The sequence below is a fragment of the Phascolarctos cinereus genome, unplaced genomic scaffold (assembly GCF_003287225.1).
Source record: "Phascolarctos cinereus isolate Bilbo 61053 unplaced genomic scaffold, phaCin_HiC Scaffold_5;HRSCAF=322, whole genome shotgun sequence".
NCBI lineage: Eukaryota > Metazoa > Chordata > Mammalia > Diprotodontia > Phascolarctidae > Phascolarctos > Phascolarctos cinereus.
This window is the reverse complement of record NW_027555958.1, coordinates 187008429-187152607: the sequence shown is the minus strand read 5'-3', so window position 1 is coordinate 187152607 and position 144179 is coordinate 187008429. Positions and strand designations below refer to the sequence as shown.

Genomic DNA, 144179 nt, shown 5'->3' with positions numbered 1-144179 from the left:
AGAAATGAGAGTGAAACAAGAAAATCATGAAAAACAAGTCAACAGCTTGCTAAAGGAGACCCCAAAAATACTGAAGAAAATAACACCTTAAAAAATAGACTAACCCAAAGAGCAAAAGAGTTTCAAAAAGCCAACGAGGAGAAGAATGCTTTCAAAAGCAGAATTGGCTAAATGGAAAAGGAACTCCAAAAGCTCACTGAAGAAAATACTTCCTTAAAAATTAGAATGGAGCAAATGGAAGCTAATGACTTTATGAGAAATCAAGAAATTGTAAAACAAAAACAAAAGAATGAAAAAATAGAAGACAATGTGAAATATCTCATTGGAAAAACAACTGACCTGGAAAATAGATCCAGGAGAGATCATTTAAAAATTATTGGACTATCTGAAAGCCATGATCAAAAAAAGAGCCTAGACACCATCTTTCAAGAAATTATCAAGGAAAACTGCCCTGATGTTCCAGAACCAGAGGGTAAAATAGAAATGGAAAGAATCCACTGATCACTTCCTGAAAGAGATCCCCAAAGGAAAACCCCTAGGGATATTATAGCTAAATTCCAGAGTTCTGAGGTCAAGGAGAAAATATTGCAAGCAGCCAGAAAGAAACAATTCAAGTATTGTGGAAACACAATCAGGATAACACAAGACTTAGCAGCTTCTACATTAAGGGATCAGAGGGCTTGGAATATGATATTCCAGAGGGCAAAGGAGATAGTATTACAACCGAGAATCACCCACCCAGCAAAACTGAGTATAATCCTTCAGGAGGAAAATAGACATTCAGAAATTGAGGACCTTCAAGCATTCTTGATGAAAAGATCAGAGCTGAATAGAAAATTTGACTTGCAAATACAAGACTCAAGAGAAGCATGAAAAGGTGAACAGGAAAGAGAAATCATAAGAGACTCATTAAAGTTGAACTGTTTACATTTTTACATGGAAAGATATGTGTAACTCATGAGACCTTTGTCAGTATTAGGGCAGTTGGAGGGGAAAAAAATTTGTGTGTATACATACACACACACACACGGGAGAGAGAGAGAGAGAGAGAGAGAGAGAGAGAGAGAGAGAGAGAGAGAGAGAGAGAGAGAGAGAGAGAGAGATGGCACAGGGTGAACTGAAGATGAAGGGGTGATACCTAAAAAAATAAAATTAAGGAGTGAGAGAGGATTATACTGGGAGAAGGAGAAAGGGAGAGGTAGAATGGGGTAAATTATCTCACATAAATAAAGACAAGAAAAAGCATTTATAGTGGAGGGGAAGTGGGGGAAGGTGAGAGGGAATAAGTGAATCTTATTCTCATCGGATTTGGCTTAAGGAGGGAATAACATACATACTCAATTGGGTATGGAAAGCTATCTTACTCTACAGGAAAATAGGGGGTAAGGGCATAAGAGAGAGGGAAATGATAAAAGGAGGGCAGATTCGGGGAAGGGGGTAATCAGAAGCAAACACTTCTGAGGAGGGACAGGGTCAAAAGAGAGAATAGAATAAATGGGGGGTGAGATAGGATGAAGGGAAATATAGTTAGTTTTTCACAACATGACTATGACAGAAGTTTTTTGAATGACTATACATGTATAACCTGCGTTGAGTTGCTTGCTATTTCAATGAGGGTGGGAGGAGAGGGAGGAAGGGAAAGAAATTGGAACCCAAAGCTTTAAAAACAAATGTAAAAAATTGTTTTTACATTCAACTTGGAAATAAAATATACGGGCAATGGGGTATAGAAATCTGTCCTGCCCTATAGGAAAATAGAAGGGGAAGAGGATAACAGAAGGGGGGGGTGATAGAAAGGAGGCCAGATTAGCAGAAAGGGTATTCAGAACGCACACCATCTTGGTGTGGGGGAGGGGTAAGATGGGGAGAAAATTTGGAACTCAAAATCTTGTGGAAATGAATGTTGAAAGCTAAAAATAAATTAATTAATTAAAAAAAAAAAGAAATAGCATATCCCAATCTGACACATTCTCTGACACATGAAGAAACTGAGACATGAAGAGTTTAAATGGCTTGTGATGCAAGTAACAAGTAAGTGAGCTTGGATTTAAATGGAGAAACACCATAATCACAGATACATATAATAAGAAGATAGGATGTGATGGGGTAAAAGGAAAAATCTATGCATTATGCTCAAGAAAAATGTAAGAAGGGAGAAAACATTTTTAGCTGGGGAAGGGAGCTTTTGGGGGAGAGGAATTCACATAGCAGCATGTGAAGCAACATGGATATCAACCAGATATCAGGAGGATCTGGGTTCAAATTTTACCTCAGAAACTTACAAGCTGTATGACCTTGGACAAATCCCTTAACCTCTCTTTGCTTCAGTTTCTTCACCTGTAAAATGAGGAAACTAGACTTGATGACTCTAGACTTTGCTTTGTGGAGAGAGAATGGAAGGGAGAATACATAAATGCTTCATAATTTTAAAAGTACTTTAAAAAAAATGAATTTTAAAATGCAGAGGAAAGAACAGAAGGAAAGCCAGGAGGAATCAGGAAAGCAGTACAATTTTCAAAGCCTCAGGTGGAAATGATCATTAATCTATAAAGAAAAGTAATCTGTACATATCCAAAACCTGTAGCTTTATATATTTCTGGTCTACTACGCATATGGAAATGCCCGTTCTATAATATTTGCTAAGATTATTTTTTTAAAGAGAAGGACTCTAAGAGGCAGAGGTAAGGAAGGAGGGCATTCTAGTCATCAGAGACAGCTTGTAACAAGACAGGAAGGAGATTACACAACAAATTTGGGGATTATAGATCACATAAAAATGAATCATGTGAAATAAGGCCTGAGAAGAATCAGACTGGAAAGAGTTTTAAATGCCAGGATTTGGAATTTTCTCCCTAAAAACTAAAAGAAACTATTAAAGACTTTTGTTTAGGGGACTGACATGAATCATGGTTTCTCACAGATGTGCCTTCTGAAGTGTTATGACGAGAGGACAGCCTGGATGCAGGTAATTCAAAGGGGGAACTGAGAAGCATGAGAAGCATCTCGTGGAGATAAGAAACATCTCCAGGAGAGAGAGAATCAGTGGTTAGAACTAGAGTAGAAACTGCAAGTGAAAGAATAGTGTGTTTGCAAAAAATATTATAAAGATAAAATGAAGTCTTGCATAGTGTAATTTCTGGATGTTTGGAAGAATAAACAAAAGAAAAAAATTATAAAATCTTTTAATTTTCCTATATCATTTACTGTACCTTGTGATTACAGCATAGAACTCATTAAGGAAAGCTTACAATAGAAAAAAAAATTATGTTCTTTGAGATCACAAAGTTGGAGAATGTTTTTCCTTTCTTATTAACAATCTTAACAAATATAAAATTTCCCAATTTACATTTCATTTTTTTGTTTTGAGGAAAGACTATAGACCAAACAGATTGAAGTAAATTCAAGTGTAGTCATTTCTTCTAGTGGTGATCCAAAATTATATTGTACTCAGTACTATTGCTTTGCTAGAGTAACTTTTGTTGGAAGTGGGGGAGGGGAGGGGAAGGGAATAAGCATTTATATAGCACCTACTATGTACCATACATGGAATCATTGGTTACAGCAAAATGGAGAAGTTTTGAATACTGTGGATAAACTTATTTACCTTAGCTTACTTACTTCAATTATTTCACAGGGATGCACACATTGATAATGAGATTGATGCACGCATTTCCTGAACTAGCTCAGTGTTTGGGAGGCTCTGAAGGAAAGTGTTGGAAAGAAGAGGTATTAGATTGATTACCAAACTTAAGGCCTACAGAGCTGTTGTGCTGACCCCATTGTTGTATGCCTATGAAACCTGGACAGCATGCTAGCACTATGCCAGGAAACTGAATTGCTTCCATTTGAATTGTCTTAGAAAGATTCTGAAGATCACTAGGCAGGATAAAGTAACTGACATTGAGGTCCTTTCTTGAGCTAAATAGCCAAGCATTCAAACTCTACTGCAGAGAACACAACTTCAATGGGTTGGTCATGTTGTTCAAATGCCAAATGCGCATTTGCCTAAAAGTCCATTTTACACAGAACTCATGAAAGGAAGGCACTCACATGGTGGTCAGAAGAATCAATACAAGGACACTCTCAAGGTTTCTCTGAAGAACTTTGGAACTGATTGCATGACATAGGAGATGCTAACAAAGGATGGCCCAATATGGCATGCCCTCATCAAAGAAGGCTCCATGCTCTATGAACAAAGCAGAATTGTAGTAGCTCAAAAGAAATGTGAGATGTGCAAATTCGGCTACATCTCCACCACAAATGTTCATCTGGACCATTTGTGCCCACAAGCATTCCCATCTCATATTGGTCTGATCAGCCACAGTCAGACACACTGTAACTTGATTCCAACATAGTGATGTCATTTTGATCCTCTTCAATAACAAAAGTTGCCAGCTATGTACCAAGCACTGTGCTAAATGCTTTGTAAATATTACCCAATTTGGTCTTCATAATAACCCTGCAAGGTAGGTACTATTATCTCCATTTTACAAGTGAAGAAACTGAGGCAAACGGAGGTTAAGAAACTTGCCCAGGATCACACAGCTAATAGGTATCTAAGGTTGGATTTGAACTTGTCTTCCTGACTGCAGGACTAGTGCTCTATTCACTGTGCCACTTAGCTGCCTCTAGAAAGATGAATGAATATTAAGATGATTAGTAAGTAATTAGTATATTAAGATTAATTCTTAACATTAAGAATTACTAATTAAGAATCAAGATGACTAGTATTAATAATTATTCTTTGAGGTAATATCATATAGGAGGAAATTCCTTGGACTGGTAGTCAGGAGGCCTAGGTTCTAGTCTCAGCTCTTCTATCCACTAACTGTGAATCTATAAGTTCAGTATTTGTTCATCTTATTTAATTTTTTTAAATTAACAAAAAAACCTATTTTCTCTCCTTCCCATATCCCTGCCACATTTTTGAAAAAAGAAAAAGGAAAAGAAACCCTGGTAACCAATATGCATAGTCAAGCAAAACAAATTACTTTTGGCAAAGTTTAAAAAACATGTCTCATTCTGAACCCTCAATCTATCACCTCTCTGTCAGGAGGGAGGTAGCATGATTTATAGTCCTCTGGAATCATTGGTGATTATTGAGTTGATCAGAGAGAGGAAGGAAGGACTCATTAAGCTCTACTATATGCTAGATACTGTGCTAAATGTTTTTACAAATATTATCTCATTTGATCCTCATAGCAATCCTGGGAGGAAGGTGATATTTAAATCTGAGGCAGACAGAGGTTGTGACTTACCCAGAGTCACAGAGCTAGTAAGTGTCTAGGACCAATTTGAATTTAGGTCTTCCTGACTCTAGGTATAATGCTCTATCCACTGTGCTACCTAGCTGGCTAAGCTAGCTATCAGAGCTTTAAGCTAAAGACACTTCAACTCTCAGGGCCTCAGTGTCTTTGTCTGTCAGGGGATGTACTACATGATCTCTGAAGTCCTTTCCATTTCTAACATTCTGTGAAAATAACTAAACTTTTTATATACCTTAATAGATCTGTTACCTTAAAGGATCTTTAAAAAAAAGTACCAAAATCTTTAGTAATTCAAATACGGTATTTCATACTCCATGAACAGATAGTCAAGTGGCTAAATAATCCCAATTGTCCTTTTAGCATTTTTGAATGAAGAATTGCAGCCCCCTAAGTCACTTTTCAAAGATTAACAATTGAATGGAGAAAAATTGTATCTAGGCAGCAAATGGAACACATTATTGCAGACAAAATAGATGGATTTGATTATATAAAATTAAACCATGCAGTACAACAAGAAGCAATATATTGAAAATAAGAAAAGAAATAGATTAAGAAAAAAAATCTTAGCACATATCAAGAATATCACTGGTAACAGCAGATAAATGGAACAGACTTTCCTAGACAATTTTCTATGTCGGTCCAGCCCACATCTTCATAGTCATAAAATTGCTTGAGTGATGCAGGGAATAAAGATTTTAGCAGTGTCTCTTATTTTCTGAATTGCTGGAAAGGGGAATAATGTGAAATAATTGATTTGGAAAAGCAATATATTGCTTGAGAAGTCCTTCTCAAACAAGGTGTCTCTGATGGATATAGTAAGATCAAGGAAGATAGCATTCCATTTATGGCCATAGAGTTGTTTGTCCAATGACCTATCAAATATTTACATCTAGTAACACATGAGAGTAAAAGCTACATGCTCACCAAAAATATTGATGTGTGGCACACAAAAAAAGAACGCCTTGAACAAAGTGCAAATAGAAGAGGAATTCCTTATTAATAGAGTTTCTACAGATACTATGCAGGTGACATTTTGCTGGTAACATCAACCCCAAAACACTGAGGGGCCTCGGAGCATTAACAGACATTCAAAAGGATCAGCCTCATCATCCTCACTGAAAAAGCAAAGTGGAAGAAGGTCATAGTTGTGCATATTGTGATATGCACAATTCAAAGGCAATCCATTTAATCCATTCTTCTTGGATATTTCAATGTATCACCAATCTCACTGATAGTAGTATAACCTTCACTGGTGCCCTTCACTCCTCATCCTGTGTGACACTCGTTCACATCTTCCCATAAATGCACCTGATAGATACTAAGGGCCTTTCTATAGATTGTTGACATTGTATGAATATCAGTAAACTACATAGGCTATCCATTGATTATCCCATTATGTTACCTTCTTGCTCAAATTATTATGTATAATTATCATAGCTAACATTTATTTAGTGCTTTGGAGTTTGTACTTTATTTTATTCTTGCTATAATCCTCTAAGACCATTTTACAGATGAAGAAACTAAGAATGAGAGATGTTAGATGACTTTCCCAGAAACACACGGCTAGTATGTGTCTGAGTATTCAAACTCAGATCTTCCTGACTCCAAGTCCAGTTTCTATCCATTATATTACCTATATTATATATTATATATATAGGTCATTATATGACCTATACACCTCCTTTTCTGGTCACACATCTCTCAGATTATAATGATTGAGACAATGATGTAACTGATAGATAGGACTTAGAGATCTGCAGTGAATTTGACACACATCATTTGATCCTTATAACTCTGTGAGGGAAATGCTACCAATTTTATTATCCCATTTATGATGAGGAAACTGAGGCTTGAAAAGGTGATTTATCTCATAGAGCTAGTAAACATATCAGGTAGGATTGCAACTAAGTCTTCCAAACTCCATCAATTCTTTATCTTCTTCACCATGCTGTCTCCAACTTGATACCTTTTATGCTAATTCTCCTACACAATTCTTTGCTGGTAACATGCTGTAACCTCCTCTGGCCTACCATGTGCTTTCTTTAATGCTCTTTGAGAGACAAATAATATTAATTCTTTGACTAATATGAAACTCTGTCCTGGTCTCTCCTCTCTCTACACTTTTTTTCAGTGACTTTATAAGCTGATGAGGTCAATCATCGACTCTAAGCAAAAAACTCCCAGATCTAGACATATCATCCTAGTCTCTGTCCTGAGTTCCAGTTGTACATAAATAGCTGCTTATTGGACATTTCATATTGGATGTCCTGTAGTCCTATCAAACTCAATGTGCACAAAATTCAATTCATGATCTTTTCCCCAAAATCCTGCAGTCATTCCTTCCCTATCTCTGTTGACAATCTCACCATTCTTCTCATCACTCAGGTATAAAACTTCAAAGTCATCCTCAGCTCTTGCCTTTTCCTTCCTATATCCAATCATTTTCTAAGTCCTGTCTCCTCCACCTCAGTTATCAACCTTGTTCAGGTCCTCATCATCTCTCTTTTTTTATTTTTTTATTTTTTTATTGTTAGGCAATTGGGGTTGAGTGACTTGCCCAGGGTCACACAGCTAGTAAGTGTCAAGTGTTTGGTCTGAGGTCGGATTTGAACTTGGGTCCTCCTGACTCCCAGGCCGGTGCTCTATCCACTGTACCACCTAGCTGCCCCCTCATCATCTCTTGACTGGAGTGCTGCAATAACCTTCAAATTAGTTTCCCAGCCTCCAGTCTCTCCTCTCTCCAATATATCCTCCCCACAGCTGCCAAAGTGATTTTTCTAAAGCACAGGTATGGCCATGTCATTCCACTTCTCAACAAACTCCAGTGACTCTCTTTTATTTGTAGGGTCAAATATAAACCTCTATGGCATTTAAACCCCTCTCAACTTGACTCCAACCTCCTATTCCTCACTTCTTATTTAATACTCCCCTTCATGCATCTTTGGTCCATCTAAACTATCTTTGCTGTCCACCTTCCTCTATGGCTTCACTCAAACTTTCTTCTATACCTATAATGCATCCTTTCTTCACCTCCATTGCTTTTAACCCCTAATTTCTTTCAAACTCAGTTAACATGCCACCTGTTACATGAAGCCTTTCCTCAACCACATCCCAGGATGCTAGAGACTTCTTCCTGAAATTATCTTGTACTTAAAAATTTCACAGGATTGGGGAGTTAGAAGAAACCTCATCAGCCATCTGTTTCAATTTAACAATGAATGGAATCCCCACTATAACATGCCTGGCAAGTGCTTGTCCATCCTCTACTTAAAGATCTCCAAGGAAGGGGGACACACCTCTTAAAGGAGCCTATCTCCTTTATAACAATAGCAGCAACAAAAACAATAACAGCTAACATGTGTGTATTTTATGGGGTGTTTGCAGAGGGTTAGCAGCTCTGGTGTGAGGGCTTGCCAAGCCCTTTTCAGGGCTGCTCATCCACCTTTGTGGTCTACTTTCACCCAACTCTCACCTGTGGCTCCAAGTAGCTATAACATGCACAGCAGCTATACCCTGGTTAACCATCTTGGCAGATGGGCTAAACCAGGTTGAGGCTACCTGATAAACCTCAAACCTGTCAGTGAACTAGGGGAATGTCTACCCTAAGCAAATGAAGACTTTCTCTGGCAAAATGGATGAATGAGAACACTTTGTTCCAACAGCCAGAAAGACAGCTGAAGCAGGCACTGTGAAGTCCTTAAAGCTTAGTCAAAGATACTAAAGTCATCCACTGCATCCTGGGCCATCAGCAGTCATTTTGACTTTTGTCCTGCCACTGGACTTCAGTCACTCTGGAACAGAGAGTAAGGCTGAGGATTCTGTGCAATTCTGCCTCACCTAAATCCAATTCAGGAGCAAGTCAGGACATCACTCTGTGATGTCATCAGTCCTTTTCAAAAACAAAGGACGAGCAACAACAGCTATGTGCCAGGTACTGTGCTAAGTACTTTACAAATATTGCCTGATTTTATCCTCACAAAAACCTGGGGAGATAGGGGCTATTATGATACCCATTTTATTATTGAGAAAACTAAAACAATAAGAAGCTAAATGACTTGCCAGCATCACACACCTAGTAAGTGTGTGGGGCTACATTTGAACTCAGGTTTTCCCAACTCCAGGCCCAGTCCTCTGTCCACCTCTTGTTGACATCAAACCAAAATCCATTTCTTTGCAATTTCCACCCTTTATTCCTCCTTCTGTTCTCCAGAACCAAACAGAACAAATCTACTATCTCCTCCATAAGATAACCCTCCTCAGCTGACTTCCACTGTGGCATTTTAACCCATGAATTTCTATGTTTCTTCTGAAGCCTTTGAAATCTCCTTTTCCAAAATCTAGAGTGCATACCAGACTCTACCTGGATTTCCTGTCCTATGTCACAAACTCTAAAAGACAGTGGTTACTTCCTCCCAAGCTCCCCATTGTTTCCACTCCAGCAGCCAGTGAGAATCACCCTTTTAGTGAGAATCATATCCAGAAGAAAATTTCCCTTTGTTGATTCCTTCACCTTCTGAAGGATGAAATTATCACTAAACCATGTTAAGAAGTTATTAGCTGCTCTGATTTTGGAGGACATGGACCTCAAGCAGATTTCAGAATAATTTAAGTCCCCTATTACAGCTAGATCCCTATTAGTGCAAATAACAAATTGCCTCCCCTCCTCATAGTCACATTATTTGAATTCACACTGCATGTTTCTATTAGTCTGGAACCAGTGACTATTTTACATAATTATACCCTCAAATAATATGAATTCAAACACTACTATATCATGCCTCTGTTCTAGGATTATAATCCTTTCCTCAAATTCCTCATCTATTAGCTTTTTCTGCCCAGGTGATCTATAATATACTTTAATGTCATAACTATTTCTGTTTCTCTGTTCACTGACCTTCACCCAAATATCCTTTATCTTGCTTTTTCTCATTTCTGGACTTCTTCACATAAATATATCTTTTTAATTTAAAATATGATTCCATCCAATCTCTCTTTTGACTATTCTGATGTTTTTTTAATAAATCATGTCCATCCAGGTATATCGTCCAGTTGGTCCCAACAAGTCTCAGTGATACCTATAAAGTCCAATATACCTCCTTGCATTAGCACCTCTACTTCTTCTTGGTTGTTGCCTAAACCTTAGGCATATGAACATTAGAAACTATGAGGTTTATATACCAGCTTGTTTCTTGAATTTTGTCTCTTCTCAACTTCTGGGTGTCTACACTACTGTTTTTTTTTCCTTCTTGGTAGATAAATCTATAATATCCAAGTTGGGGGATAGAAATAAGTTATTTTCTTCCACACTTTTTTTATTTTTTATTTTTATTTTTTGCTTTTTGGTGAGGCAATTGGGGCTAAGTGACTTGCCCAGGGTCATGCAGCTAGTAAGTGTCAAGTGTTTGAGGCTGGACTTTAACTCAGGTCCTCCTGATTCCAAGGCCAGAGCTCTATTCACTGCACCACCTAGCTGCCCTCCCCTTTTTTAGTTTAAAACTCTTTTGATTATATTTGCAAGATACATGGCAAATCATTCTTATATGCCTTTATTAGGTATCTAATCACTGGCCAGCAATGTCATTTCTTTTTAAAGCCATAATCCAAAAGTCCAAATTCCATTCTCAAATACCCACTTCTTAGCCAGTTTACATCTCCTCAGTATGTTTTCAATATGCCTGCAGAGAATGTGCTTACATCCTAATACTTTCATTCAACTACAACAAACAGTCATTTCAGGTACTTGTACAACAGTCTGTAGAAAATGTAATATAAAGTAGTAATAGCAGGATGTCAATTGTTCCAGAACCGTTTCTATCTGAATGTCATTGATAAAAATAAGGAGAACAAGATAATTGTAAATATATTAACTGACATATAAGGCAACTTGGTGGTGCAGGGGACTGAAGGCCAGGCCTCAAGGAAGGAAGATTTGAGTTCAAATCCAGCCTTTGGTATTTTCTAGCTGTGCAACCTGGGCATGTCATTTAACCCTGTTTGCCTTAGTTTCCTCATCTGTAAAATGAGTTGGAGAAGGAAATGGTAAACCATTCCAGTATCTTTGCCAAGAAAACCCCCAATGGGGTCACAAAGTACCAGTCATGACAAAAACAACAACAAAAATTTCAATACAAAGTTTGTATACACACTAGTGATTTCAGTTGCATAAAATCCTGCAATTACTATTATTCTTATCTTACAGATGAAAGAACTAATTAAGTCTAAGGGAAGGTAAGTACCTTAAAGCATGGTCATATAGATGAGACTGAATTCTTTAGTAATAGCAGCCTCTGAATCAAAGAAAAATTTCAAACTATCTTTCAGGCCTGGTTGGCCCCTTCTGCTTATGCAGTGATGGTGGGAGAGCCATGGAGTAAGAAGCTAGATATGCTAAGAACCTCACAGGTTTTAGACTACCTAGAAACATTCATTTGATTGTTTGTATTTTAAATGTGAGATTGTTATCTAAAAAACAATGAACAGACATACTATTAGAGCTACTGAACCATATCAATAAAGACAGTTTCACTACAAATGAAAACCAACCAGTATTTGTAAATGTGGTAGTGGTGGGAGACCTTGACTGAAGTACTCCAGTACAACTTCAGGCCCACAATGATGAGGTGGGGGGTGTGCTTTCTTCTGGAGAAATATTCAGGAAGAGGACTCTCATAAGGCCTTATTTACAGATTCAGGTCTTACTCTGGGCTTCCTGAACGTGAAAAAGATATGGGGTGGGGGAGCAACAGGGGAAAAGAAAAGGAAGTACAAGGCAAGTCAGAGCATGAAAATGTGACTAGGCTCAGCATCTGGGGGAGTCCTAAAGTATTCCTGAACTTCTGAGAGATAGAGCTGTATTCTTTAAATTATAGTAAGAGCACAGCAACAGAAGAGGTAGCTGATAATGGAGTAAAATCACCCCTGAATTCAACAGTCTTGGTGAAATCAAGAGCCAGACTCCAGCCTATCCCAAGAAGTTAGCGTACAACCATTGTGACCACTGAGAGTACTGTGACAAGAGAATGTGAATGATTGACAGTTTTTCAACTTCTCATCCCTTAATTTTATTCTTCTGGAAGATTTTCATCCCATTAGCCATTTTGGGAGATATTGAGACTGCACCCATTTGAGTATATAGCAGAAAATGATCTTGCCTCCTCTTGGTTTTCTTTTATTGTTTTAATGTCTGAATGAAATGGTTTTTCTATTAAGTTTCTGATTCTTAAATGTTGTGTAATAGTGTTGTTCAGAATGAGAGCTTGGGTCATAATTTTCACTAATAATTACCTTGAATAGCCACATTTACCTGAGCTAGATAGAAGGGGGCTTCAGAGCCAAAGGCCTCAGAACCTATAGAGTCTCAGCTGTTGAGCAAGAAGTAGCATAAAAAATGTCAAAGGGATGTATAATTGGAAAAAAGGTGGTCTTTTCACATAGCAAGATCAAGAAATGAATGAATCAATTAATGAATGGGTATTTGTTAAACATTTAACAAGCACCAGGCACTATAATACAAATACAAACAAATAAGACAGTCCTTACCCTAAAGAAGTTTCCATTCTCAAAGGAGAAGAAAACATGAAAATGGTGTTATAAATCAGTAGGGAGATAAATGGGTGCACTCAGTAGAATGGCTTGGAAATGTCCTAATAGTGGTATATGAATCTGGTTCTGGGCTAGGTAATGTGAATGCTCACTTATTACCGCTCACTGTCCCAGGGGCTGATTCTGAGTTCCAGGGCAGGCAGCATAAAGATGAACAGTCTAAGTCTAATGCTTAACTCGTGGCTCTTTTTATATTGCTTACAAACATGCCCATGCTTCTCCCATCCTTAAATAACCTTCACTTGCCCGTACAATTCCCTAAAGTTCTTCCTAACTATTGCCAAGCTCCTAAAAAGAGCTATCTACACTTACCTACCTTCACTTTTTCAACTCTTGTGCACCTCTCAGCTTACTGCAATCTTTCATCTCTACCACTCAATTGAAACTGTTCTTTTCAAAGACATCAATGATTTCTTTGTTCCTGAATTCAATGACATTTTCTCAATCTTCATCCTTTTTGACCCTCCTTCTGGAGACATGCTGGGTTTTTTTGTTTTTTGTTTTTGTGTTTTTAGGCAGTTGGGGTTAAGTGACTTGCCCAGGATCACACAGCTAGCAAGTGTCAAGTGTTTGGTCTGAGGCCGGATTTGAACTCATGTTCTCCTGACTTCAGGGCCGGTGCTCTATCCACTGTGCCATCTTGCCACTCCTGGGTTTTTTATGATATTGCTCTTCTTACCTGTATGACCAATAGTACTCATTCACTTTTTCAGGATCCCCATCCTTGTTCTGCCCTTTTTGTGTGGCTGTGCTCCAAGCTTCTTGTTCCTTCATTCTTCCTAGCCTCCCAGTTCCTCAGCCTGCTTAAATCCTATGGCCTACTCCATCATTCCACTTAAGCCATGCCACACAGGAGCTCACCATTATCCACGTCTCTAATTAGAAACTGATATTCCCCTGTCTAAGACCTATTATTCCACCCTTCCTTATACCTCATCCCTCCTACATCTGTTCTATGTCCTCATCAGACTTCCAATCTCTCTACCCTTCAGTACTTTCTTACTGCATTGCTCTGACTTCACAATTTGTCTCTCTCTAAACTCAACCTGTCATCAATTTCAACTCTATGTTGTCTTTTGCTCTTGAGTTCCTTTCTTCCTTGTCTTATAACCACTTTTTTTTTTGCTAAATCTCAACTTTGAATTACTCTTACTATTTGCCTTCTCTGTTACTCATGAACTAGTGAATGAAATTGGATGAAGTCTCACAATTGCATTGACTGGGTACGTTACAAATTCAAATTATCTGACCTTAATTGGGCCCTTAAGGCAGCAAGAGAGTCCTTTATTCCTACCAAATTGATTCCCTGTCTCACTTCCTGTAGAAAGCTTTCTCCTTCTTTCTCAAGATGCTTACTCCTTTTCCCTCCTTTCTTTTAGCTGAGGACCTTACTTCTTACTTTAGCAAGAAAATTGTGGCCATTCAACATGAGTTCCCACTTTTATTATCTATAATCATATCAAAATCTCTTAATATAATCTCCCACTCTCTCTTCTTTCTCCCTATACACTGATAAAGATTTTGTCCTTCTTGTTGCCAACGCACCCCTTTCCATGTGTACTTGACCCCATCCCCTTTCATGTTCTCCATCAGATTTCATTCTCAATCATCTCTCTCTCTCTCTCTCTCTCTCTCTCTCTCTCTCTCTCTCTCTCTCTCTCTTCTCACACACACACACACACACACACACACACACACACACATTCCCCTATGAACTAGGTCCTTCCCTACTGACTTCAAACATGCCCATGTCTTCTCCAGATCTAAAAAAACCCCCTTCTCTAGACTATACTACCCTTTCAAGGTGTTGTTCTACATCTCTCCCCTTTCTCAACCAAATTCCTTGAAAAAAAATGTGTACACTAACAAGCTCCACTTCCTTTCTGCTTACTAACTCCTCAACCTTTTGCAATCTAGATTTTGACTTTATCAGTCAAATAAAACTTCTTTCCACAGTTATCAATGATCTTTTAATAACCAAATTTTATGGCATTTTTTCCAGTCTTAGTCTTTCTCAATTTATCTGCTGAATTTGATAACCTTCACTAGACCCTATCAACTTGTCAAGGTATTATCCTACATCTCTCCTCCCTTTTTCATCCAAATTCCTCAGAAAAATCTGTCCACATTCACTGCCTCTACCTCCTCTCCTCTTCCAATCGGTTGCCAAATCTTGCCATTTTTACCTTCATAACATCTGACCTCATCTCTCCACTCACACCACTGCCACCTTAGGTCAACCTCTCATAACATCTGGATTATTGTAACAGTCTCCTAATTGCATTCCCTGTCTCCAGTCTATCACTACTCCACTCTATCCTACACACTGATGCCAAAGTCATTTTCCTTAGCAAATATCTGACTTCATGAGTGTTCTGCTCAGTCAACTCCAGGGGCTTCCTATTGCCTTTAGGATAAAATGTAAAGTCTTCTCTTTAGCATTTTAAACCCAACACAACCTGGTCCTAATCTGTCCACCCAGCTTCATTAGATATGACTCCTCTATACTGTATGATCCAGCCAAATTAGCATTCCTTCTCTCCCTCAAACACTACACTTTGTTTTCCATCTCTGTGCCTTTGTACTGGCAACCTCATGTGCCTTCATTACCTTGGCATCACAGAATCCCTTTGGCCCTTTAAGGTGAAGCACAGACACAGTTTTCTTCTCAAAATCTTTCCTGAGTCTCCTTAATTTCTAGTTTACTCTCTCCCAAACTACCTTGTATTTAAGTACTTTCTACGTGGTTATATTTATTAATTATATAATATGTGTGTGTGTGTCTGTTGTCTATGTTTTCACATATGTCTGTTTTCTTCCCCATTAGAATGTAATCTTGCAAGTAATCATGCAATCTTCATTCTCTGTACTTGTATCCCCAACACCTGGCACCTAGCATAGTGCCTGGCACACAGAAGGCACATTGATTGATTTGACTTATTCTGTCTGGTGCCCTTGTATCTTCTCTGTCTACAATCTGTCTTCTCTTGATGACACTATCAACTCCCACATTCCAACTATCATCTCTATGCAATTAACTCCTAATTATACACACACACACACACACACACACACACACATACACATATATATATATATATATATGTACATATATATATGCATATATATGTACATATGTCCAACTTTTATTTCTCTCCTGAGCTCCAGTCCTGAAATTCCAACTACCCTGGGACCTTTCCACCTGTGTGTTTCATAGGCATCTCAAACTCAGTATATCTAAAATAGAAATTATTTGTACACACATACAAAATCTACCTTTCCTACTATCTTCTCTATTCTATTAAGGGCACCATGGTTCTTCCAGTTTAGGCAGCTGGGTGGTGTAGTGGATTGTATGCCAACCCTGGAGTCAAGAGGACCTGAGTTCAAATTCAGCCCAGACATTTAGTACCTGTGTGACCCTGAGCAAATCACAATCCTGTTTGCCTCAGTTCCTCATCTGTAAAATGAACTGGAGAAGGAAATGGCAAACCACTCCAGTGTCTTTGCCAAGAAAGCCCTAAATGAGATCATGGGGAGTTGGACTTGACTGAACAACTCAACAACAAAAAGCGCTTCCAGTTACCCTGGTACACAACATAGGAATCACCTTCAACACTGTATTCTCACTCACCTTCCCATTTTCAATCGTTGCAAAGTCATATCATCCCCTTTTCCCTAAAATCAAGAAGACCTGAGTTCAAATCCTACCTCAGACATTTACTAGTTGCATAACCTTGGGCAAATTGGCCCATTTTCTCAGTCTGTTTTCTCATCTGTAAAATGTGATAATAGTACTTATCTCACTTGCCTTGTTGTGAGGATCAAATAAGATAATACATATAAACCACTTTGCAAATCTTAAAGCACTGAATAAATATTAGCTAATATCATTGCTAATAGTTCCACCTTTATCATGTATTGCAATAACCTCCTAATTGGATTACCTGTTTCCAGTCTCTCCACTCTCCACTCGGTCCTCCAAAAATTTGCCAAATCAATGTTCCTACAACACAATTCTGATCATGCCACTCTCTTGCTCAAAAAATGTTCCATTTAGTATAAAATATAAACTTCTCTGTTTGACCTTTAAAGCCTGTCATAAGCTAACTCCACCTACTTTTCCAGGCAGATCATGCATTACTCCATCTCATACATTTTGCGTTCCAGCCAAAGAAGCCTACTTAATGTGCCACATACATGACATTCCATCTCTGATGTTTATGCTTTTGGCATAGGCAGTCCTCAGCTGGGATATGTTCTTTGGTATCCTCCTCTTGGAACCCTTACCTTTCTTCCAGGCTCACCTTGAGCTCTTCCTCCTTCTAAAGACCTTTCCTGACTGTCCCCCAGTGATTAGTGGTCCTCCACTCCCAATTCGCTCTTCGTAGATGTCTTGTATTTTTTTTTATCTATGAATATTTCCTGAGGTCAGATATGTTTCATTTTGTTCTTGCATCTTTGATTTAGCATCATGCCTGGTACCTATAAAATGCTTGATAAAAGCTTGTTCATTGAATTAAATTGAATTGGAAGAAGCTATCTATCACATCAGAGTTGTGCTTGGCATTACATAATACCACAACACAGCCAGTGTACACTCCCATAGTTTTTATCTAAACTAGTAACAATGAATCCAAACTTGTTGATCAAGGAAAAAAACAACAATGTCAACATTCTGTAGGATTAACAAACACCTATTTAGATGCACATATTAATAATTTCAACACTTATTCAGTTCACTTCTGTCTAAACAAGTTTTTTATTTCAACATGCTTAAAAATACAAGATTTTCTAATGCAAAATGAGCCATTGCTGGGGCTACCTTGGGCACTGGGCACTAATCCTGTAGTATAAGTTCATTATGGGTATGCTATTAAGAACTTTATCTGCCCTCTCTAGTATTGCATACTTTTCAAAAACAGCTGTTTAGCGATTTTATTTTCCTTCAGTATTAACTCTAGATGTTTATAGTCAAAAGTAAAAGGCCACTGTGCAATAAAAAAAAACCTTTTTAAAAAAACATCATCCCCTTCTTATAGAATTCATACCCTCTCCTTTCTTGTATCCAAGGATACTCACCTGACATGCAGCAGGTTTCCTTAAGTGAGGTTTTTGATCTAGACACTTGACATATGCTAATGATTTGTAAATGACAGAGTGAAAAAGTTAGGTGGTGAGAATATAGCAATGGAGTAAGAGATGCAAAATAGTGAAGATGAAAGAGTACTGAGTTTGCAATTAGAGTACTAGGGTTTAAATACTGCCACTTGAAACTGACTACCTGCATAACCTTGGGCTGGTGGTTCTCAAACTTTTTTGTCTTAGGTCATCTTTATACTCTTAAAAATTATTGGGGGCAGCTAGGTGGCACAGTGGATAGAGCATTAGGCCTGGAGTCAGAGGACCTGAGTTCAAATCCAGCCTCAGACCAGACACTTGGCACTTACTACCTATGTGACCCTGGGCAAGTGGCTTAACCTCAATTGCCTCACCAAAAATAAATAAATAAATAAATAAATAGATAAGCAAATAAATAAATAGATGAATGAATGAATGAATGAATGAATGAATGAATAAATAAATAAATAAATAAATAAATAAATAAATAAATAAGGCAAAAAAAATATTGAGGACACTTTAAAGAGATCTTGTTAATGTAGTTTATATCTATTGTGCCATTTAAAAAGTTTGAGAGACATAATTTTTGGGTAATTTAATCATTTTATTAATAATGCTAGCATGTTTATTAATAAAAGGATGGTCATTTGGCTATCTCTGTCTTAGACCAAAGACAATCGTGGTAGAAGGCTCACAGCTTATATGTCCATTGGAAGAGGAGTGTTCCTGAGGGTGGCAATCAATTCTGATAGGTTAACAATTAATGAGAGAATGAATATTACAATGAAGGGCTGAACCTATTCAAATGAACTTTGATTGTGTCATTTACTTCTAAGTTACCCCCAGCCTTGGGCAATCTATTAAAAAAATTTATCCCCACCCAAACCTGGGTAGAGTACAATGGCTTCCCCACGTGAGTGGGGTCAGAACAAGACAGTCCAACTTCATTATCAGTAATGTTTTTCAAGAGACTAAACTTTTAAAATCAGAACTTTAGAATAAGGGGGCAACTTTGTATCTCCTCAAATCATTGGTTATTAATAATAATTTTTTCTCATTATCAATATTTGCTGTATTAGGAATTAAAAGATCTTAGTGTTCTTATGAAGATAGTTTTGACTTTGAGGACCCTTTAAAAGGGGGATTCATGACAATACTTTTAGGACCTTTACTTTAGACAAAATTTCTGGACTATATTTCCCTTCTCTAAATTAAGAGTATTGGACTAGATGTCCTGAGGTACCTTTCATCTCCAAGGCTCTAATCGTTTGGCACAGGAAACCTCGGGTCTAGTGCTGGTTTTGCCAATGACTTGGTTGCTTGATTTTGCCCAAGTTATATCTCCTCTGGGCTTCAATTTTTCCATTTACCAAATATGGGGATTGAAAGCTCTCTGAGATTCCTTTCAGCCCTGTCACTCTGTTGATTAGTATTTTGATGTGGTTCTGAATATATTTAAGTAATTTCCTATGATTCCTATGATCAGGCAATTATAATGTCACCATAGTATTGACTGAGAAAATTATTTTCCTCATGTTTTTCTTCATATTGTACAAAGTCTTAATGTAAATATCCTCTTGCCCTTTCTTTAAGAGTTACATTTATGGATTAGGAGACAAAATAAAGTTTTCTTGTGAAATAAATCTGCCATTTTCCCTTAAAAGCATAGATTGGAAAACGATCTCATTTTGCCTTTAAGGCATAGAATATGTTTACAATATTTTGGTTTAAACCTATCTTTGCTTATTTGTAATTTTATTAAAGCATCTGTTTAGTATTCATCTAAGGAAAAGACATAATTTTAGTTATTCACCTTTCAAAGAAAAAAACAATATTTGTACAAGTGTATCTTGCCTTAAAGAAGCCTGAAGTATAAAAATCTGAATTTGTTAAAGTAGGAGGTTGCTACTCATTCTACGAAAAGATTTTTTGTAAATCTATATGTTGCTCTAGGAAAGACCTCATTCAGTATAAGGTTCATTTTTTTAAATTTAAAAATTGATTTATGCAAATCTATTCATTCATATCGCCTTCATTTCTTTTTTTAGTCATTTTTTTCAGTTCCAAATTCTCTCCCTCACTCATTGAGAAAGCAAGTAAAACAAAACCTGTTACAGATATTATATTCAAGCAAAATAAATGCCTGCGTCAACCATGACCAAAAAAAGTGCTTTAATCTAATACTCTGAGTTTATCAGCTCTTTATCTGGAGGTGGATAGCATATTTCATCATGAGTGGTTAGGGGTCATTTAAATAGACAACCCTAATGGTGCTTTATAAATGGTTCATTTTGCAGAAATTCAATTTGCCAACTTTGCAAAATCAGGTACATCTATATGGAAAATGCCAGGTAAAGCAAAAGTAAACTCTGATGGTCCACTAAGAGACACATACTGTGGGTTTTTTTTAATTCCAAAAACTAATCTTATGTTTACAAAAAGTTCAGCATAGTATCTATTAAGATATCACCTGCTACCAAAAAAAATGACTTAAAAAATGATCTCTGAAGTATTTAAAGCAAATACAGGTGTGCCATAAAATGACAACATTTGAAACTGAAGGAAGGTTTAACTTATAGTTTATATCTTAGGATCATAGATTTTACAATGGGACCTCAGATGCCATATGATTCAATGTTCTCATGTTATAGATAACAAACCAGAGGACTAAAGATATAAGTGGCTTGTACCAGGTCACAAAAGTAGTAAGTGGTGGCTCTCTAACCCAGCACTCTTCTGATTTCATCACATAGAACCCGCCCTACTATCTTGATCCTTGGTAAATAATTAGGTTAATACTTCTTGGGAGAAGTAGCTGAGGTAAGGAATGGAAATTCTACCTCAGAGTCAGAGACTTGATTGAATACAAGGGCTGTGTATGAAACATACTGGGCAAATAATTTAATTTTTCATTGCTTCAGGTAACTCTGTAAGACTATAAATTGCTGAACTGGTACAGATACCCATTGGTGGAGAGAGATCAGAATCAGAAATTAGATGTTGTAAGGCACGTTAAAGGCCATGTAGTCCCACACCCACATTTTACAGATGAACTATCTGAAGCTCCAAGTGAGTTGCCTATGTTTGTATAGTAATGAAAGTTAAAGACAGGCTTTGAACCTTGGTCTTTCAGACTCCAGATCCAAACTTTAGCTCCCTCAATTGGGAGATACCCTACACTTATGAAGTCACCAATCTGATATAAAAAAAAATGAAGCACATTAATAATAGCTAGACTTAATTATTTATATTTATACTATGTATCTGGCACAAATTAGGTGATTAATAAATAGAATGGTCATATACACACACACGCGCGCACATACATATTTATGTCTAATGGTAGCCATCTTTAGGATGGGGAAGGGAGGGAAGAAAAAAGCGGGGAAAAAGAAAGTTGCAGGATAACTTTATTGTATATTTAAAAGGAATAGCAAGTTGTACATAATAGATTTGCAGTTTCATGTACAACCATTTTTTTCTATTATATTACGTTATGGAAACACTTGTTTTATTTCTTAAGTTCAGAATAAAATCAACAAAATTTAAAAAAAAGAAAAGACTGAACAACATACAAAAAAAAACTCCCTGAAAATTAGAATAGTCCAAACAGAAATTAATGATTTGAAACAAAAAAAAATTGAAAAAATTAAAAAAATTCACAGTTTCAAAAAAATAAGCATTTATTGAATACTGTTAAAAGGTGAACTTTTTGCCCTACTAAATAAATTGTCTTTCTTGTTTCACATTTCTATGAGCAAGTATTTCAGGTCTATAAAGACATTTATCTGTATGTAGGGAGAGACACAAATCAATATTGTAAAAACTGATTTATTTCCAAAGTAGTGTTATATCTAAGAACTTCCCTCTACACCATAAACATTACATGCAAATTTATGCATGTCTATGCAGAAAAGAATTATCTGATTATAGTTTGAGAAACATACTTGATATGCAGATTTTTATGGAACAAAAATAGGTCCACCCATTAAATTTGAGAGTAACTATCTTCATAGCATCTAGGTTTTTTTTTAATGCCTTGCCAAGAAGCATGCATATCCAAAGAGAGTATCTCACTTCCAATTAGAATAAGTACTATATTCTTCCCACATAATGTATATTTAAAAGACTTCTCGTTGTGGGAAAAAAGATTGACTTCCTTAATAAAAATAATCTGGATAAGAGAGGTTTTAGCATAAAGATGAACTATAACTTTCCTTCTCAAATCTTCACATAGTATTTTGTCTGTATTTTACCCTCAATTTTATTCTACCTCATCTCATCCTTATGTGTATAAAGGTCAACAAGTATTTAGTAAGCACTTACCATGTTCCAGGCACTGTGCTAAGCACTTGGGATACAAAGAAAGGTTAAAAAACAGTCCTTGCTCACAAGAAGTTCACAGTCTAATGGGAGAGACAGTACATAAACAACTAGGCACAAACAAGCTATATACGAGATAAACTGGAGATAATCTCAGACGGATGGAATCAGGAGTGTGCTGAAACTGGCTCATACTAGCTCTCACAAGCCAGTTATTCAATTTTCAGTGTGAGCATTTTCCCCATTGAAAATCTTTAAATGTTACAGATAAAGGCTTTATTTATTATATTATTGATTATTGAGACTTAAGTGATGGAAAAATGTTAATTATGCTGTTTAAGCTTAAAAATATGTCCCCTATACATTACTTTTTCTTGAAAGACACTCATTAGGGCAGTTAGGTGGTACAGTGGATAGAGCACTGGCCCTGGATTCAGAAGGACCTAAGTTCGAATCTGACCTCAGACACATGACACTTACTAGCTGTGTGACCCTGGGCAAGTCACTTAACCCCTATTGCCCCCCCCCAAAGAAAAAGAAAGACAGTTATTAAACTTTTACTAGCACACTCCTGGAAGGCACTAACATTAAGAAAGCACTTGAAAAGCTTCTGAGTAAAGGTGAGGACATTAACCGAAACTTGAAGGAAGCCAGGGACGCCAATAGGCAGAGATGAGAAGGGAGTGATTTCTGGGCATGGATTATGAACTCCTGGAGCACAAGGATTGAATAACATACCATATTTGCATTCTTAGCATCTAGCCTAACCCTTGCATATATAAGGTGTTCAATAAGTGTCTGTTGAGATTTATTCAACTTCAGTTAGGCATAAATGAACTCTGATAAAACTTGATCTTAAAATACAGTAAATTATAAAACATAATTTAGCACACATTCACTATTTGGCATGTAAGTATCCCTATATGTATATTTTCTCAGTAGCACTGGAAAAGAATACTATTTTGTGTAATTAGGGTTTAGTAATCAAGTAAAATCACATAATTTGTCTAACACTCACAGAACTTGGAGTGGGGTGGGTGGTGGGGGAAAAGTGTGGATTAAATGCCTCAGATTTTTTAACCAAGATGCACCTAATATTCCCCTTTCTTCAACTTTTCAGCCCCATCCACTCACCATTTCTAAGATAATAATTACTGCCCACAGCCATGGATAAGTACAATAAAGTCATCATAATTAGCTCTGGTCTCACAAAGAAAGTCTGGGGCTGGTTTCAGTGTTTGTAAATGGAAAAAAAAATCAGCACTTTCTTGGAGACACATGTGAGCTGTCCATTAATTGTCCCTGAGGTTGCAGCCTAAAATAGACAGGCTGCATGCAACCTACTGCACATTAATGGTCACACCTTTCTTGGGCCAGCCTACCTACATGCTATTTGTAGGTACCAATGATGGGTGAGTACCTATTTCCATGGTTGCTGGTATGTCTAAATCAAAGTCCTACAAGTCACAGAGTTACTCATCAAGTCAAAGAGGCAGCCCAGCATAATGAATGGAGAGCCAGAGATAGTACTTCAAATCTCTCCGTGCTGGATTGGAAGTAAGGAAGGCAGAGGTTCCGATTCCACTATGATATATGATAGCTGTGATACCTTGGCCAGATCACTTAAATTCTCTGAGCCTGGGTTTCTTCATTTGCAAAATGGGCATAATCACCCATCTTACAGGATCATTGTGAGTATGAAGTTAGATAATGCATGTGAAGTATCTTGTACATCTGATACATATATATGTACACACACATTTGTATATGTTTACATACATAAACATATAGATATATTTATATCATGTGTACATGTGTTTATTGTATGTGTAATATATAACATATAATATATAAACATATATGTATAATACATACATAAAATTATTGGGATATATAAATGCCATAGACACCACAGAGTAAAAAATTTAGAAATGTTAGTAATGATAATGACATACACTTTTACTCGTTCTTCCACATGCTAATCATTGATTAACTACTGTGTAAAAGACTGCTAAGAGGTAAATGCCTAACAATTGCATTGCTCTGCCAATCTCTCCAACAATTAAATGACCAATTAATTAACAGTTTGTCTACAGAAAGCAAGGGAACATTGATTACTACAAAGGAATGTAGTTACTACAAAATACTTTGTCAAGAAGCAGTGTGGTACAGTGAGATAGATGACAGACAGATATATAGACAGACAGGTAAATAGATAGATAGATAGATAGATAGATAGATAGATAGATAGATAGATAGATAGATAGAACATTTGTTATCAGAGGACCTAGGCTCAAATCCCAGCTCTGCCACATCCTACCTATATGACCTTGGGCACATCCCTAAAACTCTTTCTGAGTACATTGTAGTCATGATGGATGGTCTTGAATCAATAAAATTGGGAGATGTGGGTTGGATTTATCAATTTCAGTAAAGTTTAAATAATATAATTATTAAAGGCCTATAAAAATACATTAAAATTTAAGAATATTCTAAAATTATAAGAATCCTAGGTTTCTGTTGAATTTTATATATAATTTTATTATATAATTTTGCATTGTAGAACCCTGGTCATATTTATAAAATACAAGAGATTGTGAAAAATTGAGAGCATTGATGGTATAATTCTCAAGATAGCTAAAAGAGATGAAGATTAAATTTGGATACTGCTATTGCTACTGTGTTAATATTGCTACCAAAATAAGTGAATGATCAATAACTATGTACTCGCCATGCCTATTTTCTCATCTATACTAAATTTTTGGGAAAATAATCTACATAGGCATACAGGTTATTCTTGATCAAGGTTTGGAAAGAAAATAGAAAGGCTTTGAAAAATAACATCTTACAGTGGATAACATCATTTTAGTCATTAAATTGAGTGAAAGGTTCTAATTGTTCTTATTGTCTGTTGATTATAAACGGTTGATTTAGTGGGACAAAAAATCATCTCCAGCAAGGTGTCTTACATGAATATATAGTACCCCCTCTGAAAAGAGGTACTCTTCTAACTCCCACTTGCATTGGTGGAGGGGGTCCCCACAGGGCAGCTGACTACTTCTTCTCTTAGGGTCCTTGGTGGTAACTCTGAGGTGTGGTGGTTTCTAATAATCTCCTCATGAGTCCCTATCTGGTGTACTCCCCCACCAGTAGTTATCAATTAGCTTTTATAAATGGATGTTTCCTGAGAAAACATATAAGGGACAGAAGTTATAAAATATCCCCCAAACCAGGGGCACACTCTTCCCCTGCACACACTTGTTTCTATGGGAGAAGTAGCATCAAACTTAAAGCGGAAACATTCCAAGACACAAATACAGTGAGCATATTCCTTTTCCTGCCATTGGGATCCCTACCAAGTTTGCTTTTGGGTGTGGCATCATATAAGTCCTCCCCTGCTCAGCTGGACTAACTCTTTGCAAGATACTGTGTCTCAGCTGACAGGACAATTCTCTACTGAGCTGGATCAAGCAGGCTAACTCCTCACCAGAGACAAGATACTGCTATTACCATCTCTACTAGTGTTTGGTGCGATCTCTGGTTGCTGAAGGGACTCCTGATAGGGACTCTTCCAACCTTTCAAAGTTCATAAAGTTGTAACCTGGTCCATTCTATTTCCAGATACTCATTCACCTGAGATCAGAAAAGGAGAAACATAACACAAATAGAGATGCCATGGACTCAGGGACACATGGTGAGTGCATGGAAGATAGAACAGCTGGCTCTTCCCTCACCTGATGGTTCACAATAATCCTCCTCACATGAAAGTTGTCAGAGAAAAGATCATCTGATCAAACTTTAGTATGCACATTCAGTTCCATCTCAGCCTCTATTAAGTCATCAGTCTTTTGAGCTCCTTGGGCAATTGGAAGATCATCAGCACATAGCACTAAACTCCTTGTCACTTATGGCTAGAAACTGGCTCACTAAAGTTCCATGGGCTGTATTGGCAGTAGACAGAGAATATTACACATACTCTATATTGTGACATACAAAAAATTTGAGAGACATAATTTCTGAGTAATTAATCATTTTATTAATAATACTAGCATATTATTAATAAAAAGGTGGTCATTTGGCCTTCTCTGTTAGACCAAAGACAAGTCATGGAACCCATTCAAGGCTTATATGCCCTTGAAAGAGTGGGTGTTCTTGAGGGTAGAAATCAACTCTGATTAACAATAAGAATAAATATTATAATGAGGGTCTGGGGTACATAACTATAATCACTTCATTTACTTCCAAACCACTGCCAGCCTTGGGCAATTTAATCCCCCAAACCTGAATAGAACACAATGGGCTTCCCCACCTGGGTGGGGTCTGAACAATATGGAGGAGAAAGTTAATTCAATCTCATTATCAGCAATGTCCTTCAGATGCTGGCTTGGCCTAATAAAGTTTCAGAAAGGAAAAAAAAATCTTGTCTCTCCGATATTAACAATTAGTTATTTAATAATTAATTCTCTCAGGATGGAAGGATGAATCTGTGAATGCTCTAAGGACTTGGCCCTCATTGGCCACTTCCTCATTACATGAATATCAAAATCACACAATTCCTTAAAAGATGGAGCAACTTAGTTTAAATACTCTTTCATTATTAATATCAAGGAGCAGGGGATTGGACCTAAGATTTCATCAGAATAAGGAATTCCTAAATGAGAACAGCTAGATGGCACAATGGATAGAGCACTGGGCTGGGAATCAGGAAGACTCATCTTCCTGACTTCAACCCTGAGCAAATCACTTAACCCTCTTTGCCTCAGTTTCCTCATCTGTAAAATGAGCTGGAGAAGGAAATGACAAACCACTTCAGTATCTTTGCCAAGAAAACCTCAATAGAGTCTTGAAGAGTCAGACACAGCTGAAAAATGACTCAACAACAAGAAGGAAAATCTGTTTACCAGTTCACGTCAGTGCCTTGTCTCCAACTTATTGTCTCATGGTATGGAAAGATTAAGTGACTGGTCCAGTATATGTCAGAGGTAGGACTTGAACTCAGGTCTTCCTAGTTTCAAGAAGGAATGAATGAAGTACTTAAAGTGCATTGTAATAAGCCTTAGAGACACAAATAGATAAATAAAGACTACCTACTGTCAAGGAGCTCACATTCTAATGGGGGAGACAACCCAAATGGAAGGTTTTAGCTAAAAGTCAAAAGGAAAAGTGTCATTATCCTTGGGGTGCGGTGGCAAATAAGATGTTAATACTTTTTCTTTAATGGGATTTTTAGCCATAAAATCATACCAGTTTCCAATGTTGAGTCTTTTTTCCCCTTTTAAAATTTTTTTTATTAATTTATTTTGAATTATCAACAATCACTTCCACAAGCTTTCAAGTTTTAAATTTTTCTCCCCCCCCCTCCCCACTTCCTTCCCTAAGACAGCACACAATTTGATATAGGCTATACATATACATTCCTATTAAATATATTTTCACATTAATGATGTTGTAAGTAAGAATTAGAACCAATAGGAGGAACCACCAGAAAGAGGAAACAAAACACAACAGAAGAAAAAAAAAAGTAAATAGTATGCTTCAAGCTGCATTCAAACTCCACAGTTCTTTCTTTGTGGATAGCATTTTTCAACACGAGGCCTTTGGAGATGTCTTAGATCCTTGTATTGCTGAGAAGAGCTAAGTCTGTCAAAGCTGGTCATCACACAATGTGGCTGTTATTGTGTACAACATTCTCCTAGTTCTGCTCACTTCACTCAGCATCAGACCATATAAGTCTTTCCAGGTTTTTCTGAAGTCAATCTGTTCATCATTTCTTATAGCACAATAGTATTCCATTACATTCATATACCACAACTTGTTCAGCCATTCCCCAGTTGATGGGCATCCTCTCAATTTCCAATTCTTTGCCACCACAAAAAGAGCTATTATAAATATTTTTGTACATGTGGGTCCTTTTCCCATTTATATGATCTCTTTCGGATACAGACCTAGAAGTGTTGTTGCTGGATCAAAGGGTATGCACATTTTTATGGCCCTTTGGGCATAGTTCCAAACTGCTCTCCAAACTGGTTGGATCATTTCACAACTCCATCAACAATGCATTAGTGTTCTAATTTTCCCACATCTTCTCCAACATTTGTCATTTTCCTGTTTTATCATGTTGGCCAATCTGATAGGTGTGATGTGGTACCTCAGAGTTCTTTTGATTTGCATTTCTCTGATCAATAGTGATTTAGAGCATTCTTTCATATAACTATAGATGGCTTTAATTTCTTTTCTGAGAACTGCCCATTCAGATCCTTTGACCATTTATCAATTGTGGAATGACTTATATTCTTATAAATTTGACTTAATTCTCTATACATTTTAGAAATGAGGCCCTTATCAAAGAGACTGGTTGTAAAAATTCTTTCCCAATTTTCTACTTTCCTTCTAATCTCGGTTGCATTGGCTTTGTTTGTGCAAAAACTTTTCAATTTAATGTAATCAAAGTTATCCATTTTGCTTTTCGTAATGCTCTCTATCTCCTGTTTGGTCATGAATTCTTCTATTCTCCATAAATCTGATAGGTAAACTATTCCTTCCTCTTCCAGTTTGCTTACAGTATCAGACTTTATATCTAAATCATGAACCCATTTTGACTTCATTTTGGTATATGGTATGAGATTTTGATCTATGTCTAGTTTCTGCCATACTGTTTTCCAGTTTTCCCAGCAGTTTTTGTCAAAGAATGGGTTCTTATCCCAGAAGCTGGGGTCTTTGGGTTTATCAAATAATAGATTACTATAGTCATTGACTACTGTGTCTTGCATACTTAACCTATTCCACTGATCCACCACTCTATTTCTTAGCCAGTACCAAGCAATTTTGATGATTGCTGCTTTATAATACAATTTAAGATCTGGAATGGCTAGGCCACCTTCCCCTATATTTCTTTTCATTAGTTCCCTTGATATTCTGGTCCTTTTGTTCTTCCAAATGAATCTTCTTATTATTTTTCCAACTCTAAAAATTTTTTTTTTATTTCTATGGCGCTGATGATGTTGACTCTTTTGACAATGCCAAGGAGTTTGATGATAAGAACTTTCCTTTATAGGTCCTCAGTAGTTGTAGCTGGTAGCACCAGCAGGAGCAGTTCCCAGGCTGTATCTTTGGAGTTACTTTCCTGGATGACAGCTAAGGGGCCTGGGCTGAAAGCAACACTGTTCCTAAGGCTCTTGGATTCAGGATCCGAGGGGAGATGGCAGTCAAGGTGATGATAGCAATTTGACTTGCTTGGTATGTGCTGTCTTCTTTCTCTCTCTCAGGGTGCCTTGCTGCTTCAGCTAGGATGGCTCACTTGCCTGCTCTGTGTGTGGCAGTTGATTGACAGCTGATGGGGATGGCTGGCCCCTTCTCCACAGCTATGAGAGCTGGGGGATACTGCCACTGTTTCTGTGCCTGACTGTTGGTCATACATGGTCAGCAGCTTTTGCTGGTGGTGTTGGGAAAGATTACCTCTTCTCCATGTTTCCTCCCCTTAATGGGGGTCTAGGTCTGCAGCCTTGAGCAGGATGACTGATTGCTCTGAAATCAGCACATGCAGGGTGACTTTTTGTTCCTTTCTCTTCACATACACTATGCTGTGCTGTCTCTCTCCAAGCAACAATATCAATGTATAAACCAAGGATATGTAAGTCTACCAAAGGTGTTTTCTACTGTCATGGAGGATTTCCAGGGCAGAGTCGCAGGGGTGGGGAACCTGCGGCCTTGAGGCTACATATGGCCTTCTAGATCATTAAGTGTGGTCTTTTGACTGAATCCAAATTTTACAGAAAAAATGAAATTTTGTTTATAAACATATATAGAGAGAGATAGTTATAAATATAAGATGAAAAACAAACAAAAAATTTATTTGTTCTATAAAATTTGGATTCAGTCAAAAGGCTTCACTTAAGGATCTAGAAGGCCAAATGAGGCCTCAAGGTCGCAGGTTACCCACCCATGAAAGGGGAAGAGAGATTCCCTATAGAGAGTTGCAAAAATCTTCCAGATTATCATATTCTCAGGTGACACTGTGCATCTTGAATCAAGGCCCAGATCATTTCAGAGCCTCTCAAGTGAGATCCATAATCACTCAGAGTACATTGGAATAACTATCTACACAGGGTGAATGAAACAAGTGGCTGAAGAGTGCTTATTGTAAAAATCATAATTATTCTTGTAGTTAGCATTTACATAGCACTCACTAGTTATAGTACTAACTTATACTTAGCATTTACATAGTGCAAATTGATTTATAAATATTTCATTTTGTCCTCATAACGACCCTGAGGGGTGTTATTATTACTCCCATTTTTAAAATGAGGAAACTGAGGCAGAGAGAAGTTATGTGACTTACTCAGAGTCACACAGCAAATGAACATCAGAGACAGGATTTCAACTCATATTTTCTTCATTCCAGGTTCAGTGCTGTATCCACTGTTCTGCTTTAGTGTAATAAATCATGATATTATGATATTCAGTCAGATAGACCTAAGGGTAATGAAAATCTCTCTCTCTGAAAGATCCTTTGATTCTTAAAGTGGGTCATTGTGTAATGTCTCCTAAACCATCTCAGGATTTGGTCCTAATTTGTAACTTTAGTTTATGACTGTCATTTTAATTTGCTGTGGAAATTTACGAGATGCTTTGCCAATACTCTCCATGCCCTGTCCTTTCCAGTGTCCCTGATAGGCTACTGTCTTGGGCATAGAGCCAGCGCTGCCAAAGTGGGACATTGGGTGACCCTTTAGCACCCTGTGGAGAAAAGGCTTATAGTGACTTAAATGTTTAGGGGGAAATGCCCCATACTCACTTTGAGGTTCTTTCACTCAACAGCATAAAGAATCATCATAAAATAATGCTACCTACCTTTTGAGACTCATATTCATCCCACCCTCTCATTACCAAAGGGCCAGGTAATTGCTGTTATCCTGGATAGACCTGTTTCATATTCATGTCATTGCAAGGGAGGAGAAACTCAGTTTAAACACCAGGAAACATTGTGTATGACAAAATAATAAGGAATTTTAACTAGACTGTTTTCCCTTTTCTCTATGGAGATTTGCCAGTGAAAGGGACCTACTAGCTTACTTCTCTGAAATTCCAGGTATGAGATTCTGGAGCACCAGAAGACTGAGAAAATAGATATGATATTATCTACGTGGGCAGTAATATTCTATATCCTCATGATCTCAAGTAATTTAACCTCTCTGGATCTCAGTTTCTTTATCTATAAAATAAAATATTTAGACTAGATCAAGGGTCAACAAACTAAAGCCTGTGGGCCAAATCCAGCCTGCTGTTTGTATTTGTATGGCTTTTGAGCCAAGATTGGCTAAAATGTTTAAATATGAAAGCCATTCTTTGCTCTTAGATGTACAAAAACAGGCGGTAGGCTGGATTTGGCCCATGAGCTATAGTTTGCCAATCCCTGGACCAGATGATCTCTCTTTTAGCTTTAGATCTATGATTTCCTTTAAACCCTAACAATGAAACCAGGCCCAGTGTCTCTTTGCAACTCAGAATGTTGCTGAGTTAATACAATACAATTGTTGGGCATCATCATAAGATCGTAGGCCCAGGGCTGGAAGGGACTTCAATGTCCATCTAGCTAGCCTCCTTATTTTATAGATGAGGAAACAAAGTGACCAATAATTTCAAAAGTCCATCTTGTGACCAGGTGGGCAATATTTCTTTGGACTGGGATATTAGCTTAGGAATGTTCTTGGTATTAAATCTTATGGAACTTTTATATTTTTAAAAAGTCATTTAATTTATATATATTTTCTATAGACCTTTAAATAAAAGAAGACCTTATTGATAGCTACATCTAACAATTATAATTTGTGAGATACATATGAAGTTATATATTTAGTCCAATTTTTACTCTGAAAACAAAAAACATATATTTAAAGAACAAATTTGGAGGTAAGATCCTGGCCCAAGAGACAAGAAAATTACAAATACTGGGGAAGATTAGGCTGTTTTCCAAAAAAGCAAGGCAAGAATGAACATGTTCAGATCCTGACACACTATTTCTTGTCTATCAGATACTAAAATACAGCATGAATAACTAAAATAGACTAAAGTTCAATTGGGTTTTTAACACATGCAAAGAAATTTCATTTCTCGAAGTCTGCTATAAGAATTCAGGCTCACATGGCTGGAAGAATCTTAAGATGTCATCTAGTCTCCTACCCGTGCTTTTGTTTAAAGCTATGGCTTCTATGAAATTAAAATGTCATTAAAAATGTCCACTCATTTGCAAAGGCTCAAAAGCTTCATTTGGTAATGCATTTCAGTACCTAAACTTTCCTTTTCTGTTCACTCATTCTCCTGACTATTCCAAATCCCAATTTAGGCCCATATAGCCCTTTAAGATAAAAAAAAATCGCTAGTCAGAACTATATATGATAATCCCTTATTTTGGACAAATGTTAAATTCTTCCCTAGTAATCTATTATCCAAGCTAATGCAGTCTTCTTTATTCATTTTCTCAAAGGATTATATTTGAATGAATGAATGAACAAATATTTATTAAGAGTCTGTACCTGCAAATACAAAGGTGATACAACCTTGACCTAAAGGAGTTTATTCTAATAGAGGAATACAACATGTATTAGGGAATGGGAGTCAGACAAGGGAGATTTGGTTTGGGAAACATGAATTGTGAGTAAAGCCAAAAGACAATCAGTTGTTATATCTTTTCCAAAAGCAATGATAGTATTGATTCGGTTACTTTCCCAAAGGGGCAGTGGGGTATATCTGTTCAATTGCAGGGCACATGGCAAGATATGTTGTTGACATCTAGCTCTTCTGTCCCTTTAAAATATCACATTAGTCCTTCAGCTCCAGGTTGATCCTCTCTTCTCCTTCTCCAGAAGAATGCTGTTAAGGAAATTTATCTTTGGGAAGTTGATACCCAACTTTCAAATTCAGGAACTCTTGAACATAGAATCTCAAACTCAAGATTACACATGTAATCTCTGAAGCTGAAATATCCAATTCTAAGGTCAGTAGTCTTTAACCTATACTTAGAATAGAAAATGGAAAGACCAAAAAAGGTGGCTCCAGGTTCCAGAGATTCAGGAATTATCCCCCTCCCCCACTCAGGCCTTCCTGGACAAGCATAGGTTACAGGCCATGCGTTTCTCCTGTCAGTCACCATTTTCTACTCCGGGAATAGGGGAAGGGGAGAAATGAGTAGAAAATCGAGAGGTTTCCTCTCTTCTTTACTTTGTTACATACCATCTAGAAGTCTATGGGACAGAAAGTGTGGAGAAAAGTAAAGTAAAAAATAGTGAAGTATTTCTCAACTCAACTCACACCATTGAGTGGAAAGAACTCTTGGAGTATATCTTTCTGGATTGAACATCAGTTAGCCAATCATCAGGAATCAGCATCAGTTTTGGAAGCCCAATCAGAAAGGTGTCAATGCTTGAGTCTGCCTTCATGGGAAGTTCTCATCACATAGATGGGAGGAGGAAGGGGAACAAGTTTTTATTAAGTTCCAAGTACTGTGCTAAGCACTTTACAAATACTCACTTGGTCCTCAAACAACCCTGTGAGTGAGGTGCTATTTATTATTATCCTCATTCTACAGTTGAAGAAGCCAAGGCAAACAAGTTAAACAATTTGCCCAGGGCCACAAAGCTAGTAAGTATCTGAGGCTGGATTTAAATTCAGATCTTCCTGAACTCAACCCACTGTGTCACCTAGCTGTTTATAGCTACAGCAAAGTCCCACATCTTGGAATTTCATCAAGTTTTTTTGGCTAGACTCAACAAATTGACTCCTTTATCTCCTTTTCAACTGTTTATAGAGTGGCATGTAGTTATCCTAAGCAAGTGTCATTATCATTCATAGATGATCTCTATATGCCTATGTATTCGTTATTATTATGCTCCCTTCCTTAAATATTTTGACATCCTTGTCCACTCCTGGATCTTTTTCAATCATGTTCACATATATATCTGATACTTGCCAACTGCTATTTCTGCAATATTTTATACTTAACCTATTTTTAAATAATAAAATTCAGCAAACATTGATTAAATATCTACTATGTGTAAGTCATTATACCACCTATTGTTTCTATTACTCACATTTCTTAAAATCACCTCATATTTTACCTTTTACTAGTGACAACTATTTAGTGTCACTCATGAATGAATGTGATTTTTATGCCACTCTAAATGTAGCGAATGAAAATGTTAAATATGCCTAACTTCTTAGGAATATTTGTTTTTGTCATTTATTCAGGACTTATCTCTTATGCATTTGTTTTCCTTACTTTTCTTCCTTTTTCTTCCTTCTAATGACAGCTTTGGGGTAATTTCTGGCTTCATAGCACCACGAAGGTGGACAAGATTTGCAATGATCTGACAGTTGAAAAAGCTAAAAGGAGGTTTTACAATATTTGTGGATTTCTGCAATGCTGTTTTGGAAATTTATGATAAATACCCAAATTCACTACAAAGGAAATATGAAGGAACATGCTATCTACATCCAGGAAAGAACTGATAAATAGAGGTTATATATACATACATACACATACACACACACATACATACATATTTGTGTCTAATGATGGCCATCTCTAGGATAGGGGTAAGGGGAGGAAATTTAAAAAAGGGAAAAAAGAGAAAAGAAATGTACATGATAACTTTTATCATATATTTCAAAGAAATAATTTGTACTTAATAAATTTGCTGTTTCATGTGCAATTTTTTTGGTTATACTATGTTATAGAAATACTTGTTTTATGTCATTAATTAAAAATAAAATAAAAATTTTAAAAAGAAACTTATTCCCACAGTTTTGACCATCTTCTCTATCAACTGATCAGTTAATTAATAGGAATTATTATATACCTATATTCCAGAACTAGGAGCTTGAGATGCAAATACAAAGAATGAAATAGTCCCTTGGGGGTATGCTAGTAAATATTTAACAACTGGCTCTCCAGAAAAAAAGTGTACTCAACACAATTTTAAGTTTAATCTGCATTATTAACATTTTCTCTGTCACTTTCTTCAATCAGGACAATCAACAAAACAACAAAACAAGCCATGATTTGTGGCATTTGCTGATTTCCAAGGTGTAAATCCCCACAGAGAAAATTTAACAATCAGTTTTTGAAAGCCAGTTCAAACTGGCCCCATCGTGAGGAAGACAAGAAATACACATGCAGGACAGATATAAAATCAACCAGAACAAATAAATACAAAATACAGGGTAGTTCAAGAGAGAGGGTGCTAGAACATGGAGTGGTGGGAGTCATAAAAAGGTTCATGAAAAAAATAGCACTTGAACTATGTCTTGAAGGAAACAAGGGGTTTTAGAGGTGAGGAAAAAGTGCATTCCAGGCATGTGGGATGGCCAACACATAGGCAAAAAGATAGGGATGGAGTGTTCCATGTGAATAACAGGGAAAAATATTAAGTTTATTTTGGCATATGTGGAGTCATCTGCCTAATTAAACCTATGGGAGCTGATGAACTCACCAAGAGAATGTAGAGAAAGAGAGAAGGCCTAGTACAAAAGCTAGGTGAACAATTTCATGCAGATAACCCATATGTCTGTATTTCCAAACATAACCCCTCTCCTGAGCACTAGTCCAGACATTTACACGAGTGTACTGAGTATCTGTACTTGATTATTTTACCAGCAACTAGAATTCAATGTATTTAAAAAACAAACTGATTTCTTCCAAAACCTATTCCTCTTTTTATTAATAACACCCAGTGTCACACAGTGATTAAGTTTGTGAGGTAGGATTTGAATTCAGGTCTTCTTGATTCCAGGCCCAGTACTCTATCTACTGTATCATCTAGCTCCCCCCTAACTAGAGCTCCTTAGTTACTGAATTTATTGCAAAGATCATGACAATAGATATGGTAGGCCTGAGTGTCTCACCCAATAAGTACATGTGAAGTAGATAAGGTCCAGCACTTCAAAGACATTATTCCATTACTTTGATCCCAGGCAATAATGTTGCAATTATATTGTTAACCACAAGACAACTGAGATGATATAGACATTTTGCAATGCTAATATAACTTTTTTTTTTTATAACCAGACCTGGGATCTCATACATATAGGGGACTCCTGGTGTAGAAACTTACTCTATTATTGCAGATTGCTCTCTGTTTTACAATGTAAAGTCTTAAAGATTTTGTTTTGACACTAAGAAATTAGATGATTGTCTAGTTACACAATAGTATTTGTCAGAAACAGGACTTAAATCCAGGTCTTCCTGATTCTGAGGGTGGCTCTCTACCCGTGCCATGTTACCTAACATAATAACTTGATATTCCAATAATGATAAAATTACTTACTATGTTTGAATATATATTATTCACTGCCAATAGCATCATTTTATAATATAAAAGATCACCAAAGCAGTTCATAAAACCACATATTTAGACCTAGAAGGGGCAGGCATTAGAGGTAGTCTGTATCAACTCTCTCATTTTACAGATCAGGAAACTGAGGCACAGAGAGGTAAAATGACTTGCTTAACATAGGTAAAAAGTTGCAAGGATGAGGTTTGAACCCAGGCCCTCTGACTTCAAATACAATGTTTTTTCATTATAATACAAACTGGCTCTCAACTTCATTTGAATGGGTGCCTGAATTGTCAACTGTGAAATGAAAATATACCTAATAAAAATATTATAGAAAATACCATTATTTTAATAACTGAAAGTAAGTATATCCCCAAAGGAAAACTCCTAGGAATATTGTAGCCAAATTCCAGAGTTCCCAGGTCAAGGAGAAAATATTACAAGCTTCCAGAAAGAAACAATTCAAGTATTGTGGAAACACAATCAGGATAACACAAGATTTAGCAGCTTCTACATTAAGGGACCACAGGGCATGGAATATAATATTCTGAAGGGTAAAGGAGATAGGATTACAGCCAAGTATCACCTACCCAGCAAAACTGAGTATAATCCTTCAGGGGAAAAATGGTAATTCAGTGAAATAGAGGACTTTCAAGCATTCTTGATGAAAAGACCAGACTCAAAAATACAAGACTCAAGTGGAACATGAAGAGGTAAACAGGAAAGAGAAATCATAAGAGACTTATTAAGGTTGAACTGTTTACATTCCTGCATGGAAAGATGATATTTATAACTCATGAGACCTTTCTCAGTATTAGGGTAGTTGGAGGGGAAAAATTATGTGTATGTGTAACGTGTATGTGTACATGTATATATATATACATATATATATATATATACACATATATACGTATATACATATGCATGTGTGTGTGTGTGTATATATATATATATATATATATATATATATATATATATATATAGAGAGAGAGAGAGAGAGAGAGAGAGAGAGAGAGAAGAGAGAGAGAGAGAGAGAGAGAGAGAGAGAGCACACAGGGTGAGTTGAAGATTAAGGGATCATATCTGGAGAACAAAATTAAGGGATCAGAAAGGATTATACTAGAAGAAGAAAGGGAGAGGTAGAGGGGGGTAAATTATCTCACAAAAAAACAGAAAAGGAAAGGCTCTTACAGTGGAGGGGAAATGGGGGAAGGTGAGAGGGAATGAGTGAATCTTATTCTCATCAGATTTGGCTTAGGAAGGGAATAACATACACATTCAAGTGGGTATAGAAATCTGTCTTACCCTACAGGAAAATGGGGTGGGGGGAAGGGGACAAGAGAACAGGGGGATGATAGAGAGGAGGGCAGATTGGGAAAGGGGGTAATCAGAAGCAAATACTTCTGAGGAGGGACAGGGTCAAAAGAAAGAACAGAACAAATGGAGGGCAGGATAGGATTAAGGGAAACAGAGTTAGTTTTTCATAACATGTCTACTATGGATGTGTTTTGCGTAACTGCACATGTATGTCCTATATTGAGTTGCTTGCCTTTTCAATGAGGGTGGGTGCGGAGGAGGAAGGGAGAAAATTTGGAACCCAAAGTTATAAAAATACATTTTAAAAAAATGTTTTCACATGCAACTGGGAAATAAGAAATACAGGAAATGGGGTACAGAAGTCTATCCTGCCCTACAAGAAAATAGAAGGGGAAGGGGATAAGAGAAGAGGGGGGGAGAGATAGAAGAGAGGGCAGACTAAGGGAAGGGATATTCAGAATGCATACCATCTTGGGGTGGGGGAGGGGGGAGATGGGGTGAAAATTTGGAACTCAAAATCTTGTGGAAGTAAATATTGAAAACTAAAAATGAATAAATTTCTATTAAAAAAAGAAAAAAGTAAGTATAATAAACACTATCAACACCTTTAAGATTAATGCTTTTAAATATTTCTATATTTTTCATGTTTTATCATTATAGAAAATTAACAAAAACATTTTTACTAATTCAACCTATCTTTGAAAGTCCATGTTACCATTTTTTTCTTTTTTTTTCTTTTTAACATTTGTTTTTTAAAACTTTGGGTTACAAATTTTCTGCCTTCTTCCCTCCCCAGTCACCCTTATTGAAAATGCAAGCAACTCTATACAGGTTATAGATGTGTAGTCATGCAAAACACTTCCATAGTAATCATGTTGTGAAAAACTAAGTATGTTTCCCTTCATTCTATCCTACCCCTCATTTATTCTATTCTCTCTTTTGACCCTGCCCCTCCTCAGAAGTGTTTGCTTCTGATTATCCCCTCCCCCAATCTGCCCTCCCCTCTATCAACCCCCTGCTCTCCTTACCCCCTTATTTTCCTGTAGGGTAAGATAAATTTCCATACCCTATTGTGTATGTTATTCCCTCCTCAAGCCAAATCCTATGAGAAAGATTCACTCATTCCATCTCATCTTCTCCCATTTCAGTATAAAAGCCTTTTCTTGTCTGTTTCGTGTGAGACAATTTACCCCATTCTACCTCTCCCTTTCTCCTTCTCCAGTATAATCCCCTCTCACCCCTTAATTTTATTTTCCAGATATCACCCCTTCATCTTCAACTCACCCTGTGCCCTCTATCTATCTATCTACACATAGATATAATTTTTTTCCCTACCACTACCCTAATACTGACAAAGGACTTATGAGTTACAAATATCATCTTTCCATGCAGGAATATAAACAAAGTTCAACCTTAATAAATCTCTTATGACTTCTCTTTCCTGTTTACCTCTTCCATGTTTCACTTGAATCTTATATTTGAAAGTCAAATTTTATATTCAGCTCTGGTCTTTTCCTCAGGAATGCTTGAAAGTCCCCTATTTCACTGAATGACAATTTTTTACCCTGAAGGATTATACTCAGTTTTTCTGGGTAGATGATTCTTGGTTGTATTCATATCTCCTTTGGCCTCCGGAATATTATACTCCATGCCCTGCGGTCCGTTAATGTAGAAGCTGCTAAATCTTGTGTTGTCCTGATTGTGTTTCCACAATACTTGACTTGTTTCTTTCTGGCTAGCTGCAATATTTTCTCCTTGTCCTGGAAATTCTGGAATTTGGCACAATATTCCTAGGAGTTTTCCTTTGGGGATCTCTTTCAGGAGGTGATCAGTGGATTCTTTCCATTTCTATTTTGCCCTCTGGTTCTAAAATATCAGGGCAGTTTTCCTTGATAATTTCTTGAAAGATGATGTCTAGGCTTTTTTTTGATCATGGCTTTCAGATAGTCTAATTTTTAAGTTCTCTCTCCTGGATCTATTTTCCAGGTCAGTTGTTTTTCCAATGAGATATTTCACATTCTCTTCTATTTTTTCATTCTTTTGGATTAGTTTTACAGTGCCTTATTTTCATAGTCACTAGCTTTCAATTGCTCCATTCTAATTTTTAAGTAAGTATTTTCTTCAGTAAGCTTTTAGACTTCCTTTTCCATTTGGCCAATTTTACTTTTTAAGGCATTCTTCTCATTGGCTTTTTGGATATCTTTTGCCATTTGGATTAGGCTATTTTTAAGGTGTTTTCTTCAGCATTTTTTTGGGTCTCCTTTAGCATCACTGTCAGTTTTTCCTCTACTTCTCTTACTTGGTTCTCAAAATCCTTTTTGAGCTCTTCCATGACCTAGGACCAATTCACATTTTTCTTAGAGGCTTGAATGTAGGAGCTTTGGCTTTGTTGTCTTCTTCTGGTTTTATGTTTTGATCTTCTTTGTCACCAAAGTAAGATAATATAGTCTGACTCTTTTTGTGCTGCTTGCTCATGATCCCGGCCAATTACTTAAGTTATAAACTCTTTGTTAAGGTAGGAGTCTGTTTCCAGTTTGGAGGATGTACTGTCCCAAGCTTCAGGGGTTTTGTGCACCTGTTTTCAGACATACTTCTAGGGACCTGTAAATTTTCAGCTCCTCCAAGGTGCTATGATCAAGAGCGAGGTGATTACTCCTTTCCTGTCCTGTGCTCTGCTCTATGAATGACCGCAAGCACTCTTTTCTGTCTTGGAACTGTAAGGAGAACTTTGTCTATGCAGCCACTACAAGCTCCACCACACCAGCACTCCTCCTCGCCCCAGGACTACCACCCAGAACTGTGACCCAGATCCAAACACGAGCAAAGCAAGAGAATCCTGCACCAGCAGAGAGATCTCTGCAATCCCCCTCTGATCAGCCACTCGATTCCCCCTCAGCCTGCGGGCCAGAAGCGCAGGAGGAAGCTGCCATCTTGGGGCCAAGCTCAAGGAATGGGGATGTGACCCTGTGCTTCTCTCTCACCACAGAAACAGACTTTTTCCACTGACCTTCTAAGTTGTCTTTGGTGTTCATGAGTTAAGAAGTCTGGAAACCACCACAGCTGCCTGTGATTCAGTCTTCTGAGGCCTGCTCCAGGTTCATTGCAGCCTGCACACCAAAGCTTAACTGCATTCCTCTCCTAATCCTGCAGGATATATCTTTCTGATCAACCATCTAGGTTGTCTTATGCTGGAAATTAGTTTCACTCTGTCTTTTTGTGGGTTCTGCTGCTTTAGAATTTGTTTAGATCCATTTTTTTTAATAGGCATTTGGATGGCTTTGGGGGAGAGTGCAAGCAAGTCACTGCGTTTACTCTGCCATCTTCTCCATGTTACTATTATGGCCCTATTATTGAAAAGTTTTAAATTATGGCAATTGGAAAAATTCAGCATGATCCAAGCATTTATTGGGTTCCTATTAAGTGCAACACATTTTGTTAGGCACCAGGTATACAAGGACAAAGGGAAAAAAGTTCCTGCTTTCAAGTAACTTAAATTCTACTGGGGAGATTAAAAATGTATGAACACATAATTTGAAGAGGAAAAGAGGCCTAACAATTAAGGGGATCAGAAGAGGCTTCCTGTAGGAGGTGACACCTGAAATGAGCTCTGAAGAAAACTAGTGAAGAGGCAGAGATGAGGACAATGGACATCCTAAACAAGGCTCCATGGCAGGGGATAGAATGACAGTTTGGGGGAATAGCAAATAAGCCTCTTTGGTTGAAATGTAGAATACATGAAGGATAGTATTGTGAACTAACTCTAAAAAGGGAGGTTAGAATCAGACGGTGAAACTTTAAATTCTAAGTTGAAGAGTTTGTATTTTATCTGAAAGGAAATAGCAAGCCACAGAAGACTCTTGAGGAGGTAGATGATGTGGTTAAACTCATGCTTTAGAAATATTATTTCGGCAGCTATGTGGAGGATGGGTAAGTGAGGACAGAAATGGGATGCCACAAGTCAAATTAAGACGTTGTTATTGTAATCCAGATAAGAAGCGATGGGGGCATTGATGACGGCTTTGTAGAGTGGAAAGAAGAGGTTAAATGTCAGAAATATTGTGGAATTAGAATGGAAAAGGGGCAGCAAGGTGGCACAGTAGATAGAGCAGGAAGACTCATCTTACTGAATTCAAATCTGGCCTCAGACACTTACTAGATGTGTGACCCTAAGCAAGTCATTTAACCCTGTTTGCCTTGGTTTCCTCATCTCTGAAATGAGTTGGAGAAGAAAGTGGGAAATCACTCCAATATCTTTGCCAAGAAAACCCCAAATGGGGTCATAAAGAGTCAGACAGGACTGAAAAAATGACTGAACAAGAATAGAAAAGGTTTAAGAAATAATTGGCTGTGGAGGGAAGAGGTAAAGGAGATTAAAGAGTTAGGGATGCTGATTCTATATGACTGTATTCATCAGTTTAAAGATTCTTGGTAACCTTAGGAGAACAGTTTTACTTGGGTGGTGATGTCAGTAGCCATATTGGAAGGGACTGACAAATGAGCAAAAGAAGAGGAAATGAAGATAATGAGTATAGAAGGGTTTTTCCCCCAGAAGTTTGGATGTGGAAGGGAGGAAATGTGTAGGATGATAGCTTGATAGGATTGCACATTAAAGTGAAGGACTTTTTTGTTTTGGATTTTTTGTAATCTGTAGTCATTTGTAGGCAATAGGGAATGAATCAGTACTCAGATAGGAAGTCAAAATACCTTGGTTCTAGTGCTTAGGTGGGTGTATTTAAGCAAGTCACTTGGTTTCTCTCTGTTTCCTCATCTGTAAAATGAGGTTCGGATATTTCTAATGTGATCTACTTCTAAAATTCTGATCTCAGTTATAGTACTTTCTGGAATGAAGTGTTGTATTCACCATATGGCTCACTTCACCAGAATATTTCCTTTTTTTGCTCTGATTCTAATTTCATCTAAATTTTAAGTAGCTGGGATCCAGAAATGTACAGACCTGATGCTTATCCTGTCATATGTAAAAAGAGAACAGGTAACTTGCAATGCAGTAAATACCCATTGCACCCTCCAAATAAGGATTTGGTAGCATAGAATAATTTAACTAACTATAAAAGGGCTTCCATTCCTAAAGGAAATATTGCTACTTAAAATTAACATATTTCATTTGACTTAAAGAAATCATCTTTGAAGTGCTTATGATTGCAGAGAATTATGCAGGAAATTCCATTTGCTGGCTTTTTAGATTTCAGCTTAATTTTGAGGACTTGCAACTTATCTCTAGAATAATAGATAAAAGGCAGAGCTTGTAGAAGGAAGTATAGATTAACTCTCTCATCACACCTCCCCCACAAAGATCTAAAAAACACATCTGACTGAATTCTAATTGGGAAATACAAGAAAAAAATCAGAATAAATCATTTTTTTCAGTCTAGGCTGTCTAAGGGGAACTGACAGGTAGGTCTGTAGACACTGGAGATGGGATCTGTCCAGGATTCATGGAACATTCTCGCTCTCAAGTACTGAAAGAGGGCCAAGCATGGGCACCAGGGCTAGAAGTACCATGGCAGGAAGGGATCCTAGGAGATCCCTGAACTAACTCAGAGTTCAAGAGTGACTGCCACTTGGAAATCCTGTTGTTCAGTACCTCTCTAGTTCTGGGTAGCAGAACCAGTGCATATGGAGGAGTAGGGCTGACTTTACATATGATGGATAGGTTGAGGCCCTAACTGAGCAGTAAGTGAGGAACAAGATCAAAAGCAAACAGTCACTGTTTTCTTCTGATCCCAGGAGCAAGCCAGGGACTCAGTTCTAGCCTCAAGCCCAGGCTGAAACCTGAAAGGGAACAACCAAGGAAAGCATCCTAAACCAAAGGGGAGTTTGGAGTTCAGTCACTCTGAACCTGCAGAGCCTTAGGCTGATTGAAATGGAGGCCAGAAGAAATTTGCTGAAATTTCCAGCCAGGTACAAACCAACAGTTATCTTGGTCAGGCCCAAATCTAGGTCAGGAATTTGCAGAGCTCACAGCACAAAAGCAGTGAGCAGTCTTCACTCTGAGTCTGTAGGAATTACACTGTAGGCATACTAAAAGTTCATGGTTCCCAAGACTAATCTGCCCCTGATATCCTGGAATAACATCACACTGCATACCTCAAGAAAGATGCAGAAGTACCCAAGAAGATAGAAGTTACTCTAACATAAAATCCAAAGTCGAGAAGAAAGCTGGAAGAATAAGGAAAATTTTACAAAGGGGACCACCATAAAGAAATAGTATGGTGACAGACAAACTCAAAACACAAACCCAGAAGAGAATGACATGAAAATACCTACAAGCAAAGCCTCATAGAATAGATGAGGCATAAACAGGAATAAAATAGGTTGTGAGGCTGTAGCGTTAATTAAATTTCCCATTATTTTTGATGGACAAAACAAAGATTAGATTTATATTCTAACTTTTAGTGAACCAAGATTTATTCCCATGTCTCTATGTTCTTCTCAGAATTGTAAGGTAATATTATTTCTTTTTAAAAAAAAATTAAGTAAAAACCCTACATGTAAAATAACCAATATAAAAGCATGTCTTCCAAAGACTGAAATTTTCATTAATGGAAACTGAATTTTAAAAATAAAATTATACTGATATCTTTAGTTTTTACATTGCCTAAATTTGCCCCCCACCCTTTATGGTTCCCTTTCTCTCAGACAGCCATTCCATATTAAAAAAAAATAGAGGATTCTGGGAAGATGGTGGAATAAGCCAGGAAATTACTTGACTCTCCCAAATTCTCCCACTGAGTATTTAAAATCATGCCTCAAAGTGAACTTTAGTGTGGCAAAAATAATTAGAAGTCAAGATAATGCAATTGTCCAGCCTAAGACAACTTAGGAGGACGGTAGGAAAGATCTGACCACTTAGGGTGGAAGTCTGGCCTGATTGAAGTGATACCACTGAATCAACAAACAATAAACCTTGGGGATAGCTGTGTAGGTGGCAGCCTCAGGTTCAGGACCTTTCACCCACAGACAATGTGGAGTTCAGATGGCTGATCACTGGCATTGGACATGGGGCCTAGGTATACTGACCAGGTTGTGGCTGTAGGCAAGGAGGAGCTAGCATGCACCATTGATTGTGGTTGCAGAAGGGCAGGGGCTCTGTTGGCTATGGTCACTCACAGGAGAGCAAATTCCCTGGTTTTGGTTCTAGGGCAGAAGGCTGAGTTGAAGCTTGCAGCCTACAGAGGGACTTCAGGGAGTAAGAGCATTTGCAGTGACAATGTTGCTGGAGGCCCTGGTCATGACTCAGGGGTGGAGAGGAGTACCTGAGGTCAGACTTCCAGAGAGAGCTCAAAAAACAACAACATGGAAAACCTGAAACTTGAGACAGTATCCCCCACACTTTGGGACTACAGCCCAACTCTAATACAAAGTTAACAGCTAAGAAATAAGCCACTAAAAAAAAATGAGTAAATAAAACAGAAATAAACCAACCATAGATATCTACTATGGTGATAGAGGAATTTAAACAGTTTAACTTTAAGTGTCATGATTTCTTTTTCATTTTTTACTTTTTATGCTTCTCTTGAGTCTTATATTTGAAAGTCATATTTTCTATTATGCTTTGGTCTTTTCATCAGGATTGCTTGAAAGTCCTCTATTTTATTAAGTATCAATTTTCCCCTTTGTTGGGGTTCACATTTTTCTTGGAGACTTTGTAGCTGTTTTGACATCATTGTCTTCTGAGTTTCTTGATCTTCTCTGTTATAAGAAATTTTTATAGTCGGGTTCTTTTTTTATTGTTTGCTCATTTTTCCAGTCTATTTCTTGACTTTGAACTTTATGTTAAAATGGAGCTCTGTTCCTGAAGTGAGGGGGAAAGCTTCAGAATTTTTTATATTGCTGTTTTCCAAGTTAGTTTGGGGTGGGAGGGTGGTTGCATTGCAAGTTTTCAGTGTTTTTGAGGTGATACAATAAAGGGAGAAGTGTTATCATTGCTCCCTTGCAACTGGAAATGATGCTGCTCCTCAGGACTCCTGCTCCCTTGTGACTGAAAGTGATACTGCTCCTCAGGATCTCTTGAGACAGCAAGTGCTCCTTTCCATCCTGAAACCATGACCCAGAAGTGGCTATGGGCAATGGAGACTGCGAACAGCATCCTATCCTGCAACCCAGTGCTAGCATAGGGGGTCCCTGTAATCTCTTTCTAACTAGCTACATGATCCCCTTACCACCTCTGGTTTGAGAGCTCTTGAAGCTGCTGTTGTTGCTGATGCCACCCCCAAGGATAACCACAGGTGCTGCTGCCATGTGGGCTCTGGGTCAGCTCCCACCCCAAGGTCACAGAACACTCCTTCTGATTTCCTAATTTGTCTTGGGCTGGAAAAAAATGTCACTTTGATCTTTTGTTGCCTCTGGTGTTCCATATTTTGATTCAAGGTGTTATTTTAAAGTTATTTGGAGGGGAATATTGGGAAAGAGAACTTGGCTGCTTCCTCTACTCTGCCATCTTGGTTCCTCCTCCCAGAAGTCCTATTATCATGGTCTTTTATATAATTATTGTTTCTATGATTTTTTTTTACCCTCTTATTATTTAGGATTTCATGACTAATTCTCCATTTTGGTGTATTTCTTTTGCTTTCGCTCCCTAACCTCATTAATATTTTTATTATATTGTAGTCTGTAAAGGATGTGTTTATTATTTCTGCCTCTTTACACATACATGCAATACCTCTATACTCTAATAAATGGTCAGTCTTTATAAAAGTTCCTTGTGGGTGTTGAGAAACATGTATATCCTTTAGTGGGTCTCATAAAATCTTTATCTCTAGCTCCAGAAATTTGTTCATTTCTATATTTTCCCTCTTTTGTGTTTCTGTTAATTTGTCAAAATCTGAGAAAGGAATATTAGAGACACCCAATATTTTTCTTCATGAATCTAGATGCTTTGTCATTTGAAATATATAAGTTTAATGTTAATATTGGTTAACTGTCTATAGTTTCTTTAATATAATGCTTTTTCCTTGTTTATATGGTTTTATGTTTGGAACATTTATTTTTCTTTGACAGAATGATTATAACTCCTGCTCTTTTGGACTTGAGACATAGTAAATTTTGTTCTGTCCTCTCATTTTTATTCCATAAATGTCTTTGCCTTTTAAGTTTATTTCTTGTAAGTAAAAGATTGTGGGTTTTATTTTCTTATTCAATCATTCACTTTCATTTTATTGTTTTATCTAATCAAATTTTTGAAAAATTCAAATAAAAATATATTCTTTTCCTCCCACTGCCCTCTACCACTACAAAAAATAAAGCTTTTGTAACAAATATAAATAGTAAAAACAAAATAATTTTCCACATTGACCACATTAAAAAAAGTGTGTTTCATTCTGCCCCTGATGAACTCAAAGGGACTTCTCTGTGCCAGGAAGTAAGTAGCATGTTCATTGTAAGTCCTCTAGAATCACTGTTGGTCTTTGTATTGATCAGAGTTCTTAAGTCTTTCAAATGATGTTATTATTGAATAAATTGTTCTTGTTCTGCTCACACTGCACGTTTCTCTGCAACTCACCTGCCTTCGTCATTTCTTACAACATAATCATATTTTATTGCATTTATATACCATAATTTGTTAAGCTATTCAGTTGATGGGCACCTTCTTCATTTCCCACTCTTTGTCACTACAATAAGTTGATATAAATGTTTTTATACTTATGGATATAGATATGGATTTTCCTTGGCGTACTATTAGCATCACTGGGTCAGAGGGTATGTAGGCACGATTGAATAACTTTTTTAGTCATAGTTTCAAATTGCTTTTCAGAATGCCTGGGCCAAGTCATAGCTCCACTAACAGTGCATTAGTGTGCCCATTTTTCCTATAATCTTTCTAACATTCGTCTAACTTTTTGTCAATTTGGCTAGTCTGATAACTATGAGGTAATCACTCACATTTAAAGTTATGAGAATGAAATTTATATTTTTTCCATTTGTGTCTCTAGAATTGCTTATTTTCTAAACTGGGATTACTTTTTTGTTCCTCCTCTTTTGAGATAGTATCTTGTTGTTACAATTATTTTTTAATCTACCTTAAGAGGTTTATTCAAATAGTCTCTCTTCCCTTTGTTGACTTGATTGACCCTCAAACCTTAACCCCTTCCCATTGGTCACCTTTCCTTGTAACTTAGGAGTTTAATTTAATTTATTCTTTTTTTTCCTAACTTTAGTCTTTTTTTATTTTCTTCACCTTTTTCTAAGAATTATTTTTTTACCTTGTTCTCTTCATTAATTCTCTTCCCTTTCTGTCCATTTTAAACTCTTATTCTTTGATATTTGGTCATATTTACCTATCCCTTCTTTGGTCTTTTTCATGTTCTTTATAGAATTAAAGCTTATAATAGACTAAATTTGATTACCCTCCTCCAACAATTTCTAAGCTATTGCATAGAAATCTTTATTTCTGTGGTGCTTTGTGCATAGAAGCTTCTATTCCTGTGGGAGGTAGAAATGGTAGAAATATCTCTGTGTCCAATTCAAGCCCTTACCTCCCCATGATCATTTTCTTTCTGATTTGCTCTGAAATCTTGCCTCTGGGTCTTGGCCTTTTCACCCTACTGAAAGTTGGTTGCCCGCCAGTTATTTCAATTTCCCTTCTCCTGAGGTAGGCATTGTACATGGAGACAGAACACTCTCTCAGAGGAAGTGGTCTCCCTGTGCCTCATCTTCTATTATAGAATATCCTTCTTCTCACATGGAAATGTTCTTCATTGAGACCCCATCCCACAACTGAATTTGGGGTCTTCCCCTTTCTATCCTGCATTTGCTATTTCCCCCCTTTCTCCTGAATCCCCTCTTGCTGAGATACAGTGGAGTTATTTTCCCTTCATAGTTTACTATTAACTTGATTAGGGTAAATCACAATTCCCCTAAATTTTCCACCTTTCTTTCCCCCTTTTATATCCCTTTCCAATTTATTCCCATAAAATATACTGCTTCACTTGTAGATGGGGTTGTGAAGTTTAGTCCATGGTGTCTCAGGTTTGTTTCTTCACCATCCCTTCTCCTATTTCTTTAAGTTCCACTTTCATCTTTACACACTTCTATACTTCTAGAAAGAAATCTTTTAATGGTCCTTCTGCTATTTCTTTTTATTTAAGCACCACTGTTATCTTTAACTTTCTAGTTCTTTTTTCTCAAGAAATAGGATGATGATTTTGTTACTTGTGCTTTCCTTGATGATTGTATTTATTTACCTTTCTTCTGTTGGGATATTTGAAATCTGAATGATCTGCTCACGCTTTTTTTTTTAAATTTGGGGTTGCAGCTTGAGCTCCTTTGTTTCTGGGGATATATTATTCCATTCCCTTCAGTGATTTCTGGCAGGTCCAGAATAATCTTATGTTCTTTGAATTTCTTTTTGTTGATATGTGAAGGCCCTTCTCCTGGTCATTTGCAGAATTTTTTGTCATTGGAGTTAAATTTAACCACTGTTTAGTCATGGAGTTTGAAGCAAAGGGATTTTTTTCTTGAGATGATTTGTCAATTCTTTCAATTATTACTTTGTCTTCTGAATTTAGAAGTTCTGGGAAGTTTCTTTGTATTAGTTCTTGCTTCACGGTGTTCAGATTTTTTGGCCTGTCATGTTTTTCTAGAAAGTCTATGAACTTTAAATTGTCTCTATATATTCAGTCTTCTACGTCAATGTTTTGCTTATATAGAGATGATGTGTTCTTTTAATGTCATTTCTTTTTGCTTCTTTTCTTCCAGATTTTCCTTCACATCAATGCATTTGTATCGCTATCAGTTAGATCTTTTGCTTCTTTGGAGAGACTTGCCAGCATAGATTCTATTTCTATTCTATTTTCTATTCAGTTTATTATTTCAGCTTATTATTATTATAAATTCTACCCTTTGTTCCCTTTAAACTTCTTTCAAGATTGTTATTTTTCTTTTTAAGCCACTAAGGAACATTCTTCTGTAGTTCCATGCTGTAGTTCTGATCCATGATGTTCTCTGTTTCATTAGGTATTGGTACACTATCCTTTGTCTTACAGTATTTATTCAGAAGTGTTTACAACCCTTTACATGGCTTGGTCATCTTCCTTTCTCTTTTAATATTTTCCCTGTTGATTTACCTGGGTCTAATCTAGGCTTTTAACTGAGTTTTCTTTTTCCTGAGATCTTTGGTGATTTTAGTCTTTTTTTCTTTATATTCCCTTATGGTTCGTTTTGGAGAGTTCACTTTTCAATGTCCTCAGTCCCTGTTGAAAATAAGTTCTTGGGGGATATAACTGACCCCAATTTAATGCCAGTCCCCCTTTTCTTTAGGCCCTGTGTAGCCCTGCACAATACTTCTTTCCTACTACAGTCTCCTCAGTTCATTAGTTCTCTGTCTGAGAGTGGCAGCCTCAGAGAGGGAATCTATCACTCATATACCTACTGCAACTTTTTAGGTAGATAGACAGAGTTGAAGTCCACTGTTTGTTGCCACAGAGTGTTAGGATGAGAGCAGGAGCAAGTTGTGCTGGCAGAAACTGTGGCTGAGGAAACAGCTGTAATTACTCTACTGATGGAGCATAATTTCAATGTGGGGAGATTTTGATAGCAGAGACTATTGAAAGTGTCCAGTTCCCTATCTTATTTGTCATGTGACCCAGAAGTCTAGTAAAATAATTTTTGAAGGAAAATATACTACAAAAATATAAGCTTTTATGGAAATATATAAGGTAGGTTTAACCATGTAATACTGAGGTTTTTGAAGGTCTCCACTTTAAATTAGAAAAGAAATCCATTAGTTATACATAAATAGCTCTAAGATATGGAATTAAACTCCCAGCAACCAATATACATCTGAGTAAACTAATTAAGAGAAAAGATCATTTTCCCCACTGCAGCAGCATATTTATTGTGCATAAATCAAGTGGCAGAGAATGAAGAGCTCAGAGGAACCTGTACAGATTGTTTATACAGATGATAAATCTATTATTATTACAGAACTACAAAGCAAAAACAAACTGTGGTTAATCCTATCAGACCATAACATTATGGATCTGTAGCAAGTATCTTACAGTTCTTAAAATTGCAAATGCATTAAGAAAAAAAACACTGAAATGCCTAACTTTAATGCACAATAAATATTTTATGGTTTACAAAATTTTAAAAAATATTGTCTGCCACAGTCATACAGTATATATCCTGCACATGCAGTTTTTACATGTCAATAAAATGTTTAGAATCTTGTTCATGCTTTTGTGTCAACCATTACAGTTTTCCACTTTTTAACAGAATTATGTCCAACGCTTCCCTAACAAATTAATCTGTGTAATATGTATATATTTTTTAAATGTCTGGACCTGTGATTTCTTCAGTATTGGGAACTCCCAGTGGGGAACTTCCCAGTGAGGTAACTTCCTCTACAGATACCTCATTCATAATTTGTAGTCTTTGAAGAGTTAACTGGGGTACTTAGAAGTCTTGAAGAAGACTTGAACACAGGTCTTTCTAACTTCAAGGCCAGCCTTCCATCCACTACACCATACTGCTTCACAAGTAATATGTATAAACAGTACATATTCTCTTCCCTAGTGAATTGGTCACATATTGTGTAAGTATTGCATTTCAATGGCAAATGTAGTTTTATAGTTCTGTCTTTGTCTGTTACCTTATGGCATTAAACATTGTGAATTTCATACTTTCAGCACCAAGGAGTCAATAATATTGCACTAGAATGGGATTGTACTACATGTTATTAATAAATAATATCTGAACTTAATCACAACAAAATTATCACTATAAAACTAAACTTGTATTTAAATGGAAAGAATGACTTTATAGAAAAACCTGAGTATATACTATTCACAAAACTAAGGAAGAGTAGTGGGTTTTGGAGTTAATATGACTAACATTACATTGGAAGACTCCTTGTGTATGTGCTATTTTTTAAAATTAAAATTTATTTAATTTTAATGTTCTTTTCAACAGAAGAGGTAGGTATATTTATACATATGAAATCTGTAACAGACACTAAAATCAAAACAAGGAAAGCCTGATAAAATCAACATACTCTTTTCTAACAGCACATAATTGTAACTGTTGATATTGCTAATAAAGACAAGAGACGTTTCATGTTCTGATCAGACAATAATTATAATTTTTCATAATACATTTCTGACAGAAATAGAAATATTCAAAGGCTACCTTTTCCTCACAAAAATTTGTTTCCCCACAATCATTTGCATCACTGGTTATTCCAATAACCTCTGGACTGCTAAAACATATGCTCTGCAATGTTTTCTTATATTTACCAACACCGGACTTCACCAAATACTTAAAAGTTTAGAGTCATTATCAGATTTTTTAATACCTAATTACAACAAAAAAAATGGCATATTCAGACCACTTTCGCATGTAAATTGAAATCCAGAATACTTAAGATTGTTTATATTACCATTATGCTTCAACCCATAAAATGGAAAGGGCATGTACCTGGTAATTTAAATTAAAGGGTTGTTTGTGAGGGCACATATGTTTACTAATGTCCTCATTAAACATAGTCACTTTGTGATATGGCTCATCTAGTTGGTTCAAAAAACAACTTTAGAAGAAATTGCACATATGCACAAAAAGATTTATGAAAACTCCATTATATTTTGTTAGTATTCCACTAGCAAGAGTTCTTCTGTGAAGAACCTTGTGGCCTGAAAGGGAATCTTCCAAATAACAGGATGATCCTTTAGTCTGGACAAAAATCAAAAGTTAACTAGAAGTCTTATTGTTGAAACAATATTTATAAATAAACATCGGGGTGTCTTATCTAACACTTTAGTTAATCTAAAGGTTAACTGGCACAGAGAGAGAAGGCTCCTTTCTCCCTATTCCAAACCCTTATTTGCTTGTGTTTTTCCTTGAAAATTTTATCAGATGGGAAGTTCCTCACTGTCAACAAACATTAAGGCCTGGATCAAGTTACTCTCCTTTTGCCTTTCCATTATGCTTTTTGTTTCCATTCATTACTAGCTGCTTTTCTGATTTGCTCACACCATTTGCTGAAATACCATTTGTTGCTGCTGTTCGAGTTTTTGATGCCTTGGGGTCGTTGTATGTTTGATAGTAGAAATTAAGAAACAGAAAAATAAAGCTGATGGCATAAGCAATGAGAGCCCAGTGCATCCATTTGGGGAAGGGGCAATCCGTATAAAGAGACAATGCTGTGTGTCCAATGGTCACATAGAACTGAACCTAAAAGAAAAAAGGCATGGAATAAGATTAAATTGAACATGGACTACACAATTATCTTTTGAGAGTAACATGGTTCAATGCAAAGCGCTGACCTTGAAGTCAGGGCACCTCAGGATGACTCACAGCTCTGTTTCTACTACCTTGGTTACTTTAGGCCAGGAGTGGGATGGAAAAAATATAATATTTGTACTATATTTTCCATTTATATCAAAATTTGTTGTCTATAACCTGATTACTTATGGCCATTCTAATTTTTTTTTTCAGAATCCAGAGCTATCTTAATCTGTATTAGAGGAATAGACATAGTATCCTAAAAATCTTAGTGCAGACTTAAGCTTTAATGGCTTTGGGGACTTTGGGGATAACCTATATAACTAAAATACAGTGAAATATATAGTAATATAGAAATATAGTAAAATATAGTCATTTCTACTTAACAAGGGAGAAGTAAATAAATATTTAAAATCTTTTTATGAAGTAAATGGAAATGTGACAAATTTAAGTCCTAAATAGATCTATAAAAAGATCCTAAAAATTACCCCAAAATTCCAAAATCATAAATTACAAAGTTGTCGTGTGAAATCATGAATTTTTTAAAAAGCACACACAGTACTACTTATATTATGAGAATTGAAGCACAAGTAAACTTATTAAATAATAAGTAATAACAAATAATCATTGAATTATATAAGACTAACTTGTTAAGTATTTTGTAAAAAGAATTTATCACATGCCATGTTTTGGACAAGCCTATTCAAAAGAACTGATAATAATTCTCCTTATGTTGTGTAAGTCAAGTTTTTCTCTCCTTAAGGTGCTATCAAAAAAAACCCCACAATTTTATTCTCATGATGTTATGAAAAGTATGTTGAGTTAGTAGCCAGAGAATCTGAAGTCCAGCCCTATTCTGCTATTTACTACATTCATGACCCTTTGAAAGTCATTCAACCTCTTTGGGTCTGCTTCCTCATCTGTAAAATGATGAGGTTGAAATAGATGACTCCTAAGGATCACAGGATTTAGAACTTAAGGGGACCCGAGAAAAATTAAATGATTTCAAATGATTCCATAATTCAACAAATATTTATTAAGCATCTGCTATGTGAGGCACTGTGCCTAGATTCTGGGTATACAGAAATGAAAACAAAATTCTTAAACTTCCAATGGCAAAAATCAAGATTTTTGATTGTCTTCAGTTTCACAATGATCTTCAGAACCTACATCACTGAAAAAAGGGTGTGTGCATAGGTGTGGGTACTTATTTGTGCTTTCACAATGAGAAATAGGTATAGGTGATGAGGAAAGACATACAATCTCTACAATCTAATTAGGATTTTGCCTTCATTTCTTTTTTCCCATTACAAACTCAATATACAGACAAGTATCACAAAGACACTTGGATAATATGAAAAGCAATTTATACATTTATGAAAAACATCTCTGACACCAAAAGCTTGGGGAAAAAAACTACTTACAGCACTTTGGTTGCAAACAAGTCATTCACACCCAGTATTCTGAAAAGGTTGTGTTTCTTGTTTGGTTAGCTCAGCTGTTTAGCAACTCACAGTAGAAATAAGTAGTATTTTCAGCTATGATTCCACTGATAAAATTTAATGCAAGCTATGATTAAATCAACTTATAATAAATGCCAAGCTTTGAAAAAGTCATTAGGTTGGTTTCTGGATTTTTTTAGTTTGACTATGAGTATATCCTTTGCTCTGGAAAACTAAGGCTACTAGGTCCATATCCCAAGAGCAATTGATTCCAATTCTATTGGCCCATCAAGATCACTATCAAATGATATTGGAGCAGAGACGGGCATTTTCGACAGCTAGTTTACTTGTGGCATCTGTTTATTCAACAAAAATATGAAAAGTTACCATAAGAACAAAGCACAGAGAAAAAAAACATGGACCTAGATCCCAAAGTTTTTCAGTATTAAAAAAGAGAAACAACTAATATGGATTTATCATACAAACATTACGTATATACATATGTATTTCAAGAATTCAAAAAAACTGAGTATATTAACTTAACCCTTCTCATCATTAAAAAGGATCAAATTATCATAGATTTAGAGTTGGAAGAGAACTCAAAGGCAATCTAGTCAAAGGCTCATAGAATCATAGATGTAGAACTGGAAGGTACCTTAGCGGACATCTAGTCCAACCTCCTCATTCCCCAAATGAGGAAACTGAGGCCCAGAGAGATTGCCTATGAACGCAAAGGGAGTAAATGGTAGAGGCATGGTCTGAACATAGGTCTTCTGACTCCAAATCCACACCTATTTCTGCTGTATGACGTTACCTATTACATTGTTAATAGGACTGTAAATTGATACAAATTCCTTGGCAGGGGCAGAGGAGGGGTGTAATCTAGCCATATACATTAAGTTACAAATCTGATTATATCCTTTAACCAAGACTTTGGCATCCGCAATAGTTTTGTTTTATTTTGCTTGACTAGATTACCAAAAGTTATAATCACTCACTTATTTTATTGGACATTTAAAAGTAATTGGCTTCTGCAACTATGAATTTATAATCATTGGTCATAGGTATGTGTTTTTTAAAAACACCATACAATTTTTAAAGAGTCTACTTTTAAGCAGGACGTCTACATTTTTGTCTCTGTCCTATGTGCCATTACTCGTGAAGAAAACAATTTTCTGGTGATTTTTATCATTATTCTACCCCTGCTTTTCCCTTGGCTTTGTGTGTCATGTTTATGCAATACATCTTAGATTATCTGGTAAAGTGACTTTATTTTAAAAAGGTAGTCTTTAATTAAACCTTGAAAGAAATCAAAGTGTTACATGGTAGAAAGCAAAAGGTTTAAGTCTTTTGGAAATGGGTCACACACCAAAAAAAAAAAAACTATCTAAAATGTTACAGTAAACTTCAAAGAAAAAAAGTTAGTTTGGAAACCAAGTGGGAGGTGAGAAGCAATAGGTAATACTAAGAAAGAAGGCCCAACAAAATTAAGATGGGGGGGAGCAAAAACCCAAAAGAAAAATATAGGGTTACTAGGTGTTAAAATTGGAAGAGACTTTAGAAATCAATTTAATTCCCCAAGAAAACAACTACTAATCCTATCTTCCAAAGCAATAATAAAAAAAGAGGAAAAGGACCTGTGCATCAAAAATATATATATATTTATAGTAGCTCTTTTTGTGGTGGCAAAGAACTAAAGGAATGTCAATGAATTGGGAAATGGTTGAACAAATTATGGCATGTGAATGTAACAGAATGCTATTGTGTTATAAGAAATAATGAAAGGTATTGTTGCAGAAAAGCCTGGAAAGACTGGTACATACTGATTCAGAGTGTAATAAGCAGAACCAGGAGAACAACATATAACAACAACAACACTGTAAAGATAAATGAGTTTGAAAGACTTAAGAATTTTGATAAATGTAATAAACAATCACAGTTCCAAAGGACTCATAATGAAGTATACTAACTACTTCTTAATATGGAAATGAGACTCCTGGTGCAAAATGAGATATATATTTTTTGGACATGAAAAAATTTTTTTTCCTTGACCCTGAATATTTGTTACAAAAGTTTTGCTTTTCTTATTTATTTTTCAATGGGAGGAGAAGTAGGAGGGAGAGAATATAGATATTTATTCATTGAAAAATTAAATTTAATTAAAAAAACTAATTTAATTCAATCTCCTTGGACTTCAGTTTCCTCATTTTTAAACAGGTAAGTTACTGTGGTCATACAGATAGCAAAAGAACTAGAACTAAAGCAACAGAACTAGGACTTTTAATTTTTATTCTTGGGTCTTTCTATTATGTCACTGAGAAAAAACAAAAGGAAAAGTAAACTAAGGGTTTTAAAATAAAGCCACATTTGATTTAGACATGGAAGACAAAAAATGATTTAGTTAGGAAGGTGAAATAGATTTGATCAGGAACTTAAAATTTAAAACAAATATAATTATACCTATGCATGTGCTTATATATACAATGTTTTCTAAAGGAAAATATTTTTATTTTAAAAATCCCAAATGCCAGTTTTGATTCTATCCTAACGTATGCCATTCAGATAAGAGTAAAAGGGAGAACTGTCCCCTAATCAACTGATTGTTTCCACTACCAGGATAAGATCTGTTCAAGTGTAAACAAAGTGTTCAAACTCACTGGTTACTGTATTAAATGTGAACAATTTTCCCTGATGAAATTAGAGAAATAGCTTGTATTGGCTAGCTGAAAATTGGCTATGCCTCTAGAACGTCTTTAAAATGCTAAGTTCTCCAACTCTGGAGCCAGTCCAAGATTGAACAAGGCCTGTGGAAGAGGTCCCAGTGCCTATACCTGAGGGAAGCAGAAAAAAAGAGGATTTTTCTGTCTGCCCTCCTCTTATTGGCCATGGCACTTTGAAGTTGGGCTATTCAAGCAGAAGAAGGCCTTGCATCCAGCAACGAACACACACTTTCCATGCAGACACAGACACAGACACAGAGAAGTAGCATCCAAATAGCTTCAAGGTGTAGGATCTCTGGCAGAAAAGAAAAGAGCCAGTGATAGACTCAAGAAAGAGCCAACTCTGGTAATTAGGAGTTGAACTTTGAAGAAGTACAGATTCTAGAAGTCCAGAAAAGCAATCCACTTAATGTAGAAACTGATAGGAAAGAGAGGTGGGGCTCATAAGAACAATGCAAGGAGAGAATAACATTATGGACCTAGAGTTGAGGAGGCGTGATTTAAACACATTCTCTACACGTGAGACTTGTTATCATTGTACTACAATTTTGTACTCATTCTTGCCACGTACACAGTGTATATTTGTGAGAGAGTGTGCCCCAGGTTTATGGGGGAACTCTTTCATAGCTACTGTTTTTATTGAGGACTTATGAACTAAAGTTGCTGGAATGCAGACTCAAAGGGTATCTGTTAGTCACATAATAGCTTTTCTATGAAGACTCAAACTGTGAGTACAGAATGCAAGTAGGGAAAGTGGCTCAGAGGGGGTGTTACATAAGAATAAAAAAGACTTTGCATGTTTAGTAAATGTTCCTTGGCTGAAGTTGGAGAAGGGTAACTATCCTAGTTAACTTTCTGAACTATTCCCTTTCTCTTATTTCTATCCATGGTATTTACTTAATAGTGTCAATCTTCCAGTGTTTTCAAAATACTTGAGATTCTAATGTAATTGACAAGCACTGTAAGTGGTAATGAAAGAAATAAGAGAAAGATTCTAGTTATGAAAGTTAATTAGGATAATTGCCTTTTTCCAAATTCAGTCAATACACATGTACTAAACACACAAAGCACTGTGCTTTGCACTGGGAATTAAAAAAAAAAGATACAACACACATTCTGCTCTTGAGAAGCTTATAGTCTAATGGAGTGAACAATACATATACAAGCAACTGTTATCAAGAGGGTGTGAAATGCAAAGGAGAAATTCCTGTAAAGTGCTATGAAAATGCCTTACACTTGATATTAATTCAGTTAGCTAGCTAAAAAATTATGCTATTGATTCTTAAGATCTGTCACTTAACAGTTCCTATTATAGCTTAATGAACAAATTCATTTTCATGTTTATTTCATGAAATGTTTTTTTTTCATTTAGAGAGGAAAGCATTATTTCTAATAGTTCAAAAGACATTAAAATGATAGTGAACATGACTATTTTGTCCAATGGATCCATAACAGGGAAGTAATATCTAAAGAATCTCAACTGTTGAGGCTAAAGAGATGAAAGAACTTATACTTTTTTTAAAGATAAGCTAAATCTAATTCAAACACTTTCCATTAAATAATATTCTCATTTGGTTTGCCAGAAGAAATTTAACAAATATTTTACTTACCAGCTGTAATATGGTCAAGTATCGCTTCCACCACAAATATTTCTGAATCCATGGGCCAAATGCAGTTAAGCCATAATATGAATACATAATCACATGGATGAAAGAATTAAGCTGAGCTCCGAAAAATGCTGTTGAAAAACAGAAGTAATAATTATAATGTTAAAATGGTTTGTTTGATTTTTGCTGCTTCTCAATCTATATGTTATAATAGCAGCTCAATCAGAACCCCTAACTGGAATTTTGTTATAAGGCTTTTATAAGGAAGAAGCAAATTGTTTTAAACATGTGCATAGAAGCTTTATTATGGATTTATTCCAAATTTTAGGGTATGTCATGGGACAGTACAAATTCAGCCTTATCTCCTAAACTTTCTATGCACATAGAATTGTAAAACGGTAATTATCAGACCAATGTTAAAAAACTACTAAATCACTCTAAGAGCTTCAAATAATCTAATATTAAATAAACTTCATTATATTGATCTAAAGAAGGAAAGTGAAAAAAGAGAGGCAGTCTAGAGTAGCAGAAATAACATTGGACCAGGTCTAAAGAGTGGCAAATGGTGGGGACCATCATCCTACAGGTGGACCTAGAGGGAGATCCAATGTCGGGGTAGTACACATGGCCCCAGTAAAAGCAGCCCAGGATGAAGTGGGCTGATGGGTCCCCCTTCCTTCCCAAGGAGGAAGAAGAGAAAGTGGGAGAGTGACCGTGGTTTTCCCTTCTCAGCTGCTAACGCAATTAAATAACCTCTTACTTGTTAAATTTAATGGCCTTTTCTCAGTCTTCATACTTGTTGACCTCTCCACAAAATTTGACACTTTTACCATCCTTTCTTCCTAGATATTCTCTCCTGTCTGGGTTTTCATGACACTTGTCTCAAATAGTTCTCCTTCTACCTGTCTGACTACTCCTCAGCCTCTTTTGTTGGGTCATCATCCATATCATGTCCCTAACTACAGGTGTAATAATAACATCTAACATCTGTACAAGCCTTTAAGAATTGCAAAATGTTTTACATTCATTCTTTCATTTAATTCTTACAGCAATCTTGTGATGTAGGTGCTATTATTATCTCCATTTTACAGAATAGGAAACTGGGGAGCTTCAGTCCTATATCATCAACTTCCTCTTGGACATTTTGAACTAGATGTCCAACAGACGTCTTGAACATAACATGTCCAAAACAGAATTCGTTATCTTTTCCCCAAAACCCACCTCTCTTCCAAATGTCTCTATTTCTGTCAAGGGCACCATCATCCTTCCAGACACCTAGGTTGTTAATGTCAGTCTCATACTGAATCTCATTCTTAATCCATGGGCTAAATGCAGTTAAGCCATAATATGACCCCTAATTTTTTTTCACTGCACATATCCAATAAATTGCCAACTCTTGCCAATTTTACCTCCACGATTTTTATCCTACCCACTCTCTTCTTTTTATTCACACAGGCACCACTCCAACTGAAGCCCTCATCAACCTTTGCCTAAATTATTTCAATAATCTCCAAATTGGTTGCTTACCTCAAGTCTATCCCTTTTCCAACTCATTTCTCACATAGCTGGTAAAGTGGTTTACTTAAAGCATAGGTCTATGTCACTGCCTTAGTCAATAAACTTTGGTGAGTCCCTATTACCTATAAAATCAAATATAAATTCCTCTGTTTAGCTAATTGAAATTATATGAAATGAATCTGCAAAAGACCCAATCAGAATAGCATGTGACTTCCTCCAAACTGCATTTCAGCAACAGATGAGTTGGAATGAGGAAGGCAAATAGGGGGAATAAGCACAAATTTGGGCTTGACAAAGTGCAAGTGGTAATAGGATCAGGATACAATACACCTGCCACAAAAAGTCCCACCAATATTCTGGAGATCTTCCTCTATATCCCCTAACTTTGTACAGATACCAATAAAGAAGATATGCTACTCTTTTTTTAGTCACTGTGTACTCAGACCATCTTTCCCTTCCCTAATCTTACATTCTTCTGATGATTTATTTTATATCACCTCTTCTCCACATCTTCATTTGTAATGTATTTCAGTCTGCTCATGCCTACAATTTTCCTCCATTGCCTTTAAGTGATCCTAAAATTTACTTCTTCAGAACCTATTGTATTCTATGACTTGTATCTATAAAATAGCACTATAAGAGTTTAAATGTTAAAAACTATGAGCCTTTGTTTCAAGGAGAATTTTTGAGTCATTGAAGTAACTACATAATTTCCTAAGGGCCATCCAGTCCATTCTATTCTCTCACCAATTATAATACGATAACAAGAAAAAAGTAGAAATAACTACACTATTTATCCTATCGCTTTATGTTCTGAAGACTATACTGCTTCAGGCCTACACACCTTCACACAAACCAAGAGAGGCTTAGAGACTGCAGTCTGTCACAATTCCAGATAACCTGGTCTTTCTCTGAAATATTCTCAATTCATCTGATCCTCAGAAGACTGGAGCAGTTCTTGGGGTCATATTGAAAGTTCAGAAGCCTTTTAGTATTTGTTTTCATGTTTTAACAATCTGGATAACACCTTGGTTCCAGACATTCAGGGTAGGCCCAAACCAGTTTAAGAAAAGATATGAACCTATATAGCTGACCTGGGGGACTTCAGACTGAGAATTATATATCTTGGTATCCTTTTGAGACTGATGCACTGGAAGGGCACCAGAACAGAAGGTTCTTAGAACAGAAGAACCAGAACAGAAGATCCTTAGGCATATGTTGCTTGGAGTCTATTCAACAGGATACAAACTTCCAATGGCTAGAGAAAGGGGCACAGCGCAAACAGTTCTTGGCCATGTGGTTTTTCTCTTTGGTGTTGGACTGATAATAAATATGGCCCTCTTCACTTACACACATTCTTTCAGAAATGAAGTTAAACCTAGAAGGAAGTTAACTGACATCTCTAGAAGCTGGTAAGTGCCACATTCACACAGACCACCAATTCTCTATTACTTTCCTTCAGAAAATTTATACAAAATTAATATATTTCATGTAAATATGTTGATTTCCTCCACTCACTGAAAATTTTTAAAAATGCTCACCTTGTCCTCCTGCCACCCACTTAATGCCGATCCACCACAATGTAAACATAGTACAGTGATGATACACATGAAGGAAAGATACTTGGTTGTTTTTCTTCCTCAGGATGAAGAACACTGTATCCAAATACTCAACTCCTTTTGACACAAAGTACCACCACAGAGCTCCAGCTATCTGCAAAAGGAGGAATACACACATTTATAAACACAAAACATCATAGTGTAACTATGCTAATTTCAAACAATTCTGTGATTATTACATGATATGTTATGGATGCTCTGAGCATATATAAAACACAAAAGATTATTTCACTCAAAAGATTTGCTGTAAAAATATTTATAGCATGATACAAAGATTAATAATCAGGTCTAAAGCTGGATGAACACAATGTTAAAATAATATTTCATTCTGCCAAATATCTGGATGCTTTCTCCACACAATGCTAAATGCCTGAACATAAAACAGAACGAAAAACAATACGATTTTCTCAAGCTCTTTGGCCACACTTTTCAATGATTAATATAGAAATTTATCTTAAATTACTACAGAAGTTTAAATCTTAACTTTCTTTTTAAATATGTAATTCAGATACATCTGCCTAGCATACATCATAATACAGATACTTTACATACATGCACTTTTACCATAATATAGATACTATATCATATAATATACAATATAATGTAATATAGATACTATATCATAATGTAGACACTTTGGATAAATGTACTTTAACACGATATATGGTCTTGCAAAAAAAATTTCAGCAATTAAGAATCTAATCGAAATGGTTTGTATAAGTTGAAACCAGAGGCAATAACCACTAGCAATAATATACTGTGTGCTTTATAGTTTACTTTATATATACTTTATATATATTATTTTATTTGATTCTTCCAATGGCCCTCTTGGGTAAAAAAATATTAGTAGCCTCATTTTGTACATAGAGATAACACAGCTAATAAACATCTGAGCTAGGACTCAATTCCAGGAATTTTGAGTCCGATTCCCATGCTCTTTTTTTCAATATAGCTGCTACCAAAAGGTTGCAGTATGTGCTGATAATTAGATAGGTCTGTGATTCCATTGATGTGCATATTCCCTTCAAACATATATTCATAACATTCATAATAGATTCTCCAATAAATCTGCCACAAAAAGTCCCACCAATATTCTGGAGATCTTCCTCTATATCCCCTAACTTTGTACAGATACCAATAAAGAAGATATGCTATTTTTTTTTTAGTCACTATGTACTCAGACCATCTTTCCCTTCCCCTAATCTTACATTCTTCTGATGATTTATTTTATATCACCTCTTCTCCACATCTTCATTTGTAATGTATTTCAGTCTGCTCATGCCTACAATTTTCCTCCATTGCCTTTAAGTGATCCTAAAATTTACTTCTTCAGAACCTATTGTATTCTATGACTTGTATCTATAAAATAGCACTATAAGAGTTTAAATGTTAAAAACTATGAGCCTTTGTTTCAAGGAGAATTTTTGAGTCATTGAAGTAACTACATAATTTCCTAAGGGCCATCCAGTCCATTCTATTTTTTTTTATTGATGTTTAAGGGGAAGTTTTTTGACTGATTAGAATTATTGCCACAGACAACACTTGGTTTTGCCCAGGACTTCTTTATTGAATATATTTTTTAATGAGCATTCAAAGCCATGACCTCCAAATAACTTTTTTTCTCTCACAAAGGTGACATTTAACAAGTTTCTCCCAGTTCTTCCTTTTCTGGACACAAATATTTAAGCTCTGACTAATTATTTTCTTGGGTTTCATGAGTGTTAATTTTAGGATGGATTTTGAGCCTTATTCTCCCCTGCAAGGTCTTTGTGATAGTCATATTAGTCATATGTGTTTTGCATATTTTCTGATTTCTCTAAAAAAAAGTGTTGGCTTAACTGTCTGCCATACTACACACAAACACACACACACACACACACACATACACACACACACACACACACACACACACACACACACACACACACACGGTTTTTCCTTCTACATGGATTGTAATCAGGGCTGTTCTCTGAATGAAACATTGGCATGTTGTTAGCATCTATAGGATTTTTCCCCTACATAAAGCCTGTTTCATAGGGAGATGAACTGTACCAAATGATTGCATTTATAGGTTTTTTTCTCTCTCTGTAGTCTATAGATGTGTATAAAAATTTATAGACACATATGAAACTGTATATGCATTTAAAAACTTGGTTGATATCTGAATTTTATTTCATATTAATATATTTATAACATTTCTCTCCCATATTCATCCTCTTATACTTAGACAAACTTGATACATATTTTAAATCTTGTCCAATGATCATATTTATAGGAATTTTCTCAGACAATGGATTCATAAGAATCGATTTACTCAATACCCTCAAAATTGTATTGCTTCCAGCAAGGAACCTGGTCTAGTCAAGCTGCTTTCTCTAATGCTATCTCTGTTTCCTCATATAGTAAAGCCAGGAGTATGATATTAAAGTCCAAATATAATCTCTCTACTGTCATTTATGGCAAAAAGTATGTCATGAAAATCTTTACAGGTGTTTTATATTTTTCATCTGTTGTGCTCCATCTAATTTTATCCTTTAGTGCCCTCTGTATGGATCTTTCACCAAGAATTCTTTAAACTTGTTTTCTCCTTTACTTCTTTTTTGTTGTTTTATGAGGTCATATTATTCATGATTTTCCAAAATTTGTCTTTAAGTTTATATTCTAAACTGGTATTGTTCTTAGCTGTTTTCTCTCCCCACTTGACAAGGAGATAGCTGTTTTGGTTCTTTGTGGTAATTGATTTAAATTGTTTAAATCACCTTAGGAAATGATTATAACCTATGTCAATATCTGTTCATTAATTTTCCATTTTTCAGTACCAATAGCCTATTTAAATAGGTCACATTGGAGTTGCTTAATTTTACATCATATCCTTTTCTCATTTCTATTCTTTCTTCATTGTATAATTTTTTTTTGCTCTAACAAGTAAGGGGTCTATTGAGGAATGACTTCCACTTCAATAAAGGGTCATTTCCTGTATGTTAAATATAATTTCATTTTTGCTGTTGCAATATAGTATTCATCATAACCAGCACCTACCAACTCTGTTCCTTCAGGAACAATTTATAATGGTCAATAAGCATTTATTAAGTGCCTACTATATGCTAAGCACTGTACTAAGAACTGGGGATACAAAAAAAAAGGCACAAAACAGTACTTAACCTCAAGGAGCTCACAGTCTAAGGGGTGAAGACAACATCCAAAAGAAAGCTAAAAAGCAGGAGGGGGCGAGGCAGGGAGAAGCAGCAGTACCAAATGCTGGGCTATAAGGAAGTAAAGAGAAGTATAGCCAGGTGGGAAGAGATGGCTAGCCTGAGTACCTTCCTTAAATGGAGGTTCTCTGAGGGGCTCTCCACTCTATACCCCCACTTCCTACAATCAGAGGGATGGAGGAGCTATAGGAGTATGAGGTGCTGAAGCAGTGTGAATTCCAGGGATGATGTAATCTTGCAGGATGATAAAGCAGATAAACATGAGGCTCTACATAGTCTGGAGGACTTTGGCCTCTCAATATTTACTGTCAATCATAATTTTAACACCTTTTTTGCCATTTTCTTCTATGCTGATCTTTGAATTAAAACTATTAAGTATCAAAGAATATGTTGATTTAATTTGGAGAGCTTTACCTAGCTCCTCATAGAATTTCTCTACCGCATAATCTTTTTTTAAGAGGTGTAAGTATACAAGTTGCTATTATTTTCATAGTAATTTTTTTGCCAATGCGTATTGCAAGCCCTACAATAGGAGGTAATAAAATATTCCAAGAAATTATGTTATTTGTTGCCTCTACATGGAATAAAACCTACTCTCATTTTCTTCTCTAAAGAGAACCTGTGAACTTTCTTTCCATTTAGCTGCAACTTTCTTTTGTCTTCTGGTTTCACTGATGGTGAGATCATCAAAATTAATACTATTTCATTTCCTCCAGTAGTGTGTCAGGTGTTCATTGAACAAGTATCTCACAGTTAGAGAACCAACAGGCAAGTTAATGGTTACATACAGTAAAAATATTCTGATTCTTAGCACCTTCTGCCCTGCTTTCCACCACAATGCCACAATCACCATGAAAACAACAAAACAGGAGGAAGTAGCTGTATAGAAATGAAGGTCATTTTACATTTTTCCTTGCTTCATGGGATACCATGGTCAAAGAATTTGGATAAGCTGCAATTTGTTAGGCTCATCCTACCATACTACAGTAAATATTTTCCAAGTTGTGGATATGATCCTTGTTAAATAATGTAGGGTGTTTCTTTTCTACACCTTGTGCTCTCATTAAGCCCTATTAAGACACCAGATGGTACAGAAAGATTACATTATAGTCTAAGATTAAGGGTCTAGTGAGAGGTGACCTCTGTAATATTTTTAATTTTTTAAATGAAACAAAATACAATCTTTTCTGAAAGAAAACACTGTAATCTAATATTATTTTTTCCTGTCAAGTGCTTATAACTTTAAGTAGATGATGCACTACAGAAAGAACATGAAGTAAACATTAAGAGATTTTAAACTAGTACGTAAGTAAAATCTGTTTTTATCCTCTGGCCATTTAGGAGCTTGACACAGATTCTTTCACATTCAGGCTTAAGTGTTTAGATTTCTAAGGTCTCCATATTTGTTATGTGTAAAGTCTTTGTTTGAAAACAGTTATAATTTAAAGTACAAAAACATAAGTCAATGTATAAAATCAAAGAAAAATATCTATTCAGGGCTCAAGATTACTTACTGTAGAGTTTAAGTGCTTAAAACATACATGAAAATGGTTGGGGAGAAAGGCTTTAAACAAACTAGTCGCAGTAAATCTGTACTTTAAAGATTCTCAACATCACATTATTTAAAGGTATTTGGACATGATCATTTGTCATAAGTAAGCATTGTCCAGTTGGTAACAAGTCTCCTGAACTACTGTTATACTCTTTTTTGACACTGGACTATTTCCATCTAAAATGAGTAATTCCTATACTTCTTTGTAAACTACTCTCGGAATCACCAAATAGGCTGGGAAAGTAAAAATTTGTTTGATTGGTCACAGTTATAGAAATGATTTCCAAAATAATTCTCTGGGTAAAATTAATTCCATTTTGTCTAAGTAAATAAAATATCTTTGAATAACCAACATTTATATTTTGAAGAATTCATTACGATATTATAATAGTCTCCTTTTAAGGCTTTTAATGTAAAATACTTTGAGAAATTAAATGGTATCAATGCTTTGCTAGTATATTTATGGCTAGCAATACGCAAATTTGGTTTAAGATAGTTCTAATCTCTATGAATGTCAGGTAACCTAATAATCCTATTTAATTAGTAATCATCCTCCTTAGGAAGTTTCCAATGCAACATGAAAGTAAAAAAAGAAATGGTTTCTGACATATAATATGATGTCTAACATGCATCTGGTTTCAGGGGTGGGGAACCTGTGGCCTCGAGGCCATATGTGGCCCTCTAGGTCATCAAGTGCAGCTCTTTGAATACAAACTTCACAGAAGAAATCCCAAGGATTTGTTCTGTAAAACTTGGACTCAATCAAAAGGGCACACCCAAGGACCTAGAAGGCTACATGTGGCTTCAAAGTCACAGGTTCTCCAACCCTGGTAAGGTGCTCAGTAACTTAAAAGATGATGCTAATATAAAGCTTCTCATTAAGTTCTCATATTTGTTCATCCATTCAATTAATATTTACTTAGAATTTACTATTGTCAGAATTCTCAACATCATGGGAGATATTAAAAAGTAGAGGACCTTATGATCTAGGTAAGTTTACAGTCTAGTAGATCTAAGCCACACCATAAATCCACATATTTAATATGATATTAATCAAATAAGTAATGAAACCAAATAATTAAACTTAATATGATAGGCATCTAACTTCCATGTTTGTCTGTCTCCTAAACTTTTTTCTCACTTATGTATATTCTAAAATTATTTCATTGTTCTTTTCCTTCTTTTATTTTTTTCTATCATTATCTACCAACTCTTTCTCACCCAGATAAAATCCCTCTCATGCAACAATAAGCATAATTAAGCAAGACAAAATCCTCAGCTTGGTCACATCTGGAAATAGTTCACTGTAGAACTCTAGTCTATCACCTGTCTGCCAAGTGATGGGAATAGGTTTCATCACTAGTCTTCTGAAGTCATGATTGCTCACTACATTGAACATCACTTGATAAAAGAATTAAATACTTCAAAGTTACTTTCCTTTACATTATTGTAGTTACCACATAAATTGTTCTCCTGGTTTTGGTCATTTAGCTATATATCAGTTCACTTAAGCCTTTCCTAGGTTTTTCCGAATTCATCTTGTTTGACATTTCTAACAGCACAATGTTCCATTATATTCATATATCAAAATTTGTCTAGTCATTCTCTAATATTGAAATATAAACTTTCCCCCAGTTACTTACAACAAAAAAAGTGTTATAGATATTTTTGTACACATATTCTCTCATCCTTTGTTTTTCTACCTTCTTGAGGGTAATGGGATATGCACAAACTAATGACTTACTTTGTAGTATCATCCCACCTTGCTATTCAGAATAGTTTGACTAATTTACACTTTCACCAACAGTGAATTAGGGTGCCTACCTTTAGGAGCCCCCTCTGTCTAACAAATGCTGTTTTCCTGTTTTCTCGTTTTTGCCCATCTTATGAGTAGAAGATTGAATGTTAGAATTGTTTAAAACTGCATTTAGAACCACTCATTTAGAGCTAGATGGAACTTTGGAAGTCTATTAATCCAATCTCCCTTTTTACAATTGAGGAAATTGCTTTTATTAGCATTGACATTAAGCATTTTTAAAATTTGAAAACAGTCTATTCATATCCCTTGACCAACTATCTACCGATCTGTTCAGAGAAGGCTCTCATTCTAATTACTTGCAATCATTTTTCTGTAGATCTGGGATATCAGATGTTTATCAGAGAAATATGCTACAAATATTTTCACAGTTAATTGTTTATCTTCTAATCATAAGTGTACTAATTATAATTCTTAAAAAGCTTTTTAATTTTATACACATAAAATTGTCCATTTTGTACTTTATAATGATCTCTATCCTCTGGTTTTGTTGACTATTCTTCCCCTATCCCTAGTTGTGAAAACTTTCTCCTTCCCTTCTCCCTTAATTTGTTTATGATGATTTTTTAAATTTATAATGTAATATATATGATATATTATATATAATATAAATTATATATATATATATATATATATATATATATATATATATATATATATATTCAGAGCTCATTGTGGTACATGGTGCGAGACACTAGTCTAAATCCAATCAATGCCAGAATGCTTTCTAGTTTTCCCAGCAATTTTTGTTGAATACAGAATCCTTATCCCAGGAGTTGGAATCCTTGAACTCACTGTACATTATGTTAAAGATATTTAATTGCTCCTGTGTCTTACTTTCCTATGGGCAGCTAGGTGACACAGTAGATAAAGTGCCAAGCCTGGACTCAGGAAGACCTGAGCTCAAATCTGACCTTAGACAGTTCCTAGCTGTGTGACCCTGGGCAAGTTACTTAACCTAGTTTGCCTCAGTTTCTTCATCTGTGAAATGAGCAGGAGAAAGAAATTACAAACCACTCACAAAAAGTTGGACATGACTGAAACAACTCAACAACTTGCTTTCCTAGTCTGTTATGCTGAGTAACTTTTCCATTTTCTTAAGTACTTTTCCACTTTATTTTTTTCTATTTAATAGTATTTTATTTTTTCCCAAATACATATCAAGATAATTTTTAGCATTCATTTTTACAAGACTTTGAGTTCCAAATTTTTCTCCATCCCATCTTCCCTTCCTCTCTTCCTAAAATGGTAGGTAATTTGATATAGGATATACATATACTATCATGTAAAACATTTCCATATTAGTCACAGTTGTGAAAGAAGAAACAGATCAAAAGGAAAAAGGCTATGAAAAAGAATAAAGTATGAGAAAAAAATATGCTTAGATCTGCATTCAGAGCCCATCAGTTCTTTATCTGGATGTGGATAGCAATTTCCATCATGAGTCCTTTGTACTTGTCTTGGATCATCATGTTGCTGAGAAGAGCTGAGTCACTCATAGCTGATCGTCTCACCATGTTGCTGATACTGTATATAATGTTTTCCTGGTTCTGCTCATTTCACTTTGCATCAGTTCACAGAAGTCTTTCCAGGTTTTTCTGAAATCTGCCTTTCATCATTTCTTATTGCACAATAGTATTTGATCACACTCATACACTATGGACTGTTCAGCCATTCCCTAAATGATGGGCATCCCCTCAATTTCAAGTATTTTGCCACCAGAAAAAAGGGCTGCTATTATTATTTTTTGCACATGCAGGTCCCTTTCCATTTTTTATGATCCCCTTGGGATACAGACCTAGTAGTGGTATTGCTGGATCAAAAAGTATGCACAGTTTGGTTGCCCTTTGAGGATAGTTTCAAATTGTTCTCCAGAATGGTCGGATCAGCTCCCAACTCCACCAACAGTGCACTACTGTCCCAATTTTCCAACATCCTCTCCAACATGTATCATTTCCTTTTTTTTTGTCAAGTTAACCAATCTGTTAGATGTGAGGTGGTGCCTCAGAGTTGTTTTAATTCGCATTTCTCTAATCAAAAGTGATTTAGTACTTCTTCATATGCTTATAGATGGCTTTGATTTCTTCATCTGAAAACTGCCTGTTCGTATCCTTTGCACACTTGTGGATTGGGAAATGGCTTGTATTCTTATAAGTTTGATTCATTCTTTATATATTTGAGAAATGAGGCCTTTATCAGAGACAATTGATATAAAGATTGTTTCCCAGCTTTCTGCTATCCTTCTAATCTTGGTTGCATTGGTTTTATTTGTGCAAAAGTTTTTAATTTAATATCATCAAAATGATCTATTTTACATTTCATAATGCTCTCTACCTCTGGTCATGAACCTGCAACTCACTTAATTTCTCCTTTAAAAATTTAGATGCCATACTGTACATATGTTTAGTATTGATATTACTTCATTGTCTATCGTACCTTTTAGCAAGATGTAATGTCCTTCCTTATCTCTTTTAATTAGGTTTCTTTTTGCTTTTACTTTATCTAAGATCAGGATTGCTACCCTTGCTTTTTGGTTTTTTGTTTTTTACTTCAGCTGAAGCAAAATAGATTCTGCTCCAGCCCCTTGCATTTCCTCTGTGTGTGTCTCTCTGCTTCAAGTGTGTTTCTTGTAAACAACATCTTCTAGGATTCTGGTTTTTGATCCACTGTGCTATCCATTTATTTTTTTTATGAGAGATTTCATCCTATTGACATTCACAGTTATGATTACTGTGACTTTCCCTCCAACCTATTTTTCTTCCTGTCCATCCTTTCTCTCCTTTCACCCTTTCCCTCCTTGACAGTGTTTTGTTCCTGTCTACCACCTCCTCTCTCTTCTGTCAGTCCCCCTACTCTCACATTTATTTAATCTCTTCCCCTCTTATTTCCCTGTCAGGTATGACACATTTCTATATTCAATTGATTTTGTATATTATTCTCTCTTTGAGTCAATACTGATGAGAGTAAGGTTCAAGCAATGTCCATCGCCCACCCTCCCATCTTTCCTTCTACTGTGATAGATTTTTTAGCACCTCTTCATGTGAGATAATTTATCCCATTCTATCTCTCTCTTCCTTCTGCACCCAGTGTACTTCTCTTTCTCATCTCTTAATTATTTTTATGTCATTCTCTCAAATTTATCTTATGCCCATACTCTCTATGTTTATTCCTTATAGCTGTACTATTAGTGGTACAATTTTTAAGAATTACAAGTATCATCTTCCCATGTAGGGATGTAAACAGTTCAGCTCCACTGAATTCATTGTTTTCTTTTTCCTTTTTCCCCTTCTCTTTGGTCTTGATATCAGAGATCAAATTTTTCATTCAATTCTGGTCTTTTTCTTATGAAAGCTTGAAATCTTTCTATTTTATTGAATGACCATTCAACCCCCTTGGAGGATGCTTAATTTCACCAGGTAGGTGATTCTTGGTTGTTGTCCTAGTTCCTTTGCCTTCTGGAATATCATGTTCCATGACCTCTGATCCTTTAATGTTACAGCTGCTAAGTCTTGTGTAATCTAGAATGTGGCTCCCTGATATTTGAATTTTTTTTCTGGCTACTTGCAGTACTTTTTCCTTATCCTCATAGTCCTGTAATTTGGCTATAATGTTCCCTGGAATTTTTATTTTGGGGTCTCTTTCCTGAGGTTCTGAGTTCAGAGGTCCTAGTGTTGGTGTCTGGCATGTGCTAAGGCCAGTGGGGTGTTTCAATGTTCCCTTGGGGCTACAATGAAGTATGTGGAGGTCTGGCAGCTAGAGGATGGCCCTTTGCCTAGGACTACCTTAGAACATGTGGTGATTCTTGGAGCTGGAGTATGTGGGTTACCCTGGCTTTGCTGAGGCACATGGATTAGTGTTTGCTTGCTCTACCACACTGGGGCTCAGGATCTCCCCCTGATTTGCTGAAGTGGGTTTTGCTGCTTTTCCTGAGATGCTTCCTGCCTTAGACTGCGTTCCCCTTTTACCTGAGTGAGACGGACCTTTCTTGCCTATCTTCCACGTTTCTTGGACTCAAAGATTGTTTCCCCCCGTCTTTTTGCTGGTTCTGCTGTTCCAGCATTTATTTTGAGATGCTATTTTATGGTTGTTTGGAGGTGAATATGGGAGAGTTACAGCAATTTACTGCTTACTCCACCATCTTGGCTTCTGGAATTCTGCTCAACTTTTCCATGTTTTTAAAAAGTGGTATCAAATGGTTTTGCTGATTACTGTTTTGCAGTAAAGTTTGAGATCTGGTCAGTCTAGGTCCCCTTTCTTCCTACTTCCCCCCATTATTTCCTTTGAGATTTCTTACTTCCCCCCAAAAAATAGAATTTATTATTATTTTATCTAATTCATTAAAGAAACCATTTGGTTGTCTGGAATGGCAACAAATCTCTAAATTAATTTTGGTTGTATTATAATTTTGTTTATATTAGTACAACTCAACATGAGCAGTTAACTTCTCTCCCATTACTTAAGTCTCCTTTTATTTCTGTATTCATTTAAGTCCTGGATTGTATTTTGGTTGGTAGACCCACGGACATTTTACACATTCTGTAACTGTTTTGACCAAAATTTCTTTTTTTCATATCTTCATCCTGTGTTTTATTAGTAATGTACATAAGACTAACAAATTTTCAGATTTTACCTTGCTAATTTATTGAATTTATTATTTACATTAATTTGAATAGAATCTCTAGGATTCCATAAATAAACCACCATAACATCTACAAAATGTGATGTTTTTGTTTCTTCTTTGCCTATGCTTGCTTCTTCAATTTTTTCTTTTCTTATTGCAATAAGTAGCATTTCTATAACTATATTAAATAATAATGCTGATTAGTTATCCTTACCCCATTCTTATCGGAAAGGCCTTGAATATTTCTCCATTATAGAGAGTGCTAATTTTTCATGTTTGATATTATTTGCCTAATTAAGGAAAGGTCAATTTATTTCTATGGTTTTTACTTTTTTCAATATAAATGAATGCTATATTGTGTCAAAAGCTTTATTATTTTTCTTTCTATTGAAATAACTGGGTGTTTTTAAAATTGTCTTTATTATTAATGTTGTTAACTGTTATAATTTTCTTAATATTTAACCAACTCTTCATTTCTGGCTCCAATCCAACTTGGTCATGGTGTGTAATATTTTAAATATATCATAGTCAACTCATTATTAATTCTTTATTCCAGCTTTGCATTATTATTCATTAGTTATTGGTCAATAATTTTATTTTTTCTCTTCCATTTCTTCCATGTTAGAATGTCAGGACCATATTTGACTTACTGAAGAAATTTAGTAGGGTTCCTTTTTTATGTATTTTTGCAAACAATTTATGTAATATTTACAACGAGTTGTTCTTTGAATAGAATTCACTTGTAAATCCTTTGGGGCTGGGAGATTTTTCTTTAAGAGTTAATTTACATTGTATTCAATTTCTTTTTCTAAGATTGGGCTATTTTAATTCTTTCATGTTCTGTTAATCTGATCATATTTTTTATAACTATTCATTCCCTTCATTTAAATTGCCAGCAATGTTGGCATACAATTGGGCAAAATAGTTTCTAACAACTTCCTTCACTTCTCTCATTTGTTGTGAAAATTCCTTTTTCACTTTTGATGTTGGTAATTTGGTTTTCCTTTCCTTTGTAAAATCAAATTATCTAACAGTTTGTCTACTTCATTATTTTCCCCCCAGAAAATATCTCCTACCTTTATTTGTAAATCCAGTGGCGTTTTTATGCTTTAAATTCTATGAACTTCTTTGACTTTCAAAATTTCTATTTTTTGTGTTTAATTTTAATTTGTTACTTTTCTAGTTTGATTATTTGCATGGCAATTTATCTGTTTTTTCCTTATTTTGTTATTTGGAAATATATTTTTCACTGACTGTTTTAACTGTATCCTAAAAGTTGTGGTATGTTTCATTGTTGTCATTTTCTTTGATAAAATTATTTATCATTATTATGAGTTGTTCTTTGACCTCTACTTTCATTAAAACTATGTTATCTAGTCTCTGTTTAATTTTAAATCTTTTCCACAATTACTCAATATAATTTTATTGTGTTGAAATCATTAAAAGACTTATTGACTATTTCTCCATTTAGGTATACAAAGACAAAAATTGCACAGTCTCTCCCTTCAAGAGGAAGTAGGTCTCACCATGAATAAAGTACTGGAACTCAAATTAGGAAGACCTGGATTTAAATCCTACCTCAAACACCTACTATCTGTGTTACTCTGGGCAAGTCACTTAACTGCTGTCTACCACAGTTTCATCATCTGTAAAATGAAGATAAATAACAGCACCTACTTCACAGCATTGTTGTGAAGATAATCTGAGATAACATGGTAAATGATTTTGCAAACTTTAAAGTGCTATACAAATGCTAGCTATTATTATTATTATTATTATCATATAATAGGAAAAATCACTTCCATGTGATTTTTTTTATCCATTATTATTTCTGTAGGAAGATACACTTCCATTTTAGGGTAGAGGAAGTACAGATAGGGGATTTGGCCTCAAAAGATAAAATTTGACAGCAAAACAGTAACTTTCCATAAAACACAAGTAACACTCTGAGTCATCCAAATAACTTCACTGAAAATATGATACTAGCCATTTCAATAACTGACAGTAAGATACTGTGGGGTATAGGCCCAATCCAAGGGTTCTTGTTGGGGGCAGGGAGGGGGCTGTCAGAAGAAGAGGTGCTTTTTATGATTGTTGCTTTGAATGATACCTCTCCCTATAAAATTCTCCACTTTTGTCCCTTCATTTAAGGACTTCTTTTAAAGTATTTTTTTTTAATTTAAATATTTATGTTTTGGGGAAAACACAATGCTGTGCACAAATACTGATGCTAAAAAGTTGACTTTCCCTCAGAAATGAAAATAGAGGCAAGGAAGTCTCCTACCAGGATCTAAGTTTCTCTCTCCTGCTAGAATTACAGTGCAGAGTTCTTATACTGCTGCAATAATCTTCTTTCCAATAGCTACTTAAACAAGAAATAATTAATGCCTACCAAGAGATTATAATATAAACTTTTTGTTATTTGTTGTTGTTATTTTTACCTCAGTCCTTAAATAAACTCAGGGAGGACTGTTTGCTTGTTTAACAATGCAATTGCAGTAAAGACAAGAAGCTAAAAAACTAATTGAGACATAAGCAAGAAGGCCACAAAAAAGCAAGATCACAGAAGATCTAAAGAAAGTTTTCTTTACAAGCTTGCCTACCAAAGGGAAGTTTATTCATATATCAACATTATTCAGTGTGACCATAAACAGGGAATCCTTTTAAAATGTACCTAAAAAATCATGCATTGTGTAAATCAACTTCTTGGTTTTATATATTTAATACTCCAATAAGGCTGATCTATTAATTTAAGAATAAAACTAAGATTACGGGGATTCTTAAACATTGCTCTATGCCAATATTGCCCTCCACTCCCCCAAAAAACAAAGCATTAAACTCCTCAAGGGAGAGCCCATTCATTCTATTTATTTTGGTATAACCCAAAATTCTACCACCACAGTGATGGGGACAGGGTAGGTTGTCAGGTAAGTGTTTGTTGAACTGAATAATTCATTACTGCTCTTTTACTTGAGAAAAAATGGAAGTCTTATCTTACTAACATATATGATACTCAATTCAATAAACAGTCACTAAGTTCCTACCAAGTATCCTTCTATACTGTGCTAGGTGCTGGGGATAGACAGACAAAATGCAAAACTGTACCTAATTTCAAGGAATTTAAATTCAGCAAGGTGTAATATGATAGAAATTCTTCATTTCCATAACGGTAGATGTAATGGGAAGAGTACTGAACTTGGAGTCAAAGAACCTGGATTCAGATACCAAGTGACTTTCACCCAAATCACTTCTCTTCTTTTAAATTTTGTTTCCTCATAAGCAACTAGGTGTTCTAAGATCCTTTCCAAATCTAGATCCTATAGCCTAAGATCTAAAACACAGTTAAGCTGGGAAATAATTATTTATAATTTGTTTTATGAATAAAAATGTGATCTTCCAGTATCTTTCAACTGCTGGTCCATAGACTTAGAGTTATGCAAGGCCAATTAAAGAAAAATAATTTTTTCCCTTTCAAAACTTTTGCTACCAAAGGTCTTCACACCTCTTAAAATCTAAAAATTTACCTAATGGATAAGGTAAATGATGCCTTAAATCACCATGGGTAAAGAGAATCAGCCCTAATCCAATTAATTTCTTGATCGAACACACCACAGCCCCAACATTTATTTATAGCCACCAATCAGCAAGCAATGAAAATAATTCAGTTATTTCAATTATTCAATTATCATAATAAATGTGCTCAAAGATATAATGCATTATTTTGAACACATAATTGCTAATGAGATATTCAAGTGTCCTTGTTTAACAAATAGGAAAGAAATACAAGACATGTTGTTTGATTTTGTACACAAAAATAACAGTAAAAGAAACACTTCAGAGCTTTGCCAACACCAGGCAATAATAATAAAACAGAATTTGGTTGTCTGCTTAAAAGGAAGAAAAGATTTGGAAAAGTCTAGCATTATAATGCTGATGATTTTTTTTAAACTGAGTTCATTGTTTGGCTTGGATCAAGGAATCTTCACCAAGACCACAATGTGTTGTTGATGGAGATGTTTTATCAAAGAAACCCATGAAATCCATTACTTTTTAGTGACCTCTAATAGAGGTCACTAAGACCTTATTTTAGAAGACAAAACTTATAGAATTACTTCAAGTGTAGGGTTATACTAATTATTTGATTTAATCAATATCATTGTTTTGGATATATTTCTTTTTCAAACACATATTTATGTGAAGCAACATTTTTTGGTTAGGTAATAATAAAAACAAAGAAATTACTTATCTAATATATTCTAGGTCTTGCAATAACATTTTTAATGGCATAGATATAAAAATTAGTAAATAAAAAAGGAACAATTATGCTAAATTGTTTCAATTTCTACAACTTTTTATTATATGTATTTTAGAGAATCAGAATTGCATAGAAGATAGGAGGCCTATATTCAAAATGAGAAGAAGAAACTGTGTTAAAGTATTGCTTCTGACCTTTACTAGCTGTGTGACCATAGTCAGGTCATTTAATCTCTTAATGGCCCAGGAAATTCTACATCACTGTTAATTACAGATGAATTGCAGATCAGTGATAAAAGTTCTACCCACCAATGAAATCACAGGTCTGGAACAAAAACACATGTAATTTATGAACGTGAATGCTCCTGAATAATTTTAAATGGTTTGTAGCAAAGAATTTAACTATTATATCAATATGCTTTGGGTTGGAGAATGCTGATTTATTTTCAATTGCATATACTTTCTAATGACTGTATAACCAGTTAGCTCATTATATGTTATAATTCTTTCAAGGATTACCATATTTTCTTTAGACTTTACCAGACACAAGATCTACTAACAATGCTCAAGCCATACCTTTCCATCAAAACTCTACTTAACAGTCCCTTCCACCACTTTAAAGTTTTTTTCTGACCAATAATAGAAACTAGAAATAGTTCAAAGGACAATCAATGAAAATCAACCATACATTCTCGTATACTTCTCAATTGATAAACTCCAGGCATAAATATAGCTTCTAGTATATGCTTACAACCATATATACAATACATATATATATATATATATATATATATGCGTGTGTGTGTGTGTGTGTGCATATATGTAAATATGTTCACATAATACTATGTGTACTTAGAGGAATATAGGCTCTGTTGAAATAGAAATTCACTATAAGATTAAAATGTGTTTTTCATAGAATGCTGACTATAAATTTAGGTCTTTTATTTAAGACCATTACTTATCAATAATACTTTAAATATACTTACCCTGACTTCATTCACATCATCTGAATAATCCACACTCTGGCAAATATAGCTATATCCTGCAGCAGTTGACGCCAAAAATAGCTAGGAAAAAAAGTGAAGGATGTATATTTAGGTTAAAATTTTAACAGAAAAGCATATTAATACATGTAATAATTTTAAATGTTTGTATTTAAAATATGGATAGTTACTTTAAGGGATAAAGATAACAAATATTTAAATATACATACACACATACACATACACACACATAAATTTAAAAGTAAAGAAAGAAGGCAGACAGACAAAGCAAACTTTTGTTCTAGCTTCTAGCAGGTAAAAAAATGCTTCAAGGTCAGGAATACAGAGGAAGTTCTAGGCTATTTTCAATAAATTCCACAGCGAGCCAGGAAATGCAATTTCCTGATAGGAAATAACAAATCATGGTGGTAGAAAGGGAAGTAAATATGTCTAATTTATTTTTGTGTCTCCATCAGAGACTAACACAATATCTATATATAGTGGATACTTAATAAGCGTTTAGTTTGTAGACTTTGAAGGTCAGTCTCTTGGATTGCAAATGACTCATAAATTAACATATCTAGCATTTACCATTCTCCTGACCTCAAGTCCTAGATCTATAACTGCTGGCTAGACATTTCCATTTCAAACTCAAAATGTCCTAATAGAACTCATGTCCCTGTCCTCTCTCCCATTTTCAACCCACTTCTCCCCCTAACTTTTCTATTTCTGTCTAAGGCAGAACTATTCTTTCAGTAACCAAGCTCACAACCTGAGAATCATCCTCAATCCTTCCCTCTGACTTACTCCCCATATCCAATCAGTTGCCAAATCTTGTCAGTCCTACCTCCATGACATCTCTTAATCTGTCCCCTCTCTCTCTCTACACATAGAGCTACCACCCTCATTCAGACTTCTCACCAAAAGGGGCAGCTAAATGGCACAGTAACTTGGAGGCAGGACAGATATGAGTTCAGATCTAGCCTCAGATAAGTTGTGTGGCCCTGGCTAAATCTGCCTCAGTTTCCTCATTTGTAAAATGGAGACAACAATAGCAACTACCTCCCAGGGTTGTTGTGAGGACCAAATGAGATAATATTTATAAAGCACTTAGCACAGTGCCTGGCACATAGTGAATGCTATATAAGTGTTATTATTAACTTTATTACACTATTGCAATAAACTCTGAATTGGTCCTCTTGCTTCCAGTCTCTTCCTTTTCCAGTCCCAAATCCACTCAAACTGCAAATTGATATTCTTTGCTCATGTCACTTCCTAAAAGAGGGTGTTTCTTAATGTTAAGCATGATGTTAACAATGATTATACTTTGTGATATGAGCTACTCCATAACACATAATGAACTAGAAGTAAATCACTTAAGCTTTCTGAACATTGGTCTAGTCCTTTGCACAATGAGAGTGATTAAACTAGGTGAACTCCTAAAGTTCTTTCCTTCTTCTAATCTGTGATTCTACGACCGTGATCTGAACTCTTCTTGATTCCTAGACTTTTTGTACCATTACAATAATCATATAAATTCATACAATCATTCAATCAACAAGCACAACTATATGTTGTGTCTGGCATCAGACAGCACAAGTCAAGTATGATACCTCCCTGATAAGCACTTAAAATGTAAACTTTCTTAGTATTTAATTTGTGAAAATTATCCTATTTTTATCACATTGCATTAAAGCTTAAATATTTATATTTGTGAGAATTGTTTTTGTTTCCTTGATTAGTGATACCAAACAATTTTAGAATACCATTACCTAAAACAATATTTACAATTTTCAGATACTACTTTATTTTTGGTAGACAAGGAAACTCACAAGAAATTCTGAGTATACTGATTGCAATTGTTTGCACTCCCTCCACCCAAAATACTTTGTAATTATTTTGTATGTGTTGTGCATTTGAATATTACTTTCCCCCCAGTAGACTGTAAGCTTATGGAGGGCAAAGATCATTTCATTTTTGTCTTTGCATCCCCAGCACCTAGCACAATAGGCTTAATAAGTGATTGTGAAATTAGTCAACTGAACTGAAGACAGACAAATTCTCTGAGATCCTTTTCATTTCTGAGGTTAAATGATCCTGTGTGAACAAACATTGTGCTAGGAGAGAGAGATAAAAAAAAGTTAAGTACAATATGTTCCTTCTTTCATGGAACTTAAATTCTAGTAGGGGGTAAAGATGCCAACATAGGTCATCATAATACCAAATATCATAGAATGCATCAGGGAGATAGAAAACAAGGTACTATGCAAGATCATTATTGAATACAGGTGATCAGGGAAGACCTTAAAAATGTTCAGGACATTAGATTAACTTTAAGAGTAGATAACAATTATCCTCAGACACAAGGAAGTTTATAATTAGATTTTTACAGGTTAAGTTTCTCTAGCCACTGGGGTTATTATATAGGTACCTAATAAACATACCTCTCTGAAGATAAACATGTTAAGTAAAACCATTCCAAAATTATAGACAATCAATACTAAACGCATCTGGAAAGGTTCTCTGTTCTTCATCCATTTGGGTCCCAGCCACACAAAGAGGAGATAAAGAGTACTTATACATAATGTAGGCCATGGAGACTGCATCAGAGGCCAGTTTTCAACACGTTTATCTAGGAAAAGAACAAAAATTTTAAATTAGTTTAAAACTTTGTAAAATTCCATTGTTATTACAAAGTTTCAAGTCATTTTCTTTAATGAAACCAAATAAAATCATCTTGTTACTAAACTATAATAATTTTTAGTAAGTACTATACAATATTTGAAGCCTCACATCTTAAGAATGTGTTAATTCTAAAGTGATACAGCTTTCTTGTCATTTGTGGGTGTGAGATTTACATATTAAAATTTTATCCTGTCTTCTCATATGATCAAAATCACTTGAGATCCAAGGGAGAATGATAAAGCTCATTAAAGATTTTGGAGTTAGGGATGAGATGAAAACTTAAAGTAGCAAGACCATGCTCTAAGCATGAATTTTTAAAGGGGAGATAACTGCAGTTATTAAGTATATAAAGTGTTATCATCTGAGTGATCATTGGAAGCTAGTCTTTGAGTCTGTGCTTACAGAAAAATTCATGTAAGTAAAACAAGAATGAATTTAGGAAGAACCTGTTGACCATGAGTTTTAAAATAATGGAAGACATGAAAAAGAAAAATTACTGACTTTTTCTCTTGAGACTTAAAAAGGATGGTAGACAACCATATTTTTAGGATTAATTATACATAAAGAAAGGTAAGTAAGATGTTATCTCAAGATCCATACCAGGCCTAAATCCTATAATTTTACAAAAATTGTGATTACTATGTCCCATTATTTTGAACATTTTTCTTCTAAAACATAAAAGAATGATTTTTTAAAAAATTCTAGAAAGGAATTTAGCACCTTTCCAATCCCAAAGCTCAAGGTTTCTATTTATCACCAAAGCCTGGGTACCCTAGGACAATAAGTAAATAAAAAGATTGATTCAGATAGAGACAATCTTTAAAAAGAAAAAAAAGATTTTTAACAGCCTGAATTACTCTATTAGCTATAACTATCTCAGACAAAAGCTGAAGATGAGCCATGAGCTGGGCCCAGAATTGAAAAGGAATAAGAGAATGACGAATTACATTTAGAAAAATGTGCAGTGTTTTCAGGTATACCCCTATTGCCTCCTGAAACAGAAACCTAAATCTTTAACACCAGTATTTTTTCTAATGACACTACATGGCTGGAATTCATAGAATATCACAATCTCTGAAGAAGTAAGATTACAGGTGACCCAAAGATGAACAGAGAAGCAAGTGATAGGTTCAAGTATACTACAACATATTACCAATAACTTGTGTACAAGAAGCAACAGTGTATCATCTAGTAGATATGATTAGAAAAAGAGGTGGGATAATCACATGTAATGGGCAACCTGAGTGCTGCACTTGTACGTACAAAATGTCAAAGATCAAAAGATGGATCTCCCAAAGTTGTTGTGAAAATCAAGTCAAATGAGATGATAGGTGTAAAGCATTTTGCAAATCTTAAAGTATTATATAAATAATATCTATTTATTATTTTCCAGAAGAGCATTTATTTAATTAGGCAATGGGGTTAAGTGACTTGCCCAGGGTCACACAGCTAGTAAGTGTTATGCGTCTGAGGCCAGATTTGATCTCAGGTCCTCCTGAATCCAGGGCCGGTGCTCTATCCACTACGCCACCTAGCTTCCCCCCAAAAACAGCATTTTTAAACCTTTTTTTTTCTAGTCATAGACTCATTTGGCAATAAGTTGAAGCCTATAATGTATGAAATGCCTAGGATTATGAAAGAAACTAATTATGCAACTATAAATCAAAATACATCTCTCTTCCATTTATCAACTAAATTTCTTGAAAAATCCACCTACAGTTGGCCATTTTCTCTCCTCTCACTTGATTGTAAACCTGCCGTCTGGCTTGTGATTTTACCATTCAGCTGAAACTTCTATTTCCAAAGGCACTGATGATATCTTAATGCCAGATTTAATAGCCTCTTCTCAATCCTCATCTTTTTATTTTTTATTCTCTGACGCATTAAACACTGTTGACCATCTCTGGGATACTCTCTCCTGTCTAGGTTTTCATGATTGCATTCTCTTGGTTCTCCCCTGCTCCTTCTCGCTCTCTTTTGTTGGATCTTCATGCATGTCATGCTCAAGTAGGTTTATTCCAAGACTCTGCCATGGTCCCTTTTCTTCTTTTTCTTTAGATTCTCTCAGTTAGTGACTTCATCAGCTCCATCAAGTTCAATAATCATGTCTATGTAGATGATGCCCAAACCTATTTATCCAGTTCTAGTCTCCCTCCTGACTTCCAGTCGTATAATTCCAGTTACCTATTAAACATTTTGAACTGTCTATCCCAGAAATATCTCAAACTCAACATGTGCAGAAGAGAAGTCATTATCTTTTCCCCCAATTCCATTATTCTTCTGAACATCCTTATTGTTTTCAAGGGCATTATCACCTTCCCAGTCATCTAGGTTCAAAACCTCTAGGTTCAATTCTTCACTCTATCACACTGCACATACCTAATCTGTTGCTAAATCTCATAATTCCTTTCTTTGCCACATTTCTTACATACATCCCTTCTCTCTACTTAACACAGCCTTCACCCTAGTTCAGGCTTTCATTGCATTTCATTTGAAACATTTTAATAGCCTTCCAATTGGTTTCCCTTATTTGTTTCTCCTTGCTCCAAAATATCCTACACACAGGTGTCAAAGCAATCCTCCTGTAAATCTTACCAGGTCCTTCTTTCTCTTACTCAATAAAATCCAGTTGTTCCTTAGTACCTCCAGAATCAAATATCAAGTCCTTTATTTGGGAATTAGAACTTTTCACAACCTGACTTTCTCCTATCTTCCCAGACTTCTTACATTCTGTTCTGCAATCCAGCCATAATAGCCCACTTGCTCTTCCTTTCATATAACACTCCTTCTTCTGCCTCCATGCCTCTGCACTGACTGTCTACATAACGTGAAATGCTCTCCCTCTTCACTTCTAACTCTTAGAATCCCTCAGCTTTCTCTAAAGCTCATCTCAAACCTCATCTCCTACATGAGACTTCTCCTGGTCTCCCAGATGCTAATGACACCCCCTCTAAAGTTATCTTCCAACTATTCTTGAAGGTACTGATTTATATATGTTGTCTCATTAGAATATAAGCTTTTTGAGGTCAGGGGCTATTTCTGCTTTGTCTTTGTATCTCCACAGCTTAGTACAGTGCTTGGCAGACAGTAAATGCTTAATAAATGCTTGTGGCTTGACTGATCTAAGTTGTACATTGTTGCTTTGGCCTTTTGCTGTAAAAGTATTCCACAAGATATTACTTTCACATTTTTTTGGGTTGGGGCAGGAGAAAACAAGTTGTAGTATAAATAACATACATATTTTTTATGATTTGTGCAGAATATTCATAAGAGACTGTTTCTGCATTGTGCCTGGAACCGAAAAAGTAAAATGGTCCTTAAGACATTCCTACTGCTATGACATCTTTTTTGGCAAACATACTTTTTTAAAAAATATATGTAATTCTTAATGGTCAAGAGGTAGCATGCCATAGTAAACAGAACCAAGAAGACCTGGATTCAAGTGTTATTTCTAATGCATATTTCTAATGAAAGATTCATATTGTAGATTTTGTTTTGCACAAGCCAACTGCCCAAGGTTGTAGGTTACAAAGAATACGTCAACTTGTATTGGTAGAAAGAATTTTCTTCATTTGGAAGTTCCTTATACCATTAAAAGAACAAGTCCAGTCTGTATCCTTAATGCGCAATGACAAGTTTAAGAAATTTTTGCTACAATAAAAGCTTATAATTACCAATTTTGTTTAGCTTTTCTGATTTCAGTCACTTTTCATAAAACTCATTTTTGCTATTTTTTTACTATTTGCTATCAGGATTAGATATAATTGTCAATAAATGCTCTGGTTTTATTTTTGTCTTTTTTTAATAATAGGACTTAAGGACTTAGAAAAGATGGAAAATGCCTAAAACTTCCACTGTTTGATTAATGTTGTCCCTTTGTACATGGTACCAAGATCTCTAATTAAGCCATTCTACAATATTGACCATGGCATATTTATATACTCCTTACCAGTCATTAACACTTTAGCATATTTGTGAGCTTTTAATTAAGCAGGTATATGGGTCACTGCTGTAGCCCTAACATCAAGAGCAATCATACCTGCGATCCTTGCCTTCCATTCACTTTCTAATAATAGATTTTTAGATTTAGAGCTATGAGTCCAGCCCCCTCACTTTTCAGATGAGGCGACTGAGACTTTGAGAGGTTAAGGACCTTGCCTAAGACTAAACAGGTAGTAAGATGGCCAAAAATTAAATTCAGGTCCTCAGATTGCAAATACAGCCTTCTTCCTACTATGCCACACTGTCAGATCCCAAGTGAATACTGTACAACACTCGAAGTTAATGTAGAATAGATTCTTAGTGAATCTAAGGTATGAAGAACCATGCTAACTAAGTTTTGGGGATAGAAATAGAGAAGCAAAAACAGCTTTCAAGGACCTTACATTTTAATAGGGGAAATCAATTCATATAGGGGAACCTGGCCTGAGAGGCATATTTTTGTTTGGAAAGTTAGAGATGGTAAGTGGAGATACAAGGGAGAAGATTGACATATGGGTCCCTTTGTCAGGTTATCATAAACTCAATTTATTTATCTACTCAACATTCATTCAGCATATATGTAACTGAAAGACTATGATGTTCACAGTGTCATATTCTAGGTCTCCTTTCACATAATCTAAACATAAAATAACTTATACTTCCTCCAATTTAGTGGTTCTTGAATATTTTTTTTTGTCATGGATCCTTTTCACAGTTTGGTGAAGTCTCCAAACCTCTTCTTCTTCTGTTTTTAAATACATAAGATAATGAAAATGAAGATATGACTTTTTCCCATCCAAGTTCACAGGCCCATTGAAATCTATTCATTGACTCCCCCAGGAGTCCATCCACCCCAAGTAAAGAACCCCTGTTCCAGTCAATAAAGAGTTCTTATAATCTCACTCTTCCAATTAAATGAAAGTAAGGTGATGATCATTTCCTCCCAAATTACCATCATCTGCTTGGAGATAGATTAAGTTTCATTATATAGAAACTTCTACAAACAATTTCTCTATACCTCTTTAGGGTCTTTGTCCTTTATAGGTTTATTTAAAATAGTGTGTCCACTTAGAATAGAAATTCCATGAAGGATAGGAACATGTCGCTTTACCTTGCTGAATACAATATTCTTGTTGAGCATTGTGTACATATGGGCACTTACAAACTAATTTTAGGGATCTCAGAGTATTTCATAATGAGTTATGATCACTCTTTAGAGTTGATCAGTGGTTCCCAACCCTTTGAGATATGATCTTGAATCAACATCAAAAAAAATTTTTTTAATATACTTCCACACGAGAGCAGATTTACTATTATTATTAGTCCCTGGTTAAGAAAACGTATAACAAAAATATATATATATATATATATATATATATATATATATATATATATATATATGAATTAAGAAATGCTTTAAAGTGAATGTATTTTATTAATGACATCTATATAGATTTGAAAATGGTAATAAATATGTATATGCACTTCTATTTATTCAGTATTCAAGATGGTTATGCTAAATATTTTGTTAGTGCTAAATAAAAATAAAAGGCACTGTAGAGTTGTGAATAGAGAGCTGACTTTGGAGCTAGGAAAAACTGAGCTCAAGCCCAGTCTCTGATTCATTTTGGCTACGTGACCCTGGGCAAGTCACTTAATCTCTCAATGTTCTGGGCAACTTTCTAAGACTCTAAGTTGCATGGGTAAAGGAAGTTCTCATCTGAGAGTCCCTATACCAATAAATCATGGATCCAGTCCCTAGTCCGATAAAAAAAAAATCAAAGTGACAATGTTTAGTGTGCATATGGATTCTTCAATAGCTTCATAATTACTGAGAGGTCTGCGGCCCTCAAATTGTGAACTATTGGATCAGATTTAAACCAATAATTACAAATACAGTTATTTACTTACTAGAAAGGAGGTAGGCACAGACTTGGGATCAAGTGGCCTGTATTCCTGCTCTGTCACTTACTAGCTTTGTGAGTAAGCAAGTTGCTTAATCTCTTTATGCCCCAGTTCTCTTATCCATAAAGAGATAAATAATAATTACTCCAGAGAGTTGTGAGGACCAAAATAAGAATGCATGCATATACATGTTTTGGCAAATGTTAAATCACTGTCAAGCATCATCACTATCATTATTTGTTCACTATATTCCAGCAGGCAACTAAAATATTGCTACCTGTTTACATGACATTATAGCTTAATCTTTTAACTAGTTATTAGTTTAAGCACTTGTTGAAAGCTACATAAAGGTATATCTTTTTAATGAAATAAACTTAAAATTTTTTAAAGTTTAAATGAAATATAGCTCAAAGCTGAGCTTTAAAAATGATTTATTGTACTTCATATAACAGATAACACATACTTGGGCCATTTAAAGCAGTTTTAGGATATACATTCTTAACAGAATTTTTCAATATCTCAATCTCATAGCATTAAGAAAGAAAATGTCCTAAAGCTAAGTTTTGAATAAAAATTATGAATTAAATGTTTTACATTGTAAACCTCACAAATCGAAATTCGGTTACCATAGATTGTGGAATTTATATCTAAATATTAAGGAAATCCATGTAGGTGTCTCCTAAAAATGCTTTTGTGTGATAGACCAATTTAGATGTGAAAAGCTAATTAATCATAGATTTCTAATATTCTTATTTTGCACTGTTTCATAAATTATAGTTCTTCCATTTATTTAGATTTGATATAACATTTCTTAATGTTTTTTCTTTTACTTTTCTGCTAGCATTTGAATCTGTATAATACCAATTTGAATCTGTATGATACCAATCTTCACAAGTATTATATCATAATAAATGTATGGCTTCATATTCAGGGTATCTCAAAAGTGTTATTGCAGTTTTAAAGTCTTAAAGCTTAAAACTGCACTAAGGCATATAAACACATGTACACAATGCTCACATGCTGCCTTTGCTGTGATAAAAACAATTATTAAAAAATTCTTACAGATATACTCTATGACAGTGAATCTCTGAAGAAAGAATTATAGTTGACCCAAAGGTCAATAAAAAGATAGGTGGGGAGTGGAAGGGTATAAACTTCAACATATTACTAATGATGATATGTACTCAACAATTGTCATAAAATATTTTTGTAATAGCAAAAATCTGGCAACAAAGTAGGGGGTGCCTATAAATTCATTTCAATTTCCACAAACATTGACTATCTGAGGAGTATCTGAATAAATTGTAGTGTATAAATATAAAGTTTTCTCAAAAAAGGACAAATATGAGAATTTAAGGCTAATACAGGGTGAAAGTAAGCAAAAACAAAAGAACTATGCACATGACTAAAATAATGTAAGTGAAGGCAGCATTAAAAAGCATAGAAGATATGATCCCAAAAATGTAAGGAAATAGGCCAGTCATATTATAAGAGATAAGGAATGCACACTTCTTCATTCATATCCATGTAGCAAACTAGTAACAAACCCAGAAATAAAACCCTAATCCAGTCCTTTTCACATGCTTCTTCTACAGTAATAATAACTGATGTTGATACAACATTGAAGGGTTAACAAAGCATTTTTTCATACATTATATAATCAATTTCTCACAACTTGGTTCAGAGAAGATAAAGGATTTGCCCATGGTCACACGCATCTAGCATGAGAGGCAAGATTCAAACCCACTTGACTCTCAAATTACAATAGCTCCAACACTCCCCTGCCTCTATATTACTTAGATACTATGATATAGTCTGTTTTAAAGGAGGAGAAAATTCACATTAATTTCTTTATGACTGCCAAGTACTTTCACTGAAATTATGCTCAGTATTTTCTCAGATTATATTAATGATAGCTATTAGTCATGCTCCTTCAAGGGGAGTGCAAAGGAAAAGAGATGCAACAGTGCTGTAATGGATGAAACAACCTGGCGTCAGAATATTTGGGCTCAAATATACCATTGTTACTTTTAGCTATGTGATCATAAGCAAATCACTTAATTTCTCTATTCTTTAGTTTCTTCACCTGCAAAAAAAGGAATAACAGTTGATACATATAGCTCCTCTCTTGAACTACAGCACCACATCTTCAATCTTGATGTCCCATTAATAGTCCAATCTCAACATGTTGTAAAACTGAACTCATTCTGCCTACAAATATTTTTTTATCTCTGTTGAAGGCACCAGTACCCTCAGTCATTCAGATTTTTAACCTTAGAGCCAAATCTAGAATTCTTCCCTATTCTTCATACCCATAACTTCTAGCTATCACTGTTCTCTCCTTCATCAAACACTCGAGTTTCATCTTATTTGTTCTTTGCTTCACTCTTATCCTGTAGTGTTGTTCATGTATGCCTCCCCACTGAATGTAAGTTTACTGAAGAGAGACTTTTCCTTTTTTGTCTTTGTATTCCTAGTGCCTGGTCTGTTGTAGGTATTTAACTGGATTGAAGCTATAGTATTTCATTCAACTTAAATGAAATAGTGAAGATGAAGCTTTTTGTAAATCATAAAGCATTATGTAAATGTTATTCATTATTATAATTAGAAAGAGAAACATTACCTAAAAAGAAGGTATAATAAAAAATCTAGCCATTTGTTAATTCTCTCTAAATTTGAACAGTTACAAGTTGAAATATCAACCATTCATGACTTGCTTTATTAAAACATCTATGTCAGTAATTGCAAAATAAATGTTTCTACAAACAAACTAGATGTTACCACACATTTCTTTTTTATTTCTCAAAGGCTTGATTGTAATTTTTCTTCATTACTCTTTTTCCCCAAATACACAATTTGAAGACCTCTATAAATGAGTCATATTTAAGATGGATCTTGTAGACTCTAAGAAAACGAATGTGAGAAAGAAAAGTCATTCATCCTGAGTTAAACAAGAAAGTAGGAGTTAAAATCAAATTAGAAAGTAAATTGAGAATCCAGTTATATGAAGAAATCAAACTCTCATTCTTACCTCAATTGTTATACTGAGTGAATTCTGACAAAGGCCATGTTAGAAGATGAGCTAGAGAAAATGGCTCTGAGATCCCTAGTACCCTGTCCAGATATACCATAGAGGACCTTAAGAGCTAGCACTTGGAACCTCAAAGATCCAGGGCAGCCTAGTGACCCCGTGTGAGATGAAGCAAGGCTGACCTTTCCATCCAATCTAGGCAGAATCTGACCATGGTACAAAGTCCCAATTAAGGAATTGGGAGAGATGGAGTAAACCAAAGAAGATACTAATTACTATTGAAAATTATTATGGACCTAGAGTTCCCCAAAAAGAAAGAGACAACTACTTTGTAACAATTGCAAGCAGAGACTCAAAGGGGGAAAATGGATTTTCCACAATGACTTACATGACAACCTAGAAGAAAATAAAGCAGGGGATTAAAAAAAGGGAGTAAAAGTTCTGAATCAAAGAAATGGATGGAAAATAAATAGTTTAGGGGGAAAAGTGGTAAACCATACCCAAGAAACTGATTCTCTGAGAACTAGAACGGACCATACAAATCAATCATTCCATGACACATCAAGAAATATCTGAATAAAATCAAAAGGCTGAAAACTTAAAAAAGCAAGATATCTGATATCAAAAACAACTGATTCAGAGAATAGGTTAAGGAGAGATTTTTAAAGAATCACTGGACTCCCTGAAAAACATGATTTTTTTTTTTGTTTTAAGCCTGGAACTATATTTCAAGAAGTCATAAATGTGGGCAGTGAGATGATGCACTGGATAGAGCACTGGCCCTGGTATCAGGAGGGCCTGAGTTCAAATTTGGCCTCAGACACTTACTAGCTATGTGATCCTGGGCAAGTCACTTAACCTTGATTGCCTTCCCCCCCAAAAAAAAATAGAAATCATAAATAAAAACTGCCCAAATCTCTTTAAACCAAATGACAAAATAAAGACAGGAAGAATCTACCAACCATCTCTAGAAAAAAAAAAAGGAAAAGTCCTAGGAATGTCATAGCCAAAATCCCTACTTCCCAGATCAAAAAATAAAATATTGTAAACACTCAGAAAGAAACAGCTCAAGTTTCAATGAGCTATAATCAAGATGACATAACACCTGGCACCTTCACTAAAAATGAAAAGACATCTTAGAATACAAAATTCAAAAAGGCATGAGATTTAGGCTTACAAGCCAAAATAGCTCAGGCTGCAAAAATGAATATAATTCCAAAGGAGGGTGGAAGAGAAAACTTTGAAGTATTTCTGTTGAAAAGACAAAAGTTGAGTAGAAACTCTGATGATCAATATTACAATCAGATTGATTATATACTTTATAGACAAAGGTGGATAAAATCTATACAATCAGTTACAACACCTGGTATTGACTGTGGCTTAGAGCTTCTTATTGCAAAATTCAGACTTAAATTGAAAAAAGTAGGGAAAACCATTAGACCTTATTGGCATGGCCTAAATAATGTCCCTTATGAATATGAAGTAGAGGTGAAGGATAGATTTAAGGGACTAGATCTGGTAGATAGAGTGCCTGAAGAACTATTGACAGAGGTTCACTATTTTGTGCAGAAGACAGCAACAAAAACCATCCCAAAAGAAAAGAAAAGCAAGAAAGCAAAATGGCTGTCTGATGAGGTTTAACAAATAGCTGAGGAAAAAGGAAAGCAGAAGGGAAAGGAGAAAGGAAAAGATATAACCAAATGAATATAGAATTCCAGAGAATAACAAGGAGAGACAAGAAGGTTTTCTTAAACAAGTCATTCAAAGAAATAGAAGAAAACAATAGAATAGGAAAGACAAGGGATCTCTTGAAGAAAATTAGAGATATCAGGGGAATGTTTCATGCAAAAATTGGCATGATAAGAGACAACAATGGTAAGGACTTAACAGAAGCAGAAGAGATTAAAAAGAGGTGGTAAAAACACACAAAATAACAATACAAGAAAGATTTTAATATCACCAATAAACATAATGATATAGTGACTAATTTAAAGTCATACATCCTGGAGAATGAAGTCACATGGGCTTTAGGAAGCATTGCTAACAATAAGGCTAGTGGAAGTGATGGAATTTCAGCTGAGCTATTTAAAATCCTAAAAGATAATTCTGTTAAAGTACTGCACTAAATATGCCAGCAAATTTGGATAACTCAAGAGTGACCACTGCATTGGAAAAGATTGGTTTACATCCCAGTCCTAAAGAAGGACAACGCCAAAGAATGTTCAAATTACCAAACAATTGTGATCATTTCACATGCCAACAAGATTATTCCTAAGATTCTGCAAGCTAGGCTTTAGCAATGCGTGAAGCAAGAATCAGCAGAAGAGCAGGCTGGTTTTCAAAGAGGCAATTGCCAAATTGCCAGTATTCACTGGATTATGGAGAAAGCAAGGGAGATCCAGAAAAACATCTACTTCTGCTTCATTGACTACACTAAAACTTTTGACTGTGTGGATCACAATAAAATGTGACAAGTTCTCCAAGAGGTAGTAGAACCAGATCATCTTACTTGTCTCCTGAGGAACCTGTATGAGAATCAAGAAGCAAAATTTAGAACTGAACACAGAACAACTGATTGGTTTAAGATTGGGAAAGGAATATGACAGGGCTGTATATTGTCACCTTATTTATTTAACTTATGTGCAGAGTATATCATTTGAAATGCCAGGTTGGATGAATCAAAAGTCCTAATTGCTGGGAGAAATAAGAACAATCTCAGAAATGCAGAAGATACCACTCTGATAGTAGAAAGTGAAGAAGGATTAAGAAGCTTCTCGAAAGCAAAAGAGGAGAATGTAAAAGCTGGCTTGAAGCTTAAAATTTAAAAAAAAAAATCAAGATTATGGCAACTGGTCCCATCACTGCCTGGCAAATAGAGGGAGGAAAAATGGAAGTATCAGATTTTTATATTCTTTATTTTTTTTTAATTTTTTGGCTAGACAATGGGGTTAAGTGACTTGCCCAGGGTCACACAGCTAGTAAGCGTTATGTGTCTGAGACCAGATTTGAAATTAGGTCCTCCTGAATCCAGGGCCAGTGCTGTATGCACTGCGCCACCTAGCTTCCCCAGATTTTTATATTCTTAGGCTCAAAGATCACTGCAGACAGCAACTGCAGCCATGAAATTCAAAGATGCTTGCTCCTTGGAAGAAAAGCTATGGCAAATCTGCCCAGCATACTAAAAAGCAGAGATATCACTTTGCTGACAAAGGTCTATATAGTCAAAAGTATGGTTTTTCCAGTAGCAATGTATAGCTGTGACAGTTGGACTATAAGGAAAGCTTAGTGCCTCAGAAGTGACCTTTTCAAACTGTGGTGCTGGAGAAGACTTTTGAGAATCCTTTGGACACTAAGGAGATCAAATCAGCCTATACTTAAAGGAATTAATTCAGCCTACTCATTGGAAGGACAAATATTGAAGTTGAAGCTTAAATACTCTGGCCACATAATGAGAAGATAGGACTCATTGAAAAAGACCCTGATGTTGGGAAAGATTGAATGCAAAAGGAAAAGGGGATGGCAGAGCGTAAGATGGATGGACAGTGTCATGGAAGCAATGAATATGAACTTGGATAGACTTTGGGAGACTAGGGAATTTAAAAGAGCCTAGCATGCTATGGCCCATGGGGTCACAAACAACAGCAACAGGAACTTTGAAATATAAACACAAGAGTCAAAAGAAATCCAGAAAAAATTAATTTATTTGTGCTATTTTAAGAAGCTGTATGCTGATGCAATGCTAACATTCTAATAGGGGAATAAGAAACAAGCATCCCTTTCAAAGGGTATTAAAGGAGTTAAAAAGGTATTGAGGGAGTCAAGAAATGAAAATAGACATCATAGCGTTGGACTGGTTCTTCCCTGAATGTCTTAAGTAGTGTGGAAAGTAGGAAGAAAAGGTGAAACTTACTATTTCTCATAGTTTTGGTGCATGAGAAGAATATACAAACATGGAAGTAGGGGGAGTGGGCATCATTTTGATGTAGAAATTCATCAAACTTAATAGTAAAACCAGCAAGGTGGGGATGTGATTAAGAGACAGGATGATACCAGAAAGTAAATAGTCTCAATCAAAACAAACTTTATGATCCTGAAGTCAGGCTAAAAATGGGGAGGGGAGGGGCAGCTAGGTGGTGCAGTGGATAGAGCACCGGCCCTGAAGTCAGGAGAACCTGAGTTCAAATCTGGCCTCAGACCAAACACTTGACACTTACTAGTTGTGTGACCCTGGGTAAATCACTTAACCCCAATTGCCTAAAAGCAAACAAGCAAACAAAAAAATGGGGAGGGGGGAGGAGAAGGAAAGAAATGAACTCTATTGGGAAATAGCTAAACAATTTTGTCTCATAAATGTAATGGAAAATTGTTGCCCAGTATGAAACAACAAAAGAAATGAATTTGGAGAATCCTGGTTTGTATGAACTGATGCAGAATGAATTGAGCAGAAGCAGGAGGTAATTTCTAATAGTACAACAAAATTGTAAATATTAGTGTTAGAGGAGAGAGGAAGTTACCAATAGTGATTTTTTAAAAAAAAGGAAAATGATTAAAACATTTTTAAATACACAGAACAGAACTGGAAAAAATGAGAAGAAAATACAGATAAGCAGGGCAGCTTTGAAAGTAATCTGTGGAATTTATTATATCCCTTTTTAAAAAAGCATTAAGTATGAAATACAGATTCATGATTTCATATACAATCCTCTTCTTATGTTCTGCTGTGTGTTGGGGAAATTTTTAAAAATAAATATCATGTAACAGTACTTTGAAATTTGCAAAGCATCTTTATGTCGTCTCATATGACACTCACAACAACTCTGTGAGGCAGGTGCTATTACTATCCTCATTTTCCAGATGAGGAAATTGAGGCTGAGAGAGGTTAAAAGACTTAGGGTCACACATCTAAGTAAATATCTAAGGTAAGATCTGAACTGAATAATAATATAATGACTAGCATATATAGAGTATCAACTATGTACCAGGCAGTATGCTAAGCACTTTACAAATATTATCTTATTTGATCTTCCCAACAATCCTGGGAGGTAGGTAGTATTATTATGCCCATATTAAAGTTGGGAAAACTGAAAGAAACCAGAGAATAAGTGACTTGCCCAAGCTGACAAAGATAATAAGTTCCCAAGACCAGATTAGAACACAGGTTTTTGTTTTTTTTTTTCCTTGACTTCAGGCTAAGAGCTCTGTTCACTGCACCACCTACCTCCATTTGGAAATGCTCATGGAAGGAGGAGGTTTTATTTAAGTTCAAGATTTTTAAAAATTGAATTTTAAAAATAGTTAGAGGAAATGTTATGGTTAACTTTCATTTTACTTTTTGTGGCTTAACAGAATTTAAAAGTGCTGCAAATTCTTTCTTTGACTGATACCATGGAGTTTCGCTATTTTTTTTTGTTTTTATTGTTTTGTTTTATTAAGTGACTTGCCCAGGGTCACACAGCTAGTAAGTGTCAAGTGTTTGGTCTGAGGCTGGATTTGAACTCAGGTCCTCCTGACTTCAGGGCTGGTGCTCTATCCACTGTGCCACCTAGCTGCCCTCCAGTTTTACTATTTTTCTAAATCAGAGATCCTCAAAAACTTAAGTCATGTTTGGAATCATAAAATTAAAAATTATCCAAATCAGTAGATTCTCTCAAGTACATATTTTAAATTTTCTTTCAGATAAAGGATTAATATATCATAGATTAAATTTTTAAGTATCTGGAGATTGTAAAATCACAACTTAACAGAAGTAGAAAAGATTAAGAAGAGATGGCAAAAAATACATAGAAGAACTATATAAGAAAGAGTTTAATATCACTGATAACCATGCTGGTGTGGTTACTGATCTAAAGCCATACAAAACTAATTAATATTCATCTATGCCAGAAAACTAGAGAAAGAAAAATGAGAGAGGCATTATATTATAGGAACTGCATCTGAAGCTTGTTGGTAGAATACACAAATGGACAAAATATAATTTATTTTTATTCCTATATAAGTCACTCTAGTATAAGTTAAGATGGCTGTTAATAGGATTCTTTTGTTTCAATTGATAGAGGAATGGCAAAATTGGAAAGTGGATGCAGATTGTTTCAGAAGTATGGAACTACTGGAGTGGGCATTTGGAGTAACCCTTCCTACTCTGTGTTCTTGGTTATAAATAATAGAATGCATGGATAGAGCACTGGCCCTGAGTTCAAATCCAGCCTCAGACATATAACACTTACTAGCTGTGTGACCCTGGGCAAGTCACTTAACCCCATTTCCTAGTCCCCTCTCCCCCCAAAAAAACCCAACAGTAAATAATAGAATTTTACATTTTCAGATGAATAAAAATAGAAAGTGACCCAAAGAGGCAAAGGAAAGACATAAGGTGTTAATCTCAATGATTTTCATGCAAGAAGTGGCACCCCCCACAAATGAGTTATCATGAAGAGCCTGTATGACTAGGAAAGGAGGTGATCAGGTAGAAAGAATGAGAATTACAAGAGAAATCTAAGTATTGAACATGCATCCCCCAAATATTTACATAACTAAAAGACCTCCAATATAGTTATAAATCTTCCATAGAATCCCACTTCAGCCTTTCACCATGGCAAAAAAAAAAAGTAACACTGAGTTCTCAAGGAGTTAGCACTAAAGTACAAGCTTTCGCATGTCCTGCCACAAAGGAAGGCTTCAAATATAAGTACAGCATTGGACTATACATCTATTGTTTGAGTACCAACTTAAGTAGAAAAGGCTTTTCACCAGTCTGGTCCCAGGGTAATGAAAATTTAGGCCATAGAAATTCTCCAAGACCGTATAGTAACTCATAGAAAGGTCACAATCTGCCATTCATGGAGAGGGTACCCGCACTGGTGAAGTCATAGACCCTTCTAGTACTCAAGTACTACTAAATTACATCTGATACACTTGTTCAGGGAACTAAATATATTTTAGCAAATGACAGAATAATGTTTGTATCTAAAATGATTTAAATATTGCTGACAATTGTGGAAAGATATGTTCGCTTTTCTGTATCTACTATATAAAAACATAACATTTGCCAAATTGGGTCACATCTATCACCTAAACTAAAGCCTGTCTTTCACAGATATCTTGATTCTAATTTAACATTATCACAATCTACTTGTGATAAAAATATAGGTTCAAATTTGTCAAAATCGTATTTTCTAAAACATAAGTGGTTCTAATACATATTTTCAGTTATTTGGCTTTTTTGTTATGAGTGCCATACATTTTAAATAATTTATTTTAAAAAATAAATTTAGATGATACTTGATAGTTTAACTAAAGAACTCGAGTAAAATCCCTAATGTTTAATTTAAAGCTACTAATTTATCATAGATTAAATTATATAGAAAAAACCTTCCCCTATAATATTTGATGTTAAAAATTGGATTCCACTGTGCTTGTTGGGAGGGAAAAAAGCTTAGACAGATATGATTCTTCATTTCAATTTTAAAAGTAAGAACAGATAATCTAGATCATATTTTATAATGTGAATTTTAACTACTAAAATGTAATTTAATTATTAAACTTCAAAGGAAATCTAAGAACAAATTGATGGATTAAAAAAATTCATAAAACAAAAAAACTTATGTAATTGATAAACTTTTCATTAAATCTATTTTTGAAGGCACTACATTTAAGATTAATTTTTAATGAGACATTTCACATTTATAATAATTAATGCTAATGATTTTCTATTTCATAAAAAAAATTTCCTCGTAATTAGCCGTTCACTTCTCAAAAAAAATGCTTATTCATCTGGGAAATATTTCCCAGTATTAATAGCTAAGGTTACTAATCTCAGGATGAACGTACTTAAAGTAGTAATTCAGCAATCACATCTCCCCAATTAGAGTCACTTTCATAAATATGTTTAGTAGCTATATTTTAGGAAGTAACCTTATGTAACTTGTAATCTACATGTTATTTATGATACCACTATTTTTTCTAACACTGTTAGATTATTCAGAAAAAAATTCCAAGGGTACATAACAGCACTAGAGCACCTTGAAAAATGCTATATACAGCACTATACTCAGCAAGTATGCAAATATTTGTTGAAAAAAATAAAATAGGTAGGGCTTATTTTTCTTTTCATTTATCTGTTTTAAATCACTTTGCTATTGACTGGTACCTTTAAAAGGAGATGCAGAAAATGAAAAACAAAATGAAACAAAGGACTTAGAGTTTTAAACTTATACAGGACTTTATAAGTTGTCCAGTCCAATTCTGTACCCTACCCTCAGCATATAAGAAATCTGAGGCCCAGGCAGAGTAAGTGACGATATGGAGAAATAATTAGCAAACAGCAGATCCAATGCTCAAACCCTGGTCTTCTGCCTCCAAAGCCAGCGTTATTTCCACTGTCCTATACTGCCTTTACCAGTCACTTTTGTCATTTGTCAAACAGCTCTGGAAAATGCTTGGTAAAAGATTTAAACATGTCAATGAAAATGAGATTTTACTACACGCTGGAAAGAGATTCCGTGGATACAAAGACTGATTTTCTGTAGCAGTGACTGCACGTTTAGTTTCTTGTTTGTTTTAAGTTTACAGCACACAACTAGTTGTTTTGTTTCTCTTCACACACACTTGTTCATCCAATGGTGGCTTTGGATGCTTTCCTTTGTTTGTTTGTTTGTTTTTTTCTGAAATAAGAGTCCAAGGACTGAAAGACCAGAGAGTACTAAGTGGCTAATAAAACTAAGAGGATAGAAAGATCCTTTCAATTGGTTGTGGTTGGAGAAGGCTTTATTGAAGAAGTAGAATTTCTTCTGAGAATTAAAGGATGGGTAATATTTTTATTGGCATGGAGAAAAGAAAAAGGCAACCCTGAATAGATGGAACAGCATTCATAAAAACAAAGAGTTATCAATGAGCATTTAGCTAAAGTGAAAAGTTCAAGTAGAGCACTGCTAAGTGTTGTCCACGAGTCTCTGTAGCATGAATTTTTAACAATTGCATTTGCTAATAGATCCAAGCCCATACAAGCATGAAGCATGGTAACAGTAAATTACAGAGTAATTTATAATACAGAGTTGGAGCTTTTGTAAGCTAGTACACATAAACTAGATGGTCAGTGAGACCTAAACAATTGTAGTTAAGTAGGTTTTTTTAAAAAAAAAAGTTGCTAAAAATCTCAAGCAAACTGCAGTCCAGAGTTGGACGAGTCACATGTGGCCCAGAGGCTACATATTAGTTACCCCTTTGGATTTAGGGAGAGTAAAGGAAGTTAAGGTTGGGAAAGTATATCAATAACAGATTATGGAGGGCTTTAAACGTACTTTTTAAGCTCACCTTCACACACATACCCCTTTTGTTTATATAGGAAAATGTTTTAAAATCCAAATGCCAAAATATTGTGCTTTGTCACCATATTTAGGGGAAGAAAAATTCACAATTATTTCATGGCTTCAAAGTTTGCAAACATTTTACTCACAATAATCCAATAAGGTGGGTCATATAACTATCATTATCCCTATTTTATAGGTATGGAAACTGAGAGGTTTGACTGAGATTCTCACTGAGGTCCCCTGTTTCCAAATTCAGGATTCTTTTACTTCAACACTTAAGGGGAAAAATATGAAAAGTTAAGACTACCCCTTTATAAATTCTTTTAGATTCTTTATATAAGAATGTGATAGACTAACAGTGAAGGAAAAAAAGTCATTTGACAAAGTAGGCATATGTGTGTATGTATGTATGTATGTATGTATACATATATGCACATATATGTATAGATCCTTTTCACTTCCTAAATATCATGTGTCTTAATCAGTACAAACAAATCAATAAATAACTGCTATTTATTTTTAAAGTCATTACCATTTGACAATTTTTTCCATTTTTATTCTATTATTTCTAACAGAAAATGTTAAGAATAAAAATGAATTTCAAAGGACATGATCATAATGTCACACAAGTTTCAAAAGCCTATATCTAATTTAGTAGATTTAATAATTTGTATATTCTAAAATTTTATTAGTACACAGCATGCCAGAATCTCTCCTATAAACAACATTCTGACATTAAGTTTAGCCCTAATTCTGACAACCCACTAATATACTGTCTAAATACAATAATATTTAACTATTTGCTTAGCAGAATCTCATGAGTAGAGAATTAAGCAAGCCAAGACAGTATTTCCTAGCCATGTCCCTGACCAAGCCACCTCCACTCTAGCTGCTCTTTTCAATCTTTTTCCAGAGGACCCACCAGGTTAGCCTTGTGTTCTTGGACTCTGAGAAGTGAGCTTTTATCTTATCTTGTCTGGAACCAGGATTTTAATATCCTGGCCATTTCAGGAATATGATGCCACATGTCACCTTTTCCCCCTTCAAGCTGCCCTTTATTTGTTGTCTTCCTCCACAAGAATATCAATTCCTTGAAAGCAGGGACTGCCTTGCTTGCTTTTATTTGGATTTCCAGTGCTTGGCACATATGAATGCCTAATAAATTTTGTCATCATTTATTCATTCATTTATACTAAGAGCATGGTCTCTAGGCCCCAAGTCCCTGCTATCAAGTAGAGGTAATGAGGGAGGATGAATTCTAACACAACAGTAAAAGAAAAATGGCAGGTACCTCAATAAAGTATCTGAGTGGAGAAGACTCCAAAGAAATCAGTGTGTTTGCCTAGACATTTTTATATGTCACCATCTGGCATTACGTATGTATGCGTGTATGTATGTATGTGTGTGTGTGATTACTGACTTGATCTAGAAAAGCATAGGCAATCCCTAATTTGAGAACATGTCTAAAAATTTCCTTTTAAGACTGCTTGTGGGGCAGCGAGGGGACACAGTGGATAGTGTACCAGCCCTGGAGTCAGGAGGAACTGAGTTCAAATCCAGTCTCAGACACATGATACTTACTAGCTGTGGGACCCTGGACAAGTCACTTAACCCCAATTGCCTCACCAAAAAAAAAATTTTAAAAAGATTGCTTGGAATTCTCCTAGAGATATGTCAAAAATCATTATTTGTTTCCTAAGTTGTCCCATAAAACCCATTTTACCCATAATACTGATAGCCCCACTTCTTACTTTATTGAAAAGATTAAATCAACTTTCTTCTAAATTCATCTTTATCTCTGATACTTAGCAAGTTACTAAGACTCCCTGGGCCTCAATATTTTCATCTGTAAAGGGAAAGAGTTTGACTAGACAAAGTTTGAGGTCCTTTTCTGCTTTAAAGCTATGATCCTGTGGATAATCATCTCATTCATTGCCATCGCTTTACTTCTGTGCAAAGGAGTCTCTTTCTGATCTCATGTTTCCAAGTGTCTACTGGATATCTTGCCCTTTCAAATTCAACTTATACAAAACTGAATCTGCCCCTCCTTCAACCTCTCTGTTTTCATTGATGGGATCATAAACTTCCCTGTGATCTAAGCTCTCACTTTTTCCCCATTTTCAACCCAGTCACTGCCTCCTCCCCTGGTCCCAACTTATAATATCTAATCTCTTGCCAAGTTCTGGAATTTCTGTCTTTCCATTCATTCCCTCTTTTCCATTTCCACTGAAACTACCCTAGCTAGCACCTCATACACTCTATGACAAACTATTGTAAAAATCTCAGTAAATGGTCTTCTTACGTCCAGTCATTTCATCTTTGATTCATCCTTCACATTGCTGCCTGAATAATTTCCATAATGAATTGCTGCCTGACCTTGTCACTCAAAAACTTTCAGTTTTTCCCTACTGTCTACTAAATAAATTATAAACTCCTGGCCCTGGTATTCAACATCCAAATCCAGCTTTATTTTATATTATTTTCTTTAAGGTACTCTACATTACAATTTAACTCTCCACCTTCCCCAATTTTATTTTGTCCTTTGGTCCTGTGCCTTTGTTCGTAGCATCTACCATATCTTTAAATTAATTCTCCATTTCTATCTATTGAAATCCTTACATTTCTTCAAAGGCCCAACTCAAGTTTCTCTGATCAATGAACCTTTAGAATACTCCCCCTCTCTCCCAGCCAAAAAAAATGATCTTTCCCTCTTCAAAATATCTCCACACTAGCCCTCCCTATCATACTTTTCATACTCCCTCTCTGATCACAGCTATTTTCAATGTATCTCTCCCCTAAAACATACATACACACACACACACACACACACACACACACACACACACACACACACACAACCTCTATAATCTCATGGAGGGTAGAATCTGGGTCATATCAATTTTTGCATCCTCATTATCTAGCAATTTGCTTTGCACATAGAATATCTTTGATAGATATGCATTCAGCAATCATTTTAACTCAACAAATAGCTACACTGAAAGTTTTACCTATTCTGGACTTCCTTCACTAGGACACGTACAAAAATTGGAACAATACAGAGAAGATTATATTATTTTTCTAGTCCACAATGGATAAACAGTCAAAGTACAAGAACAAAAAGTTTCCAAAAAAGGAAAAAGAAATTGTTAACAATCATTTGTGGAAATGTTTGATTTCACTCAAAATCAAATAAATCAAGTCATCTTTCACCTACTAATGTACACCCATCAAATCATCCTAAATAATGAAAAACAATGAAACTCAAAGCTGGCAAGATTGCACTCATTCATTGTTGATGAAATTGAAACCTTATAGAATCTTTCCAGATAGCAATCTGAAAGTCCACAGGAATAGTCACAAAATAATCATACCATTTTATACAATAATTCTGTTACTGAGAATATACATGGATGCTCTATTGTTTGGTTGTAAAGCCTTTGAAAATCTATCTCCAAGCCTACTTTTCCAAGCACCCTGAACATTACTCTCCCCTATATATTCTATATTCCAGCAAAACTGACCAATTTGCTGTTCCCCTGTACATGACATTCTGTCTTCAGGGCCCATGTCTAGAATGCACTCCCTTTTTACCTCTGACTCACAAAATTCCCCACTTCCTTCAAAGTTCAGCACCATAAAGTTTAGTACCATAACGTACCAGCTCAAGAAACATATTTGATCTTTTCCTATCCCCTCAGTCACTTAATAGTTAATCCTCCCACGCCAGGGAAATAATTTTCTATATGTTTGTTTTTCCGCAATATAATGTAGGCTATTTGAGGTCCAAATTGTTTCATTTTTGTCTTTGTAACACTAGCACCTAGCATAGTGCCTGGCATAGGAGGCACTTTGTAAATTCATCTTGGGGAACTAGGTGACGTAATAGATAGAGTACCAGGCCTGGAGTCAGGAAGACTCATCCTGAGTTCAAATCTGGCCTCACATGCCTACTAGCTGCGTGATCCTGGGCAATTCATTTAACCCTGTTTTGCCTCAGTTTCCTATCTGTAAAATGAGCTAGAGAAGGAAATAGCAAACCACTCCACTGTCTCTGCCAAGAAAACTCCAAATGTGTCACAAAGAATAGGATATGACTGAAACAACTGAACAATAGTGTCTTGTATATTGCTGTGTTATCAGAAACAGTAATATAAAAGAGCTAACTCAAAAATAAATGTAACAGGCAGACTTCAGAAAAACCTGGAAAGACTTGTATGATCTGATGCTGAGTGAAGCGAACAGAACCAGAAGAATATTGTACACAGTAACAGCCACGTTGTTTGATGACTAATATTGATAGACTTAAACCTTCTCAGCAATACAAGGATCTGAGACATCTCCAAAGGCCTCATGACGGAAAATGCTATCCACATCCAAAGAAAGAACTGTGGAGTTTGAATGCAGATCAAATCATACTATTTGCTATTTTTTTTCTTCTGTTGTGTTTTGTTTACTCTTTCTGGTAGTTCCCCCTATTGGTTCTAATTCTTACTTACAACATCACTAATGTGAAAATATGTTTAATAGGAATGTATATGTATAGCCTACATCAGATTGCACACTGTCTTGGAGAGGGAGGGGAAGAAAAATTTAAAACTCAAAAGCTTATGGAAGGGCAGCTGGGTGATGCAGTGGATAGAGCACCTGCTGTGGAGTCAGGAGGATCTGAGTTCAAATCCAACCTCAGATAACTCGACATTTACTAGCTGGGCAGGTCACTTGACCCCATTGCCTAGCCAAAAAAAAAAGCTTATGGAAGTGAAGGTTGATAAATCAAAACTAATTAATTAAAAAAATAAATGTAACAGCAAAAAAACAAACCAGAAGCACTTCAGATATCAAATAACAGTAATGGTTAAAGTGTGGTACATAAATATAATAAAATGATCTAATATAAGCAACCATGCACAAAGGCAGAGAATACAAAGAAATCTAGAAAGACCATTATGAAACAATGCAAAGGGAAAAAATGATCCAGAAGAATGTAGCATACACAATCATACAAAAAGTGTTTGTGAATAAATGGTGATAAAGACTTAAGACAGTGGGGTTATTAAAGTGGTATTATTCTTTCTGCATTGAAATTAACATAGTTGCTAATCCAATCATTCAAACAAGAATTTACAAAGTACCTACTACATGTCAGGCTCTGTGTTAAGTGCTGAGGCTATAAGCATGAAAAATAAAACATTCCCTACTCAAAAGGAGCTTATTTTCTAATGGAGGAGACAATAAACACACACATACAGCACAAATATAAAATGAATCAATAAAATACATACTAAATACTCAAATACAAGGTGGTTTGGGAAGGATAGCAGTAGCATTTGGGTAGACTAGGAAAGGGTCCATGTAGAAGATGGTTCTTAAAGTATGTCTTGAAAGAAGAAAAGGATTTTATGGAGGGGGTGGTAAGGAGGGAATGAATGTATTCCATACATAGGGGATGGCCAGTGCAAAGGGATGGCTACAGAAGATGGAGTGTCATGTGTGAACAACATATAGAAAGCAAGCTGAACTAACCTGCAGAGTATTAGAGGAGGAGTAATATCTAATGAAGCTGGAAAGATAGTTTGAGGCAAGATTATTAAAGCCTTTGAAAGCTAAACAGAGAAATTTATATTTGATCCTAGGGACAACAGGAAGTCATTGGAGTAGATTGAATAGAAGTCACAGGACCAGATCAACAATTAAGAAAAATTACTTTGACAACAGTATTCAAGACTGACTACAAAGGTGAAAGACTTGGGAGAAGTAAGACCAATTAGGAGAATGTTGCAATAATCTAGGTCAGAGAAGATGAGAGTTGGAACTAAGATGGTAGCTATGTGAGTGGTAAGAAGGGGTCACAAGTGAGACGTGTGGAGGTAGAAATGACAAGATTTGACATCAGAATGGATTTGTGGGGTGAAAGAAAGTGAGGAGTTAAGAGTAACACCAATGGGAAATTTTGTAAGAAGAGAGGGTTAAGAAGGAGGTGGGGAGCTAATGAGTTCAATTATGGGCATGCTGAGCCTGAGAAGTCTGTGAATCATCTGCATACAAATGGGAGCTGATGAAGTTGCTGAGATAGCGTGCTTGGCAGAAGAGGGCCTTGGACAGAACCTTGGGAAACACCTACACTTAGGGGGCATCATATGAATGATTAGCCAGCAAAAAAAGATTGAAGAACATAAATATAGTTGTTTATATTCATGTTTAATGTTAAGTTTCTGATAAAATATTTAATAAAAAAAATCCTGTCTACTCTTAAAGGCCAAACTCAAAATTTTCTCACCTTCCTATTTGAAGTACTGCATGATCCCACAGGTATGTAAGGCACTGCCTTCAAACTCTGAATGTAGCAATCATTGTCACTCAGAGAACAGCATATGGTAATTTGGGTAACACTTTTTTGCTATTCAAGAAGGATTGTCCATGTCATAGAATTGGGACAGTTATTTGCACATACAGAATGTTTGCTAGGACAAAACAATCTGGTGATGATAGTAATAATAACTCATGTTTATATAGCAATTTTAGGTTTACAAAGAACTTCCTCTACAATCCCCTTACAAGCTAATTGGCAAAATGATGATTATCCCAATTTAATTGATGAATATGGTTAAATTATTTTTCCAGAACCAGAGCCAGGAGTCAATGAGGTCATCTGACTACAAAATCATTACTCTTACCACTAGAGAACACTACTCTCGTTACAGTCAGTGTGGCCAGCCTTAAAATCTTTTGTTGTACAAATTACAGTTTATATGAAAAGTAGTATATCATAATGCTAGTTAATAATTTAAATTTTAAACATACATGAACTTTTTAAGTTTTTATAGAAAGATGGCTTTCAAAAGGTATATTTCTAGGAAATTAATTGAACAGAAAAAACCATAAGATTTAAAAAGTCAACATATACTATATTCTAAAGTTTCTATATACACAGTTCCTAGAAGAGACTTGCTTTCAAGAAGTATTTTAGATATGATCTGTTAATAGATAAAATATTTTTTATGCTGAAAATGCCAATTTTCTTTAGGACAGAATTTCTTAGCTAGGAAGAAATCTTCTACTCCTGGTACTTAAGAAAGAAAGAGGATGGAACTTAAGTGTAAGTAGAAATTTGAGAAAGATTTGGAAATCCTGGTATGGAAAGTCTTATAAGGATGAATAAAGGGAGATTTTTAAAAATACAAATTATGCCAAAGAGTATTAAATTTAAAGTACTTCAATGCCATGGAGACTACATTGGATACCTGGATTTTTCTAAAAGTAGTTCAAATTATTTTTTCTCTCATACATTTCTTCTAACATCTTTATTCTTAAAACCTTTCATTCCAACCACTTTTATTATCTCCAAATTGCTAACTCACCAATTTTTTTCAAACTACCCCCCCATCCAACATTTGGCTTTCCTTTTGACCCTCTCTAGAACTCAATGAAGTTATGCCCAGAACTGATCTTCTTGGAATAGGAACAATGTGAATGGAACTAGCAGGAGAGTAGAGCCTAGGTTAAATGGGGGATGGGGAGATAAGTGATGAAGGATTAGAAATAGGAGATTAAAAAAAATTATATGAGGCCACATATATTCCATATATTCTTCTGGCTGGACCTGGAAAATGCCTTTCTTAGTACAGGAGGGTAGAATGGAATCCATCTATTAGGAAAGTATATCCCTAAGTATCTACTTCAATTCAGAAACCTCATCTTGATTACTGGTGGGTAATTGATTCCAGGAAGTAAGCATGTCTCAGGTTTTGTAAGTAGATAGCCTAAGCATCAGGGAGTACCTTCACCTCCTATTAGATAAGAAAGAATGAAAATCCCACCATATATTCCAACAGAGGATTATCACTTTTAAGGTGTAGGCAATGGTTACATATAAGAAAGAACAGCCTTATGCATAATATTTACGGTAGAGGATGCCTTCAATGAAAGTCATTTGTACAGAAAACATGTAGTCTCTGTACAAACTTAACTAGGCAGATAACCTAGACCAGGTGCTCTTAAGCTTTTTTTGTGTCATGGACCCCATGTTAGAATAAATGAAACCAATTCCATTGCAATAGAATTATCAAAATTTTTTTTGTTTAAAAAAACAAGTTCAGAGACCACAGGTTAAGGATCCTAGACTAGATTTTCCCTATGCTCCCCATCCTACCTTTTTTCCTACCAGCCCAAAGTGTCTAGACAAGAATCCAGAGTTAGAAAACACCTTAAAGACCTTCTAGTTTAACTTGGCCAAGATTGGCCTTTTTAATAACCCCAAATTGTGGGTAATCTAGCCTTCTCTTGAAGAACATTAGTTAGTAGAAATCCACTAGTTCCTCAGGCAGTTCTATGACTGAAAAGGGGAAGAAAGATGAAGCCAAACATACAGGTGTGGCTGTTGTAGATATTAGGACTTGAGGAGTGCCCTGTATACCTGGTTAATTCACAACTCCCAAATATGCAAAGCACAAATTATTGCATTACTTGCTAAAGAACATGCCATGAACAATATTGCACAACTGTATATGAGAACCTGATGTAATCTACATAAGGGCAGTAGTAAGGCAACAATGGAGGTTTTAAATATTTTCCCACTTCCCCTAAGCATAGTATGAGGTCAGCGCAGTAAAGTGCTATATTAAAAATACATCTAAAAGAAAACTAAATCATTTCATCAAAATACTGCTTTTTTAAAAAAAAATATCTAATACTGAAAATGGTAAAAATGAATTCAATGAAAATTATCCGGGGGGGGAATAGAACTAAATACAACTAACAAATGAGTAAGTTTTTACAACAGTAAAATGTTTTAAACTTGTAATTGAACATTAAAACCTATATAAAAAATACTTTTCTTCTAAAATAGTCATAGTAGAATGAATATCAGTGTCCTTTTATTTATCTAGTTTCACAGAAATAGTACCCATCATGAATGTTCTGTACAAATCTCCTATATCACATCCAGTTTATTATACTACTTGTCTTGCAACTGTCATTTTCTCTGCCTCTACAAATAGGTTGCAGAAATATCTTAATGTAAAAAACCAAATGACAAGGTAAAGCTTACATCTCCCCTATTGCCTAACATAGCACTTTGCATTTAATGAGTATTTAATTGAAATCATGTAATTTTTCTCAATGTATTAATGATATTGTACTATAAAAATACTATGAAACCTTGAAGACTTCAAAAAAACAGATTTTTAAAAGAAATTTTAAGAAAGCTTTTGAAATTTAATATTTTAAAACATTTTAGATATGATTCATGAAAGAGATCATTACAGATGCCAGTGTAAAATTACCACTTTTTTCTTTCAATGAAGTGTAAATTACAAATATGACAGTTATGAGAAAGCAACAACACAGCTAGGAAAAGTTTGATGATGTGGTCAGTTAGTCTCTGTGTGGATGTATTTGGTGAAGTGTCAGCAAAAAGAGATAACCCTTCAAGATTTCTTCTTTCTCACTGCACATTCCTGCACTGCAGTGCTCATAGAAATCAACAATCAATTCAACAACATTTACCATAGAAAAGTCTTCAGAAAATAACAATCCTTAAAGCTGACAGTCTAAATGGGCTGTTTTCTTTTTCTTTTCTACTTATACTGGCATAGACTAACTAGAAGACAAAGCCCATTAAGAACATACAAGTGACTCTAAAGAAATGTGGGAAACACTTTAACTAACGACTCTTTCCTAGGTACCAAATTTTCTTTTTTCTCTTGTGACTGTCATGAAAGGTTGTGGGTTTATTTTTTTTTCATTTAAATACTAAATTAAGCCTGTGCACAAAGTAGACTTGTCAGATGAGATCAGAAGATTTGGGAGTGAAGGAAGGGTGGGGCAGTTAATGCAATGGGCGCTTAGTACCTGTAATTCTAGGGGACACTACATACAAAACCTTCATCTAATATTTCAGCTCTATTACAAGAGCAGATGAGGGTGATAGAAGCTCAATGTCAGAAGTGCCTGGGATATGGGGCATGGTATCATGGGGTGTGTGTGTGTGTGAGAGAGAGAGAGAGAGAGAGAGAGAGAGAGAGAGAGAGTGATGGATAAAGACAGAGACAGAGACGGACTCCAAGAGACAGAGAGAGCGAGACAGAGACACAGAGAGACAAGAGACAGAAGTATAGTGACACACCGAACCTAAGTGTGAAGAATAGATTACCCATTTTAAATGACCGCAGTAAACCCGAGTTGGGCATGCACTGGATCATTCCAAAAAAAAAAAAAAATGCGGAGCCAAGAGAAGAAAAAGTACAGAGAGGATCGTGGAGAAGGGGGAAAGGGGAAAAGGGGGAAGGGGGAAGGGGGAAAGGACGGAGGAGGGGCTCGGCCACTTCTGCAGTGACTGGTGGAGGTAGGGGATTCTGAGGCCATTTTGATGGTGTTCTTTCAATGCAGAAGGTGGATAGGGAGGGCCAGACGAGGGAGGATGGAGCAACAATTCGAGGCCAAGAGAGGAAAAGACACACTGCCTCCTCCCTCCTCTCTCGGCTCTCCTTGGGCTGCAGGTTCGTGGGGGATGGGGATGTGGGGACAGGGAATGAGCATGCGGGAGAGGGCAGGCGGCCGCGGCGCGCGGGGAAGAGACAGCGCGCTTACCTACGATCGACCAGGTCCATCGGTAGAACTCTATGGTATCGTTGACCGCGGTGGACACAGCATCCAGCATGCGCGCCGGTTCCGAGTCCAGGAGCCCCATGGTGGCGGCAGAGGGGCACAGGCAGCAGCCGCGGCGGCGGTGGTGGTGGTGGCGGGGACCCTGGCAGGGGCAGGGAGGCTTGAGGCTGGTGGCTACCCAGACTCTGGCAAACCCAAAGGGAGCTGAACCAGAGGTGATTGGCAGCTGCCGCCTGGCTCTTTTCTCCTCCCAGTCCTTGCTCCTGCTTCTCCTCCTCCGGAGCTGCGGCGGTGATGGGGATGCTGATGGAGATGCTGCTGCAGCGGAGGCGCGGGGCGAGCCGAGGTGAGCGAGAAGCCACTGTCAGCAGCAGCGCAGAGGACGAGAAGGACCGATGAGAAGAGACTACTGCACTCTGACAGCCTGGGATCCCGCCCCGCGGCTCCAATCGCCTGTCCTCGCGTCACGTGACCTGGGGGCGACACTCCCCCCTCCCACGCGCTACTTACACTGTTCCGTCCCCGGAGAGAGGGCAAGCGTGGGGAGGAGGAGGAGGAGGGGGAGAAGTAGGAGGGAGCACAGAAAAGAGAAAGGGAGGGAAGGAAAACATGGGCATACGCATGCGCATGCGTGAGAACAGCCCTTGGAAGGCTGGACAGTGCATCTGGCGCCAGACCTAGGGTCTTCTGCGCCTTCCCACGGTGCAAAACCTAAGGCCTCGCAAATAGCTCTGAAAGGCAACGATAGAGGAGAGAGACGACCTGTGATGATGAGAAAAAGCCAGTCTCTCCACGAATCTCACCTCCCATCCTCTCTCTCCCCCGCAGCCACCTCACGAACTCCCGCCAAGAATGGACTCAGGTGTAACTCCTGAGCTGCGGAGAGCTCGGCAAGAAGAGAATTAGAGCTGGGTCAGCTCTGTCTGACCTGAATAAAAGAGGAAACACTGGCCCACTTACTATATCCCCCGTCTAGACCTGGGGAAAGGTTCTGTTTTTCACACTTTGGGAATGTCCCACATCAGTTAAAGACTTAATCATAACTCTGTTTGGAGCCGCAAAGGGTCCACTAGAGAAGGTTAAGTCATTGTTTGTGCTTTACACAAAAGCGGGCAATTTCAACAATCCTATAATAAGTACCACTACGTACTAGGCAGGAGGGCTGTGAAGACAAATCACAACAACCCATGCCCTCAAGGAGCTTCCAATTGATGAAAGGCAGGGGCCGTAATATTAATTTTTTAAAATAATTTTTTAAAAAGAGAGACAAAGTCATTGGGGGCAGCCAAATTGAGTTGATAAAATAAGTAAAACAACAGCAAACAAGAAGAGACCGATAAATTCAGAAAACAAGAATATGAAGCGTTGGAGGAGTCAGAGAAAGTTTTATGGGAGAGATGGAAGCTGAGCTGTACATTCACAGATATGGATGTAGAGAGGGGAGGACATTCTAGGGAAGAATGATTACATGTGGGATATATCAGCAGCAACTTTTGGTTACTTCTTTAAAATGTATTGAGATAGTGGAAAGGACAGATAAAGATACTGTGGGAGGAGAGGCATCCTCAGGGAGGCAGCAAACCTATATACGTGGAAATCTCCTAGCCCTCAAGGCAAGACAAACTGGCTTTTTTTTGATTCCTTACACACTACATTCCATCTTCCATATCCAAGTCTTTACACAGTCTGACCCTCTTGTGGGGAATACACTCCCTCCTTATCTCCTTCTCGGTCTCTAGTTTCCTTCAAAGTACATACAGCTCAAATGCCATCTCTTACATGAGGCCTCTCCTGAACCTCCCAGGTGCTAATGAAATTTACCTAGAAAATTTACCACTGGAAAATTTACCTTGTATTAATTTGGTATGTATTTTATATATAATTATATATGTACATGTTGTCTCCTCTAAAAAATATAAACTCCTTAAGGTTAGGTACTTTCATTTTTGTGTCTGTGTGCTCAGCACAGTACTTGATACATAACAGATGCTTAATAAATATTTATTAAATGATTAGCTGATCTGTTATTTTTATTGACACAAAACTAACTTTTACAACAGGGTCTAGTAACTTTTTTACTTACTACTTTATAGATTGTTTGAGATGCTTTTCTAAAGCTCATTGGGCAAAACACTTTGACATAGTTCACAATATCGAAATTGCATTTCAATATTTACCTTTTGCATTTATTCAAGGTTTACTCAGCTGTATATTTTTTTTCCTGTGTAGGAGGTAAGATGAGTGAATATACCCTTGCAACAATAACAAACCAAAATTTGGGGCATTGATTCTGTATCTTTGATGGATGGTGTCCACACCTATCAAGAAAACACAAGTAATATGTTTCTTCAGCTTTCACCTTGTTAGGCTGACCAGGCTAGTCCAAGTCATGTCCTCCATACATGTATGTTTACATGTACTTTTGACTACAAATGACTATAGGATGGAAATGGTGAAATGAAGAGGTAAGGAGTACTGTAGCTCTATTTTAAATGGCAAATGCTAAGGAAAAGAAAAGTAACTAAAAGAAATTTCTAGAGCAGTAACATCTATTATTTTGTATGAATGCTTTCCTAGCATTAATTAAATGCATTATCTACAAAAATATCAGTTACGTTCTCATATAATACTATAGTTTCTTAGATTTACTTGGTCAAAACAAGGAACTACCATCCAACTCTGCTTATTATTTAAACACATGAAATCCAAAAGAATCCCTGTCAATGCTTCCCATTTGTGAAGTGGTGTCAGATAAGATATTCTGGTCCCATACATTCACTTTGATTCTATAGAGAAGGTGAGAGCTCCCAATGCATACCTAAGCCTCAACAGAGAAAACTGACTCTCGTTCCTGTATTGTGGAGCCCTAATATTCAATTTAGAAACTGAAGAAGCAAGGCCTTTAATGAAGCCTGAAACTATTAGAATTATTAGCATTCCACAGTGAAGGACATTATCTTCCTGTAGTTAATTCCCTGCCCCACCCCAATCTTAGTTCCCATCCAAAAAAAAAAAAAGATTTGGATTTGACCACTAGGGGGCCCCAGTCACATATAAGACCTAAGTCACAGTCGCAACCTTTTACTTTAGAGGTGAGAGTTTTGCCTATTTTTCTTCTTCCACAGATGCCCAGAAAAGGAGCACGTAATAGCATCAATTACCATTTCTCTGTAAAGGAATATGACATATCCTTGAGTCACCCATGTTATGAAATATACTATGGAACCTGGAGTGATTCTACACAGAATACAGGAATGTGTCACTTACCTTCAAGGTAATCAGAATTTAGTATGCAATGTTGTTATTTATAATGCTGTCTTAGTAATTCCTTCATTGTTCTATCTTCACAATAAGATTAGAAACTATTTGTGTGTAGGGATTAGGTTTTATCAGTGTAAATAGTGTGGGATGCTGAAAGAGAAGAAAACCAGATTTGTAGTCAGAGAAGCTGAGTTTGAAGGGCACTCTACTACTTGGTACCCATGTGTGCAATACAGGTCACTTAACTCCCCTATGTCTGAGTTTTCTCATCTGTAAATGAAGAGTTTAGACTATTCGATGATATTTAAAGCCCCTTCTAGCTCTAAATTCTCTAATCTCATATTTTCTTTGTACCTCATAATGTTTAGCACTGTGCCAATTAGATTGATTAATAGACAATATAATATTAAATATAAGAATGTATGACTATGACCAGAAAGTTAGTATATTCAAAATGTTAACACTAAGAAATTCACAAGATTGTGGATATGGAGCTAGAAAAGAACTTAGAAATCATTTTCCAAAGGAGGAAACATGCTGACTAGAAAAATTGAATGATTTGTCCAAGGTAACACAGGTGGTAAACAGCAGCACTGGGGTTTAAATCTAGCTCCTCTCATTAAAATTCAATAATTCTTTCACTGTATCTATTATTCTGCCTTCAAAAATTGGCAAGAGTGGTGAGAGGAAGTGAGCTTAAGTTGTGTTATTAAAAAGGAAAAAGGGATGGAACATGACTAGTAAAAGAAGAGAGGGAAAGGTATTATAGTCAGAAGGAAAGATAGTATAGGAATGAGAAAAGATGTGAAAGCACTGAAGTGTAAGCAACAAAAATTATGAAGAACATAATACAATTCTAACCCACATGCTACTCAACTCTGGATTCACATAGACTTGAGTTCAACATGGAGGTATTTCAGACAATTTTAAGTATCTTGGAAAGTATGTGCTACATAGTGGGTAGGGCACTAGACTTGGAATCAGGAAGATTATGGTTCAGATCCTGCCTCAGAGACTTACTATGTCAGCCAGGGCAAGTTTACCCTTTTTGTAGTTCCCTCATCAGTTAAATGAGGGAATTGAACCAAGTGGCCTCAAAGATCCCTTCCAGCTCTAAATCTATATTCTTATGATCGTATCTATGATACTTTGGCTTAAGTTCCCACACAACTTAATCTCTGAATTATTAGTGTCAAAGTCAGGTCTAAATATCCAGTGGCCACAATACTAACAGACAAGGCAAAAACTATACTTAGAAATAGTAAAATATTAATTGTGACAAAACTATAAAAGAAAGAAATAGAAAACATATCTCAACAGATATTCCTCAGCAAGCAGGACAAAATAGTTTCCAAAATTTTGATACAGTATAGGGAAGAGTTAAGGTTTCACTACAGTCAGTTGGAATGAGGGTCTTCTGAAGCTATAGGTGCAGACATTTGCTGTTTCATTGCTTGAATACTGTTCCAGCAGCCCTCTGCTACTCCACTGAGATTAGATATCTTCCTAGCATGCTCTGTGGAATTTTGAGAACATGCCAGAATTCCATATTTCCTGGACACTATCATTGCAATTCCAACTGTCCTATGCACTTTTAAACTTACATCTTCTTAGAAATCTAGTTGAACCTCCAGAGTCTGTACCTCTTCACATAATTATCTACACACACAGTCTTGTGGGAATTGAAATACTGAGAGCTTAAGTCACACTTGTCTTTGAGAGACAGAATTCCATGGAAAATGCTTTTTTGTCCCACTTTGAGATCATAATCAATACTCTTTCACTTTCCATATGCACAGAAAGAAAGAGTGGAAACACAAGTTAAGTTAACCTGTTTGCTGCATGCTCCCAAGGGGGAAAAAAAATATAGTGCCTACAAATGACACTAGGGAGATGCAAAATTTAGATAGCATACAGTCAGTGTCCTCAAGGAGCTTACAGTTTAGTAGAGAACATAGGAAATTAGTGGGATGGGAAAGGAGGCTATGATGTAACCTGCTTTACGTGATTTTTTTTAAGTGTGAAGTTAAGAAGAGGAGTCTAAAGACATAATTTTAAGTATTAACTTGATTTGAAAAGTGGTTGGGAGCAGTTGTAGGCACTTAAGAACTTAACTGTAGTGATAACAACAGTACAGGAAAGATAATTCAGAACATTATGTATAGGAAAGAAAAACCAGGAAAGAAGGTAGAGGAAGAAGAAAAGTTAGATGCTCTTGTAGTTATCACAGTGGAATAAGTTGATTCATTTAATGCCACAAGTGTTAAGTACCCACAGGAGAAATATTATTTAATGGAAAGAACACTTCCCTATGTTCATAGAATTAAATGAGCAACTTATATTCAAGCAAGAAACTCTTTCTAACATCCCTAGCAAGTAGTAATAGAACCTCTCCTTCAAGACTTCAAGTAAGGTGGAACCCACTAAGAAGCCATACTCCCACCCATCCATTGCCCTTTATCTGGACATAAATTTATTCTGCTTTTGGCTAGCTCTAAGCGTTAGTAAGCTTTACCTTAATGGAACCTGAGTCCTAAAGCCCATCAGTATGGGACTCTCTCATCAGTGATGGAGATTAATGCCTTGTTCTGGCATGAGATGGGGTAGACTTGACTGGGGTTGTCAGTTCAACCCACAGTTGAAAAAGCACTGAAGGGGTCTTGAACAGAAAAAGTTTAAGAAGCCCTGGACTAAAGTGGAAAAGAGGACACTTTTTATCTTTAGGTCTCTTTAGAGTTTCTGCAGATTTTTGGACTTCAGGTGCTTCTGGCTTCCACCTTTGAGAAAGATGATGGAAGATGCCAAACCTGCTTTAGGTTGCTGAAGGAAAAGACTCTGCAAAGATGAAGAGCTGGCAGTCTCCATCATGAACCTATCCCCAGCTTATTATACTAGAGGCTGCAGGGGCTTCCCCTTGGGTGACACCTGGGACCCTCTCAGTCAAGCTGAGTTATGTCATTCTCAGTATGAAAGTTCCTTCATTCTATTGTACTCTAGTATATATTCTCCTATGTATACTTTCTCAGATTTATATTTTTTTCAAACTTGGATAGATGAGCTTCTTGGCTATCCACTATGTACGTCCATTGTGGAACTAATATTTGGTGGGAAGAGAGTCAAATCTTGGTTATAAAGCTTCACCCCCGTCCCCGATTAATAAAATTCTGATCAGAAGTTAGCTTCAACCTGAAAATCACATCCTCTAGATGAATAATATTTAATGGAATAGATACATATAATTCTATATTACTCTGAAGAGAGTAGAATTGTCAAGCTTCTGGCCCCAACCTCCTGCTTCCTCTCCTGGCAGGATGTAAAGTCTCCCGTGGAGAAGGGTGAAGGCTAGAAATGTCTATTCTGTTTCCCTTCAAGCCACACAGTGACACCTCCATGTGGGGGACTGTCCTCATATCATTTATATCAGTCAACAAACATATAAGTGCCTACTTGGCACTTACTTGGGGTGTAGGGTGTGTTCAGGGAAGACTAGTACCTCTGGTGTGGGGGCTGCCATGCCTTTTTTTAGGGCTGTTTTCTACCTTTGGTGTTCACCTGATCCACCTAAGTCTCACCTGTTTCTCCAAGAAGCTGTAGCATGCACTGTTTCAGCTAAACCAAGTTGAGGGTAACTGAGGGGTCTCAAACCCATTGGTGAGTTAGAGAGGCATCTACTTCAAGCATGTGAGGTGGAATAGGCAAATGAGACCATTCCCTTGGTGGAATAGGCATATGAGAACAATTTGTTCCAATGGCCATGAAGGCAGCTGAAGCAGTCACTGCAGAGTGCTTAGAGCTTGGTTAGACGTTGAAGACACCAAGGTCATCCACTGCATCTTGAGCCATCACCAGTCACCCTGATTCTGTCCTGCCATTGGACTGTGATGACTCTGGAAGAGAGTGTGAGACCAATGACTTCATGCAACTCTGCCTCACTTAAACCCAATTTACGCTTGAATCAAAAGACATCACCCATACCATTTTACCATTTTACCTATCTCAAAGTCCTGTGGCAACAGGCAAGTGATGAAACAAAAGGTGCAGATACACTGAGAGCTATAGTCATAACCCCACATACAGGCAACCCAGGCCGTAGGGTTGTCTTCTCACTGGAAGCAGCAGTGGGATTTGGCAGCCTTCTGGGTATCTGAGCAGCCCTTTAAAGATCACACTACTCACCTCCTGGTGTAAGGAAGGGGCTAGAAAAGGGTGCCCTAAAGATTGTCTGCTTACTCAACCCTAGCCTGATTGCAGCAGGTGGAGATAACACCCTGTGGTCAAAACACAAAAAAAGTACAAAAACTTCTGCAAAGAGGACTCCGCTCACCATCAGTACATGGAATGTGTGCACACTTATAGACAATACAAAATCTAGTAGACCTGAAAGACAAACAGCTGTTGTTGTGAGAGAACTCAGTAAGTATAGCATCAAGCTAGCAGCCCTGAGTGAGGCAAAGCTGGCAAATGAAGGCCAACTTACTGAAATCAGAGCTCGATACATGTTTTTCTGGAGTGGTTACAATGAAGGGGAATGCTGTGAGACTGATACAGGTTTGCAACCAAAACTAATCTAGTCAATAAGCTTGTATGCCTCCCTAAAGAAATGAACCACAGGCTCATGACAATGCGATTGCCACTTGTAGGAAAACACCATGCCACCATCATCAGTGCCTATGTTCTTACCATGATGAACCCTGATGAGGTCAAAGAAAAATTTTATGAAGACCTAGAGACCCTTATCATCAATGTGCCAAAAGAGGACAAGCTTATAATCTGGGAGATTTTAATGCTAGAGTAGGCTTAGTCTACCAGACATGGCAGGGAGACCTTGGGAGGAATGGAGTTGGAAACAGCAACAGCAACGGTCACTTACTACTGAAGACTTGTGCATCTCATAACCTTCTCATCACCAATACTGTCTTCTGCTTATCTAAACACATTGGCATTTAATAGACTATGTGATTGTAAGGAGAAGAAATAGACAGGATGTGAGAGTAATGACAGCAATGTGAGGCACAGAGTGCTGGACTGATCATAAACTTATCCTCTACAAACTAAATATTTGCATTCAGCAAAAGTGGCAGCCCCAAAGCAAAATGACTACCAGAAGAATTAATGTCAACAGATTAGATCTTTTTTCTGAGAAGGAACAGTTTGTTCCTTACTTGGAGGGAAAGTTGAACAAACACACAATTGGCAACAATGGAGCAGAACAAGAGTGGGCAGCTTTCAGAGATTTGGTGTACAGCACTGCATTTGCTCATCTGGGTCAGAATACTCACAAACATCAAGACTGGCTTGATGGGGAAATTCAGAACCTGCTAAATAAAAACCAAGAACTCCACAGAGTTTACCAGCAGGATAGTTCATCCATCTCTAAGAAGGCAGCAATTAATTCCATCAAAAGTAAAGTACAAGCAATATTTAGATGCGAGATTCTTGGCTCAGTAAGAAGGCAGATGAAATTCAGTTTAATGCTGATAGTAATAATCCAAAGCACTTTTATGATGCCCTGAAGGTTATGAGCCAAAGACATATGGTGTATCTCAAAATGGAGCCACATTGATTAGTGATAAGGACACGATCTTAGAAAGATGGGCTGAACACTTCTATAGTATTCTCAACAGACTATCAATCAATGCTGAACCATTGACCATTCACCTCAGATTGAAGTCAATCCCTCCCTAGGTGAAGTTCCAACTGAAGAAAAGGTTTTGAATGCTATTAGGTTCTTTTCATGTGGCAAAGCACCTGGCACTGATTCTATTCCAACTGAAATTTACAAAGTAGAGAGTCCATTGCTCATACAAAAGTTGACTAAAAATTTGCAATTTACATGGCAAGAGGAGGTTATCTCCCAGAAGTTCAAGGACACCTCCATTGTCCATCTCTATAATGGTAAAGGATAGATTGTCCTTTGAACAATAACAGGGGGGGTCTCCCTCTTAGTCATTGCTGGCAAGATTCTTGCCAGAGTCCTCCTTAATAGGCTGATCCTTCACCTGGAAGATGGTCATCTACCTGAGAGCCAGTGTGGCTTCAGAAAGGGCTGAGGAATGGTCAATACGGTGCTTGCTGCCTGACAACTCCAGGAGAAATGCCAAGAGCAGAACAGAGGTTTGTACACAACATTTATAGATCTGACCAAGGCCTTTGCTGCAGTCAGTCATGAGGGCTTATGGAAAATTACATCAAAATTTATGCTTGCCTGGATTCTGGATAATGGATGATGCTTTTGTGCTTTCCCAGTCACCTGGTATGAAACAAGGCTGTGTGCTTGCTCCTGTGCTGTTTAGCATGATGTTTTTAGCCATATTGTCAAATGCCTTCAATGAGGATGAACACAGCATCAAGGTCAGCTACCACACTAATGGTAAATTCTTCAACTTGGAAAGGCTACAAGCCAAGACCAAAATGGAGGAGTGTTGGCATGTGATTTTTTGTTCACAGATGATTATGTACTCAATGCAGCCTCTGAAGCTGAGATGCAACAAAGTATGGATCATTTCTCTGCTGCTTGTGCTAATTTTAGCCTAACAATTAACACCAAGAAAACACAGGTATTCCATCAGCCAGCACCACAACACCCATATGTGGAACCATTAGTTACAGCAAATGGAAAAGTTTTGAATGCTTTGGATAAGTTCCCTTACCTTGGCAGTATACCTCCTAGACGTACACATTGATAATGAGGTTGACACACAAATTGCCAGAGCTAGTTCAGTGTTTGGGAGGCTCCAAATGAAAGTGTGGGAGAGAAGAGGTATTAGACTGACTACCAAACTGAAGGTCTACAGAGCCATTGTACTGAACTCATTGTTATATGCCCGTGAAACCTGAACTGTATACCAGTGCCACTTCAAGAAACTGAATCGCTTCCATTTGCATTGTGTCAGGAAGATTCTGAAGATAACTTGGCAGGATAAGATACCATATGCTAAGGTCCTTCCTCAAACTAAACTGCCAAGCATTCAAACTCTACTGCAGAGAGCACAACTATGACGGGCTGGCTACATTGTTCAAATGCAAAATGTATGCTTACCTAAAAGACTATTTTATGAAGAACTCACACAGGGCAAGCACTCACATGGTGCTCAAAAGAAGTGATACAAGTACACTCTCAAGTTTCTCTTAAGAACTTTGGGACTGATTGTGTGACATGGAAGACATTGACACAGGACTGCTCAGCATGGCATGCCCTCTTCAGAGAAGGTACTATGCTGTATGAGCGAAGCCGAATTGAAGTTACTCAGAAGAAACATGAGATGAGCAAATGTAGAGAATCCACCTCAGATGTTCACATGGACTATTTGTGCCCAACCTGTGGTAGAGCATTCTGAGCCCAATGTCTGATCAGCCACAAGTGGATGCATTATATCTTGACTCTAACATAGTGATGTCATTTTGGTCCTCTTTGAGAATGAAGGACAACAAGAAGTGCCTACTATGTGGTGGGCACTGGGTTAGACAATAGAGATACAAAGGCAAAAATGGAATAGTCCTTGCATTCTGAGATTTTATATTCTCTCAGGAAGACAACATGTGCATAAATAAGTATACACAAAATAGATATAAAATAAATTTAAGGTAATTTTGGGACAAGGAGCACTAGCAGTCATGGGGCTCAGAAAAGGCTGAGTAGAAGGTGCTAGCTGAGTCTCGAAGGAAATGAGAGATTCCATGTGCTGGAGGGTGGAAGAATAGTATGCTAGGCATTGGGGATAGTAAGAGCAAAGGCAAGGAGACAGGAGATTGAGTTTAACATGTAAGAAACACCAGTTTGGCTAGGACTGTAGAGAGTACAGGAAGAGACGTAAAGGTAGTTTGTAGATTGTAAAGGTAGTTTGGGGCTTTAAAAGTCCAAAACAACAGTTTATATTTTATCCTAGAGGCAATAGGGATCCACTGAAATTTTATTAAGTAGGGGAAGTTAGTTGAATTGCTAGAACAATGGGTAAGGAAAATCATTTTGGCAGTTAAAAGAAGGATGGATTAGAGTTCATTACCTAGGGGCAGCTAGGTGGGGCAATGAATAGAGCACCAGCCCTGGAGTCAGGAGGATCTGAGTTCAAATCCGGCATCAGACACTTACTGGCTATGTGACACTGGTCAAGGCACTTAACCCCAATTGCCATAAATAAATAAATAAACAAACAAACAAACAAACAAATAAATAAATAAAATGGAGTGCATTACTTACAACAGGAAGACCAGTCAAGAGGCCATAGTATCACCCAGGTGAGAGATTACGAGGATCTAAATTAACATAATGGCTCTGTGCGGAGTCAGAAAAGGATGATGAGAAATGTGTAGAGACAGAAACAGAAACATTTGGCAACTGATTGTATATGTGTAGTGAAGGAGAATGAGTATATGGTTTAAAATCTGTCTTTCTGAAACTCCCTCTGATTGCTCCTAATTCTGCTTTCTAGAGAGAAGCAAAAGAAATCTAATCCTTCCTGCCACATGAAAGCCCTTTAAATATTTGAAGTTAGCTATCATGTCTCCCCATATTATCTTTTTTCAAATGTTCTTATTCCAAGTTCTTTGAACTTCAGTTATATGGCATGGTCTCTAGCCCTCTCACCATCATAGTCACCTGCTTCTGAATAAGCTTAACAATGTTTTTGCTTAAATTAAGAATCCTGACTAAAAGTATAACGCCAAATGTAGTTGGACCAGAGAAGAGTACAGTGGGATTATCTTTTCCTTTGTTATGGATACCATGCCTTAATTAATATAGACTTTGCAGGCATGTATTACATATGTACTAATGGCTGTGCTCTATGTGTTGTACATGGTCACTCAACTTCATACCATAGTCTGGACAATAGACATTATCCATCCGCTGGGTTTTTCCTATATGTGTGATTAAGATTCTAATTTAAAAGTCTCAGCAATGTTATAGGTTTGGATGCAATTGGCACAATGTCATTTGCAAATAAGATTTGGAGGACCTCACAATTGATAGGCAATCACTTTTGCATTTGGATAGTATACTCAGCATCCTCCAAAATAGTGACAAATATCTTTTGAAAATATAGGTTTCCCTATTTCATTCCTTCGCTGATATTTATAATTAGAAGCTTGTCAAAAATGTTACCTCCATTGTTATATTATTCAATGATTCTTACATAATATTTTTTAGGCAATTGGGGTTAAGTGACTTGCCCAGGGTCACACAGCTAGTAAGTATCAAGTGTTTGGTCTGAGGCCAGATTTGAACTCAGGTCCTCCTGACTTCAGGGCCAGTGCTCTATCCACTATGCCATCTAGCTACCCCAGATTCTTATATAATTTTAATGTATAAATGTTAGGGGCACATCTTCTTGTATTAGAATCTGTAGGAGAGAATTTTGATCTACCAAATCACATGTTATTTGTAGTCAACAAATAATAAAGTAGAATCTTATATCCTCATCATCAGTTGTGTGACTATAAAGATGTGATCTTGCTATCAAAAGTAATTCATGAAAGCCTGCCCATTTCCCCGTTTTTTAAACTTTCATCAAGGATATCCTCAATGTGAATGGAAATTATTCTCACAAAGATTTTTTTTAGTTATTGGGGAGTAAATACATAGATCAGCAGTAATTATTAATGTTTTCTTGATCATCTTTCATTAGTATTAAGAATATCCTTGATTTTGCCAAGCATTTCATACTTCAGAAATTTTCACTATCGATCTCTTAATACTCTCAAAATTATATCAAATACAATAGGGATCTTCTTTGTGTATACTTAATTTAGTTGATTTTCCCCCTATTTATTGTTTCTTTAGTATTATTTTTACTTCCTCATGTGACACATTAGGAATTGTGATGTTTAGTTCAGTGGTGGGAAGAGCCTAATCTGGTACAGTAATCTTATCAGAGCTTTTCCATTTTTTATTTATGAGACAATTATAAGATTTAGGACTCCAGGTATTAATCTTACAATGTTCTGCCACATTTATGTATGCCTGTACTTTCCAGGAATCATCTGTGGGACCTTGGGTAAATCATTTAAATTCCCTTACCTTGATTTTCCAGCTTTAAAAAGAGGAATTTGACTAGATGACCTCTAAGGCGTCTCCTAGCTTAGAATCTATGATCTTGTGATCCATGATCCTAACAAGAGAGTAACATAGTTGGAAAGCTCTGATATGAATTTTCTCATCCTTTTATTTCTGTGGTTACAAAGCACCTTTACTTCATATCACTGAAAAACAGCTTTAGAAAGAGAGATTGTCAGGAAAAATTTGAAAGATCTTGAATTTATTGATTTAATATGGGCTTTGGAGCATGCAGAGGTCATCTAACATGAAAGCACTCTGTTTCTAGTAGAAGACATTCTGCATTCCCCTATCACGAATCTAGTAGTCATGGACAACAGACCATGACTCAGTCATTGACACAATGAGTTAAAAGAAAGACCAGTTTTTATCTAGAGTTGTTATACTTAGTTTTTGTTCAGTACTTCTTGACTGGATATAGTAAACCATAGCTTCTGATTAGAATTACAGAATTGTCATCCTCCTTAATCAGAGAGAGGCTTTCTAGTCACTGTACTCTAGAAGATAAGAACCAAGATGGCCAGCATTGTCTTTAAAACTGGAAGGGACCTCCAAATCTAAGGCACCTCCAAAGCCACCTGTCTCATTTTATAGATGAGAAAAATGAGGCTCATGGAATTTCAGTAATTTGTTCAGATCATAAGCATCTGTGATGAGATTTGAATCCAGATTCTCTGATTCTAAAACCCATTTCTTGTGTGCCTAAAAAGATAAAACCTCAAATTAGAAAAAGACAAAGTATCAACCTCATGCTAATAAGTGACCAAAAGAGACAATGTACCCAGTGAAGAGTAGAGAGGCCAAACATGGCAAAATAGCAGAGAACTTTGGCAGCCCTGTAGTATCAAAAATATGAGTTCCTCTTACCACATAGTAAGACTTGACTACGTGTGTTTTCCATATGTATATCCAAGAGCACAGATTCCTAGAATATGCCTAGCATATGATTCTTTATGCATTTTATTCTTTCAATTGACAAGACTACTTGCTGTCCTCCTCTCATCTCCTTCTCTTCCACTGAAAAGAAAAAAAGAAAAAAAGAGAAGACCTTTTAAATAGACATGCATAATTAGGCAAAATAAATTCTCACATTGGCCATGTCCAAAAACCATATATCTGCATCTTGAATCCATCACTTCTACATCATGAGGTGGGTAGCATGCTACATCTTTGGTCTTCTAGAATTGTTGCTGGTCATTCTTCTCTTTGCTTCCTGATCCCTATTTACAAAGATTATAGTTTTTAAGTCTTTCAAAGTGTGTTTTTACAAGGCTGATAGTGTATAGATTTTTCCCAATTCATTCTGCATCAGTTTATACAAGTCATTCTAAATGTCACTGAAGTTGTCCCTTTTATCATTTCTTAAAATACAATAATTTTTATTACATTTAAATACCATTTTCTTTGCCAGAACAAAAAGAGCTGCTGTAAATTTTCTTTATATATGAGCTCTTTCCCTTTCTTTTATCTCTTTGGGGTGAGGACTACCAGTAGTATCATTGTGTCAAAGAGCATGTACAGTATAGTATTTTTTGGAATTAGTTGCAATTACTATCCCGAATATGTGGACCAATTCACACCTACAGTGTTCCTGTTTTCCTGCAGCCTATTCAATATTTGTCATTTTCCTTTCTTTTTGTTTTCCATTAATTTTGCCAATATGCTGGTTATGAGCTAGAACCTCACAAAATCTTCCCCATTGATAAATCTGAAAATTAATCACTAATTTATCTATGATGTCATTATTTATGTGTGATTAAGATTCTAATTTAAAAGTCTCAGCAATGTTATAGGTTTGGATGCAATTGGCACAGTGTCATTTGTCACATATCTACTTGGAGCATATCTTCATACACAGTATGTGAAGTTGGGCTATGCCTAGTTTCTACCAAATTACTTTCCAGTTTTCTCAGCAGTTTTTGTAGAAAAATGAGTCCTTACTCTAGTAGCGGAGTCTTTGAATTTATAGAATATTAACCTAATAGGTTTGTTTGCTCCTATATGTTATATATCCAATCTGTTCTACTAATTGACCTCTCTGTTTGTTAGCCAGTATTGAATTGTTTTGATGATTACTGCTCTGTATTATTTTACTTCAAGTATAGCTGGGCCCCTTCCTTCCCACGTTTTTTCATCATTTCCCTTGAAAATCTACAACTTTGTTCTTACAGATAAATTTCATTATTATTTTTTTCCGTTGTGGCCAAGTAATCCTTAGATAGTATCATTGAAATAGCACAGAATAAGTAAGTTAATTTTGGTAGCATTACTATTTTTTTTGTCATATTGGCTCAATCTATCATGAGCAGTTAATATTTCTTTACTTAAGTCTGTCTTTATTTCTACAAATACTGTTTTGTAGTTGTATTCATATGGTTCCTACCTGTGTTAAGTATCTATATTAGTTCTTTGTCTATGGCACCTTTCAGCAAAATGTAGTTTCCTTGTTTATTCTTTTAATCAAATCTATTTTTGTGGTTACCTTGTATAAGATTATGATTGCTACCCCTGCCTTTCTGAATTCACCTAAAGCATAACAAATTTTTCTCTAGACCCTTATTTTAATTCTGTGTTAACCTTTGTTCCATTTCCCACAGGCAGCACTGATTTGTACTCCACCATCATCATCCCCTTGCCCCACCACCAGGATAAACTCATTATCACCAGGAAACTCATCACAGAGGTAGCTTCAGCTTTGGTACTCACATTTTATCAGTACTCTGAGTTGCTCCTGTTCCTCTGATTAGAGAGCTGGAGGACAAAACATAAAATTCCTCCCAAAGTCTCCCTTCAAAAAGAGCCCAGAAAAAAACATACAAACAAATAAATAGGGCCCAGAAACTTAGCCAACTCTACATTTCTTACCACCCATACTGTTTGGTTTTGACTCTACCATCATGCCCCCATTATTCCCCCCAGGTACCCTCTACCCCTTTCCCTGCATTTCAGCTTCTTTTTGTATGTTGTCTTCCCCCATTAGACTGAAAGTTCCTTGAGGGCAGAGATAGCATTTCCTTTTCCTATTCATATTCCCCAGAGCTTAGCTCAATATCTAACACATAGTAGGCACTTGATATATGTTTATTGTTTTTTACTGTATGTTTCTTGAAAATAGCATTTTGTTAAATTTTTCTTTGTAATCCATTCTTCTATCCATTTCCATTTGACGGGTGATTTTGAACCATTAACATTCACCAGGGATTGAAAGCAGTGACTTGCTTGAGCTTTCCCCAAAACCCCTCCAAATACCTGTAAAAAATGGCTCTAAACAAATTCTAAAGCATCAGAACCCACAAAAAGATGGAGTGAAGCAAATTTCCAGGCCAAGACAACCTGGATGGTTGATCAGAAAGGTATATCACGCCAGGCTGAAAGAGGAGCGCAGTGAGGCATAGGCACACAGGCCTCAGCAAACCTGGAGCAAGTAAGAGAAGTAGAGGAAAAACCAGGAAGAGAAATGAGAGTGATGCAAGAAAATCATGAAAAACAAATTAACAGCTTGCTAAAGGAGACCCAAAAAAATACTGAAGAAAATAACACCTTAAAAAATAGCCTAACCCAAATGGCAAAAGAGGTCCAAAAAGCCAATGAGGAGAAGAATGCCCTGGAAAGCAAAACTGGCCAAATGGAAAAGGAAGTCCAAAAGATTACTGAAGAAAATATTTCCTTAAAAATTAGAATAAAGCAATTGGAAGACAGTAACTTTATGAGAAATCAAGACACTATAAAACAAATCCAAAAGAATGAAAAAATAGAAGATAATGTGAAATATCTCATTGGAAAAACAACTAACCTGGAAAATAGGTCCAGGAGAGAGAATTTAAAAATTATTGGACTATCTGAAAGCCATGATCAAAAAAAGAGCTTAGACATCATCTTTCAAGAAATTATCAAGGAAAACTGCCCTGATATAGTAGAACCAGAGGGCAAAATAGAAATGGAAAGAATCCACCAATCTCCTCCTGAAAGAGATCCCCAAAGGAAAACTACCAGGAATATTGTAGCCAAATTCCAGAGTTCCCAGGTCAAGGAGAAAATATTACAAGCTTCCAGAAAGAAACAATTCAAGTATTGTGGAAACACAATCAGGATAACACAAGATTTAGCAGCTTCTACATTAAAGGACCGCAGGGCATGGAATAAAATATTCTGGAGGGCAAAGGAGATAGGATTACAACCAACAATCACCTACCCAGCAAAACTGAGTATAATCCTTCAGGGGGGAAATGGTCATTCAGTGAAATAGAGGACTTTCAAGAATTCTTGATGAAAAGACCAGAGCTGAATAGAAAATTTGACTTTCAAATACAAGACTCAAGTAGAACATGAAGAGGTAAATAGGAAAGAGAAGTCATAAGAGACTTATTAAGGTTGAACTGTTTACATTCCTGCATGGAAAGATGATATTTATAACTCATGAGACCTTTGTCAGTATTAGGGTAGTTGGAGGGAAAAAAATTATATGTATGTATAGATAGATAGATAGATAGATAGATAGATAGATAGATAGATAGATAGATAGATAGATAGAGGCACAAGGTGAGTTGAAGTTTAAGGGGTCGTATCTAGAAAATAAAATTAAGGGATGAGAGAGGATTATACCAGGAGAAGAAGAAAGGGAGAGGTAGAACAGGGTAAATTATCTCACAAAAAAACAAACAAACAAAAAAGAAAAGGCTTTTAAAGCAGAGGGGAAACAGGGGAAGGTGAGAGGGAATAATGAGTGTATCTTATTCTCATCAGATTTGGCTTAAGGAGGGAATAACATACACATTCAATTGGGTGTGGAAATCTGTCTTACCCTATAGGAAAATAGGGGGAGAAGGGGACAAGAGAGCAGGGGGATGATAGAGAGGAGGGCAGATTGGGAAAGGGGGTAATCAGAAGCAAATACTTCTGAGGAGGGACAGGGTCAAAAGAAAGAATAGAATAAATGGGAGGGCAGGATAGGATTAAGGGAAATAGAGTTAGTTTTTCACAACATGTCTACTGTGGAAGTGTTTTGCATAACCTATATTGAGTTGCTTGCCTTTTCAATGAGGGTGAGTGGGGAGGGAGGAAGGGAGAAAATTTGGAACCCAAGATTTAAAAAACCCATGTTTAAAAAAAATGTTTTCACATGTAACTGGGAAATAAGAAATACAGGAAATGGGGTACAGAAGTCTATCCTGCCCTACAGGAAAATAGAAGGGGAAGGGGATAAGAAAAGGGGGGAGAAATAGGAGAGAGGGCAGACGAGGGGAAGGATTATTCAGAATGCATGCCATCTTGGAGTCAGGGGAGGAGCGAGATGTGGAGAAAATTTGGAACTCAAAATCTTGTGGAAGTAAATGTTGAAAACTAAAAATAAATAAATCTATATTAGAAAAAAACATTCACTGTTATAATTGTTAATTGTGTATTTCCCTCTGTCACATTCTTATATATTTCTTCCTTTCTTTGCTCCCTGACCCCTTTTTACAAAGAGCAAGAGGGTGGTCAGAGGAATGTGGGCTTTGCTTTGTGCAATCTGCTTTTGCTCCCTCATCTCTCTTCTCTTTCCTTTACCCAGTCCCCAATCATGGGTTCCTACTTTCTATTTTTCTTAATCCCCTTTATTCATTTCAGGTTAGTTTTGCTCATAACTAATCCCTCCCTGAATTTACCCTCCCTCTTACTCCATTCTATGGCCTTATTTAGTATTTCTGTACCCATTTGTGTAGTCTACCCTCCTTTGGTTCAAATGACAGTGACCTTCAGATGACATTCTAATCCCAGATCTTTTCATCTTTGTTTTTATAGTCTTCTACCTATGCACTCTGATTATGTGAGACTTAGTCTGATGTTCTTTACAGGTTTTTGTTGTAGTAGTTGTGGGGGACAGATGAGCTATACTACTTCCTTGTGCTCCACCATCTTTGCTGGTCCCTGGACTCTATATTGCAAAATGATAAATGAAAACTGCCCAGATCTATTAAAAGCAGAGGGGAAAGAAAAATAGAATCTATCAATCATTCCTAAAAAGAAGCTTAGAGAGAAAAGTTCCAGGAATGTCATAATAAAAATCCAGCATTTCCATGTCAAATAAAAAAATACTTCAAGCAACTAGAAAGAAGTAGTTCAAATAACAAGGAACTGCAGTCAGATCCACACAAGACCTAGCAGCTAATACTAAAAACAGGAGGATATCTTGCAACATAAAATTCTGAAAGGCAAAAGATAGGCTTACAACCAAGAATAACTTCCTTTGAAGTGCTACACATAATCCTGAAGGGCAAAAATGGACCTTTAATAGAGGATTTTTTAAAATAGGGAAGTAGAAGACTTTCAAGCATTTCTGAAGAAAAGACCAGAGCTGAATAGGAACTTTGAAATGCAAAAATAAGAGTCAAGAGAGACCTAAAAAAATAAATTTATCTGAGCAATAGGAGTTATATGGTAATGTAGTACTAACATTCTAATGGGAGAAGAAAAAAGTGTCTCTCCAGATTTTTGTTGTCTTCAGATGGTGTTGAGGGAAATGAATAAAAAGAACAAAAGACCTAGAGGATTGGTTCTGTTCTGAGGGTTTGAAGAGCATAAAGTGAAGGGAGGGAAAAAAGAAAGAATACACTACTGTAGTAAGGAGGAAAAAGTGGATAGGATTTGTTATTTCTCATAACTGGGGTAAAGAAGAGCACACAAAATATAGGAAGGAAGAAGGGGAGTGGGTATCAGATGACCACTCTTAACTGAATTGAACAAAGGAAGGTTGAATACATATAAAAATAGCTTGGTGTAGAAATATAAAATTCAAGAGGCAAACACACAGCACAGAGTATGACAGTAAGGAGAGAATAGTTGCAAGGAAAACAAACTTCCTAATCCAGAAAAGAGGATTAAAATATTGAAAAAAGCAAAAAGCAAAGAATTAGAATCTAAAGGGGATCATCACAGACAGTTGGGAAAAAGCTAAAAAAAATACTGTATGTAGATAAAAATGAAATGTCATTATACTGTAAGAAATTAGAAAAGACACTATTTCAGAGAGTCCTGGAATGACAATTGTGATTTTTGAAAAAGATTATTTGAAGTAGTATAAGTGATAAGACTCCAATATGAAATCACTTAAGCTAAGTGGTCCTAATGACCATAAACACATAAGCAATGATGACAGTTTTCTATTGTCCTGACTCATTCTGTCAAACACATAAACAGTATTTCCTGATTGAATGAAGCTGCTGGTTGACTCCAACAGCTGCCCACCACACCCATTTCTAGGATTCCTGAATATAGGTTCAGACCCTCAACCAATTTCTGTTCCCAATTAGGAAACTTCCTTACCTTAGTCTAGTATCTGTGAATGACGTGGAGAATTTCTCCACTCCATCTGGGCCTGATTAGGAATTTTCCTTCCCATAACTGAGATCTGTTTTTAAGCAAGCCCATCTTTAAGGTACAAAAACTTCCCTGTTCAGATTCTACTCTGAGCACGTACTCCACTGAGATCTTTGTCACAATACAAGGCTCCCTCATGTGATTAACCTTGACCCTGTTTGTAGCCTAATCTCTGTCTGTTGGTGTTGTCATATAATGTGTGTGTGTGTGTGTGTGTATGCTTTTGTTTTTGCCTACTTGTTGCTCCATATAGTAAAAAAGCTCATACTTGTACTAATTTCCCAAATATCAGTTTTCTGTAAATCCTTGACCTTGGGTCTTTGCTTTAACCTGAATTATGAAGGCATATAAAGCACTTGGGTAGTATGAACTGATAGACTAATGTGAGAATCAGAAAAATAATTCATACAAGGACAATAACATTGTAAAGAAAAACAGCTTTTAAAAATTTAAGATTGCTTTGATCTGGAGCATGCCCAGATGATACTTATCAAATCACTTAGAATGCTAGGACCTGCTCAGACATGTTCTATTATTGAAGCTGGCAGCTCAAGACTTGATTATCCCCTGGTAGCTTGCAAAGAAAATATTGCCTTCTAATATTCAGTTACTCTTCTTGGAGCCATTGCAAAGGTGCAGGAAAACTTGCCTTTTCCAGATTTTACTATAATTAAGTTGATTTGTTATAGATAGCTAATTGGCCATCAAGCTTAGCCCTCTCCTTCTTTATGGTCAAATTCAGTACTGCAACATAATGAAGGCATAATTCTGGCCCCTGTGATTTTTATGGCTCTTATACCATCTCACTGCTACTCAGCCACAGATATTTCTCCTGCAGAAAATACTTATACATGGCTAATAGCAGTCTCTAGTTATTTCTAAAATAGTTCTTTTAGAAAACAGAAACTTTTTACATACTAAGTCACTGTCCCCCCAAAAAATGTTACTAATACTTCTATTTTATTGAATTTCGTTTGACAAAACAAGGAGAATAGAGTTGGCATCATAGACCAGGGTTTAGTATGTGAGTATGTAAGCTTACTACTTCTTTACTTAAGAGAAATCACTATAGGAATTCTGTTCAAGTTCAAATCTGTTTGGAGACCCAGTTTTTTCAAACTCTAACCTAACTTTAGACTGTTTTCTGATTGCCCCTTTGGACCTAATCACCAGTACATTCTAGCTTATTCTTCCAATCACTGGGCTTGCCTAGCACCATATACTCCATTTTGCTTGCTGTTTTACATTCTTTCCATAAATGACATTAAGATAAAGGTAGTGGTCAATAGAACAACTAAACTGTGTGTACTAGTGTTTGGATGCTATTAAGTAGGGACGGGAATGGAAGAATTAATCTATTATGTTACCATCATCTGTTGGCTGTATTCAAAGGAGAGAATGATTTGTTTCAACCACTTCCCTGAACAGAAAGAATACTTTCACTGGGGTTTCTTTCTTCATCCAAACAAGTTAGTAACACTGTGGGAACTGGCTAGGGTGAGTCAGTCAGCAGTCATTAATCCTTTAGCCTCTCAGCTGGGCAACCCCCAAAAGGGAGCATGCAGAGATAGTAGCTAGAGAGGAAGTCACATCCCCAAAAGAAAAGTGAGCTCTGGGATAATCCCACCCACACAATAATGGAGAAGGAGTAAAGCCTATTCACCAGTTCAGCAAGCAGTATTTCCCATAGGAGCTTGTCTGAGGATTTAAGCTTTTTTTTCCTCTCTTTTCTTTGTTTTAGTATTTCACATACTTCAAAATTTTCTTCTGATATTATTTGTATTTCTTTTAAGGCAGGTGTTTCCAGAAATACTGCAACATACCTTAGAGATATTCTCACTGTAAAATTTTTATTAATTTTTTTTCTGAAATGCTTTTGGATTTTGAGCTGAATTTAGCTTAGTGGTTTTTTGGGGGGGTGGGAGGGGATATTGCTATTTTCTGAATATGTTTCCATATTTTAAAAAATTTTTCTTTTCTCTGTTTTCCTTTCCTATTGGGAAGTGGAGGGGTGGGGGTAGTGGAGAACAAAATCCTTTTAACAAATAAATATAATTGAGCAAAACAAATTCCTATGTTAGCCATGTCCAAAAAATACATCTAATTTTATATATTAGCCTATCACCTCTCTGTCAGGAGACAGGTTGCATTCTTCAGTATCGGTCCTCTGAAAACATGATTGCTCATTGGGTTAATCAGAATTTTCAGGTCATTCAAAAATGTTTTTCAAGAGTGTGCTATAGTATAAATTGTTCCCCTGGTTCTGCACGCTTCAGTTGTACTTTATATCAGTCCATGCATGTCTTCCCAGGTTTCTCTGAAACCATCTTTTCATTTCTTATGGCACAATTCCATTACATACGCATACCCTAATTAGTTCAATCATTTCCTTTATTTTAAAAATTCCTTAAAATTTTTAATACACAACTTTTGGGGAAGCATTCTTTGTCCTTCCAATGAGGTTTTACATCCTGATTTTCTTTTGGAGGAGGGGAGGCAATTGGGGTTAAGTGACTTACCCAGGGTTGCATATCTAGTAAGTGTCTGAGGCCAGATTTGAACTCAGTTCTCCTGATGCTAGGGCTGGTGCTCTATCCATTGAGCCACCTAGCTGCCCCTATATCCTGATTTTTAAATTTTGATTATTTTCTTTTTTGATTTACTATGTTTTGCATTTATTCAAGAATCTAACAGGTATTTTCCTCTATAATAATCAATCTGCTACAGTCTTATTATGAATATAAATATAAAATTATATTATTCAGTGCTGCTAATGATGCCATAAATATGTGATTTCTGAAACTATAGTTTGTGCCAGTGAACTTTATTTGAATACTCTGGTTCCCCTACTTACTAATTCCTGGTATATGAAAGAAGTTCTACATTGCTACTAAATCTACACCCATTTTATTGGTTATGAGCTAAGTGTTCATGGCATGGTTCATCGTTTCTTGCTTTCCTACACATATATTATCTTTTTAATGTTTAAAATAACAACATAGAATTCTTAAATACTATCATTGTGAATCAATCTATCGCACAAATGGATACAATTTGCTTGAAAAGTATTGAAATATTTTTTAACTTGAGATTCATAAGGATCTCCCGATGTTAGGAGTGGACTAGAGAATATAAATACGGACATTATTGAATCATTAAAAGAAAGGTAAAAGAGTTGGAGGATTGCAATCTAATTTATAACAAAGCAAGGACTAAAGAAACCACTTATTACTCTGTGAATTACTTAGTACTAGAACATTATAGAGTTTCCTGAATGAGATACAGCATATAAGAAGCACTGGTTCTAGAGTTATAGAATCTTAGCTAAGATGCTGCTTCTTCTTCTTACTACCATGTGATGTTGGGCAGTTTATTTGACCTCTCTGAGTTTCAGTTTCCTAATCCATTAAAGAGAGAGTTGGACTAGCTGGCCCCTGGGGTTCCTAAGTTTATTATCTTATACAGGAAAAACTAAATGGATGAATATTGCCTATTGTCCAAATCATGATATTCAGTTGGATGGACAATCTCTCCCATCAGTAAGTTTATCTTAGAGAAACAAATGGATAATTAGTTTGGTCCATTGGCAAACAGAAGTAAGGAAATGGACTTTGCCTTTGGGGAAACTGTAAAATTATTGTAATGACCCCCACATTTTCCCTTGTAGGGAAAAAGGCTCACATTTTTAATATTCATACTCTTCAAGAAATGCATACTTAGCTCTGAGTCATAAAACATTACAGTATTTGAAGAACCAAAGTTAAGGATCATCCAAAGGGCAATGAATATTCCTCTGGCGTGAATGGATCCAAAAGAGAAGTGGTGTAAAAGATGCAATTAAGAAAGTACAAGCAAAAAAGAAAATGAACTGGTCATGTGGGAAGGGACAATTAATGATCAGTCATATTCTCATTAATATCCTCAAAATGTCACATGATATTAAGGAAAGCTCCCATCATCTTGGGAAATCCACACTGAGGATCTTATGGGAAGAAATAATATTGGCACAAAATAGGATGGCATAGAAACATTATAATCCTGATCACTAGAATGATTACTCATAGTGAAGAGATCTTAGATTTGATGAAAATGATAAAAACAGAAACAAAAGAACAGAGCATATATTAACTACCACCACAAAAGCAAAAAAAGTGAGTGGAAACGAAAGACCAAACAAGGAATCCTGGATGGAATCATAGGGAGTCTTTGAAAATATGACATTTTATAAGCAGAAGTTCTTTAATTTAGATGTAAATATAATTTAAATGTAAATAGTTGTAAATCAAGTTTAATTGTTTGAAATTATGGTTAGTATTGATTTTACAATAGATCATTTAAAAAGAAAATAAGGGAGGAATGCAAGAGATCTTTTGGAGGAAGAAACAATAAGACAGAAACAATAAGAAACAATAAGGAGTGAGTAAGAGGGATATGTCCAAGATGATTGATGCAAAGTGAAGTGATCAGAATTAGGAGAACAATTTTTACAATGATAACAACATTATAGACAAAAACAACTTATACTTTAGAACTCTGATCAATACAAAGATAAAAACTGAGACCAAAAGCATAAAGACAAAGCACACTATTTCTCTCCTTTTTTAGATCCATGTGACTTTGAAATAAAGATGAAAAATATTGAACTTAAGGTTAAAGTTTGTGTTATTAATATGTATGCAATTCTTTTTCTAATAGTTTGTTAATTTTCTTTTCCTTTTTTCTTTTAGGATTTTTTTGACGTTTTAGTTATTTTATTTGCATAATTTTTTTTTTGGCAATTGGGGTTAAGCGACTTGCCCAGGGTCACATAGCTAGTAAGTGCCAAGTGTTTGGTCTGAGGTCAGATTTGAACACAGGTCCTCCTGACTTCAGGGCCAATGCTGTATCCACTGCACCACCTAGCTGCCCCCATATTTGCATAATTTCAATTGATTTCCAAAAATGGTTGTACTGATTCACAGCTCTGTTTAGTATTTTTCCCCAATCACATGTAAAAACAATTTTTAACATTCATTTTTAAAACTTTGAGCTCCACATTCTCTCCTTTTCTCCCTTCCCAGCCTCCCTCATTGAGAAGGCAAGCAATTCGATGTAGGTTATACATGTGTAATTATGCAAAACATGTCCATATCAATCATGTTATAAAAGAAAATATAGAAAAAAAAAACCAAACCCTCAAGAAAAATGCTTTTAAAAAGTATTCAGACACCATCAGTTCTTTCCTTGGGTATGGATAGCATTTTTAATCATAAGTCCTTCAGAGTTATCTTGGATCATTATATTGCTGCTAAGTCATTCACAGCTGATCATCTTACATTATTGCTGTTACAGTACATTTCACTTTTTATCAGCCTATGCAAATCTTTCCAGGTTTTTCTGAGAGCATCCTGCTCATCATTTCTTATAGCGCAACAGCACTCCATCATAATCACATACCACAATATATTCAGGTTTCCCCAAATGATGGGCAGTCCCTCAATTTCCAATTCTATGCCACCAGAAAATAGCTGCTATAAATATTTTTGTAAATATAGATCCTTTTCTTTTTTGTTTATCCCTTTTTGGATACCAGACTAGTAATGTTATTGCTAGGTCAAAGGGTATGCATGGTTTTATAGCCCTTTTGGGCATTGTTCCAAATTGCTCTACAGAATACTCCACCAACAGTGCATTAATGTTTCATTTTTCCCACATCCTCTCCAACATTTGTCATTTTCCTTTTCTGTCCTATTAGCCAATCTAATAGGTATGAAGAGGTACCTCAGAATTGTTTTTCTTTGCATTTCTTTAATCAATAGTGAGCTAAAGCATTTTTGCGTGTGGCTATAGATAGCTTTGATTACTTCATCTGAAAACTGTTCACATCTTTTGATCATTTATCAATTGAGGAATGGCTCTTACCTTTATAAATTTGACTCAGTTCTCTTATATGTTTAAGAAATGAGGCCTTTATCAGAGAAACATCAAATTTTTTTTACTATTTCCCTCCATTCTATTCCCCCTCCCTGTTTATTCTATTCTCTTTCTCCTTTCACTCTGTCTGTCCTCAAAAGTGTTTTGCTTCTGACCAGTCCCTTCCCCAATCTGCCCTCCCTTCTATTACCTCCCCCTTCTCTTATCCCTTTCCCCTCCTAATTCCTGTAGGTTAAGATAGATTTCTATACCCAATTGAGTATGTTTGTTATTCCCTCTTTAAGACAATTCTGATGAAAGTAAGGTTCACTCACTTCCCCTCAACTCCTGCCTCTTCCCCTCCACTCTAGAAGCATTTTCTTGTCTCTTTTATGTGAGATAATTTACCCCATTTTACCTTTCTCTTTCTTTTTCTCCCAGCACATTCCTCTGTCTCCTCTTTATTTTATTTTTTAGATATCATCCCTTCATATTCAACTCACACCTGTGCCCTCTGTCAATATATGCCCCTTCTAACTATCCTAATAATGAGAAACATCTTATGAGTTATAAATATCATTTTCCCATGCAGGAATGTAAACAATTTAAACTTATTAAATCCCTAAGGATTTCCCTTTCCTGTTTACCTTTTTATGCTTCTCTTGAATCTTGTATATGGAAGTCAAAATTTCTATTCAGTTCTGGTCTTTTCATCAAGAATGCTTGAAAGTCCTCCATTTCATCAAATTTCCATTTTTCCCCTGAAGGATTATACTCAGTTTTGCTGGGTAAGTGATTATTGCATGTAATTCTAGCTCCTTTGCTCTCTGCAATATCATATTCCAAGCCTACTGATCCTTTAATGTAGAAGCTGCTAAATGTTGTGTTATCTTGACTTTGGATTCATGACACTTGAATTGTTTCTTTTTGGCTGCTTGTGACATTTTCTCCTTGACAGGGGAACTCTTTGGCTATAATATTCTTGGCAGTTTTCATTTTGGGATCTCTTTCAGGAAGTGATCAGTGGATTTTTTCAATTTCTATTTTACCTTCTGGTTCTAGAATATTAGGGCAGTTTTCTTTGATAATTTCTTGAAAGACGATGCCCAGGCTCTTTTTTTGATCATGGCTTTCAGGTAGTCCAATAATGTTAAAATTATCACTCCTGGATTTACTTTCTAGGTCAGTTGTTTTCCCAATGAGATATTTCACATTCTATTTTTTTTCTTTTTTCTTTTTTATTGTTTCTTGATGTCTCATAAAGTTATTAGCTTCCATTTGCTCCATTCTAATTTTTAAGGAATTATTTTCTTCAGTGAGCTTCTGTATGTCTTTTTCCATTTAGCCAATTCTACTTTTTAAGTCTACCTTTTAAGGAATTTTTTTCTTCAGTGAGTTTTTGTGCCTCTTTTACCATTTGGCCTAGTCTGTTTTTTAAGGTGTTATTTTCTTCAATTTTTTTTGCATCTCCTTTTCTAAGCTGTTGACTTGTTTTTCATTATTTTCTTACATCACTCTCCTTTCTCTTCCCAATTTTTCCTCTATCTCTCTTCCCTGATTTTCAAAACACTTTATGAGCTCTTCCATGGCCTAAGGCCAATTAATATTTTTCTTGGAGGCTTTGGATGTAGGAGCTTTGAGTTCATCTTCATCTGAGTGTGTTTTGATTTTCCTTGTCAGCATAGTAACTTTCTGTGGTCAGACTCTTTCTCTGTTGTTTGCTCATTTCCCCAGTCTATTTCTTGATTTTTAACTCATGGTTAAAGTAGGGCTCCACTTCCAGGGTAGAGGGCACAGTGTCCCAAGCTTCAGAGGTTTTGTGAATGGTTTTCAGAGATACTTCTAGGGACTGGTAAGTTTTCAGTTCTTCCAAAGTGATATGATCTAAGGAGAGGTGTGTTTACTACTCTCCTGGCCTGTGCTCTGGTCTGGGAGGGCCCACAACCTTTTTCAACCCTGGAACTGTGACCAGGGTTCCTGCTCTACCCAGGTCACATGCATTGGTGTGCTAGTGCTCCTCTTCCCCCTGTGATTGCCACCCAGGACTGTGACCCAGATCCAAGTATGGACAAAGCAACAGAGTCCTGCCTCAGTGCTAGCAAAGAGGCCTCTTTCATCTCCTTCTGACCAGTTATTTGACCCCCTTATCATCTGTGGGCTGAGAGCTCCAGAAGCAGCTGCTGCCACTGCTGATTCAGTAGCTCCCAAGGGCGGTTCTTGGTTTCTTGGGGCTGGGGCTTTGCTGGCATTGCCTGCACTGGACTGTGCTCTACTCTCCTCCTGGGGCAACAGATCTTTCCTGCTGACCTTCTAAGTTGTTTCTGTCTGGGCAATTATTTCACCCTATCCTTTTGTGGGTTCTGCTGCTCTAGTAATTATTTATGACATTATGTAAAGGTGTTCAGAGGGGTTTTTGGAGAGCTCAAGTGAGTCCCTGCCTTTTCCCTGCCATCTTGGCTTTGCCCCATATTTTTCAAATAACAAAGCATTTGTATTCATCTGCTCCTCCCACTACCCCTTACCCCAACTAAACATTTTTTAAAATTTCAACAATAGGGGCAGCTAGGTGGCGCAGTGCACAGAGCACCGGCCCTGAAGTCAGAAGGACCTGAGTTCAAATCCTGTCTCAGATCAAACACTTGACACTTATTAGCTGTGTGACCCTGGGCAAATCACTTAACCCCAACTGCCTAAAAATTTTTTAAAAAAAGATTAAAAAAAAATTTCAACAACAAATCTACCCAATAAATATTTGCATAGTCCAGCAAAACAAATGGAAAGAGGTTTAGCAGCACCAGATATTAAATTATATATTAACTATGTACATATATATATTAAACTATATCATAAAGCACTAATTACCAACACTATCTGGTATTAGCTAAGAAATAGAAAGGTAGATCAGTGGAATAGAGTAGACATACAATTTACAGCAGCAAATTAATGTAGTAAGTTTGTATTTGAGAAGTGTAAAAACATATTTGAGGGAATAGGAATTCATTATTTAGTAAAAATTGTTGGGAAAACTAGAAAGCAGTCTGGCAGAAATGGTGCATGGGCCAATATCATATACTATTTAGCAAGATAAGATCAAAATGGATATACAACCTAGATATAAAGAGAAATATTACAAGAAAATTTGAAGAACATGGAATATATTACCTATCAGACATGGATAGGTGAACAATTCATGAATAAACAAGAAATAGAGAGCAGTGTGAGGTATAAAATGTATGCTATTATTTCTGTGCAAGGAGTAAAATACTTTATGCAGTAGCCAAGCATTCTTGTTCAATCCTATAAGTTAGTTCCATTATGCCGAAGTCAAATGGCTGGTTTTTGATTGCTAATATAAAGGGAAAGAAATGAATAATGTAAAGCAAGCCTGTACACGTATGGCCCATGGGCTGCTTGTGGCCCACCCAAGCAGCCCACAGGCAGTATGTTGTGCAAAGATCCTTTGGCAGGCTGCAAGTGGCCAGAGGGTCATATGTTGTGCAGGCCTAATGTAAAGTAATGAAAAACAGAACCAAAAGAAGAGTATATGTTAACTACAACCACAGAAGGAAAAAAGTGAGTGGAAATGAATGGACAGACAAGGAATCTTGATCAAACTATGGGGAGTCATTGAAAATGTGACATTTCATAAACAGAAATTCTTTAATTTAAATGTCAATAGGGAAGAATACAAGAGATCTTTTGGAGGAAGAAACAATAAGCAGAAACTGAAAAGATATAAGGAGTGAGGAAGAGAAATAAAGAAAATAATATGAATGTCTGCTCAGAAGTCTAATGTCATCAAGGGTCATAGTCAAATAAGACAACAGTGACTGGGAATGGTTTTGTTCTGTTTTGGTGACATTAAAAGAAGAAAGGAAAGAGAAAAAAAGGGATACATGAGAGGACAGGGGAAAGAATTTCATTTTTCCAGTAAAAAGCATTTTTATTAATCAGTTTTTCTCACTATGGCAGTTGGGCCAAGAAATTTGTTTGGTGAAGATACTAATACTCAGATACATTAAAATCCACCTAGAAATGTAGATGGAGAAAATAGTGGATGAATTGACACCAACCTGGCTTTAGGATCATGCTTGGGAGAATAGGCAGTTTGGTTAATATCTATAATATTCACTTTTGGCTACATATTTAGTTTTCGAACCTAAATACTTTGATGAATATGAAGATCTCATCAATGAAGGTACTGCCTTCTCTGGTATTGATTGCAACCTATGTATACCACTTGATTATACTATTCATATCTATTTATTTTTGTTCAGATTTATGCTTTAACTGATATGGGAAACTGCTAATATGGAATCTTCTACCATTGAAGAATAGCAAATCTATCTAGCTTATAATATTTAGAGTTGCCTAGGTACTATGAGGCTAAGTAATTTTCTCATAGTCATACATTCAGTATTAGTTACAATAATGGCTATTATTCATTAGACAGGATTCAAGACCTTGAATCCAGATCTTTCTGAATCCAAGGCTGGCCCATTATCCACTACAGCAGGCTCCCTCTCATTCTTGTCCGTGTCCTTCCAATAATCCTTCTATCCAATGTCCCATGGGCCTTGCTCTGGATTTCTCAATACTACATGATTAACAATGGAGTATATACATACTGTTTCTCTTACTCTCTCTACAAAACTACAGCCACTTTTTCCAATCATCCATCTCTCTGATGCTCCTTCTCTGATGATACCAAATCCACATTGGTAATGCATTCATTACAGCCTATTTATACCCACCATAAGCCATTGCCCTTTTGGTGATCTTTGACTTCAATTCTTTGGAGACCACAATATTCCATGATTCATAGCCATATAATTTAATCAGTAGAATATTGTTGTTTAAAAACAAAGATGGATTTTTGTTTTAAGAAGAAGCTTATTATTAAAAACTAATTTACATTTTCACAAAGACAATATAACCCTCTCTCCTGTTGCTCAGTTCTAGGCCCTGCTAACTATTCATCTATAATGTTTATCAAAGATATTATGGACTAGAGAGGATTCTGGGAAGATAGTGGAATGCGTCAGAAAACTTTTGGTTCTCTAAATTTCCTCCACAGAAAAAGACAGAACATTGCCTCAGAGCAGCAGAAATAAACATGGGGGTAAAGCAGTTGTCCTCCTAAGACAATTTGAGAAGACCACAGGAAAAACCCAACTTCCACTGATAGAGGTTTGGCCTGAGTGAAATGCAAACACCTCCAGGCTGACTGCAGAATCAATGGGGGCAGCTGGGTTGAGAGGCAGCCTTAGAAACTTTCATCTCACAGACAGTGTGGGGGATCTGACAGCTGAGTAAGAGAAGATGGAAGGACGCCAAGCACAGCTGTGCTGATCAGACTTGTCCCTGACTGTAGCTGTGGGGAGAAGGAGCTAACACATACCTGGTGAGTATAGTAGCAAGGCGCAGGGATGCTGTTGGCTGTGGGCACATGCAGGAAAGCAGAGTCACTGGTTTCAGTTCCAGAGCAGAGAGGACAGCTGTAGTTTGCAGCCACTGGAGGGACCTCAAGGAAGAAGGTCATTTGGGGAACAGTGCGATTGGGGGCCGTAGCCATGGCTTAGGAGTGGAGAGGAGAGCCCAAGTTTGGGCCCTGAGACAGACCTTGGAAAATAACAGTAAGAAGGACCTGAGGCTTGGGGCATAATTCCCCACATCACAGGACTACAACTCGATTACACTAATACCTGCTAAAAAGACAAAATAAAACAAACCAAAAAAAACAGTAAACAAAGGAGAAAGAACCCAGCCATAGATCGTTACTATGGGGATAGAGAAGATCTGGGGTTCCAAAAAGCTACTCCTTTTTTCAATGAGAAACATTAAATTGTCTCCAGCAGAAAAAGAGTTCTTGAAAGAACTTAAGAAGGACTTTAAAAATCAAATAAGAGAGATCAAAGAAAAAATTAGAAAAAAAAAGAAGAACAATCCAAGAAAATCAAGAAAACTATGAAAAGAAAGTCGATCAACTGGTAATAGAGAATCAGAAGATTAAAGAAGAAAATAATTCCTTGAAAACTAGAATTGGGCAAGGGAAAGTTAATGATGTTCTAAGACACTAAAAAATCATAAAACAGAATCAAAAGAATGAAAAAATAGAAGAGAGAGTGAAACTTTTCATCAGAAAAACAACCAATCTGGAGATTAGATCAAGGAAAAATAATATAAAAATAGTTGAACTACCTGAAAATTATGATAAAAAAAGAATCTCGATACAATATTAAAAGAAATCATCAAGGAAAATTGCCCTGAAGTTTTAGAACAAGAAGAAATAGAAAAAAAAAATCTACCTGTCACCACCTGAAAGAGATCCCAGGAGGAAAACACAGGAATATCATAGCCAAGTTTCAAAGATCCCAGGTTGACAAAATATTGGAAGCAACAAGAAAAAAAAATATCATGGGTCTACAACAAGGATGACACAAGACCTAGTAGTTACTACACTGAAGGACTGTAAGTCTTGGAATACTATATTTTGTAGAGCAAAAGCACTAGAGTTATGACCAAGGGTAACTTACCCAGAAAAGTTAAGTATAATCCTGAATGGAAAAATATGGATATTTAATGAACTCAGAGACTTTCAGGTTTTTGTGACAAAACTCCCAGAATTTAAGGGAAAATTGGATATATAACATCTAGGAGAAATTTAAGGTAAACATTAAAGACCAATTATAAGGGACTCAGTATTGTTAATTTGTTTACTTCGTATATGTGGAAATATTAGCAATACTTTATAATTGCCATAATTATTTGGGTAGTTTGAAAGAAAGGCATGGGATGAGCTGTCAACGATGGGATGATACTAAAAAAAAGACCAAACTGTGTAGAGAGAGGTAAAAAGGAATAATTATTTTGTACAAATGAGATATAAAAGGAAAAATTGATACAGAAGAAACTAGTGGGGGGAAGGCAGGTAGTGCTAGAACCATACTCTCATGAGGAATGGGTTAAAGAAGGAACAACATATATATCTAGAAGAGTATAAAACTCTTATAAATTCAGAAAGAAATAAGAGGGAAGGTGATAAGGTAGAGGATAAGGAAGGGATTTTTGGAGGGGTGGGTAGGTTAAGGAATAGGAGGACAAGGTAGTGGGTAGAAATAAAGCAGAGGAGTGAAAAGGGATAGGAATAAGGTGAGAAGGATAGTGAGGAAAAATAGGAAGGAGTAAAATATACAACAATTATAGCTTAGAATGTGAATGGGATAAATTTACCCATAAAATGGAAACTGATAGCAGATTAAAAATTTGAATTCAACAACATGTTGCTTTCAGGAAATGCTATAAAAATGAGAGATACACACAAACATAAAATAAAGGTCAGGCATAGAGTTTATCATGTTAAAAAAAGAGGGATAATAATCATGATCTCAAAGTTAAAGCTAAAATAGATTTAATCAAAAGAGAAAAATAGGGAAACTATGCTATGTTAGCCATATTATTCAATATTGTTTTAGACCATTTGAAATAACTAGACAGTATAAAATGCCTGAAAGTTTACCTGCCAAAACAGACATGGGAAGTATACAAATATAACCATGAAGCACT

General features: G+C 36.1%; 1 protein-coding gene and 1 long non-coding RNA gene across 2 annotated transcripts; both read right to left on the bottom strand.

Moving 5' to 3' along the window:
- Positions 1-52028: 52028 nt before the first annotated feature.
- ELOVL4 (ELOVL fatty acid elongase 4) lies at positions 52029-111001 on the bottom strand. Its single transcript, XM_020975527.2, has 6 exons — positions 110036-111001; positions 80986-81173; positions 78545-78625; positions 62026-62197; positions 58970-59097; positions 52029-53146 (listed from the first exon to the last, which is right to left on the bottom strand). The coding sequence occupies exons 1-6, from the start codon at positions 110133-110135 to the stop codon at positions 52874-52876; spliced, it is 942 nt and encodes a 313-aa protein (XP_020831186.2). The 5' UTR covers positions 110136-111001; the 3' UTR covers positions 52029-52873.
- Positions 111002-113270: 2269 nt separating this feature from the next.
- LOC144457920 (uncharacterized) lies at positions 113271-130815 on the bottom strand. Its single transcript, XR_013487524.1, has 3 exons — positions 130668-130815; positions 124233-124382; positions 113271-113464 (listed from the first exon to the last, which is right to left on the bottom strand). It is a non-coding gene; the product is annotated as an uncharacterized LOC144457920 (long non-coding RNA).
- Between the last annotated feature and the right edge of the window lie 13364 nt (positions 130816-144179).

Coding starts and splice junctions, on each gene's coding strand:
- ELOVL4 (XM_020975527.2), bottom strand. CDS start 110,135: ATGGGGCTCCTGGACTCGGAACCGGCGCGCATGCTGGATGCTGTGTCC. Junction 81,174..110,035: donor ATGGACCTGGTCGATCGTAG/GTAAGCGCGCTG, acceptor TTCTTTTCCTAG/ATAAACGTGTTGAAAACTGG. Junction 62,198..78,544: donor ATGATGTGAATGAAGTCAGG/GTAAGTATATTT, acceptor CTCCTTTTGCAG/ATAGCTGGAGCTCTGTGGTG.